Here is a 119907-nt window from a genome sequence, read left to right as displayed (position 1 = left end):
AAAAGTTCAACTTTTGTCTCGTCAGTGCACAGAGTATTTTCCCAAAAGTCTTGGGGATCATCAAGATGTTTTCTGGCAAAACTGAGACAAGCCTTTATGTTCTTTTTGCTCAGCAGTGGTTTTCGTCTTGGAACTCTGCCATGCAGGCCATTTTTGCCCAGTCTCTTTCTTATGGTGGAGTCATGAACGCTGACCTTAACTGAGGCAAGTGAAGCCTGAAGTTCTTTGGATGTTGTTGTGGGGTTTTTTGTGACCTCTTGGATGAGTCGTCGCTGTGCTCTTGGGGTAATTTTGGTCGGTCGGCCACTCCTGGCAAGGTTCACCACTGTTCCATGTTTTCGCCATTTGTGGATAATGGCTCTCACTGTGGTTCGCTGGAGTCCCAAAGCTTTAGAAATGGCTTTATAACCTTTTCCAGACTGATAAATCTCAAATACTCTGTTTCTCATTTGTTCCTGAATTTCTTTGGATCGCAGCATGATGTCTAGCTTTTGAGGATCTTTTGGTCTACTTCACTTTGTCAGGCAGGTCCTATTTAAGTGATTTCTTGATTGAGAACAGGTGTGGCAGTAATCAGGCCTGGGTGTGGCTAGAGAAATTGAACTCAGCTACCCAAAGATGTGATAAACCACAGTTGATTTATATTTTAACAGGGGGGGAATCACTTTTTTCACACAGGGCCATGTAGGTTTGGATTTTTTTTCCCTAAATAATAAAAACCTTCATTTAAAAACTGCATTTTGTGTTTACTTGTGTCATCTTTGTCTAATATTTCAATTTGTTTGATGATCTGAAACATTTCAGTGTGACAAACATGCAAAAAAAAAAGAAATCAGGAAGGGGGCAAACACTTTTTCACATCACTGTACTGTATATTTTACATATACAAATATATATTAGGTAACAGAAAGTAATGATCAATAGCGAATGTTGATAATAATGTCTCATTATTGTATTTTTTTGGATACGACGTCCTTTAAGAGCAGGTCTCGAGGGAATCATTATTGAGTAGTAAACAAAACATTCATTTGCCTTTCAAAATAATATATGGCAGTGGGGATGCAAATATTTATGGAAGAACGTTTCCGCCAGGGAGTAAAAAAAAACGCGCTATGGTACAGTATCTCAGAATTGCAACTTTGTATGTCAGAACTCCGACTTTAAATCTCAGAATTCTGACTTTATATCTCGCAATTGCGACTTTTTATCTCACATTTGCGACTTCGAAATAGACAACATTTCATTGTCTGTCCCCGTCTGTTGATCTATTGCAAAGCACGAATTGTATACAGTATATACCTGGATACGAAGTGCGTCACAACCAAGCTAAAATGAAAAAAAAAAGGTAGTCATTTTATTTTAAATTTACAAGTGCATTTTTCTCATTAATTTCCATTTCTTTTTCATTCAAGCTAATAATATAAGAAATTACTCTTTTCTAATACGTAAATAGTTTTTGTCCGATTAGTACAATAATCCTATTTATACCTGTGTGAGGGTAAAACTGCCTTTTTTAGAACAGTGGCGCCACCTAGAGGCATGGTTCTACCTTTTTGTTAATCTCAACAAACTGATCAGCATCAAAAGTTTTTATGACTATTTTAAGTTTTACATTCTGCTGTAAGCATTTTTTATCATGTGAAGTAGTACACATTTCAAACCATTAATATTAAACAGGTGCAGAGATTGAGTTTAGCTCTCCATGGCATATATAGCCATCCATCCATTTTCTAACTGCTTCTTCCAATTCGCAGGGGAGCCCGAGCCTGTCCAGGCAAACAATGGGTGCAAGGGGAGAGACAGCAGGCCAGACAGTCACACAGACACAGACACACTCACACCAGGGCCAATTTCCCAGAAGCCAATTAACCCACCAGTGCGTCTTTGGACTGCAGGAAGAAGCTGAAGGAAGCACTTGCAGAAAACCCATGTGAACATGGGCAGAACGTACAGAATCCACACAAATAGAACCCCAGGAATTGAACCCAGGGCCCCAGTGCTGCAAGGCAGCAAAGCAATGCTGACCAGTGCCACCATACCTCCTCTGTTAACGAATTCCAATACATACATATATATGTCAATGTAGGCTGATGAGCCATGAAATCTCATTTACAGTAACACGCTGGAGTAGGATGCACAAAAGTCACTCAAAACATTAAATATGCTGCACAAAACAAATAATGCAATTAAAACAGTATAACCCATCATCTGATAAATAGCTCTTCGCACCAGTCACTTCAAAATGACACATGGTATAGCTGTAAAAAAGAAAGGGGAAAAAACACACATTTAGTCCATTCTCCATGCTGTACGCCAGGCCACATATTTTCATTGACAAGATGATTTCTCTAGTAATGCAGAGAGAGAAATACCTCCTGGCATGCCTGAGCCACCCCCGGGCGATCCATTCCAGAGATCTCCTGACAACCTCCGTTCATACCGTCCAGTATGGCTGGTGGTCATGGGAGCCTTCAATCACCAGGGTGAAAAGAAGTCCTTGATGGGGTGAAGGAATGGAGGTGTATGGTGTTGTAAGGCCCAATTGTAGAGATGTGGGTAAAAATCTCTTGTTACAGCTGCACACAATTATGTTGGGGGAGGCAATAACACAACACAATACACAACGTGGTTAACCATTCACAGTACAGTGTCTACAATGAAATACAGCGATACTATCTAAGGCAGAACAGAAATATGATGGCACCTCACCTGTAAAAACTAGTTCCTCAGCCCCTTCACTCTTTCATTGTTTCTTTCAAAGGGCATCCTGTAGAGCTGCTTCATTTTGAGGTGGTGTTGCTTTAACACCTGGTTAATTGCTGCAGGACTGACAGTACTAATATTTGAAAATACAGTATTGTCTGCAAAAATAGTTGCCTGGATTTCCTGTCAACATACAGTATGACATTATTTGCAAGCATCAGTTTAACAATTGCAGCTTCCTGTCCAGCATTGAGAACCTTGATTTTGCAACCAGAGCAGGGTTTTCCGTCAATTCTATTAAGGAACACAATATTTTTCTGCGTGACAGAAAATACGACTCCATAAATATAGGAAGAGAGAAACCTCCTCACACGAATCTCATACAGGAATGTATAACTGAAGTTATATATGATCCCTTATGTATTCTCAAGTCGGAATACTCTAACAACTGATGCCACAGTTGAACAAGTCAGATTGGGTTGCACCCTCAGGCAGAGAAAGGCCATGATTTGTGGTCATTTACAATGGTTGCCCATACTTCATTTGGCACCTCAACTCTCGGTCTTCCTCTGTCATCTGTAGAGCATTGATTTTAATGTTTTTCACTGGAGGTGCTTGTGTGAAAGCAATGATAAAGTACTTACGGTTTTGCAGAAAATGATACTGTTTGCTCGTTTGGGTTCTGGTTCTGATGCTGTGAGCCACAGTTGCATTTGAATTGTCTTAGAAATAGAATAAAAACTGTAATAATAACACCTCCTCTCGGGGGCAACAGATAGCTGCAATGTCATAATTGCTAACTTCCTGTGGCTTTCAGGTGAAGTTTCCTTTAATTTAGCATAGAGGGCGTTCTGCCATGTCACAGTGAGGCTGGTCCCACAATGATCCAACCTGTGATCCTAATGTAGCCAGTCCCCTGGAAGGTTTCAAAGCATGGTTCATGATCTGTACAAAGCACTAGACTAGACCACTGGGGCTGGAGTGTTGAGGAGCACATGGCACTGGACCTCAGAAATGCTGGAAAGTTATTAGAAATGAGCTGGGGTCCATTGTCACTGAGAACCTCTACCACAACTGAACAGATCTTGCAGGGCTTCTGTGGTCCTGCAGCTGGTGGTGTCCATTTAGTATTATTTGAATTTCTGGACTTCACATTGCCCTGCAAAGGTCACATCCAGCTGTCGTGAACTCCTGGGACACATCCAGGGGTGAAGAGGTAAACGAACTGTAGATAGCAATTACATATCTTTACCTGTCAGTGAGTCAGTTCCTGTCTACCAGATAGCCAGGAAGCTGTAGCTTCTAGTTACAATCTTCATTGTCACAATGCCAGAACATCTTACATGTTGCTCTTCCAAGAGGTAGCTCTATAGTTTTGAATGGATACACACATCAAACAACCTTGTCACAGGGAAAGTTAACATCTTCTAGCAATCATTGGTGACAGCTCATTACTGGTATTCCATTTGACAACAGAACGTTCTCTAGTAATGCTCTCCAAGATTTGAGACAGTATATGGTCAGTCGTAACTTTCCTTTTATTTTCAGAACCTGATATAAACAATGTCAGTGCTATTGATCAGAATCATAGAATAAGAACCCCCGTGTTTCATTCTGGATGTGGCATATCCTTGCAAACGTAATAGCTGACAGAGCGCAATTTTCTAGTCTTGCCACAGATTTTCTATCAGAAATTAGGACTGGGGCACTCAAGGACATTCACTTTCACCTTTGGTCTTGTGCTTGTATTATCCTTGTGAAAAGTGCATTTTGCCCTGGTTTGAGGTCTTTAGTAGATATGCCTGCCCTTGGCTCTATCCATGTTCACCTCAATTTTGACAACCTTCCCAGTCTTTGTTGATGGAAAAAAAGACCCATAACAATATACTGCCACCACTGTACTCAAGAATGGGGATGGTGTTGACTGCATGATGCACTGTGTTGGTTTTCAACAGACGTGACACATTGCATTTAGAAGAAAAAAGTGTGGCTTAAACGTATTGATGCAAACTCAATGTGAGGTATTTGAGATGTGTTTGCCACTCTATCATACGTACCTTAGCAAAGGGGTTAAAAACTCAGCTTTGTAGAGTACTGTTGGATATTTGTAGGATTGTGTCATAAGGTATTTCTGACCCATGGAGATTTGCTTCCATCCTAGCCATTGAACTCTGGTGCTCTTTCAAAGTCGCAGTTAAACTCATGGTGGCATCCCAATCCAGTTTCCTCCTTGCCTGGCTGCTCAGTTTGGATCTAGGCAGTGACTGGGTAGACCACCCATTCGCCTTCCTTTTCTTCATGACTTCACTGTAATCAAAGGACTACGTGGTCTCTTTTTGACTTTTTACACTCTCCTACTGATCTGTGATTGTCTACAACTACATCCCTGAGGTGTTTTAAAAGATCCTTTGGTCTTCATGGTAGAATCTTCGCGTGACATTCACTACCTGACTGAGAAGCCACACAGAGATATTTACAAGTATATTTTTTTCTGAAATCTTGTAAACCACTGTCATTGCACACAGAAGCTAACTCATGTTCTGCCCCTTGGCTAATTCAGGTTTGCCTTAGCAAAGGAGTTAAAAACTTATGGAGCCTGCATATATTAGGTTTTGAGTTTTCTTTCCAGTTTTTGCTTAAATTTTCAGTCCTTTGATTTTTTATTTTGAGCATTCAAAGTTTGATTAAAAATAATCACTTTACAAAATGTGTATACGTCTTTTGAAATTCAATAAAATGGAAGATCATTGGAAGGGTGTTCATCCCCATTACAAGGTTGCATTTATATTGCATATAAAGGGCTAAAAGTGCCCTTTATAACTACATGAAATTATAATTATAATAATTATTATTATTATTATAAATTTGGGAGTGTTTTAGGTAAACGTAAACATTTTGACACCAACTTACAGTGAAAGGTAAATCGGCCACTAAAGACAGGAAAGTTATCGGCTTGTTGGGTTCTACGCAATAGTGGCATTGACGTAACACTTAGTTCATTCAAAAACCATCAAGAAATTATAGACCTGCTCAAATGTAAAAATACTAACTTGGGAATTAATAATTATTATTTAAGTGTAGTTTAAGTTTAGAAAGGAGATGTCTATTTGTTATTGTAGCAAACCTTTATTGTAACACATTTGAACAATATGGCTAAAGTGAGCAACCGAGGTTCAGGAATAAATGTGTCTTGACTGTCAGCCACGTAGGAAGACATCTTTGTAACACTGATCATTCCCTCACTTTGCTTGGGTGATCTCTGCACAAATCAGTCTAAAACACAGGAGGCTGCATGTCCTTTTTTCCACCGTCACATGTCAAAGAAATAATTATTATATTATTAATTCAGGAGTAATATTTAAAAAGGTAACGGAATGTGTCTTTAAGAAGATCTGACAGTCAAACCTTTCCTTCATTATTTAGTTTACTCAAACAAAACATCTTTGTAATGTGAAACTGTAGTGTGAAGAATAACGTAAAAGTATAACATCATCTCAGCGATCTTTACTCTGTATCAGAAGGATATAAATATATGATATCTACTGACTGTATTTTAGAATGTTTACACATCTCAGTTCCTAGGTGTTTATTTTTGACAAGTTACCCCACGTACGGTACCACAGGCTCAGCAAATTGATGCATGTGATGCGTGAGAAGGTTAGGAAATAACACTCCCTGTACGGTACATGTTCAGGTACTCAGTTTCATTGGCCGGGTGTGTCTGCTGTGCAGCACAGTTTACAGATTGAGCTTGACAGGCAAGGTAACTTCTGCACTCCGGACAGGTACAGCAAAGGCTGAGTGCTGCTGCTGATGTTGTAGAAAGAGAAAGCAACATCCTGCACATAGCAAATAAAGACATCGGAGGAGAAATAGCCCTGGAAGGGGAAGAGAGCCACCGGGGGGAGGTAATTGAATACTAAAATACCCAGAATCGAGAGAACCACCCTGAAGGCCTTCTTCTTCATGGGATGCATCTCGTCTCGCCCCGGTCCCGAGCGCCTCAGAGACAACAGGATGGAGAGGTTGCAGAAGACCATGAAGGTGAAGGCAGAGAGGATCATGACAGTGAAGATCTTGTCAAAGTTCAGGATCCCTCCAATGGTCTTGGCCAGCGCGTAGGCCACAGTGATGGCCAGCACCGTGGCCGTGAAGACAGCCCTGTACTTCTGATCTTTGAAGCTGGAGAACGTGATGGGGTGCAGCACCGCCATGTACCTGTCCAGGCAGATGCAGCACAGCAGCAGAGGGCCCCCCATGTCTTTCACGCCATAAGCAAACTCTTGGGCGTGCCAGATCGATTTGTTGTTGTTAAGGACAAACACGTTGACCAGCCTCAGGGGCAGCAGGAAGGTGAAGAAAGCGTCCAGGAACGCGAGGTGAAAGATGAAGACGTCGGTGCTGGAGGAGATGCCTCTCTTTCGCAGGAGCAGCCAGAGCACGATCACGTTGGCCGGCAGACCCACGATGACGACGATGACCCGCAAGCTCAGGTTGAAGAGCGCACCGGCGGGCCGCTGCTCGCAGCCCGCTGCCACAGCCCACGGCCCCCAGGTGGCGTTGGCAGGGCGGGAGTGAAGCTGGAGGCTTGAACTGGAGTTGAGCGCATCCATCACTGCCTGTGGGATACAGAGTAAAACAACCGCTGCTTCAGGCTCCTGAAAGAAACAGGAAGGGATATCGTGGGTCGGTAAACAAGAGAAGATGGGGAGCGTAGTGGCGGCTCTTGGCGCTGTCCTCTTCCAGCCCAAATGCGCCGCCAGTGCTCTAAACTGGAGCAGCATTTAATCACTCTCATTGTGATCTGTAACAGCAGTGTTTCACATAATGTGCCAGTTATAAGCAATATCTGCAAAATGTGCTGTGAAATGTATTAAATTGTATCTGAACACTAGTTAAGAGCAGGGTATTAAATTGTATCTGAACACTAGTTAAGAGCAGGGTATTAAATTGTATCTGAAAACTAGTTAAGAGCAGGCTCTTACTGAGAGTTTTCTGCCCTATAATTTCAGGTCCAGTTTGATTAGCCAATGGGAACTTACAAGTACTTCAGCCGACTGTGTCATAGCACACAACTGAAGTGAAGTAAACATTTAAAACTTGGGTTCTGTTGATGTCGTAACGTTCTGGTTGAGCTTTGAGAAATATCCCAAGAGCTTTTTTATTCAAAACTAACAGAGGTTTTGTTGTGACTGTTTAGTTTCCAGCATGAAATCTCTTTGTACTACCCAAACTGTCAAAATATATTTAAGAATTATTTTTTGTGACTTCCCACTGTCCAAAGAGATGCTGGTAGGTTAATTGGCTTCTGAGAAAATTGGCCCTGGTGTGTGTGTGTGTGTGGTTGTCCTGTGATGATGGACTGCTGTCCAGTCCAGGGTGTATCCTGCCTTGTACCTGTTGCTTGCCAGGACAGGCTCCAGCTCCTCTGCAACCCTGTATTGGATAAAGTGGTTAGAAAATGGATGGATGGATTTCTTTTCAGGTAATATTTTCCAATATGGTGATTATGAAGTGAAACAAATTCAGACAGTCAGGAGGGCTCACTATAAAGGAATAAGCAATATGTATTTTAGTGATGTGATGCACAATGCTGCGTAGAAAGTTGTTTTCATCTTGTTAAAAACAGTAAGTCTCAAACCTGAGAGGTTCTATAAGCCCTCAGACATGATGATCAAGCATGAAGCCACAGGTCCTGTACCAGCTGTTCAGATGGAGATGCATCAACCACAGCTGACAGAAGTTTATGCATTTCCTGAAAGCAATGCTGATAACAATTAACGAATTGCTGCTTATTATCAGTGTGCCAAAACCATGTCCTGCAGTCACTCACAGCTGTCCTGTCTGCGGTTTTCCTGCTTGATTTCAGTCACAGAGATAAAACTCAGAGATGTGCAGACACTTTTATCATCATCATCTCCATTATCATCAATCTACACCAATAAGGCATTTGAAGGGCTCTATGCAATAACGATGTAACAGACCTGGAAAAACTCTGACACGTATTCCACCGATACAGAAGGTCTTGAATCGCATTATTAGAGACACAAAAACTGATGCAGAAAGAAGCAATGTCTGTCTCCAATCACACAAATATAGTATTTAATATACTGGAAAGGACTGTGGGAGGAGAACGCTGTTCCTTTGAGCTCCTGCGGAAGACTAGCTGACCGGAGTTGCAGAGCCTGGACAGGGAAAAGGCACGGACAACAGCAAGTGGTAGGGCTGGGAGGGACTCTTTTGTTTAATTATGCAAATCCAGCCCCAGCCTCCACTTTGAGAAAGGGCAATCACCCTTTTAAGAAGTTTAGAGATTGCAGGACTTGTCAGAGTGTGTGCTCATTGTCTACTGTGAAATAAAGTTGATTTTGTTAGAACAAAATAACCAAATATACAATTGCTTACTTTAAGAAAAAAAATAGAAAAGAAAAACAGTTTACCCTTTTAGTGAAAGCAATGCTGATATAAATCATCCATATAAACAGTTAAAAAACAGTTTCCATATAAATAGCATTAGAGATACAGTATATGAAGATAAAACTGGCTGGTACTGTACTATATTTTAGTATTTGCTTTTCTGCATAAAGTGAATATCTCCTTACCTTATCATATTTATCAACATTTCTCACAGCAAAACAGAATTTGTTCTCACCATGCACAGTATTTCAGTTTTAAGGTCTAATTACTGTAAACATATAGATTTATTTAAAAATAAGACTGTTATGTGTAATAAACCAGCAGCTGTGATAAACGTATAAGATTTTACCAAAATCTAAAGTCTTAAATTGATATTAAATCTTGTAGCCCTAGTAATAGATATATACTGTAATACACCTGCTGCGGAAGCGCATCGCTGCCATCACAAAATCATGGGTTTATGTCATAATTACGAGAAAATTGTCTCGTAATTACGATATACGTGTAGCAATGATCATTTGAGTGCATGAACAACCAGTTATATTGTGCAATAACAGCACCTAGAAGCTACCGATAGCTTTGAATTGTGGGTTCAGTGTTCGCGACAATAACGCAACACTCCGGAATGTGCACGCGTTTATTCACAATGAAATGTTAAAGTAAAGTATTAAGGGTTAGTTAGATTGACATTAGAATTTGTACCTAATGTGAGCACAGTTTTAACAGTTTTCACAGTTTTGAGGACATCCTTAAAAAGAAAAAAGAGTGTGCTGGTGGAATCGGATTCCACTGCTTTAAACTAAAAATCCGCTAATGGTGATGTACAGTACTGTATGTATTGTACGACTATTGTCCTATCCCGTTATAATCAAGTACAGTACGCGTTCATATATTACGGTATGTCGTAATTATAGATAACATTCTATCTCGTGATTACGAGTTAATTACAAGATAACATGATTTCCCCCCCTTGAAATCAGACATGTCCCTCCGTATCCTACTGAAGCGAAAATCCGAAATGTAACTAGCACGCAGTCTCACAATAATGGAAAAACAGATCAGATAAAATGACGGAAATAATTACTAAGCAATTTAAGAACAATAGATCCAGGTTAAAACAAAGAGTCTGTTTCAAAGACACAGAGATTGATTTAATAAAGCAGGTGGAAACTAAGTCTCATAGCCACATTTTTTTTTCCGGAAAGGGAAAAAATAATACTTTATATAATCATAATTATATATACTGTAGACTTTATATAGAATTTGAACAAAATCTCCTTGAATACTCTCAGTAAGATGACCATTTCAATGTCTAGGAAAAAAAATGTGGATGAAGAGCATGAGAACGTTACCTGGGTGAATATTTCAGTATTTATAGCATCTTTCATGGACACTACAATAACACAGGTTACAAACTTTTATGCTATATCAATCAAGCTTTGATAATATATCAATACTCTCACTAATATATTTCTTGTCAATGTGCTGATCCGCAGGCAATATTATTATTACAAAATAATTTTGGTATTTTGTTTTGGTGGGAAGATTTTGGGATGGAAAGCAAAGTGAGATTTCCAGGTGAACTAAAGGAGTAAAATCAGGAGTTATGCTTTTTGTTTTCTGAAAGGCTGTATTTACACATTTGAGACACCATTAATTGATACATAAATATGTATTTTCCTTTAGAAAGTGCTCTGCTCCAGTACAGTTTTCTTGTTCTGCTTATACTTCTGACAAACACCAACACATTTTCAAAACATGTAAGAATTTTCATTAATCTCCATTTGCAGTATATTTAATCTGATCTTTTAATGTTTGCATGTGCTTTCAGAAAATGTGGCAATATTTTATAGTATATGAGCAAGTAACTTTGTCTTCATGTTGTTAGGTTCCAAAATAATACAGTATTATTCTTTGAATTGTTTTATTATGAATATATTTGTGTTGTGACCCCATCATTAGATGGATATTGTATACTTTAAAATGTTGCTAAAAAGAGAAAACATAAATTCCCAAAGCAATTTTGATTCCACTTCTCTTCTCTTGGGGTTGTGATTTATTGGTATTTAAAGTGTTGCAGTGTAAAATATTTCACCTGACACAAAGCAAATATTAAACCATTGAAAAGATATACTGTATATTTACTTTCTGTGAAGACTATTAATACCTTTCACCGACAAAAGATAGATTAATCTGGAAATAAAGATTCTATTTTTATATCAAATATCAATAAAGTGCAATGTTGGAAATAAACTATAATATTTGGAAGCTATTTTGATAGCTGAAAGACTGTGACAACAACTGAATTAAAGTCTTATTGACTGAAGAAATGTATGGTCAAAAAAATAAAAGTCAAAAGAATCTCCAGTGACACTTTCTGTTTTCTGTGTGGATTCTTTTGAATATGTCTAGGTGCATTACTAAAAAAACAAAATAAATTATTTTAATATAAATACTGTACACATATTGTCAGGAATTCATATTAGTTATATTTGTGCACTATGTTTAAAAGACAGCACACATTAGCATTGATAAAGATTTTTCACAAACTCTTCAGCCCCAAGCCACCACATTTTTGTTTTTAGAAGGCGTATCAGTTCATGATCTGTCAAATCCTGGATAAATAATAGATTGAGGTGTCTGTGTGCATTGCATCTATTTTATAAGACCTAAGGATTTACATGTGTAAGAACAAGAGTGCAAAATCTTTATCTTACCACAATAAAACCCTTGTCTCCACTCAGGTTAGTTTGTCTTCATGTGTGGCTTTCTTGTACCACAGTTGTTAGTGTGTCAAATCCTGCCGGAAACCCTCAATAAATATGAATTTTGAGCTCCTTGGGCAGACTTATATTTGGGAGGTTGCACCCCGTTCTCCAGAGAAGTTCAAGGACAGACGTTTTGTGTCATCCAATCAAAACGCAGCGAGCAGGGGAAAACATGTTTTTCCAGGAGTTGTCATATGGTGGGACTGAGGCTTGAAATCAGAACAGTGCCTGCTCAGAAAAGAGTACAAAGATAATTTGAGTCCCTGAGGTCCAGGGCTGACCTGAGCTCCCTGTCCTTCTTCTGGAGTCGACAATGACGTGCCCATACTTCAGGTGGAGTGTGCTTCCAGCCCCTGTGGGGGATGATGGGCTGCCTTCTCTCTTGTAGGTCGTGGAGATCAGTCTTGGCTTTTGGAAATTCCAGAACTTCCAGTGGGGAAGAAACTACCTTGAAAGGTCCTAAAATAACGCTTGCCAACTGCTCAGCATGTTGAACCATGACTGCATTGGCCAACGACAGAGTAAGCCCAACAGTAGTTCAGTGGAGACAGTCATCATTAGGTCCAGGAGCCACTGACGTGACATTCTTCCCAAATTGATATGGGCATGTGCCCATTATCCAGATAACTCAGGGCAGTGAAGCTCTGCAGCAACAGGGACGGAAGAGCCTGTTCCGTGCACTTGAATGCAGTGAATTGTACAGTAAGTACGTCCTGTGACTCAGGACCGACAAGAATGTGAAAGTAAGTATCAAACTAGTTCATCCATCCACCTGTTTTCTAACCGTTTCTTCCAATTCAGGAGCAAGCGTTGCAAGGCTGGGTACATCCTGGATGGGGCGACAGACCCAATGAGGGGAGGCTAATAAATGAACTGATGGTATATAGTTCACGAGATGTAATGGTGCACTGTCCCTTCCTCCTTCGTCTCTTCTGCTTCCACTTTGTCCCCCTGTTGCAGGACTGGTCCAGCCTCTTCCACAGTCCCACATGGTCTAAAGTATCATCAATGACTTTGTGATAAATGGGCAAAACAGTGTGTTATTCAATCTTTATTTGATCGGCACCTGCCCCACTGTTAGTGCCAGGAGACCTTGATTAAATACAGGGAGGAAGCGGACACAAAGAAAAACAAAAGCACTTTGACAAAGACATTTTATGCATGGCTGATATATGCATACTTAATATGGACGGTGAAACCTGCTGCACGAAACCCTTTGTCACTCTGTGACATAAACATCATTTAAATCCACCAAAGTGACCAGACAAGACTACACAAACTCCAGAGCATCTTTGTCTGCAATCACTCTGAAGTGCCTTTCTCTGACAAACCTGCTGAGGATTCTCAGATCTGGGACAGAGGAGCCACTACCTTCCTTTCCCACATCACCAAGTAGTTTTTCTATAGATAAGGGTGCAGAATGCTTTGAGAAGCATAACTGGTGAGAAGCACATCTATCTCCAGAGCATGAGTGAAGACTTGCATGCTTGAACCTGGAGCCTCTCTCCACTCACTCCTTTTTATGACATTTTCTCCACTTTTAACCTGAAGGAAACGAAGATGGAAGAAGGGGTGACTTTGTAAGCAACCAAGATAAAGTACACAAAAAACAGTGGGGCAAATTTGGTCCTGGAAGAGAAAGAAAACCAGTCTTTTTTATCTTTCTCAGAGCAACAAATACTGTATAATACGAATAATAAAGGAACAAGTAATGGGTTTATTCCAGGCTGAAAAGAGAAGAAAAAACAACGTTTCGGCTGTGGAGCCTTCTTCTCACACCCAAAGAAGGCTCCACAGCCTAAACTTTGTGTTTACTTTCTTCTCTTTTCAGCCTGGAATAAACCTATGACTTGTTCCTTTGCTGACACAGCTACCCACCTAAACTAATACGAATAATGGTGCCAAAGCAACCTAACACACAGTACACAAAGACTAGAAGTAACAATCTGCACACAAATGTCCCTTTAGGAGTGCCTTATCAGCAACCGGAACTCACTGATGTACAGTAACCGAATATAGATCTCTGCTTTGTCCTGGTAGTAACAGCGGAAAACCCACACCCAGTCAAACCCATTTGTCCAATCCACCATACCGGTCTTCCTTTTAATCTGCAGCTGACATGGCTACAGCTGTTATTCACGCCTCAGAAGGTTGTTATTATCTTTAACCTGAATTGGTTTTCTTTCTTTTAGGGCTGTATACAATTTTACCCAGAGATTTTCGTGACTCACCCTTTCAATGAATTGTGAGGGTCTGAACAGACACCCCCTTGTCATTCCGTATGGCTTTTATAGGAAAGGCTGTGCATGGGTATGGCTGTGCAGTAGTTCCCCAATTCCCCGTGCAAATGTAGTATATAGGATGTCTCATTGTCGCCCAACAGTGGCTTCATCCTTGCATATCTTGTTTGAGTCAAGGGAAACATAATGTCATAAAAATAATTTAAATGCATTAAAAATTCTGGTTAACAACATTTACAATTGTTCTGGGAGGGAAAGAGGTGAATACTTTCTGAAGGCACTGACAGTTTTATGATTACAGTGATACTCATGCCCAAACATATATGAGACAGACGTGCATTACTGTACAATATCACACACTATAAAAAGATATGTACAATTTGTAGTTTTCAGAGGTGAATTATTTAGTATTCTTTAGCTAAAAATGGATGAAACATAGTTTATTAAAATTAGTTTAACTTTAACTTTAAATATTTGTCCAGTTTTGTGTTTCTTTGTAGAGATCAGTCAATAACCCCATTCAACATTAGTCAGATCAGATCAGTCAACATCACCATTTTTTGTTCTGAAAACCGTAGGTTTCTTGTACGTTTGAAACAGGTACTAATCGAAGTGCTGAGTAAAAGTGTACAGTAGCTGCTATTTGATTGCAGTGCAACTCTGACTATTTGTCTGTCACATCTAAACAACAGCTGAAACTTACTTGGAAAAAAACATACACTTTAAAATAATGATAGTTACATCACGTTAGGGTTGACTAGTTATACAACTAAAGGATCAGCAATTAAAATGTCCCAGATGATCAGGCACATGTGAAAAAAACAAACCAGGTACTGCACACAATAATCTTACCAATGCAACAGAATTAGCTTCCTTCAGGCTGTATTTTGATAGTGTGTTGTTTTGTGCTTGAAGTCATCAATGCACTATTTCCCTTGAGAACCCCCTAGGAATGAGATTTTATTCTCTTGGGGCAGGGATTTGTATGAGAACAGAAAAACATAACTTACGTTAAGGGTGTAAATGTGTTACTCAAGCCATCGGTGGTTTTCATTAGAACTACGCTAAGTCAGAACTAATTTTGACATATTCATGAATCTCTGATTTCATAACATGACCTACACTTAGTCTATTTATTTAGGGAAGGCAAAGTCCTGAGACAGTCCTGAGTGTGTAGTCCCCCACAGAGCCTGAGGATTGGGCAGTCCTCTAGGATGAGCTGTGAGCTGCATAGTTTTCTCCACCCCACAGGAAGAAAGAGGACTTGCACTAGTCCCCCATCTGTCGAGAACCCCATCTAAAAAAAAGTTGTTTATAAAATTGGTGCAAAACAGGATTTTGATCAATTCCCTCTGCCTTTGTTTTCTATCTGCTGAATATTAGATAAAGAAGCTTTGGTGATCTTTCTTTTTATCACGCGTTTCTTCCCTTTGCCATGCTGTCCCCAGTTTCTTCCCGCACTCCGGACGCCATCTCTCCACAGACCTCCAGATTTATCGTGGCCGCTTCCCTCCCTCAGTAGTTACTAAAGTTATATCCAGCTAACTGATCAACCTCACTTTGTGAAACCCCCTGGTGCTCAACCAATCTGTACACCCTCAATAACGTAAATACAATACCACCTGGGCATTAATAACTTCTGGTTTAAAAGATTTCAAATTTGTTTTAGAATTTTAGATATCTAGCGGGTATTTGGCGCTAAATTGTATTTAGCGAGTATCTGTTGTAACTATGAATACCATGGCAAATATAATTGTGATTCTATTGTTTATTGCCTAATATCACAAGTCATAACAGTGATGTGGTTGAGTATGCGATACTTTTAAACAGGTTCAGTTGAACTATTATCACAATGAAAGTACGGTAATATGCAGTGACTTTATTGATTTCAGTTGTGTTTCATTATGTCTTTTTCCATGCAAACCCACACTGAAAAATATTTGCTTGTGATGTATTTTTTGGCTATGATTTTTTTTAGATCGAGGGATCCTACCTGATTGCAGATACTACCAATATCAGAACCGCTGACACCAGGGAATTGTTCTAAAGAGAAACACCGTGGGCCATTAGAATAACTGGTGTCTGGGTCGACAAAGACATCTCTTAGCAATGTTCTGAGCGGGGGGCAGGGAAATTCTAAGATTGATTCATTGTCATGGTTTTATAATAAATCTTAAATATCATTTTTAGATATTCATGGAATAATTTGTCTTACATTTATTTAAGTAACATTGTCAGACTACCTGTATATACTATCCAACCAAACATTTTTTAAAATACAAAATACATTTTTATGGATTGGGGGATTTTCATTCCAGTAACAGTTGGAATCAGTTGACAATGATTTTAGGGACTGCTTTAAAAATCTGTATTAAATGCTGAAAATATTAGTTAAGGTAAAAATATATATTTTGTCCACATTATATTATGTAGTTTTCCAAAATAATGGTATAATATGCAAAATTTAACAAAATCTCATAAATGTGATGAATACCAGAATGTACAGAGATTACAATAGGGACATCCCAAAATTACGCATTTGACATATCTGACATGCATTATTTACTATAGTGATCATTTATCTCATAGTAAAACTCATAGTAAAATAGCATAATTTCACTGGATAATTTGTAATGGCATCCTGGTTTTCCAAAATTTCATTCTAAAATTTACACCATTAATGCTCTGGGACATATCACAATTATAGAATTACCCTGGCTTTAATAAAACATATTGCGTGGGGCAAATGTAGTTTATGCGTCAATGTATTTGGCTCATGTTCCAAATTAAAACTACATTACTATGGTTATGTTACATTACTACATATGTTATATTTTCAAAGCATATTATTATATCTATATATAATATATTATATATTTTTTTTATAAAACTAAGAAGAACACAGAATAAAGCTGCCATTTCAGTAATATGTAACCCAACACTAGTGCCACCTACAGTTTTAATCTGTTTTGAACAGCGAAAGGCTATTTAAGGCACACCAGCCAAAACCGCAGTATAATGCGGTGTGCTAACTGTTAATGCAAGATCTGATGCTCATTCTAGATCGCTGCATCTGTATGATACCTACAATATCATCGTTTTTGTAGCAACTGTGTAGTTTCAGAAAATCTTAAAAGAAAGTCCTGTGGTATATGGGAGTAAAAACAAAAAAATATCTGTGATATCTTGTTAATATTCTTTTAGTTTCTGTTTGTTTTAAAATTGTTTCTAGTATGGATCCTTGACAAGAATTTTGTATACTTTTTACACTACAGGTGTAAACTCGAGTTTTGGTTTGTGTGATATACTGTACAGTACGTTTAGCTTACATTTTGTTAGTATATGTCTTAAAGGAGAATTGCAATGCTATTTTTTATTTTGGGGTTAGAAAGAATCAGCATTGATGAGTGCATTAAAATTTAAATACTATTTACTTGTTAACTCTGCAAGACCTCCATCACAAAAAAGACTAAATTTCCAGGTATGTGCAGTGCCATATTCTGGGTTTCAGAACAAGGCAACAAATCTTCCGGTGACATGAATCAGCCCTATTACATTGTAGACAAGGCTTGTGAATACATCTCTTAATCCAATAGAAATACTACTCTTGACTTCAAGATGGTTTCGCTGACAAATACTACTTACTTGTTAACTCTGCATGCAGTTCACTTTGGAACATTTCTGCGATGAAATATCTGCCACATAACCTGTACTTATTTGCTTGTACATCACATTACATTCTTCACTACAGTGACTAGTGAGCAGGAAGGGCCGCTTCACGTCACAATTGGTTGGAACTCGCGCTCTTGCCCAGGGGTCTGAGACAACATGGCGACTTACAGTACTTCAACAAAGTTGATGATTTTGTGCTTAATTTGAAATTTGTTAACTTTTTGTATATTGTCATTGGATTTATTTTTTTTTCGGGATTAATTACTCGGTCTGAGAAAATGGTACTGCAGTTCCCCTTTAACTTTTAGTAACGTCTTACGATTACACAACGTGGAAGACCTGCTTTGATAACTGAGGCTGTATCGATCTGAGTCGTGCTAATTAAATGGCTAGGGATTTTACATACCGAATAAACAAATTATAAGTAATGGAAATGTACATCAGGCCCCTGAAGACAGGCCTTTAGCAAGAGCACAGCCCTTATGGAATCTTAATAAAGCACCAGAAGTGAGTGTCTTCAGGCTATTTTTTGTTTTTGTGTTTCATGCACGAACTCATTAATGTGTTAAACCCCTCAGGTTTCCCCTGCATGGCCATGGATTTTGTACACCTGGGTCACGGTGTTGTAAGGGAAACTTCAGACCCTTCTCTAAATATTCTTTGTTTACCCTGGTCTTAACTTGTTATACTTTAACATACAGAGGTAGTTCTGAAGGTATGAGAGTTTAGGACAGCCCCCACAGAGACAACAGAGACAGCAGAGAGGTGCTGACTGGCCTTAGTATGGCACAGGGAGACCACCCTCTCACAATATGTTGAGTAAAGGGTGTTCTTAATCAAATAAAGGATTACGGGCTTTATAAAAACACCCTCTCAGGGACATGTGCAAGGTTATTTAGTTATGTAGGATTGACAGAGCTTTAATATTTGATTATATTTCATGCATGTTTTGCATAGTAACATGCAAATTACTGGAGGTTCATGTGAAAGAAATTCAATGAGGTTCATGTGACTTGACATGGGGCTTGTGAGTGAAATGAGAATAAACTTCCTAAAGCAACAGGACCAACGAGACCAGCATAACTCCTCTATGAGCTGTGCTTTGCACAGAGAATTCCAAACTTAGCAACCAAGTTAGTGGCCCCCTTCTTCAACACCTATCTCCCAGCACACCCTGAGGAGTCTCACTCTCAGACCTGTCTCCCCCTCACAAGCCTGTCTCTAAGCCTCTCAAACTTTCAGTACATGTCAATACTTGAAAATAGAGAATATAATACAGTACATAGTTTGAAGCAATGGAGGAAAATGGATAATGCTAAGGTTACTGAGACGGGGTCATCCAACAGCCATAGGCCTTCCATTAGTACTGTTTCAATAGCTGGGTTAGATCCTAATGAGTGCGATAGAGGGAGGAAATGTGTAGAGGGTATTTAGCACAAAAGTACCTAGCTGAGGGAATGGCAGCTGTCACTATTGCAAAGAATGAGTTAGGGAGCTGCTGCAAGGGTGCAGATCAGGTTGTGGGAGGAGTGTGAGAGAGATACAAGGGAAGTCCTGGGTGTGAGACTTGGTTATACATTTTTCGATCATTTTTGATAACATTCGGGGACGATGGAGTTTCTTCTCTCCCTCCGCAACAAGGGAGAGAACTAGGGATCTTTAATGGCCACTGAGAGTCAGGACCTCGGTTTAATGTCTCATCCGAAAGACGGCTGATAAAATATAAAATTGTGAAATTATAAATGTTATCATTTAGGGGAATGTGTGTATTTGAATCTAGAACTGATTGATACATTACTGGCAGTACAGATAAAGGGGCGAATTATCTAATTGGACTGCTGCTCTTTCTAATTTATATCAAGGACCTGTTCTGTATCAGTTAGTAACCTTGTCCAGTTTGCAGACAATACCACAACAGGAGGACTGGCAAACACTGTAAAGTAGCAAATTGAGTTCAGAAAGTTTCATATGCAGATTTTATTTAATGTAAACAAGAGGAAAATATTACAAGAAGTTAGCAAAAACAAACTATAGATACAAAACAGAAAACACTGAGCTAGAAGAGGCTACGGATGAAAAAGATGTGTGTTAATATTTACACATCATTTACATCTTCTAGACAATGTGGGCAAGCAATTAAAAGGCACACAAAATGCTAGGATATACATTTCAATTAAGTCTGTAAAAGTTATGTTTCTATAATCATGTATCATTCCGTCACAAATGTGTATAATGTTGAAATGAGGCCACAGCATTTCCTAATGTGCCTGGACATATGGTATTAGCAATGCAAATTTTAATTGTAAACATTTTCAAAACTTGCTGCCACAATGATGTTCAGTTTTCAATGTGAAAGCATTCCCATGGTATTACTTGGTAAGTTTGGTTAAAAAAATCAGAATATCTAGCACGTTTGCTAGAAATTAATTAATCCAGAGATCTTATCCATACTTTTCATCAAGGATTCCAGGACAGTAGCTTCAAGAGGAGCGTGGGGCTGCCTCTTTCAGATTCTCACCCCCACTTGTGTAAAATGATCTTATTTTTTACAAGCCCTGCCACTGAGTTTTTACTGAAGTTCCCTAATTCAAGTTTCATTGTTCATACATTAAGGATTCCAAACATCTGAAACAGGACCCCTTGTTGTCTTTCTTCAAGACTTAATATATATATATATTAATCAGTTAGTGTGGAAAATTCCACTGGACCCAAGAAATGTACTAGTTGCCGTTCTTTGGATGAATTCTGTAATCTGATCTTTCTGTATTTGCTTCAGTGGTTAACCCTACACAAATACAACCCTACAGAGAATACATATTTAAAAACAAGGAAAAAGATCTAAAAATCATAAAATGCTAGACGAATAGAAAAACATAGGAATTATTTCTTATATAGGATGCTGAAGGAATCGACGCTTAATAAAAGTTGCATTCTATCGACACATTCCAGTTCTACATTAATCACATGGCAGGTGTTTCAGGGATTGAAACGAGGAAAGTAAGCGATCATAACGAAGGAAGCCAATATGACATCGCCAACCATGTCGGGTGTTGAAAAGTTTTCCAGGATGATAAACCCCATTAAGGATCCCCCTGAAAGAAAGCACCTTTGTTAATAATGTAACGCAACGGGGGCTCAGGCGGGCGCCCTTGCCGCATCAGGTCGGCCCAAAGTATAGGTGGCTCGAACCCGGGACTTCCGCGTCTCTCTGCAGCGACCCAACCCCGTGAGCTAAAGAGAGATCTCTCTACAGCCCAGTAGCTGTAGTCCTGCTATCACAGGGAAGGGCGGTGACGTCACCTGCTCTGGTACGCCGGCTCTTACACAGTACCTGTCGGCCGTAAGCGTTACAACGATTTTCACACACTAGGGCGGCAAACGGGACACGTACGCAGATTCAGGGGGGTTACGCATCAGAGGTAAACAATAAATTATTGTATACACCTGCACAGTTCAGACTATTTACATTAGCAGGGTGAATTAGTGGTCACTCTGCGAGCCCACAGACCACCCCCCAGCTACAACTCCCAGCCTGCTGTGCGGTGCGCCCGGTGAGGGCGCTACATTAATGCCTATTGGGCGGGCCACGATTGCATTTATATTTGTAGCACTTTTTTCTTTTGCGCAATGGAGCGTTTTTTAATAGGTGACGCTGGAAGAGTGAGGGCTGAAGATAATGTGGAGAAACGCACAGCAGAAAACTCCAAACAGAAAAAAACGAGAAAATGAGAAAATGCGACAAAAAGTACCTGAAGTATGAATTTACACAGACAAGTGATGGAGACGATGCACGACCCCTACAGTATGTGTGGTTTGTGCGAAGTGTTAGCTAAGTAAAGCCTCAAGCCCTCCAAACTCCTATACCACTTGCAGACCGGACACTCAGCCTTGCAGTATAAACCTGTTCGTTTTTTTGAACGAAAACTACAGAAGCTAAGAGGCCAAAACTGGGAAGCCACACACGTTAGGTGAGACTTTTTTCTTACCGTGCGCTAAGGAAACCTGGTTTCAGTCATGTGTGGGAAAAGCGCTGCAGAGCAGCTAGCATTGATACCAGTGTGCAATTATACAGTGTCTAACCGCATTGGGCGTATAGCAAGAGACGTGAAAGAGCAGGTGATTGCTAAGATAAAATCTAGTGTGTATTTTTCTTTACAGCTTGACACTGATGTCTCCGGAGATGCACAAATGCTTGTTTACGCCAGATGGGTTGAAGTGGGAGAAAGTAATGAGTATTTTTTTGTTCTGTCGTCCTCTTGCCGAGCACGCCACTGGCGATCAACTTTGTACGTGAGCATGAAACTGACTGGAACAGGAGTGTGGGAATCTGCTCAGACGGTGCACCAGCTATGACTGGCAAACACAGTGGGCTCGTCACGAAAGTACAGGCCGTTCGCTTTGTGGACGTATTGCATGACTCATAGACAAGCCCTCGCGGCTAAGAACATGCCCCCGAATTCAAAACAAGTAAAGTACTAAAGGATGAAGCTGTTCGTCCTGTTAATTCCATCAAGGCCAGTGCAACAAGCGCCTGACTTTTAAAGATTATTCCAAACATTAAGGACTGGAGAGGCAGCCTTTTGCTACAACGCCCCCAAACTGTGGAATAGTATTCCTAAAATATTAGCGAGGCTGGCTAATTATAATTATACTGTATGCAAAGTATAATGCTAAGTGTTTCTGTATTACAATTAACATATTGTTAAGCAGAATTTCATAATTATAAAGCTGTACGTTTACAGTTAAAAGCAGATTTCTTTTAGCTGGGAAAAGTAACTGTTTAGGCTGGCATTTAGTGGGAGGTACAGTATATAGACAGTTTAAAACAACAGTGAAAGAATAAATTGTGATTAACAGCCATAGAGACTAATATCTCTGGGCACCACCAGTTCATTAATTAATGTACAGTATTTTCACTGCACTGCCTTCAATGTGATTAAGTTCACAAAAGCAACAATATCTTTCTTTTCTTGAGTTTTTTCTTCACTTTTTCTGGTTCTTTTCAGGTTTAGTGGATGACTTGAATACAGTACATTTTGCAAACGTTCTTACAGTAGGTATTAAAATGTTTTGATAGATAAACATTTGGCAGATCTCCATGAACTGATAATTAAGTATTTATTTCACTGTGTTCTGAGACTACTTCTCCCACCTCCTTTTCACTGTTGCTGTTATTGTATATTCTTTAAATAAAGGAGATATAGGCAGCTTTGAGCACTCCTGGGAACATCTAAGAGTTTGAAATGAGGTAATGTTGAACTCCATTTCACTGAATGATCATTCTGTTGACCAATAAGTATTGTTTGAAATAAAAGAAGTCTTAATATAGGCTTCTGTCAAAATATCTCTAAAACGATTAATGATTAAGAGGATAATTAATATGTAAATGACATTATAATTGTTTCCACAAACCTGCACACATAGTAGTTTATGTTCCACTGGGCTGCTTTTCCAGTTATTATGGATTCTCTGTGAACTCCGTCTGCCCATTCTACACCTTTATTTCCTGGACAGGGATACAGAAGAGCCTGAAGGACAGAGGATGTTGTGAATATTTTATGGATGTTGCGTTATATAAACATCATATATATAAACATCCCCAAACACACAACTGTGCAACTAGATTGGCGCTATTCACTGTGATGCTATGGCTGCAACTGTGCCCTTCACATTTCATCCAACAGTGTTTATACAGCACAGATGTTAACATTCAATTCTGCATTTTGCCTCAGATCTTACCTGATACACTGAAGCAAATATCTCCCTTCCTCCGTATTCATAAGAACAAACAAACTTTTTCTGCTTTCCGTAATAAAAAAGCTTCCCGCCATGCCATGCTGTATCAACAGCTTGTGCACGACACACATAGTAGTTAATTTTATATTTTCCGTCCCAGCCTCCGTGAACTGCATCTGTTTCAGAGAAAAGTCATGAGAGATCATTTAGCCCGTCCAGATTTTGTTAGTAATTGATCAATCCCAAGATCTCATCTAGATGTATCTTGAAAGTAGCCAGGATATCAGCTTCAACAGCATGGCTGAGAACCTTGTTCTATACCTCCACAAACCTATGTATAAAGAAGTGCCTCTTTCTCTGAGTTTTGAGAACACTGGAAAAAGTAATTTACCCCTGAAATGAAATTATCAGAAATATTCCATTCAGTAAGGCAGCCATTTGAAAACAGGCTGTAATGGTCCAAACTTAGGTAGTTGTGGTCCTAACTGGATTTCAGCTATATTTTCATTGAATTATTTTTTTTTAGAATTTAATTAATTGCGTACACTTATATAGCGCCTTTCTGGACACTCCACTCAAAGCGCTTTACAGGTAATGGGGACTCCCCTCCACCACCACCAATGTGCAGCCCCACCTGGATGATGCGACGGCAGCCATAGTGTGCCAGAACGCTCACCACACACCAGCTATCAGTGGGGAGGAGAGCAGAGTGATGAAGCCAATTCATAGATGGGGATTATTAGTAGGCCATGATTGGTAAGGGCCAATGGGAAATTTGGCTAGGACACCGGGGTTCCACCCCTACTCTTTTCGAGAAACGCCCTGGGATTTTTAATGACCACAGAGAGTCAGGACCTCGGTTTTACGTCTCATCCGAAGGACGGCGCCTGTTTACAGTATAGTGTCCCTGTCACTATACTGGGGAAATGAGATGATTGTGGCTACAACAAGTAAAGGACTTACAGTCAGTGGAAGGCGTCAATATTAATATTGGATAAAAATAGAGAACAGGTTGATTCTCCGAATGCAACCCCCTCCCATCCACAAACGCACACAGGGAGCAATCTTTTACAAAGGCACAGAGAAAATCTTTTTATGCAAAAACTGGCCTTTCCCTTATTTCAAAGAGGAGTTGGTAAGCAAGGCTTTTAATACAATGTCCATTTGAAGTTGTCGGCCACATAGAAATTAATGCCAGGCCACAATGCAGGAAATAAAGAAACAGTTCAGCTGGCCAGTGCAATGATATGATGACCGGTAAAGTTTGAAAGGAAGATAAAAGGTAAGAGCACTGAGCAAAAAGGACACAGTCCTTTATCAAGACTTCATTCCTCTACTGCTTGTTTCACAGGTGACATTCCCTTGTGTGGGATGGATATAGCAAACAGGCAAAATGATCCAAGAATTCTTGTTGCACATAACAGATTTTGGAAAGAGTTTGTAAAAATGTTTACAAGTCACTGTCACTTTCAGAGAGCTCAATCGTTTACCAGGAAAAACCCTTCTTCTACCTACTCACAAGCCACGCCCACTTCATTTAACAGAGGACACGTCATTTTAAATAATGGGAGAGAGAATGAGATAAAGCCTGGAAATATTTTTTTCTGTAGAGTGGAATAAATACACAGATGAAGTGGTGAAGAGTGGTAAGACACTATGTACGTTAGACTGGATTTCCTGTGGGTATGTCCTACAGGGACCTGTAGAAATGACATGGCTACACTCCCTATGTGGCTACTGGGAAATGTTTGAATGTGAAATATGTGACAGAGACACTGACCACTTCAGTGATGTTTCTCAAATAAGAATAAACAGCCCGCTGTAATTTTGCTTCTATAAAAACATACAGTAATATAGGCTCTTCTCAGATTAATGATCACAATATAACAAATGGAGACAATTAAGATTTAACCCTGATGCACCCTGAGGCTTATTTTAAAATTACTCATTACTTTGCCAATTATTTGGTTATATTCCCGTCCAATAGGAAACCAAACAACTGTGTGTTTCAGGCAGCACAGCCTGAACCCTCCAAGGACACCACACCTAGACACACTCTTCTGGTTCTCTCACGTCAGACGAACACTGAGGAACCCCCTTATTTAAAGGAGATTTGAAGGTGTACAGTATGTGTAATACCTGCTCGCACCAAAGGTCTCAGAATTCCTTCAGGACCTCTAACACAACAGGTGGACCTACTATTTAGGCAATTGCCACTTGCCGTGGCGGAAGATCCATCCCACCTGCACGCATTCAGCTCGGGGCTATTTAAGATCCACCTGTGCATTTCTAGGATGCTCAGTCACAGTAATTCATTGTGTGTCTTGGTGTTCTTATTGTGCTTACCTACTGTGCTCTGACAGTGTTTGCCTGTGTGTCCACGATTCTTTGATTACCGCTTGTTGGGTTTTCCTGGCCTTGGACTTGCTTGAACTGTTTACAGATCTCCCTTTGGTACTTTTGCCTGCATCCTCTGGTTTGGTACTTTTGCCTGCCTTTGGATTATGGTTCTACACAGTGTGTTGTTTCCATCCGCATCTCGCTGCCTTGTTACTGCTCACCTGCTGCTGTGTGCTTTTCACCTGGCTGACCGCTTACCTTTGCCTGCTTCTGGATCCAGCCTCTAGCCTCCAATCACTGCACTGTATTGATATTTAAAAAGCTAGTTTTGTGGAGACTATGCTGATTTTTTTGTAAGTACTGTATGCTGTGTGTTGCAGAGGTGCTGGGAGAGAGAGAGCCTTGCTTACCAGATGGGATGTTATTGGTGGCCACCCACTTCAGAGGTCTGTAGACACAACCCCTTCCTGCGATGAGTTCAAACCAGCCAGCCTTACACGAACACTTTGGGATGTGGTTAGCTGTGCTACATTCAGCATTTCGTCCGCACCTGAACCCTCCAGAACTGCAGGCGGGCTCACAGGTGTGCTTGCTCAAATTACAGACTTCATGTGGTTTGCAAGTCGAGTGACTTCTGCAGCCTGTACAATTAGACGGTGTGAACGGAGGGCACGGCTGCTTGGCACATGAGAAGGTTTGTTCAGTAAGGCCCGTGGGAGTTGTCCAGCCAGAATGACAGGATGCTATGCAATTTGTTGTTGTTGTTCCACTACTGCTTGTTTCGCATGTGACTCTCCCATTCGTGGGATGGATATAGCAAACAGGCAGAATGCTCCAAGAATTCTTGTTGCACGTGACAGATTCTGGAAAGGGTTTGTAAGAGTTCTCACAAGTCACTGTCACTTTCAGAGAGCTCCTGCTGTGATGGGCTGAGGTACAAAATCTGTTGGAAAGCAAGTTTGCTCCAAGAGGACCACAGCCATTGGAGTTGTACAGCCTCCACTGTGTGGAGACCCAATCGGTGAATTCTTTCTTTTCTTGTGGAAGTTTATGAGACTGCTCTGTGAGTATTAAGTATTTTAACCATGCCAGATAGAATTGTTCCTGAAAAGCAAACATGTACTTCAAGAAGAAGTCAATTTTCTGGCTATAACCTTCACTGCAAGGTTCATCTTTAAGGGTGTTTCGAAAAGAATCTAGGATATTGTTAGTATCCAAAAGACTGGTGCCTGTCATCATTTTATGATAGGTATCTGAAAGATACTTGTATGAAGTGGACTGTAAATGTTTACTAAGTTCTACTTTATAGTCGTATTCATTAATCTTTCCTTCTTCCAATTCTTGATAACAGTTATTCATAAACTGGAGTTTCAAGATAATATTGCTGTACTTGGAAACAACAGTCCCCCACTCAATGTGAGACTGCATGATGAGGGCCAAACTGTTTGTGAAATTTTTTAAATCCTGGATGCTAAAGAATATGGAAGTCATGTCTGGAACTGGATAGATGACAAAGCTATCAGTATCCTTTTTAATGGTTTCCCAGTTAAAGTCATCCAGGATATTGTTTTTGCAAGTCAGACCATAGTAATTATTAGTGCACGTGCAAATGTCTCCTGCTGTGTCAGGAATGGGCTTGCATTTCCCGTTAATACATACAGGTCTCCTGCAAGGAGGGTTTTCTACTTCATCTCTGCCCTTTAAAACAAACCCTAAATGGAATCTGACACTGAAAATGTTTGTTAGAATGTTAGAATTTTTTAACGTTGCACTGTTTTCTGTTTGTTGGTAATCTTTGACATTCCACACTGCATAAAACCCTGCAATATTATTCATTTCTTCATTGTTAAATGTATTCATGATTTCAAAATAATGATTCTTGATCCATGGAAAGTCCATCCATGCCTTTTGTTCTATCTTGTTCTTAATTTGTGTTTTCATTTGCTCGTTAACTTTAGCTCCCTTCTCCCGGTGGAAGACGATCACATCACCTTTGTTTTGAATGTTTCTGAGTACAACAGTTGGCCTGTATTGGGTGTGAAACTCTGTTTGGTCATGCACAATAACAATCCATTCGTACCAGTCAAACTTTTTGTTTAGGTGGCTCTGAATCTGAGAAGCCATGTCCTTGTTGCTTGTCCATTTTTCCAAAGCAATCTCTTGAACATCTGCTTGTGCTTGCTCAGCAAAATTAAACACACAGTCCTCAGCTGCTTCTTGTACAGCACGAATCACGTCAGAGAACTTTTCCACAACTTCCTTGGACTTGGCGACACCATCATATCCTTTCAAACCACTGTAATAGAGCTGGAGTTGGAAGCCTTTAATCATCAGTGATGTAAAATAAGACGAAAAGTTCAGTACAGTCTTCAAATCCCTTTTAAATTTCTGATTAACCAACTTCAATATGTTTTCGGTGAGAGATAAATGCTTGTGTGTAAGATACCGATAGAAATTTTCGATACTGTTGGCTGTAGCAGAATTTTCAAAAAAGGCTGTAAATTTTTCTGCTAGCTTCAGCTTCCCCCGCTGTGTTTCAGCTGTCAACACTGCTTTTCTAAATGCTTCAAATTCCTTCCATGCATTCTCAATAGTGTTTTCATCTCTAGCATAAACGCTAGCATATGCATTCCACTTCACATCGCGTTTCAATTCACCGATATTGTGCGCAATGGAATCCAGTTTCCTGTTCACCTCTGTAAATTGCTCTTTCATAAGCTCCATAACTGGGTTCTGCTGAGGCAGGAAGGCAAAAATGACACTGAGCACAGCTCCAACAACGCTGAATGCAGACAGCACTTTTGTTATTGCTTCAGTACATTTCATAATCTTTGAAAGGGCTTTCCCTGCAGAATTTCTCACTTCGTTTAAAACCTTTGTGTGTGAGCTGGGTTCGTGTAGCAGTTTGACTGCTTGGTCCACACCTTTCTGTGCATCGTGAGCATAATCAGCCCATGTTTTAACTGCATCAATGACTTCCTTCACTGCACCCAACGAGCTTTCCACCTGCTTCACAGTGTCTTCTGTAAGTTCAGCACTGGAGAAGCTTCCATAGCCAATTAGGTAAACAAATACAATTCCCCATTTCTGGGAGGTCATGGTGGAATCTGGAAAAAAATCACAGTCATTTCTATCTCTGGTTCGGTTTTGCTTTTCCATATTTAAAGACTTGAATTGTATACACGTACTTCACTTTTATTTCTAAGGAACTTTTGTTAAAATACATTGGGAAAGTGTTCATGTATGGTAGCTTATACACATAATGTTTTTTATTTGCTTCCTGCTTGTCACCTGGTAACCTGGTAACAGTTTGGTAGATAGTTCCACACCACCAGCTGCAGCTGCAGCTTGTGTCCTGTGCCATCCTGGGAAAGCGTCTGGAAACCCACCCATGGTGTTATCCATTTTTTTTTTAGAAAATAAACCTGTAAATAAGGAATCGCATAAGAGTTCATTCTCAGTGCGCCTGTGACAGCAGATCGACACCAGTGAAGCCACCAGCTCCCGTCATCACGACAGGCAGCTTAGGGACTCCTGACATAGACGTCGTCAGGAAGTTGTCCAGCGGATTTATGGGATGTGTAGTTCTGCTTAAACTATATTATTTCCAACAACTTTAGAACACCGAACTCTGTAGTTTCTCCACAACTTGCTAATGAATAATTTAGCATCTAAATTGTGACTGAACAGCTCTTAATACAGGATGATGTGATGTGGAACAGTCATGGGCAGGACTGGCCCTGTATTATACACGCTCACAGCGAGTCAGTGCTTTACATTCTGCTGGAGTCCATTTGTCTCCAATCAGGTGGCACACATAAATGAGTGCAGTCCTGAAACTCAGATTTGTACAGGACTCATAAAGGTGACAGATCTCGGTCAGTTTTTTGAAGAGATGAAAGCAAAAGGACTTGAATAAAGGAAAATAAAATAGCCTCAAATAGAAAACTGAAATCAGTTAGCTTATAATTAATAGGTCACCCAGGACCCATTAACTGATATTTTATAGACAGTATTGGGGAACAATAAAAAGGCAAACAGAAAGTCAGGATGTTAGTTTGTTCTTTTCCATGTGTTCTTTTATTCTAAATTTACTTACAGTACTTACTGTGTGTACGCTAGGGGGCTAATCAGTTCCCTAATCAGTTTTTGGGATTTGTTCTAGGGAGAAAACTGTGTACTTTGTTGACTGAAGGCTGGTAATCATTTTTATCAAATCACATCCAGAATTCATAAAGTTTGGACTGATAAACTAACTAACATGTGGAAAATGACATGCAGTAAAACTGCCATGTAGTTTCATGTTTGCAGGCAAATTTTATATCTACATACCTCCTGAAGAGTGGTCACCTGCTGATTTCACTGTTGAGTCTGAATGTTCATTGGATTGACTTTGAAAGTGCCGTCGAATACTTGAAGAAGGTCATATTGTAGCCTTCTCTTATCAAAACATAAAGGATTCTGTTCGTTCAGCTTGTAAGTGTAGGGCATCTGTGTGAGCCCATACTGTCTAATCTGTTTGCTCTTCTGTGAACTGATTCTAGATCAGCTCTCTCACTTTTGATTGAGAGACCAAAAAAAGTGCACAGTATTCTAAACAAATGCTTACCAGTTTATATATTTATCATAACATTGCTTGATTTAGATTCTAGTAGTTCAGGTGGGTAGCTGCGTCAGCATGCGTAGGCTGCAAAGGAACAAGTAATAGGTTTATTCCATGCTGAAAAAAAGAAGAAAGAGAACACAACGTTTCGGCCGTGGAGCCTTCTTCAGGTGTGTCCACACACCTGAAGAAGGCTCCACGGCTGAAACGTTGTGTTCTCTTTCTTCTTTTTTTCAGCATGGAATAAACCTATTACTTGTTGATTTAGATTCTGCACCTTTAATCTATAAGAGTAAGAATAACAGTCTAATATTGTTTTTTTTAATGCTTCCCCACTTTGTCATTCTCAGTCATGAAAAAATGTGAAGCTATTCTTAAAGCCCTAGCTATCATGTCAAACCCCCACATGGAGAGGTGCTGTACCAACAGACCGGAAAAGTGCAACTGTAACACCAACTGATTCAAAAGTGGACAGTACTGAGCCAGGAATCCATAAACCAAGTAGCCATACCACTGTTATCAGCTAAGCTACGGTATGTAAATTTTGAAGATAAATAGGAATACTTCAAAAACAAGGGCATTTTAAGTGCCCTTTCACAGATGTCTGCTCTTTATTGTGCATAACTCCTAACTGACACAAGACAGCAAAATTCCGAAAAGGCACCTAAGTGCCGTAAAGCAGTAACCCCCAAAACCCAAAATGCAACAGCGTCGTAAACCCCAAACAGACACTGTGTGCGACATAACAGTTTTGAATTGTGAAAGGGAATATCATGCTGGAAATCCTCAAACAAGGAACGAGGCGCAAAGATGATGTATTGTGTTGTGATAAGGATCTTCATAAATGTTTGATTCTCAAGTCTTAAGTCATTGCAAATGTAACACAACATGTCATAAGAAGGGGCATGACTTTTAATTGCTCTGATGCAATGTGTGTTGTTTGGTTTATTTTTTGTTTATATTGAGTATTTTTTAGTTTTATTGTATGTATTTAGCTATTCTGTACTCCAATTTCACCTCCAGAGGCACACATTAACAACTCATTACATTAAAAACAACACATTTGCTCAAAAATAAAAAAAATAAATTCTCAGTGATGTGTAGGTGAAGTATACAAAATGCAGTTTTAAAATATCCTAAATAGCTACTACTAAAACACATTAAATTTGTATACAGCAATGATATCATGCTGACACATACATATACTGTATTTACTTTTTTATTATATAAATATCATCTACATTATTATGTAAAAAATAATACTGATTTATAAAACAGACACTCACCTCATGTGACAAAATCTCAGTAATCACACTGAGGAGACTACCAGCCTCATTGTTATATCCACATAGGAGTCTGAACACACCCAGTCTCCCCCCTCCCATCACTCCCTATTTTATTGTCAAATATTTGCTCTTTTTCAATGAAGTTTCTTGTTTTTAATGCTTTTATTATTTTATTGTAGCGTGTCTCAACTTCTCAGTTCCCTTAACACCTGGATGTTATGTTGTTCTCTGCTGAACAAAATGGAAAAATTGATATTTTCTATTAAAAGGATCTGTTGTATGAAATAGAAACAATATTAATCCTGTAACAATTATGATGACATAGTGTGAAATGTATGGGCTGCACATCTGATCTAATAAATAATAAACAGCCACTAATAAGACACATTTAGTACCTGTATGGCCTCTTAAATCTTCTCATTCACTTTCAGTAAAACGAGTTCCGTTCTTTGTCTCTCAGGATCCACTGTCTCTTGTCTTCTTGACTTTAAATGCTGTCGTGGATTATTCTCAAAAATAATTCTCAGACACCGGAGCTTGTGAGTTCAGGATAGCCTTTTTTACAAATGTAGCAAGCCGACTTGGTCCATGGAGCAACTGCCTGTCCAAGCTCAGAAGTTTTCTTATATACGATTTCATTCTTATATAACACAGACAGTTATTCTCTCTTGGCCTTGTGCCCTTGTAGTGTTTTCTGAGCTGCACTCTTTTATCATCACCATTGCCACTGCTCTCTGAGTTACCACTTCCACAATCTGTCCTCATGCACTTAGAACACCTTAGATTTATGCATTTAAAATAGAAAATGCACATCTAAACCATCTATTGCTAATTTATCAATATCCACCACTTGTATTCCCTATTATTATGTCAATAAGTCCTGAAGGAAACATCTGAATGAGATCTGCAGAACAGTTGGCTACTAACTACCAACCAAGCTAGACGGAACAAAGGGTTTATTCTTATCCACAGCCTTTATCTTCTGAATGTCATAATTTAAATGTCAATAAAAAGATGCATATCAGTTTTGAAAAGCGTTTTGGATAGTACAACAATCCTACACTTCATGTTGTGTTTTGATCCTGGTATTCATGCGCAGTATTAAAAGCTGCATGCCCAGCAGCAGTTTTCTGCCTGTGAGTACAGAGAGTAAATGGTGACGGGGACAAACATAGAAACAAACAAGGGAAGTACACAAAGATAAACTTGACAGATCAAATTTAATTTATCTACACAGGTAGAAGGAACATCCATGATACAATACATATTGCGTGAATGACTTACAGATAGATGTGCAGGAAACTACATGTGAAAAGGACCTGACTGTTTATATGAATTCTTCTATATCTTCATCAAGACAATGTGGAGAATTAATAAAGATAACCAGAATGCCGGGGTGTGCGCAAAAAAAGAATGGACTTTAAATCCAGACAAATGATTCTCAATCTTTAGTGTGTATTCGTAAGTTTTGTTGTCAGGTCACCATATTACAAACAGTATATTACAGCTTCAGAAAAAGTTTTCACTCAATCTTTTTTGAAAAGCAATTTCCTGGGCATAGATAATAGCTTATATAAATTAGAATTTAAGACCTTGGACTCCAGTGGGGAGTAGTTTTACAGATAATGTGTTAGAAGTTATCTTGCCCTTGAAGGCTACACACCTGAAAGTTGTCCAAACTCAACACAGAGCAAATTCTCTGGAAGTAATTGTCCCAGACACTTTATCTTTTGGTATTAACAGAACAAATATATCGTGTCAATAAAGGGCAGATGTGTTTTCTAGATAATGATACTGAGACACACTTGAAAGGTACCATACATGTTGTTTTAAGGAGGAGTGTTTTACTATGGCAGTGTATGGTGATGTACTGTATGTCCAAAATAGGTTAGTTACAGTAGGTCACATGTGCTATTCTCCTCAAGTACATACACTACAGGATTGACTGGAGGTTTAAGCATTAAGCCTAAACCATTTGTCTCACAAGCTTGTAGTCTCTGCAAACTACGTTTTCAATCTGTACAATTGTGGGAAAATGTTAAAAGGACACAGATTTTGTTCAATTTCATCTCCTGCTGTCTTAATGTCACTGAAACAGGCATAGTCCTCACTGGTGGCATCACTGTGTGGTACTGTACACCAATGCTACAGTACATGCATGACAGAGATGCACTACAAAGGGTTGTGGCAACAGCACAGAGGATTATAGGATGCGATGTACCATCACATGGTGAGATTCACACCATTAGCAGTCGCAATAAAGCCCAATCCATCATTCAGGATCCCAACCATCCCTGCCACAGGCTGTTCTTCCCCCTGCGCTCTGGCAAGCGGTACCACACTGTTAAAGCAAGGACCGCTAGACTCAAGAACAGCTTCTATCCCACTGCAGTGCGCGTCCTCGACAGCCAACTGCACTGTGACTCAGCCTCAATACACCTCTGCACTCCGCACTTTTTGCAGGGTCTACCATGTTTTTTTTCCTACTACATATTTATTGTCCCAGAACTTATTTATTGATCTTATTGTTATTATTGATAAAGTTTGTAATGTACTGTCTACATTGTGTGGTGCTGCCTGTTGTACTGTGTATTTCCCGAGAGATCAGCGCGATGAAGAATTCCAATGTACGAGTACATATGGCAATAAACTACTCGACTCACCCTTTTCATTTTCATTTGGACAAATCAGCAAGAAGAGATCAGCGAGAAAACTGTAATCAGAAAACTGTAAGGACCACAAGCAGCATGTTATATACTGGATCCTACCAGATTATCCCCTTCTGTAGCTTGCCGTTCACGTTTATGTCAGAACTCTTCCAGGCTCTTAGCTCTCACCTTGCTCCCATGCAGGAATATGAGGCAAAAACACAGAATGCCACCTTTTATTTTGGGATACTGATGTGTATATATGCTTTAATGTTTTAGAATAATACTACTTTTTGTGTTCCATCCTCCCATTTTAGTTGAGCATAAGTATTGTAACAACTGGCTGCCAGGTGTTTCTTATTGGTTAGGTGTATCCTGTTGTCTTGGTTGTGCACACATAAGAGAGCCGTGAATGGGTAGTGTTAGATTTAGCCTTTGCTCTTCCCTCTGGTGTCTTCCTTGAAATCAGTAGGAGTAAACCAATATGAAAACTAGGGAGCTGTCTTTGAAAGCAAAGCAAGCACTGAAAGGAAAGAAGACTTCAAGCAGAGCACAGCACAGAAACTGGGCATAGCAAAATCAACGATCTGGAATATCTTGAAAAAGAAAAGAAATCACAGGTGTTCAAGTTGCTGGAGCTGATCACCTCTGGCAGTCAGGAGCTCAGGGTCAGAGAGCTAAATAAGCTGTGAATCAGGTTAAATTAAAACTCAGTTACCCGATCATAGCTGAATTGATTCTTTACAAATTGATGATAGATAATTGGATAGTTGTGATCAAGGAGCAGGGTCAAGACCTACTGTATGGTCTATAGTTTTCTGGTTCAGTTTTATTCCCATTTTAATGAACTGGTATAACATTTGCAGTTCTCCAATCTGTGGGTAAAATTCTCAAATTAGGGAAGAGTTGAGATATTCTAAGGATAAATGAATAAAATCCTTTAGTTCCATAAGTAGAAAACATGATCAGGCCCTTGCAATGTATTAGTTTTAAATTGCTTTAGCCCCTTAATAACCTTAGGGTCACTTATAGTGACATCATTGAGTTGGGATGGAGCGTTTTCTTTAACATAGGACCTCCTGTATTGTATAAACTTTGATGAAATATTGATTTGAGGTGTTTTCTATTTAATACAGATAAATGTTTTGCATTATTTGTTGCCACAACTGAAATATGACTTCCCGTGTTTTGGCAGTTCTTTTATCTGTTATTTTTCACCTGTAGCTCGGTATATTCTTTTTCTACTTCTGAATCTTGAGCCCAGTAAAGGATTCTGTACAGTACCTTTCTTTGTGAATTATTTTGTTAATTTCTCCATGAACATTTTATAGCCTGAGTGTTTTCTTGTAATAAAGATTTCTACAGTAGGATATAATCTCATATATTGTAGGAATGCGTCCTTTGATAGAAACAATCCGAGCAACATTTTCATTGTACGAAAATATTTACAGACAGCAGGACTTAGATGACCCAGCAGTTAAATGCAATTTACTTTAAATGAAAGCTAATTTGTTAGGTTGTCAGATGATTGTTAGAATAATGATTTAGCCACAGCGACTTAAATGAAAAATATGCATCTGATTTATGCATGATGATAAACGTGGTTCTTTCTGTCATTCACACAAAGGAAATTCTTGCAGAGTACATTGAAAAGATCCCATTTTTTAGCAGTACCCAATTTATTCTTCAGTTTAATGTCTTTTGACATGACTTATAGTCCAACTAGGCCAGAAGCCCAGATTTTGTAGAATTTTCAACGGTCCGTAAATGGTTAAATCATTGATAGTTTGTAAACGTTGATGTATTTGTCTTAGGGGTGAATGTCTGTTGAGCCTTTGTTTATGAAGTTTAAACATTTTCTTTTATTGACTCTAAATCCAGATATTCCAAGTTCACCACTCATCCCACATATCAAATAAACTATTTTATGGTCACAATTTCCTGGTACCTCTATCACATCTGTGCCCTTATATCCCTATATCCTGGTTATTTGAAAAAGTACAGTAGGTCAATAACAGCATCTCTTCCAGCTAGTGCCTTTTCATATTGGAATAAGAATCCACCTTTAACTTTTGCATCCATATTCATTTTAGCTTCTTTATTCACCAATCGTAATACCCCAATTTTCCCACCCGTCCATCTTCTAACCTATCCAATACAGAGTCGTGAGGGAGCTGGAGCCTATCCCAGCAAGTAACGGGCGCAAGGCAGGGTACACCCTGAATAGGATGCCAGTCCTTCACAGGGCAGACACAGACACACACTCACAACAGCGCCAATTTTCCCAGAAGCCAATTAACCTGCGAGCATGTCGTTGGACTGTGGAAGGAAACCAGAGCACCTGGAGGAAATCCATACGAACACTAGGAGAGTATTCAAACTCCACACAGATGGCACCCCAGTAATTAAACTCAGGGCCCCAGCTCTGCGAGGCAGCAATGCTGACCACTGTGCCACCGTGCCTCTCGCCCCATGTTTTGTGTGATAACTTTTGTAAGATAAAGCTGAAATCTTCCATTTCGTGTCACTTAGACTACAGAACATACTGGACCTTCCTGAACTTACATACATTAAGCTTCGGCCCATGTTTGCATTAAGTAGTCTGCTTGAACTGCTTTGTGCTTCAGTTCTCGAGCTTGTAGGTTATTCCTGAGTTCCACAACACCATCCATTCCTTTCTTACTGTCTTTCTAGAAAAATGTGTACTGAATAACTTTCTTCTCATCCTCCTCTCATAATATACTCACACACTTGATATTGCAGTTGTCTTCACTTCTTGAATTTTGTTCCTTAAGCTTGTAACATTGAGCAATTAGCATGTTGGACGGATGTGTTTGTCATGAAACCCAAGAGGAAGTTGGGTGGTGGTAACCAGACCACCATGACTATTAACTGTAACATGACTATTTGTGTTGTGATGTAGGCTGGGTGAACAGTCTGCAGACAGTTTCTGCCCAGTTTCGACTGAACCAGATCTGAGGTAGGTTTGTTTTGTATGATCTTGCACTTATTTAGTTACCGTTAGTGAGAGAGAAAGGAAACCCAGATTCTGAAATCACTTGTCCAGTTTTATTAAAATTCCAGCTTACCACCAGAGAAGCTTACAGAATGATTTCTGTCTTGGCATGTTAGCTCAGAAGACTATGCGTTACCCTGTAAGTACATTTAGTTCTTATTTATATTGCAAACCCCCCTCCTTCCCTGGTTCACCTCATGGAGAGAAATGGCTTATGATTTTCTGATTGCTCTGCAGCAGGGCTCCAGTCATTTAAACCCTTCATCCCAGAGGGGGTCACTGTACAAATGGCTTTTCAAGACCTTAGGTTAAGCAGTAAGGAAGACATCAGCACCAAAACGCTGAGATACTGAACTTGAGAGACCATGTTTCCTAGAAACTTATATACCTTCACCTACAGTATGTATCCGCTATCTCAAATGAATTGAGAGACTTTGCTCTTCTGTAGTCTTCCACATCCATAAGATCAAGCGTTTTGATGATCTGTAATTGTAAATTGTCTGTAATTGTCTGCTGTTGTGTCTTCAAACTTGCTTGCAGCTCTATCTCCCGAATGTCACTGACTCTGACTCTTACCCTGCAAACAAATTCTTAAAAGAACGGTTTCACTTTGTGTGAGTGGACATACAATACGCCAGAGAAAAAAAACAGCTGCTGGTTTTCCAGCTCATCCTGTGATGATGTCTTCAATGTCAAGATTTCCAAGCAGTCGAGTCCCAGAGCTGCCAACACCAGTATACTGGAAGTCTTTTAAATGTCTTAAAAGAGTTAATTCACCACAGGCTGGGATGAAGGAACATTCAGTACAGCTTATTCTGCTGGAAAAAACATGTGTCCCCCAACAGCATTAGTGTCTTCCCAATCTGCTCAGACCAGTACTGGTTTCCTGCAGCTCTGTGGAGAAGTCTGATTTGTGTGCAGGAGGCTTGTCCACTGGTCTCTGCACCTCTTTCTGCAGTTCCGTTCCTTCATCGGTCCTTTCTTTTAGGCTTTCTCCTGTTTTCAGGATTCTCCCTTTCTTCCACAGAGTGCATTGTGCAAGCAGTCGCAGACAGAGAGTTAACAATCTTTAAAGCTGTCGGTCGGCCTGGGCACTGTAGACAGACCCACCTGCTAGGTCACCAGCTGAGTCACAGTCCCCTGGGAGAAAATACAGGATCCTTGGACCAGGCATCACACAGGAAGACAGATGGACCAAACACTAGAGTGGTATCAGCATGGATACAAGAATCTCCTTTCGTACTATGAGGGATTTTACTTCCCTGCACCCAAGCAAATAAAATCCCACAAAAACCCAAAACTAACCACTGTACTGATCCTATCCTGAAATGCTAGCTCCCTTGAACATATCCAATCCATCACACTCTTTAGCATTATTCCTGCAATTGTTTGTTCATTTATGCTGGTTCAATAGGCAGGTTTTCTTGGCATTTTCTTCCAATATTAACACCGTTTCAGATATCAACAAGGGGGACTTCTTAGCAATTTAACTGTTAACGTAATAGTTCAAGCAGTTGAGTACTGTATATTACAGGAGCCACAGGTTCAACTCTGAATTGTCATTAACGGATTGTAACCAGGATTCCCCATGCTGTGACTCAGTGACCACCAGTATTGGATGGGCTTGAGTTAGCTAGGATCTGCTCATCCTGGAACCCCCGTGGATGTGTCTATAAGCTTGGAGTGTTAATCCATTTGACACTGGCGTCTCTGTAGGTGCTGTGAGGCTCATAGAGGGTATAGAGCTGAAGGGCTCAAAAGATATGTGCAGTGTCTTCAAAATTTGCAGCAATAAGCCCAGTAGATCAACAAATAGCTATTTAAATATTGACTTTGGGGTTAAGAAGAAAAAAATAGTGATCCAAAAAACATAAATAGAGAGACTGTTTGACTATAATCATCAGTGCAAAAGCTCAATTAGCTCAAAGGAGAGAGAATAACCTCCTACAGGCACAGCTCTGAGAAGGACATCAAAAGTCTTCCTGTTTTCCCTGTTCCTGTTGTCCCCTATGCTTCTAAACATTGCAGGGAACACATGATCAGTCCAATACGTTTGATTCGGAACAGCATCCAGTTCTGTCCAGTGGAAAAGTCCTAAAACAACACCCACGCAGTGTGGCTTTCTATGGCAATGGAGTCTCCATGAAGAAGCAGCCAGGCAATGTCTGTACACATCGCTTTTGCTCTCTTTCTCTCAGGGCAGTTCTGTCCACTTCAGAGATGCCCATTGAGTTTCTGGACTTCACAGACTACACTGCAGGAGGGGGCTGCACTGTGCTGGGGTGTGAGTTCCGCACTGGAGGAGGAGGTGCACGTCTGTGGGAAAGAGCGAGACTGAGAATGAGGGAGGGAATTCCTCACAACTCCCTTACAAGAGTGTGAAAACCAGACTCACCTTGCAGGCACAACTGCTACATGCAGCCCATAGCTAGGAACTGATGAGACACTCGGTCCATGTTGCAGGGGGACTCCAGACACAGGGCGCGAGGGGGGGTCAGCAGGCAATGGTTTCTGGGGAGGAGGCGGCTTGGCAGGTGCACAAGTCTGGAAAGTGAAAGAACAACTGTTCAGAAAGCAGAGACAAGGAAAGCAGGGGAAATACAATTAACAATCTTCTTCCAAATCTTAACTATCATTCTCTGGTCCTTTGCTGTACTGCAGGACAACAGCCTTTCCAGATCACCACAAGACCCTAGCCACTTCCTTTAGTCAAATGATGGTCACTTACTGCTAAGGAACCGTGTTTCAACGAACGCATACTCTTTGATATTGCTGCTACTGTCAGCCTGTAACTTAAAATTAATCAGCTTGCCAGAGCATCTGAACTATCACTTTCTTATTGAATGAGAATGTTTCTGAAAGGGGGAGAAGGTCACCAGGTGTCCTGTAATGTAGCCAGGCACTAAGGCTTGTCACTGTACTTTCAGTGGATTTTTCTTGTAGAGTCTCTGAACTCATCCCATCCCCTCTACGAAATACAATAACCTAAACCCCGGATTGCTTCAGACTGCAAAATCCATAATAACACGCCGTTTTTTGTAAGTGCAATGGAAGCTTCCAGAACTATATAGAGGCCTATTTCAGGGATGAAGGCTTCCTGTTTCCCTGTGGTATAAAAGCAGGTAGCTCAGGAAGCCATTCTGTAACAGTAGTGTGAATTATCACAGTTAAGGTCAGAGAGCTCTCCAAAGACTGTGAGCACATGGTCATTGACCTCAAAAAGTTGGGGAATGACTTTTAAAGACATCACAAAAAGCTGAACACACCACTTCTCACTGTGGTGTTCATTATATATCTGATATTATCCAAGCATATGTTCTGTTTTTGTATGAATAATTCCGGAAGGCCCTTCATGTAGATACGGTATATGAAGTGTCAAAGACTTCTGAAAAAAATTCGGTTCTCTGGCCAGTTGATGTAAATCACCTCCAGAATTTTTTTACCCTCTGAGCTCTTTTTTTTCCTGTGGTCCACAATGCAGAGATAATACTCATGTTGCTCCCAGTTCACAACGCCAATGGTGTGACTATTTCTACAGATTTGTTTTAACTGAGTCACCATCTGTCCATTACTTTAAATCTGGATTGCTCTGTTCACGTAGCATTTTCCACTGCTCATTTCCTTTCACTCTAGGGTGTAAAAATGCTAATGACTCCTAAAAGCTGTGATTTTTCTCAGACTCACCTGTGAGTAATTCCCTGTTTCCAACAGATGTCAGATGGGGTTATAACACAATTGGTCTCACCTTTACATCTTGGAAAGTTTAAATATTATTTATTAGGAGCTCTTGACTACTGGGATCCATGTGTGTGGGAGGGGGCAGATGGTGGAGACTTGTTGCTCCTTCTGTTAAAGCCTTGTGTGTGGCTCCATTCCTCCTGTTTGACCGGATATCAGTGGTCTTCATGTAGACATTAATAGAAGAATAACACTATGTGGGTTCTTGTGGAGGGGGAATGGTTATTTTACTTTACCATCTCTGTGGCAGGCAATGAATAGCAGGACAAAATACATACCAGATACAGAAATACTACTGCTGACACAATTGTGCATTGATGTCTGTTACTCCATTCACCACTTTTTCTTTGCAGAAATGCCAACAAACAAGCGCAAAATTCGTATTTTCTTAAAATTACTATGAACTCCAAATCCTGTCAATCTCCAGAGGGAATGTACCTTGATATGATGATTTCGATTAGCTAGTTCCTCAGGCTTCACTGTATGCAGTCAAATCCGAAGGATGTGTATTGACTCTGACTCCAGCGGTTTCTGAACACCCTGAATCTGCAGGGGTATGAGCCCATCAGAGCAGCTCAATATTCTCCCAGCAGCAGGAGACCTGGCAGACCAGAAGCTCAGGGGTAGGGAACAGGACACTGCGTAACACGTGAAATTCTGTTTCTCCATGCCGGGATTCGATCCTGGTCACTCATGGGCTCGGAGCAAGAGCAGTACCACTTCATAGACAGTGGTTTAGACTGTGTAGCTTCCAGAGGGGGTTACATCACTTCTGAGTATTGAGCAAGTTTCAGGTGTGTTGTGGACAGTCAGACAGGACTGAACACTAAAAGACACTTGCTTCATTTTAGTATTTTCCATGCTCCTATAGTATAAATAAGAATAAAGGGCATTACAAATTCTAACATTGTTAAGGCATGGCTTGGCCAATCTAAAGACGTATTAGAGCTCACACAGCCCTCCTCTCTTCCTCCTCCCCAAAACCCCACCCCAGGCCCAAGAGGTACCTGGCCATCTTTGAGGACTGGGTCAGGGGGCAGCGGCTTGTTTGGAGGCGCCGGACGCTGTACCGCTGGCTAGAACACCAGACCAGGGACAGAGAGAGAACAATCAGAGAGCGGAGAGGGTGGAACAGCCAATCACAGAGATCAGAGAGGGGCAGCCAATCAGAGCCACAGGAGAGAGAATCACAACCGTGAAACACCAATCAGAGTGAACCACGGAGAAAGAGCCAATCAGATGAGAAGTCTCATTTCCCACTCCTCCACCGTACCATCTGGGTGTCCACAGAGTCCGGTTGCTCCCATTAGTATAATTTAGAGATGAAACCATACTAAGCCTCCTGATCCTTTGGACACAGCACTCCCCAGCTCTACTAGCAATCAGAAATGGAGCCACTTACAGGCAGATGGGGCTGTCCTACCCCTGTAAAGCCTATAAAGAGCCCTTGGAAACACAGAAAGGGCTATATGCTGAAACTCCTAGAAGAATCCAGGTTTGCACAAGCAAGCTTGCTTGTTTACAGAGGAGCTGAAACAAGAAACAGGAGAATGGCGTGCCTCTCATGTTACAGTCCTGTAACACACTGATCACACACTGATCGTCCAGGCAGCCTCAGAGCAGCGATCTTTAAGCTGTGGACACCCGATAAGGAGTAATCACTAGTGCCTGAGTGCAGGTCAGGGACCTGTTGAGAAAACCCCACTCAGGGGGCAACAGAACTGCCTTGTGCAAAAGAAATTCATAATTACTGAAGAGCGCTTTAAAAGAAAAGCAGGCGATTCCGACAGTTACGGTAGTCTGTTGTACTCCAAACTGCTTTCCCTGGTATAAAAAAAAACTGTTTTCGTTTACATACAGCCCCCCCCGGATCCCTGCGATACCTGTCCATCGGTGGGGACAGGGTCAGGGGGCAGCGGCTTGTTCGGAGGGGGTGGACGGTGCCCTGCTGACTGGAAGACCAGACCAGAGACAAGAGAGAGAACAGCCAATCAGAGTGACTGGCGACAGAAGAACAGCCAATCAGAGTGACCGGCAACAGAAGAACAGCCAATCAGACCAGGCGCCTCTCTCCTCCTCCAAGACGCCCACAGTTAGAGCAGCTGTATCTTTACCCTTCTTTACACTCAGCATCTCCTCTGGAGCGCTTCCTTGTGCAAAGTGTGCACACAGCACACAGCCATACACGAGCATGAAGCGGAACTGTCTTACCCTTCTCTCACACAGTCACAGATGAGCACAGAGCTTAGCTGCATTACACATTAAGTGACCATTTGGACTACAAATTCACAGAAAGCGCTGAGACAAGACAGAATCTTAAAGCAGTCCTCAAACTGAAAATTAGTAATGTTACTTAGTAATGAACACTTCGTGTTAATTAGGTGGAACAGATTTTTGCTAAACTGGAACTATTGACAAATTATGGTACGTGACTACTGTGTGCAGTGAATGAGTGCCACTGGTATCACGCCTACAGGCTGATCTGATCTGGGAGAGTCAGTGTGAATTAGGAACAGACAATATTAACTAAAAACAAATGTTACAGATTCCTTGCTGACAGAATTACAGTAGTCTTTAAAAAAAGGCAAGGATCACCACACACTGTAGACACGTAAGATACCATGTGACTATAGATACTGTATGTTACAGCTTGTTGGAGTGCAGTTCACGTCCTTGTGAACACACACATGATTTATAGTTTTCCACTGTTACTGACTCCAGGAGTGATACTTGTGACCACAGGAGTCACTGTTTTGTGGAGAAATGAGACTCCTGGCAGGCCAGCTCTGACCCTGGAGGTGGCACTTTTGCCCTCTCTGCCGCCGGCAGAATTACCCATCAGCCCCGTGACAGGACCCAGACACAAACACGTGACGTTCCCGCCACTGGGAGCGAGAGCCTTTCCTGGTTCGAGCACTTGGGAGAAGCAGCTGAACAAAAGGTCACTTTTAATTGAAAATCAAAGTCTTCCACTCTGAGGGGATCTTTCTGTCGCACATAAAATTGAGGGGACAGAGTAATTAATATTTACACACCTGCACCACACAGTGCCATGACATTCAGGAGATAAACAGCAATGAAGGACTGCAAAATCACACACAGACAGACACAAGGCAAAGCAGTGATTTCAGACTGAAACAGCAACCAAGACAGGCACTCATGAACACAGTGTTGCTGCACACAGAAAAGCCTGAGGCCTCGTCAACACCCATGTCAACAGAGACTCGTATGGTAGTTCTGTAACCTGTGTCTATTATCATGCTGACGAGAGGGCACCTCTCTCAACAGCACACACATTCACTTCTGCTAGGTGCTACTGAGTAGCAAACAATATAGAAACAGAGGGAAATATGTAAATAACATTGTTGCTGGAATCATCCAGGTACTACAACTTTTACAAATGAAACATGAAAGAAAAAACAGGCCACAGCACTATAGAAGTGCAAATTCTCACAGCGGGAACACTGGTAAGCCCATGATTGTGCTGACCTCTCCTGAACTCTCCTAGGCTAGTAGAATAGCAATATCGCCCCCTGGTGGTCTGGGGCGAGATTACCTGAGCAGGTCTCGGCATCGGGTCAGGTGGGAGGGGCTTATTGGGGGGTGCGGGCCTGCTGAGAACCTGTTAGGAGAGACAGGAAGAGAGAGAAAGAAAGAAAGAGAGAAAGAGAGAAAGCAAGGGAAAGAGATGGGCGTGTGAGTCATGCATGAGTTCATGAGCAGGTCAGCATTCAGGTTAGAGAAGAGTCATGTCAAGGAAAGAGGAGATTTTTTGTTCCTTGGAAGAAAACTTCATTCCCAGTGTTCATAGAAACAGCATGGTGTATATAAAAGACTGTTAAAGTAGTTTATGCAGAAAACCCCACAGGTGCTGCCATCTGTCCACACAAGCCCCACAGGTGTTCAGTTGGGTCCAAATGGGTTTTCAAACTCAGTTTCTGAGGCAGCCAGCCAGCACGTGGGGATGTTGACTTCAGTTCAAGCAAATTAAATTGTTAAGAGTGATTTCCATGCAAAAATAAACCACAGTAGGCACAGTGTTTACATGCAGAAGCCAAGATATTTGAGTGCATTAATTAATAACCCTTACTTAACCAACACTACCTCCCTCTGCCTTTGATGAATATTATTAAGGAACTATTGTTTAAAAAAAGGTTCACAAAAAACTGTCAGCAGCACATCAGGAGTTCTGATCAGACCACTGTGGTCTCTCAGCATCGACTGGAGGAGTGACACATCTCTCACTGACAGTACATCACAGTCAGCATCGACTGGAGGAGTGACAGATCTCACTGACAGTACAGCACAGTCATTGTCGACTGGAGGAGTGACGCAGCTCTCACTGACAGTACAGCACAGTCAGCATTGACCGGAGGAGTGACGCAGCTCTCACTGACAGTACAGCACAGTCAGCATCGACTGGAGGAGTGACTCAGCTCTCACTGACAGTACAACAGCACAGTCAGCATCGACTGGAGGAGTGACTCAGCTCTCACTGACAGTACAGCACAGTTAGCATCAACTGGAGTAGTGACTCAGCTCTCAATGACAGTACAGCACAGTCAGCATCGACTGGAGGAGTGACGCAGCTCTCACTGACAGTACAGCACAGTCAGCATCGACTGGAGGAGTGACTCAGCTCTCACTGACAGTACAGCACAGTTAGCATCAACTGGAGTAGTGACTCAGCTCTCAATGACAGTACAGCACAGTCAGCATCGACTGGAGGAGTGACTCAGCTCTCACTGACACTATAGCACAGTCAGCATCGACTGGAGGAGTGACGCAGCTCTCACTGACAGTACAGCACATTCAGCATCGACTGGAGGAGTGACGCAGCTCTCACTGACAGTACAGCACATTCAGCATTGACTGGAGGAGTGACGCAACTCTCACTGACAGTACAGCACAGTCAGCATCGACTGGAGGAGTGACGCAACTCTCACTGACAGTACAACACAGTCAGCATCGACTGGAGGAGTGACGCAGCTCTCACTGACAGTACAACACAGTCAGCATCGACTGGAGGAGTGACTCAGCTCTCACTGACAGTACAGCACAGTCAGCATCGACTGGAGGAGTGACTCAGCTCTCACTGACAGTACAGCACAGTCAGCATCAACTGGAGGAGTGACTCAGCTCTCACTGACAGTACAGCACAGTCAGCATCGACTGGAGGAGTGACTCAGCTCTCACTGACACTATAGCACAGTCAGCATCGACTGGAGGAGTGACTCAGCTCTCACTGACAGTACAGCACAGTCAGCATCAACTGGAGGAGTGACTCAGCTCTCACTGACAGTACAGCACAGTCAGCATCGACTGGAGGAGTGACTCAGCTCTCACTGACAGTACAGCACAGTCAGCATCAATTGGAGGAGTGATGCAGCTCCAAAAATTTAAGATCACAGTGGAATAAGCAGCAAAGGGAGAAGTACAGTATAGCAGTTCTAATTGAAAGCCAGTACTGAGTGAAGTGAGTGAACTATAGGAGTACTGTAATACTGAGGTGTTTACTGGCTGAGCTGCAAGCCCCGGTAATAGAAATCTCATTATGAAAAGGCAGGGTTTGTAAAACAGAGTGTTTGGCCAAACTTGTCACTATATTCACAAAATGTAACTGCTTCACGCAGTTTCAAATTTATCAACACCAACATCGGCTAGAATCCACATCCTGGCTTTGTACCTGGGAGTCTGTAAATTTCCAGCTCCACAGCTGCCTACAGAAATACATACTGTAAGACTGGTGAGTGCTCTTAAAATTTGATTTTACCTCCTTTGAAACACATCTGGCTTCCTCAGGAGGCAAGTGCCCTGGCTAAGCTGGGAGAAGAGAACCGTTCTTGGAAGCCTGGAGTCTGATATCCCAACAACATGGACAGCCCATGGGAAGATGATCATAGCTTCAGTGCTTGTGTGCTTGAGGGTGCTTATGTTTGTGCCTCTGTCCTTCTACTTTATAGACTACATCTAATTCAAACAGATTTGGGAATGATATTCCAGTTCTTTAAGAGTCACATGTTTGTTATCTCAGCACAATTTAGTGAGGTAGGAATGATATCTGCATGGAAGACTGTCCATTTGGCTGTGCGTTTTATGTCATGATCCTCAAACACCTGTTTCCCCAAGTGACCAAAGTCTGCACTGGGAGGGTTAAGATGATGCTGGAGTTATTCATCAATATCAGCTGTTTTTTAAAGTTAACTTTCAAGTTACTGGAAGAGTTCAACACGAATCCAAACTGATGGCACTGGGTGTGTGCATCTGCAGATTGCTGAAAGACAGTCTTTGCTTGTTAGCATATGAGAAATCCCATCTCGCTCCATATAACAGCTGTTTAGAGATTCTTTTGTGTCCAAATGTATACTGCAACAACATCAGCATACTGGAGTTTGATGCTTGACGTTGAGGTGATTTAAGTTTTGGACTGTTTTTGTCTTAATCAAGACAACGTCACAAAAAGAAATAAAAAAGCAAATTAAATGCGTGGGTAGAAAGCAAAAAGCAGTGTGAATGTAAATCAAAGCAGATATGCTTAAGCTTATCGAAGCGCTAGTAATACCCTGTATAGAATACTGTGTTCAGGACTGGTCACCACAACATCAAAAGGATATTATAGCCTTAGAAAGGGTTCTAAGAATGTCTCAAAGAAGAGCAACACGAGTGCTCTCCATTAAGCTAATGGAGTTTAATCTCTGAGGCTGGAACAAACACTCCTCACACCGAGAGGAGATATGACACAAAATACACAAAAAAGGTACAGACAGGCTATTCACTGTCACTGACAATGTGTCAAAACAATAAAGAGTCTAGGTTCAATCCTATGTTATTTAATAGTGAAATGTGCACGAAGGGTCACAAAATAAAATGGAATTCATTTTAAATGGAGAATAGGACATGATTCTGGACAATTCTTTAGTTGCGGGTGTCTGGAACGGGCCTGTGACCCAATCTGGGCACTTTTAAGATACTGCTAGATTAAATTTTAGCTTCATTTAATGGTTCAACTGCCAAATGAGCAAGAGTGGTCAAATGGCACCTAAGATCTCATGATCTTAGATCGTTCTGAAGGCAGAGGAGTCACAACAGTGGGCACACCGCCCCTGTTTGGTTGTAGTTACCTTGTTGGCAGGAGGGGTGAGGGGGATGTCTGTGTTCTGCATCCACTGGTACCGCAGGGGCTGGGCTTGCTCTCCACTCTGGGTGCTGCTACACTCGGCAGCTGGGGTCCTGGTGGCACAGTAACACACACAGACACAATTACACACTCTCTCCCGCGCCATGAGCTACAGAGCCAGGCTGATCTGGGGCAAAATCACAGAATCCTGCCCCCACATGGAAATACAGGACAGAAATAATTTAAGAGAGATGACAAATCCCAGCTATTACCTGGGATCTCAGTGCATGACAAGATGCTAATTTGGATAGTAAGACCTTCCTTTGCTGAATTTATTGCTCTGCCTCCCTCCCCACTACCTCTTGTCTGCTGTGCTTCCCTGACTACCTCATCCTCATGCCAGTCTGCTGTGCTTAAGCCCAGAGCTCTCAGCCAGAGCAAGCATTTAATGCAAACCACGAACAACTGTGGGGATTGTCTGTCTCTCCTGAACTCTGCTGTAGGAACGAAGACACAGCCCCTCACAGCTCTCCTTTAGGGCATGTGCTGCCCTGCCACGTCATAGCCCAGAGAATCCCGTTTTTGCTGTTGTTGAAAACAGCGCAATGCATAGCAAAACAGGTTAGTACAAATGTGTGCCGTGCAGATCTAGACTCCTGCTGGGAAGACAACTTAATCATACCTTCATCATCAATTCATTATCCAAGCCACACAAATGGAAAAAAGAAGAATGCAGAAAGCAGCAGAGAATGGTCCATCTTTAAACCAGCTGGATCATCTCATTTTGAGACAGACTTACAGCAGATAAGCCCCGCAAACCAGCCACCATTTCCTAAATACTTTTATCCAATTATCTCCACAGCAGTGGCCTAGGAGCTGGTTAACACAGGGTTTTCCTTGCCAAACTAGAGAGGAAATAAGTTATCCCGGCTCTCAAGGTCCTGCAGCCTCCGATCTGTCAGTGATGGCAGAGTGCAGTCAACCTCCTGCTGAAATTTCACTGTCCAATCCGGAACAGCCAATAGTCTATCCACCCAGCTCATGAGGGTGGCTCTCATTCCAGTGGTGGACTGGATACACACTTGCTTAAGTACTATTAGAACCCACCACTGTTTTCCACAGTGCACACTGACGAACAGATTTTTAAAGACCACATGTCACTGTGCCAGTCAGGCACTTGTGCAGAACCACCTAGAGAATCCTGTGTTGAACCCAGTCATCCCTGACCCCTGACCTCTGACCCTGACCCCACCACCAGCACAGACAGACAGGAGTTGACTGCCCTCCTTTACCGCTGCTCCTGGTCACCATCCTCCTCCGTTGTCACATCCAAGAACCGCACACGGGTCTCCCTGACCACACTGTATCATTAGGAGGAGGAAAAGTTATGAATCACCTGTACTCTGATGTTTCATTGAGTCACACAGTAAACCTAGCAAAACTACACAGTGGAGTTAGGTCAGGTGCTTCAAAGGGCAGCATTATCTATACTTAACTGTCTTGCAGACAAACCTAATTACTAACATACCAGTTTCTTCAACACAAGGAACTTATGCACCTTGGCTCTCAAGTGGTACTGTAGATAAATGTGAAAACTAACAATCCTGTCTGTGGAGGGACTACAGCAAGGACCAGTCTGTGCCCATGAATCTGCTTCAGACTTGAAATGGGGACAAACATTTCAGCAGGCGATCCAAAGCACAAGACCAAAGATACTTTCAAAGGTACTTGAAAGTAAAAGTCCAGACTTCAATGCTATTGAGAATCTGTTAGAAACAGCCATTTATGAGGCACCCCAAAGCAACTTCAATGAGCTTGAATAAATCTTCCAAGAAAAATAGACAAAACTTGCACCAAGCAAGTGTGAAATGTTGGTAAATGCTTACCCAAAAATACTTCATGGGTCTGAACACGTATGCAAATAAATTTCATCCCTTTTTGCCGACATTTATCTTACCCATAGAGGTCTTCAGTCTGAGGATTCAGGTTCTGAATAATATCAAGTGCTGTATGGGTATGCATGTTTTTATTTTCACAATAAAGGACCATAGGTGGGGATGGAATACCTTTGAAAAGCACATGTAAGCTTCCACTCCTTGCAAGCCTACTGTAAATATTTTGCAGTCACTGGCTTCTATGCTTAGAAGCTGTCACAGTCTCATCCTTCAAGAGTTTCGAGGTGTAGATGGAATGCAGTAATAATGATGGCACAGCCACAATTGCAAAGAGGTGTTTATTATGAGGAACTATGTTCCCAAAGTCCACACCCAAAAAAACAAAGTGAAAAATACAAACTAACCAAGGGGAAACAACCCCACAAAACTATAGCACGATAATATATACTGTACATTAACTGATTTAAAAAGATAGATTGTGGTAGGCAGCTCCTATTCTACACTATGACCAACTTCCTCCTCTCTCTCTTCTCCTATCTTGAGGAGCTCCTTTTCTAGGTTAAACTCCTCCCCCTAGAATATTCCACTATAAAGTAAAAAATAATTTTACAAAATAATAATCAGAATTCTGATACACACATTTCTCCAATGTGTACACAATTAAACAATGAACATATTATTAACAAAAATAAAATGTTATTACTCTTTTTTATGTACATAAATATTTTTAGAAAAATATTACCCCCTCTTAATGGTATGTTCTTATAAATAGATCCACGCATGCACAACCCTGAAACAGGCACTACTAAGCCAGCCCCTGTTGCCATGCCAAGGTTTGGGTCCTACTGGTTGCGGGAGAAACCATTTTGCCCATGAGAAATAAAAACAAGGTATTTATTTGAAAGGTGTGAGTTAAACAACAATTTAGTTCATTTCACTTATAAAACAAAGAAAAACAGGTGTTTGGTTTGAGTTAATGTTTAAATTTGAACAACCTCACTTTACTCTATGTGTGCACCCACAGAGCAAGCAAAACTGTCCCCAGAATTCCAGACTAGGTAAAGTTTGTTTACGTTTGAAACCAGATTTATCGCCTTTGTTTGGATAGTGGAGTGTTTGCGTATGTGTGTGTACATGTGGATACCTCCTGAGTGCCAGGTGATCTAGAAACGGAGTCTCCAGTCACAGAAGCATAACCAAACAATTAAAATATAAGCCAATGAGTTTGATATGCTGAGCCTATTGCTAAAGAAATTCAAAAAGGGTCAACCTGAAATGTGACCAGTCCCCATGTCTAGTGGGGACTTGCAGTACTGGAGGCTGTTCCTAGATGGCACTGTGAGAGGTGAGGTTCTTACCGGTTGTGCTGTCGATTGGTTGCCTTGTGGAAAGGGCTTCTACCCAGGCAGAGGTCCTGCCACCTGCAATGCCGATAGAGCAAGACGAGGCACACAACTACCACTGGCAGGACGAGGAAGAAAAAGATGAGCAAAGCCAGCCGTGATGAATTCGAGTCTGTGAGGGGAAGAAAGAGGACAGAGGAATAGTTACAGAATATGAGAAAGGTTGCAAAGGAGACGAAGCCATTCAATCCATCTTCCTCTTAAATTGAGATCTTAATTCAACCAAAGTTCAAGAATTCTGTTCGGTCCAATACCACCCATCTGATTTTTAAATTCCACATTTTTCCTTTCCTGCACACAATACCTGGAACCTAAGCTTGTTAAATTTAATTGGCCATATGTCCACACTCTGGAAGTTTGAAGGTCCTCTTTAATTGCTGTTGCATCTTTTGAACTATTTTGGTATTTTGAACTATTTTGGTATCATCTGTGATTCTCATGTACAGTATTTTCTCATTTTAACAATGTTTCAGCCATTCATGCAGATTAGTAGTATTAGCCCCTAGAACTGACTCCTGTGGTACCCCAGTACTGGCCTCTCTTACCTGCATCCTCTGTTTTCTCCTGACTAATCCTTCATCCATGAACACACACTACTTTGGATACCAGCAGCTTTCAGTGTAAGGGTTCGTTTTTCTTATGGTATTAGCAAAAGTGTTCTGAAAGTCCAAAAATAACACTATGCCCTCATAATCTACTGTACGGATTACTTGCGCACATCTAGCAGGTTAGTTAGGGACAACTTATCATTCCATTACAGTCTGTCCATCTAGTTTTGAAATATAACACAAAAATATGTAATGTTGTGCTCTTCTATATTTCTTATTCTTCCTGGGTCACGTGATAAGATCAAAGAAATAGCAATTACTCTTTAGTCATACTCTGAATCAACCATTTTGATGTCAGTATTTGTGCTCCCATTTGGCCTATCCTAGTCTATGCGAGGAAAACTGAAATCCCTCAGTACTCAGTACCTCTCCAATTTGATCCATATACATCTGATTTCAAACAGCATTTTCACTGAACTTATAGGGAAAGACTCCTCGAAGTCTCCACTCCAGGTAGGCTCCACGGCCGAAACGTTGTGTTTTTTTTTCTCTTTTCAGCATGGAATAAACCTATTACTTGTTCCTTTGCAGCCTACTCATCCTGACGCAGCTACCTACCTGAACTACTTATATACAATTATATACATACACATTATATGCAAATATATAGTATTTTGAACAGTTGGTATTCCATAAAATAATGTTATCCTAATGTTATTCTGGTCAAGATACAGTATTTAAGTAACTATCAATCTTGCAAAGGCCTGGCACCAAACTAAGACAATAAAGTCTTTCACAAGTTCAGCGAAAATGCTGTCCTGCCTCACCGCGTCATGGGGATGGTTGGCTCATCCTGTGCTGTGAGGTGGTGCTCATGCTCATGCTCAAGGACAGCCTGCACTGTGGAGATCGCGACAGCCCAGCCCGTTAAGGCCTACACTCAAGGTAAGCCTGCATCTCCATTTAGAGCTTGAAGACATTGCTAATCTGGACCACAACTGGTTTAATTAAGCACATATGTGATGGGTGCACATACAAATAACGCTACCCTGTAGCTCTCCAGTTGCAGGGCGGAAGTCTGTGCTCTAAAACTGGGCGGATGATTGTCATTGGGCTGAACTAATGAAGACGTTACCGGTGCTGGCCTGCGTGGGGCCGCTGTCCACACTACCCCCGTAGCCCCTGTGCCGACAGTCCGGCGGCGCCCAGCCTGCATCGCAGTGGCAGTTCCTGTTGCTGTTGCAGACCTGCAACAGGAGAGACAGCTGGTATCAGAGGCAGCACGTTCTCAAACCGTGGGCACCTCACTCATGAACCCGGTGGCCCCTGCAAAGTCCTTTATGGAAAAATGGAGCCGTTTCATTTCTAGGGGCATGTATTCCACATCACTAACCCTTCAGCTCTGGCTCAGGAGCAGGCCAACTCAATGCTCTCAGCGTAACTAAGAGAACATGCAAAACATTCCTACTTCTAAATCTAATAGCACTAAAGCGTTGAACATCTTACAGTATATTTCATTATTAGAGTCATGAAGAAGATTTTCAGACTCTAGTAGTAAAACTATGCATATACTCTTCTGCTTGATACACTGTTACTTACAGCCCCCCCCCCCCATTCCTCCCTAGTACCCCTGCACCCCCCACACACCCCGTGTCCATTGCACTTCTTCTGACACTCCTCCACGCCAAACACAGCGACATCCTGGCAGCGCTGGTTCAGGCAGGCCTGCAGCAAGAGCACAGCAGAACAAAGAGGTCACTTGGCTTGGTGCAAAGTCACGATGACTTTAGGTCTCGATATAAAAACATTTCAGCAGCAGCCACAGTCTCACACTGAACCCTTCCAGGAACCTAGCCTGGTGACAACACGCAGCCATGCTGCATGGCTCAGACCAATTCCCCAAGCAGTCAGTGAGCTGGACTGGGACCTTTGTTCCACTACATCTGACTACAGGAACACCACATATTACTAAGGTAAATGCTGACGTCCGCACAATACCACCGTTCTGAAAGGTGCAAGACGAAAAGATTGTGAAACTGTAGTAGTAAAACTATGCTTAACACTTCTGCAACTGCAAGACAGGGCACTGTAAAAGCCAGGGTTTATCAGGATCATTTGTAAAAACTGACAAATGTTTTTAAAGAATTGCTTCACATAAAAGTGTTTAAAAGCATGCGCCCCTGGAATGCCCACCTTGACCGGTCCGCAGGCTGTGCCTGGCGTCACCATGCCAGGGTCCGAGACATCATCGCCCAGGTTGAAGAAGGTCCCGCGGCAGGTGAGCTCGCTGCGGTTGAGCAGCACCTTGGTGGTGATGATCTCAGCATTGGAGCCCAGCAGGGGGCGGTCATTCCCACCCTGGCACTGGATCTTCCCACAGTGCACGTCTCTAAGTGGGGAGAGAAGATGACACAACTGAGCCAAGACACAGAGGCACAGATGGAAACCCAGACAGCAGAGTGAGGTAAGCAGGTGAAACACCTCAGGGGTATATACAGGATTCCAGCTATTTAGGCCAGCTTACACAGTGGGTACACACACATGATGACAACAAAGGGGTTAAATAGTGGGTACACTGTGGGACAGCCCAGGATCACACAGGGAATACTCACACTTTGGGACAAGCCAGGATAACCCTGGGGATACTCGTTCTGTGGGATAGCCTAGATCACCCAAGAGATACTTGCTCTGTGGGATAGCCCAGGATCACCCAGGAGATACTTGCTTTTGGGAGAGCCCAGGATCACCAAGGGGATACTCACACTTTGGGACAGACCAGGATCACCCAGCGGATACTCATACTTTGGGAAAGGCCAGGATTACCCTTGGGATACTCACGCTTTGGGACAGGGAATGTAGCTCCCGTTGGGCATCTGTCCACAGTTGCCATACTTATTGCCCTGCTTATTCACAGACCTGAAACAGACGTCTGGAGCCTGAGTGGAATCTGGCAACAGGAGAGGAAGAGGAGGGGTTGAAGAGAGTGTTCCAGAGTCTGCTGTCTGGTCTCCAGCGCATAAGCAGCTTCTACAGATTAAAACTCCACTGGATGTTTTAAGATCATCTTTCAAATGTTTTCTAAATGTTTACACATGTCATGGATGGACTGTGGTATTTAGCCTCCTGACTCGGGCAGAAATGGGGAACGGACTGTAATTCTGTCAGACACCAGGGGGTGCAGGGAGGGGGGAGAGAGACAGATGGAGACGCACTTGCAGAGCCACACTTACTGGGCCCCCACAGCACTTGGCACTGCGAGGTGAGGTTACTGCAGACTCCACTGTAGCAGTAGGACGCCCCCTGCTGGCAGGGTTGACCGTTCTGGAGGAAGACGTTGGGGGGGCAGTAGGGGGAGTCGCCGGCGCAGTGCTCAGGCAGGTCACACTCGCTCAGGGGCTCCCGACACACACTCCCTGCAGCCCGCAGCTAGGACAGCAAGGAGGCAGGAGAGAAGGGCAGGGAGATGAGGAGTACAGTAACACAGAGCATCTCCTGGAACACTCTTTTAAAGAGGGGGCAGTGAACTCTACAGGTAACTGTGTAGCATAGTTACTGGATTAATACACTTAAGACTAATACACTTCAAGGACAAGGACACACTGAGGACACCCCAGCAGGGGTACAGACACACTGAGGAGACCCCAGCAGGGGTACAGACACACACCTTGCAGTTCTCACAGCAGATCCCATCAGAGGAACACTGAGCCCCAGGAACCAGTCTGCAGGTGGTGGCGTTGCAACAGGGGTCCTCACACTCCTGCACACAGACACAGTGACATGAGACACAGAGCGTCATGGCAACAGCTCGCAGAGCACTGTCCCGTCCCTGAGGAAGCTCCTGTGAGATAACCCCATTCTATTCCTGTTCAGTGTTCTCGATCTGTCAGAATCAAACTGCACACAGGGTGAAAGTACACCCAAAACCAATAGTTTGGACACATTTATAGTTGAAATAAAATACCATGCACCTTAGCATAAAAGTAATTTACATATAACTTATCTGCAAATTATATTTGCACATAAAAGTTACTTTTCTCAAATCACATTCCCACATTAATTGGAAAAAACACACAAATATAGTGGCCAAAATGAGTCACCACACGTTGATTCTATTATCACGAGCTCAAAGGGAAGGAAAAGGCAGGAGAGTTCTCTAGGTCTGTCTCTCTAGGATGAGAAGAGGAGATGTACTCAGGACAGCAGCCTGGACTGAAAAAACTCAATCCTCTGTAGTGGGCTGTTCAAATACCCCAGATCACACATTCAAACCCTGTAAGGAGAATTCTCAATCTCAGCCCACTAACTCCAGTGGGTCTCTAGACTGTATCTATATCAGCTTAAGACAGGAGGAGAAGAGTTAAAACGGACCAGCTCAACCTCTGCCTTTCTTCAGGCATTGAGATGTTGGCAATTTAGAGACTCGGAGACCTGCTGCACTGTGGCTCTGGAGGAGAAGGAGAGAGGCCCCCAACATATGAGATCCCCTGTCAGAATTAGTATCGAGGGCACCTAATGGGTGTCCCCTCCACTGTTTGCTGCGGCGGAGGTGCTGGCGTAGTACACACGTCTGTCAGGCCGCAGTCGCACTCCTCGCCCGGCTCCACGTACAGGTTGCCACAGCGCTGTCCTCCCAGCAGCCTCTGGGGTTCAGGCATGTTGAAGAGGCACATCCCCGCGCCGTGAAGCAGGCTGACCGACAGGTCCCGTGCGCTGCAGCTGCTGAACAGCTGGCCGGGCATGAAACTGGAGGGCAACAGCAAGAGAGACTGGTCACTGACTGACGGTCATTACCTCTGTGTACTCTGATCTGGTCAGATCTCAAACATTAAGTGGGCCAGGGCCTGGCCAGTACTGGGATGAGAGACCTCTGAGAAAACTTTAGACACCATTTTCAGGAGATGCCCTTCTTTAAATGAGATGATAAAATGGGCATTAAAGAATACAGTGCCACTATTTGCAAAATCAGGGGTGGTTTTCTAGTTTCCTTGGAAATTGCAGTTAGGCTTGCTTGGATGTGGTCTATCTAGATTTCAGTTCTCTTGATTCAGTTAATAAAGGAATTTCTCACTCTTCTCCACTTGATCTGCAATCAAGTGAAGCTACACATGCAGCATGTCTAGGACACAGTTGTGGATAAGGTTGTATTTGTGAAGTGTTCAGGGATCTTTTTGGATGAGAGTTATGCAGGGAATTATTACTGTATCTCTATAGCTGTATCTGCTCCTTTCCCCAGCTATGTCCAATGTGTGTGCCCTCTCCCATCTTTAGCTGTGCTCACTCTCTCTAGATCTACTCAGATTATGTCTATTCCTCTCTAGTTATGCCCATTCTGTACTGGATGCACTTCTCTATGTCCACAGTCCACCCCTCCCTCCAGCTGTGCCCACCATGTCTACCCCTCCCTCCAGCTGTGCCCACCGTGTCCACTCCTCCCTCCAGCTGTGTCCACTCCTCCCTCCAGCTGTGCCCACCGTGTCCCCCCTCCCTCCAGCTGTGTCCACTCCTCCCTCCAGCTGTGCCCACCGTGTCCACTCCTCCCTCCAGCTGTGCCCACCGTGTCCACCCCTCCCTCCAGCTGTGCCCACTGTGTCCACCCCTCCCTCTAGCCGTGCCCACTGTGTCCACCTCTCCATCCAGCTGTGCCCTCTCACCCGGTGGACGGCTCCATGATGCAGCCCCCAAGCCGCGGCTCATTCTGGCACTGGCAGTGCCGGTCAGCGGTGTCATGGCTCATGCCCAGGTTGTGGCCGAGCTCATGTGCCACAGTGGAGGCCACGCCCAGTACACTGACCAGATGGTCCTGCAGAGAAAAACACAATCATGCAATCACGTCATCAATACCAGACGACTGCCGGGTTACAGCACAGTAAGATGCAAAAAACAGAACCGGTGTCCCCGCTACACATCCCAGAATGCTGTGTGGACTGTGCTGCTGCTCTCAGTCAGCTGACTGGTTGGCTCATGACAATTAGTCAGGTGAGACCTAAAAAACAGGAAGCTGAGGCTCGGAACGGTCAGTGAGCAGTCTGTCTGAGGATGCGCGATGCACCAGAGGAAGCAGAGGAAGGGCCACACAGAGGTCACTCCACTCACAGCAGAAGGATGAAGGACCTTCCTGCACATTAACACTCACCCCCAGGTGCTGCCTGATATTGCAAATGGAATTAATCTGTAACACACTGAAGTATAAACTGTACTGGATGCGAAACAAGCTCTTAAGAACAAACAAACCCATTAATAACGATGGAACACAGGTATTATCCATCCATCCTCTTTTTTTAAAGGACTGACGGGCAGTGTCACTCACCACGTTGACCCCTCCGGAGCGATCCCGTGAGCACATGGAGGACTGCGATGCCATTCCCACAGTGGTGCCGTCAAAAGAGCCCCCCCTGGAAACAGGTGCAGCACACATTAGGGTTCTGCTTCCTCACAGAATAAACTCACATTATCCTACTGTGAAGGAACAATCCTCTATTTTGACTGGGTCTCCTCCTCCTGTGCCTGGAAACTGCTGGGATTCCCCAGGAACCCCAATTCCCCAAATGTCAATTCTCTCAATAGGTACAGCTGCGGTTCAGTCTAGCATTAAAGGGAAAGGCAGAGTGGGATGGGAGTGATCCCACGGTGGCCTCTCCATGTTTTACCTCCACCCAGTAGCAGCCAGTAAACCCACTTCTATGTCCAGCCCCGGTGTGCAAAACTTCTTCACTTTGATAATTAGTGGAATGCTGTTCACTTCTTTACTTTGCTGTTACACTGCTGTAATAAACATTATTAGGAGTGCTGCACTTATATTAGACATAAAGACAAAATGTATAAAGAAAAGAACATGAATGCTGCTAAGAATCAAAATAAATGAACTCTAATACAGTGTGAGCTGTGTTATTATAATAATTTAATTTGTTTGCACATGCAATAATCTGAATTTCAACTTCTGATTAAAATGTACTTCAGATGGGTACTGATACCATACATTTTTAAAATACTAGACATAACTATTACATATTATTATTTATTCTTACTGTTTTGTTTATTTCATAATGAAATACAGTACATCACTTTCAAATGCAGTTAGCCATCATTGTAAGTCAGGATGTATACTGTATGTTTATCCCACTGTTTTTGTGCAAAGACACGCAACCTTCAATCTCCATCTGTGACGTCAGCAGACAGGAGCGCTGCGATTGGACAGAGGAAGAGAACCATGTGGACCGCCAGACTGTTATAGTAATGTCTGCAAGGATGCTTGCTTCATATATGGGCTAAGCAATGGACTGGATCCACACTGAGGCTCTGCCAGGACCTGCCTCATGATCCGAACAATTGCGTTTGACGGGCCGCAAGCCTCTGATTGCCACCTCTGATCTATACTTTTGAGCCAAGCCTGCACTCCAGGAGCAGATATTCCATGTTTAGGCCAAGGAGAAACCTGTTCTATTCTAGTCAGTGCTATATTCCCAATGTATACAGCCACAATCCCAGTAAACACCCATTGGTGTATACCAATTGGTATATATCCATTAGTGTGTACCCATCACTGTATACACCCATTAGTGTGTACCCATTACACACCAAGAGCCCCCCTGAGAGAGAGACCCCCGAGCCCCCCTCACATGATGAGCTGAGCGTTGTCGTGATGCAGGCGGGGCAGCAGCTGTTGTGTCCTCCACTCCAGGAAGCGGTTCAGGGTGTCGGTGGGGCTCTTGTCGATCAGGATCTTGTCCTCGTCGCTCCAGATCTCCAGGCCCAGCAGAGCCACTCGGACGTTCAGGGGCCGGTAGAACTGGACAGGGGGAAAGGGGGTTCAGTGGAGGGGCTGCAGTTCCAGATACAGCTGCAGGCAGAGCAGCGGGACAACGGAGATCTTGTTTTGCACACACTATGTGTATTGCAGGTCTGCTCCAGAAAACAGATCGTCTGTACTGGTATGCACCGTGTAAACTAAGAAGGTATTATCAAGGTAGTGCTAGAAAAAGTAGACGTATACATGAGTCTGTACTGAAGGAATTAAATAAGTCTCTCAGCCTCACCCAGTCCACTTGATTGGCCAGGTCCAGCATGCGATTGATGATGGTCTTGTTGTCCTTCTCATAGGCTAGGTACTGTGGGAACAAAGGAAAGGCTGTGTTCTGTTTTGTTTTCCTTCCCCACCAGGAATGACTCCTTGCCCAGCAGAGGAAGCAGGAGTCAGAGCTCTGTCCCTGTCACAGACTCCAGTCTCTAACTGTGAAATGTGTTTCAGATACAAACCTTCTCCTGTCGAGTGGTGCGGCCACAAAACTGTGAACACATTCAAAGCCAGTTCCAACCTGTGCCACCAGGGGGCAAAAGCGCTCCATGATTCACACTGAGGTCCTTCTAAAGATTAGGAGCTAGTCGGCAGAATTTTAAGAGCAGGTGCAGGTAGGGGTGTCTTACACAAACTGTAATAGAAATGGCAGGGTGAGAGTTGGGGATCTAAGATCTATGGAGAAAATGTCCCAGCAGGGTGTTTTGTGCTCAGCTGGGACACCCTTCCTAAAGGAACTGAGCTGTATCTCAGTCTGGTTTGTACTACCGTAGCACATAAAATTATCTTCTGAGCAAGTAAGCCGCACAAAGATGGGGGTCTTTGGCCCTTTACTGCAGTGTCTGGATCGCTTGGTGAAGACCACAATCGAGCAGAAGGTGTGAGGTAGGTGTGTCTGCGGTCTCACCTCCCTGTGATCCACCACCAGCACCAGCTCAATGTACTTGGTCTCAGTCAGGATGTCTCTCTTCAGCTGGACAGAAAAGACAGAGACACGGCAGCTCAGGACAGGAAAACAGAGCTGGAGCTCACTTTTACAGCATCATATTCTAACACTCATTACGTCCTCTCTCCAGCTTACACTAGACACAGGGTGACACAGTAGTGTAGTAGTCAGCATTGTTGCCTCACAGTGCTTGGGCCAATTCCAATTCCAGGTTCAATTCCTGGGGCTGTCTGTGTGTGTACAAGTATGTTCACGTGAGTTTCCTTCCACAGACCAAAGGTATGCTGGCAGGTTAATTGGTTTCTGGAAAAACTGGCTCTGGTGTGAGTGTGTGTACAGTATATCTGTGTCTGTGTGTGCCCTGCGATGGACTGGTGTCCCATCCAGGGTGTACCCTGTCTTGTGCCCATTGCTTGCTGGGATAGGCTTCTGTTGTCACACAACACTGTACTGGATAAAGTGGATTAGAAAATAGATGGATGAATGGATGTTATTTAACTTTCTGTTTTAAGTATAATGTGATATTAACGCAAGTTTAATTACATCACATATAGGACATAAGGGACTGCAGGCTGCTGCCACACTCTCTCTCCTGCTGTCTACACCCCTCTGTGATCAGTGCACTCACCTATCAACCAATTAATGACAACAAACCCAAATGAGCCTGTAATTCTGCTCTCCTGTCCCTCCTTTCTCACTTACAGGCACATCACTGTCCGGCTGTGAGCACAGAGCTCGGTCTTACAAAAATAGGGGACTCCCATTCCAGTATTCTCCCAAATACAAGGGGACTGTCCACTTTTCTCACTACATCCCCACTCCTTATGAAATTGTGGAACACTGGACTCCTTCGTGCACAATTGTATCCTGTGTGGGGCGTACAAGGTCCAAAACACAGCAATAACAGCACTGCTGTTTTATTACTTTTTTATTTTAACTACTTGATGTGTTCTAAAAACATGCAACAAAAGAAAATCAACTTCTATATGTCCTGATGTTTTTTTTTTAAATATCAAAATGGATTAAATCCTAAGTAATAAAAAACTCCCATGAGTTGATTTACAGTATGTGGTCAAAACCAGTAGAAACAGATCTTTGTGATCCACTCTGTACCATCAACACAGGAGGGAGCTGGGTATAAAATCTGCCTCCCAGTTCCCAAAGACACTGGATCTGGGTCGCCATCTCACACATCAGCAGTGCCGTTCGCTCTTACTCGGGGAGTACAGTCTACAGTTGGCAAGACTATCGATTAAAAGGCCACCGTTTCATTATAGTGACTCCAAGGCTGTAATGAGACTGCTGACACACGAGCTCTCTGGGCTTTAGTGGAATTAAATTAGAAACCCCATCGGACGCAAGGATCCAATCCAGACATCCCTCTCCCCAGACAACCTCTTACCCTGTGCAGGTGTGGCCAGGGTTCTGTGGGGGTCACAGGGGAGTGGGTGACCCCGCATCCTCTGCTATGAGCCTTCAGCTCCTGAGTGGGGTACAGGACGTGGATCCCCTTCTTCTGCTCCTCGGGCTCCACCGTGTAACTCTGGTTGGCGCTTAGGACGATCACCCCTCTGGGGGAGAGAGAAAGAGGTTAGATCTGCTCTGATACGGCCTGGAGGAAAACCAGGATTATAGTGAGAACAACCACAAAGCATCTTCCTCCAAACAGGGATCACACTCCACAACTCAGGGCGCAGAATCAAGCAAGACCGCCACCATCCTGCGTGATGGTCACCTTGGCAGCAAGCAGGGCAGAGACAGTCCAGTTAAAGCTGGGAGAGGTCAGTCCGATCTTTCTCTTCAGGATTATGGCTGCTTGTGATTAAAAGAGGAGGTCCTGCTGAGCCTCAGTCCAACAGTGCTGTCAAGCCTCCATTAAATCACCACTTTCTAAAGGCCGTGTTTCCTGGGTACATCATCACTCTGACCAGTCACATACAGTACATGGTTTTATTTTATTTCTGGTCCTTTTAAATGTATACCCTCCCAACTGAAAATTGCCCCTCCTTTACATTTTAGCTCACATTGACGACTCCAGTACAGCATGGGGGAGGAGGAGGAAGGGTTGAGAGAGACCTACCACTCATCTTTCCACACACAGGCTCCAGAGACTGGCAGGATGGTCAGCACCAACCGGAGGAGCTGCGCATCCTTTGCTAATGTCAGCCTGAAGTCTCCCAAGACTCATCCACGGCTGGGAGTTGAACCTACTCCCAACTTTCACCCTACGAGCTGCTGCTTAAGGAGACCTGCTCACGGCTGGCCATTAACATGATCTGGGCCCAAACTGTACCATGTGGATCACAGAGGTCAACTTGTCTTGAACCCACTGTCTTTGCTAGTTGAGAGACCAGCGAGCTCCTTCGATGAAGCATTACCGAGAATTGCAGGAATGAAGTTTGATCAGCCAGCAGGCCTGAGTGTGGGTGAGCTTACAGCTGATCAAAGAGCACAGATCTTGATCCACAGCTTACAGAGATCACAACCCAGCACACTTTACAGGGCCTGCTGAGTCACATCTCTCTAGAAGAAGACTGGAGACCACTGACTGGACTGTGCAGCAACCCCAGACAAGAAAAGCCTTTCGCAGACAGTGAGCACAAACTGAAAGCCTTTTATACTGCCAAGTGTCAGCAGAGCCCAGCCAGTGGAATGTGCAACAGCAGAGAAACACATTTCAAATCCACAATATAAAACTGAATTCAAACAACATACAATACAATGTGCGTAACAAAGCACTTAATTAAAATAACTGGAAACGATGGCCCGAGGGACAGACCGAGGACTGGATCGGTGAAATACTGGAGCAGCAGACTCACCTCAGTCCACTGCAGGTGCTGAGTGCAAGGCGAGACTGGGGGAAGTTCCTGACTGAGCCGTGGTAATAGCAGTGAGTCTGGGGGGAGAGAGCGTTCAGTGAGAACCGAGCCATGTGTCAGCTTCCCAGTTCCCTTCTCCTGCCCTCTGCTTAACGGAGGTATAATATGATGACTCATGGACACTGACCACAAGGCTCTCCTCCTCTGACACTCCAGTCCCATTGGGCAGGTAGAAGAAGATATTGGGCCTCCTGGGAAGAAGATCCCTGGAGGAAGGAGACAGAGCGTCAAAGCAATGTCATTTTAAGAGACGGCTAGCATGGATTTAGAAAGAACACATTACAAGTACAGCTGGTAACCCTAAAACAATACGACATACTACATTTACATATCCAGAAAGCTTTTCACATCTGGTCCAGGATAAAGAATTCTCCAATTAAAAGCCATATGAAGGCAAGGAAATGTATGTACATGGACCAAGAACTGGATATTGAATAGGAAAGCACTTGTCATCTTAAAAGAAACATTGTTAGAAAGCAGATGTAAGCAGGTCTACCACAGGGATCCAGTTTACTGTATGTCTGCTGCAAATCTGCCAAGGAGATACACTGGAAACAGAGTCAAAGAGAGAATCCTAGGGGAAAATGACCAATAAAGCAACAGGAAATTACTGTAAGTGCCCATATTGATGTTCCAACTGCACTGGGAATAGAAGAAAAGAAAGAGGAGCTTCTGCATTTGGTGAATTCTTATCATGCAGCTGGAGTCTCTGAAACATTGCCAACAAAGACCAATGGTGTCACAATATTACAGAACAAGCAACACTTTAAAGAGACCTCAAGAAGGAAAGTCTAGGACTATAGATGAAAAAGTAGTCCACATCAGAAGTAGGGACATAACTTATGCACATCACAGAGGTGGTTCTGCTAGGATACAGAAGACGTCTGTCCATGATCTAACCACTCTTCCAGTTTAGGGTTGTGGGGGAGCCTCAGCCTATCCTGGTAAACAATGGGCTCCAGGCAGGGGACACACTGGATGGAACATGTTGAATGAGATCGATCTTGTCAGGTTGGGACAGAGGAGACCAAGAGATTTAATCCTGGTTTACAAAATTGCAAGGGGTCTGGTCACGACTTGAAACCTAAGGGGAATTTGTTTAGGACAGAGAACAGGAAACACTTCTTTACTCAAAGAGTAGTGGGTGTCTAGAACAGGTTCACCAGCCAGGTGGCTGAGGCCCAAACTCATTAAGGCACATTAAAGAAAAGGCTGGATAATGTTTTAGATTCACTAGCTACTAAACCACCGAATGACCAAGTCGGGCTTAATGCCCCCCCCCCACGTCTGCAGACTGCTCTTATGTTCATCTACTATTTCATATTTAGACAGCCATCTCTTGCGCCCCTCAAACTGCTCCTCCATCTTTCTGTCCGCCCTCTCCCCTTCTCTCCGAGTTCCACTCCGTTCCGGTTTTCCTCCCCCTCCTGCCCTCTCCTCTCTCTCGGAGATCCTGGTTCAGTCAGACCTTCCCAGCAGTCCCAGGGGCAGTGCCGTTCTTACCGGTTCTTCTCCAGCTCCAGCAGGACCGGGCTGCCCCCCACCTCCAGCCCACACTCCAGACGCTCGGGGTGGCCGTTCTGCAGAGAGAGGGGGGGATCCCCGAGTTAGCGACACTCGATTCTGGGCAGGGCTCCTCCCAGGAGGCACCTGGGTAGAAACTCCTACTCGTGACTTGTGCACAACATTAGCATGTGTACCGACAGTCTGGACCTAGCCTGGATAAGAGTGGTTTCCACTGCTGGCTCTCTCCGCCATCTCCTCAGCCCAGCAGCCTGGGAACTATGTCACCAGCTTCACAGGGAGAGACACGCAGTAAGCCAACAGGGGAACAGAGAGAGTCAGAGCAAAACTGAATGTTTAAACATCGGACCATTAAGCTTTGTAGTTCAAAACCAAGCAGAAATTAAGAGCTGAACACGGGAAGTTCAACTGGCTTCCCAGTGATGAATGAAATTGCCCTCACTATCTTCTACAGATAGACTTTCAATCAGTCTAGGAAAATGCTGTCTACCAGTGCATATTGTTACAGTCCTTCAGAGTTAAATATTTAAATTTCAACATAAAACATGCAAAGGATTCATTAGAACATAATAAAAATATAAATTATTCTCTTACAATAATTTGTGTTTTCATTTTACACATTACTTTGTAAAAAAAGCACAACAGGGTGTACTTTTGCAAAGGCAGATGCAGAGGTTAATTCCAGGCTGAAGTGTAGAAAAAAAAGTTTTGGGTTTTGAGCCTTCTGAAGGTGAACTCACTCAGCTTTTCATTTGTTTTTACTTTTCAGTGTGAAATTAACCTCTGCTTCCCCACGTGAATCTTAACGTACAGTACGTACGGAGTGGGAAGGTCTTTATCCTATGCAGACTAGCCTTTTCCATAAATTTGGTACGGGAATTACTATTTTTGTGACCAAAAGGTTAATGTGCAACAATTTATAAACGCACCATCTTCCCTTCACATTTTGTCTTTTAACCCTAGAAATAAATCGTACAATTGAAGTCTAGCTGATGTGGCTGGTACAGTACATCATGGTGTCACTGCTGCTACTATTGTACATGTTGACTGGATGAGGATTTATTATACAAAGACTGAGAAATTGGAGAGACTGGAAAACACCAAATATAGAGCTAACTGTAAAAGGGACTGTCCTATTCTCCCTAAAAATCCGCAATTTCTTACATTTATAAAACAGTCTAAAACCCAACAGTATTGGTCATTATAATCCCTCTGATGCTTCACCAGCTGACTTTAACACACCACACTGCACTAACCTGCACACTAGACCCACTGTCCTCGTTTACAGTCTTTATAATCATTATAAATATTTTAGATTGTGAAAATCTAATAATAGCACCTTGGAAAACTAAGTTCTAGATTTTTTCCCTCAGTGGGAAACCTTTTTCAAACTTCCTTCAAAAAATACTCAAGGTGGCTGTGAAGAAACAGCTGAAGAAAAATCCAGTCTACAGTAAGTGTGCTGTTCGTATTGCCAACATGATCCATGTCACTTGTTCATTTACGCTTTACATAATTGTTACAAGGAGCATTTATTTTGACGTTATGGTGTCCTACGTGCAGTCAGCTATGAAATATGTGAATATTAATCACCCATGTTAATCAGTGTTTAACAGCTCTATCCATCTCTATACACCAACGTCAGCAGCCATGGATAGCTGACTCAATGAGCACTGATAACATGACAGAGCAAAGCCAAAATCCTGAGTGTGCGGAGAACAGACTCAGCTCCCATTGGTCAGCATAGAAGAATCTAAAACTGCACAAAGGCAGAAAATGTGACGTCGCCATCAGAGACACGTTTTTCTCATTTTTCTCCCAGCTTGGGTTATACGGTATGCGCGTTCTTCCAATCATGTTTGAATGTTGTTCCTGCCCACAGAGGTTGCTGTAAAGGGGAAGGAGAAGTGAAGAACCTTCATTTAAATTCCACACTACATCATCAGCAGCAATAAACATTTACAGGGAACACATTAAACCTGAAGAACTGAAACCTCTGCCGGCCGCTGTCCAGTAAATTCAGAGCCAGGTCCGTGCTCCCGCCAGCTGACTCTCACTATTCCAGCACTCACTGCTCTTTCCACAGAGACAGCCTCCTCTTCACCTTCTTAGAAAACCCGATTACCTGGGCTGAAGTTCTCTGCCGCATTGATCTGGTCTTGAAAGGCAAGGAGATTCATAAAAAAAACAATAAAACTGAGAAGAAACTCTGTGTGTAGCAAAGGGGACTAGTTTTATCCTCAGTTTATCCCCAGGGACACACTAAAATAGGATGGGGTATTAAAGACAGTGTGCATGGTTTTCTGTACAAACAGAAGTCACTGTAGTCACTTCATCCAATCAAATATGTAACACTGCTAAGCTGTTTGTTCAGTATTAAGCATTAGCTGAGCATAGTAATTTACTAGCGGTAGTAGTAATTTACTGTTGGTCGCTCTTCTCCCTAGACATAAAAAGAAACATCGTAAGAAAAGCTACTGTATGTCACACCCCCTTCCATTTCAGCTATGACTAGAGGCTGTTTTTCGGGGGGCCTAGCACGGCCAGATTCCGGCCAGCATGCCCTGGTCCGCTCATGCCAGCGGGGGAACTGAGGGCCACGTGCCTGGCGCAGGAGGGCAACGCGCCCGTCTTCACCGCTAGAGACCTCACTCAGAGAACAGCCCGGAAGAACTGCCTGCGGGGCACGACCTGTGTCCAGCGCGGGGGCCAGCGGCTCTGTCAGCAGCTGCGCGACAGGAAGGAGCTCCAGGAACTCGGCCTCCCTCCTGCCAGGCCCAGTTCCGCCCACCCCTCCCCGGCCCTCTTCCTGGCTTTCTCTCGCGCCGGCGGACGCACGGCCCCAGCTCCCGGCCTGCTCCTGCTCGGCCTGTCCAGGTGGAGTGCACACTAAGTGCTCAGGCCAGCTTTCTACCAGCAGAACAAAGGCCAAAATTCATAATAATAATTCCTCACACTTATATAGCGCTTTTCTGGACACTCCACTCAAAGCGCTTTACAGGTAATGGGGACTCCCCTCCTCCACCACCTGCGTGCAGCCCCACCTGGATGATGCGACGGCAGCCACAGTGCAACAGAACGCCCACCAGTGATGAAGCCAGTTCAGAGATGGGGATTATTAGGAGGCCATGACTGGTAAAGGCCAGGGGGAAATTTGGCCGTGACGCCAGGGTAGCACCCCTCCTCTTTTTGAGAAACAGCCTGGGATTTTTAATCAGGACCTCGGTTTTATGTTTCAAAACAAGTAGGGGTATAACCCTGGTGTCCTGGCCAAATTTCTTATTGGCATTTACCAGTCATGGCCTCCTAATAATCCCCATCTCTGAACTGGCTTCATCACTCTGTTCTCCTCTCTGCTATTAGCTGATGTGTGGGGGTACACATTGGTGCTTGTGGAGGGGATCCCTGTTACCTGAAAAAGTGCTTTGAGTGGAGTGTTCACTTTATATAAAAGGATATAAATTTAAGAATATATAATACTGACCTTAACCACCAACCTCCTTAACCTCCTAATATAACAGTCCTGTATCTTAGCCACTGGACCAGCTGTTCTCCTGGTGTAACAGTCCTGTATCTTAACCACTGGACCAGCTGTCCTCCTGGTGTAACAGTCCTGTGTCTTAACCACTGGACCAGCTGTCCTCCTGGTGTAACAGTCCTGTATCTTAACCACTGGACCAGCTGTCCTCCTGATGTAACAGTCCTTTGTCTTAACCCACTGGACCAATTCTACTCCTGGTGTAATAAGACCAGACCTTAAAAACTGGACCAGCTGTCCCCCCGGTCTAACAAGACTGGACCTTAACCACTGGACCAGTTGTCCTCCTGGTGTAACAGTCCTGTATCTTAACCACTGGACCAGTTGTCCTCCTGGTGTAACAAGGACCTTAAACAATACAGCACATATTGTTCCCAGACTCTTTGCTGACATATGGGTCAATCCAGACGGGATGCCCATGCACTGCCAGTACAGCAGGAGTTAAAACATTCTTTGGCTCCATTGTTTTCAGGGAACAGCTGAAGCCATTGAAGAAACAGGCTTATCTGAATCAGAGGCTGAAAGCAGTGTTAATGTGGGATAACGCCCAGTCGCTGGCTGCTCTCCCAGCTCACCCCTCCCTCCTCGCTGTGTGAGGTAATGTCCCGGCTCGCTGCAGGGTGACTTCACTGTGTGACGACTGCATGGAGAGGAGCTGCTGGGAGGGGAAGGGGGAGAGGGGTGGGATCACATTTCCTTCACCCTCCTGGCATAGCCAGAGATCGCATTAGGGAATGTTCTCTCTTCTCTTTTTTTCTGCTCCCTCTCTCTCCTACACTGTGTCCAGGCCTTTCCAGTTTGAGCAGTGCTGCCTGAAAGGGGAACTCCAAAATTACTGTTATACTAGGTAGACTAATAGATCAGACTGTGGTCTGCTGGAAGTCCTACTGACAGCACTGTAAAACCATTAGTATTGATTTTACAGTTTTACAATAACGTCAGATGTCTGATACACTCCAGGTTTTAGCAGCTGCAGGCTACTTCCAATTGAAATGACAAAACAGACAAGCAATTTCACTTAGTAAAGAAGTTTTGACATTTGAAATCGTAATGTTACTGTACCTATCTACACAAACAATGGAGTATTTTATTAGTGTGAATTTTGTTTCAGCATTTTATCTACAAAACAGCACACACACTGAAACAGCGCCCGTTGTTTCTGGTCTTTCCCTGCCTAAGAGCTCAGGTCGGGGGTCCTGTGAACCCAGAGATGGCGACAGGAGGCTGTGTGTCAGGAAGCCAGCCCTCGGGACGCAGGTGTTCAGAGCAGGACCGCCGGGCCTGGGACCCAGGGCCCAAAAACAGAGGTGACCTCATTGACTAAGGGTGACAGTCGTGCCCCTCCTGACTGATCTCTGTCCACTCTCCGGCTGGGTGATACTGCACAAAATGGAAACAGGGCTCGGGCTATTTCAGCCCCACACGTTCACTTCAAATGAGAGAACATGCCGACATTCCTGTACCTGCAGCTGGGAAAGACTGAGCAGGCCTTAATTCCCCAAAACGTCCCAACTGGCACTTGCTGGGGTGTGTGAATGCTCAAGGACTGTGAAGAGGATTCACTGGCAAATCGGTACGGTCTAATTAAAAAACCGACATTCTTTCAGATGTACTGTAGGCCAGGAGCAGTGGTTATGTGTGCAGCTGTGGAAGATGATTACAGTTCTGCAGTTCCTGTGAGTCCATTTGGAGTTCACATTTTGAGCCTGTACTGGATTAAGCAGCTAGAAAATGGATGGACAGTATCTGGAGTGTAGCTGCTTTACTCAGAAGGTGCACTGGATCCTGTCACTGTGCCTCAGCCGATAATGGATAAAACAAACCTTGCAGGATGTGTAGGGAAACATTTAAACTGTAGAACATTGTAGTGAGAACGACCACGCAAAGGTCGAATAGGGATCAAAATCAAGTCGGCTTCAATGACTTAGAGCTGATTCACACGAGCAGGACATCACCCAGGCTTATTATTCATTCCCCAGGCAAAATCTCTCTCTCCCCTCTCTTTGACCTCTTGACCCCACCACATCCCGAGTCAAAGGGTGCCCCCCCCCACCCTGCTCCCCAGAACAGAGGACACCCCCCTTCAACCCTGCTCCCCAGAACAGAGGGCGCCCCCCTCCACCCTGCTCCCCAGAACAGAGGGCGCCCCCCTCCACACTGCTCCCCAGAATAGAGGGCGCCCCCCTCCACCCTGCTCCCCAGAACAGAGGGCGCCCCCCTCCACCCTGCTCCCCAGAACAGAGGGCGCCCCCCTCCACCCTGCACCCCAGAACAGAGGGCGCCCCCCTCCACACTGCTCCCCAGAATAGAGGGCACTCCCCTCCACCTTGCTCCCCAGAACAGAGGGCGCCCCCCTCCACCCTGCTCCCCAGAACAGAGGGCACCCCCCTCCACCCTGCACCCCAGAACAGAGGGCGCCCCCCTCCACCCTGCTCCCCAGAACAGAGGTGCCCCCCTGAGCTGCCGCACAGCACACAGAACCATTGAGTCAAAAGGTCAGAGCAATGAGATTAGAACCGATCTGCTCAGTAATCCAGCTCAAGGCAGATTCCCTGTCAGGCGCGTACTGGATCTTCTCTCTCTCTGCCTCTGAGCTTGAGACAGTCTCTCCGTCAAGGGCAGCACTGGAAACTTGTCAAGCTCACTGGACATTGCAAGCAGAACAATGGACAAAGAAAAAAGACTGCTCTCTCGTTCGCTGCACAGACATACTGACATCTCTCTAACTGCACTTCTTCCCTAGATGGGAGCTGGAAAAATAAAGTTTGACTCCTGAACCGACTCAGTGATCAGCTGCAAGACTGACATAAAGCAGAGGCTTTGGCCTGGGTGACACAGTGCATATTAGTCTCTGTCTGAAGCAGTGTTCTGTGTCCTTGGTGACACAGTGTATATTAGATTTTTTGTTTGAGGCAGTGACATACTGGCCTCTATGTCTGAGGCAGTGCTGTGTCCTCAGTGACACAGTGGTCTCTATGTCTGAGGCAGTGTTTTGTCTACAGTGACATACTGGTCTCTATGTCTGAGGCAGTGCTGTGTCCTCAGTGACACAGTGGTCTCTATGTCTGAGGCAGTGCTGTGTCCTCAGTGACACAGTGGTCTCTATGTCTGAGGCAGTGCTGTGTCCTCAGTGACACAGTGGTCTCTATGTCTGTGGCAGCGCTGTGTCCTCAGTGACACAGTGGTCTCTATGTCTGTGGCAGTGCCATGTCCTCGGTGTCATACTGTACTGGTCTCTATGTCTGCGGCAGTGTTTTGTCTACAGTAACTTACTGAATTCACAGCCCACAGCCTCCAGCCAGGCACGCTGCTCTTTAAAGCCAGGCTCAGTTTGGCTCGGCACTTATCAACAGAATCAGCTGGAAAGGAAGAGCTGAAGGAAGTCGCCCACTCTTCACCTTGAGGTGTGTTCAGTTTCTGGATGAATAGGAGATCAAAAATCTGCAGCCACACCCGGTCAAGTCTCCCCACCTTTCCTCTCCTTTCCAAAACACTGCCTCACCCTGCTCAGGGCTACAGCACGTGTGCATGTCGAGTCAGGGTTACACCGGGTTCTACCTGTGAGCTCGTTATAATCCTGCGATTGAAAGCGGGAGGTGGGCTCCTGTGGAAAGATTTCACTGTCCTGTAAGTAAGCAGTCTTTAAGCATGCTCTATACTTTAAGAGCATGGGAAAGGCTGCAAATGAGAGGTGGTCAATTGGCCATCTTACGCGTTGAATACATTAATATATAAGGCAGCCCAGACTTTAGACAACAAGCACCTGACTGGAAAGCCTATTCCAATTACCTGTTTTCTGTGCTTCATCCCAATTAAATTCCCTTTAAGTCCCCAAATACAATATTGCCTCTTTTTCTTACTAGTACATTCAACATCCCTAGATGTAAAATCTCCTCTGTTTTAACTATATACTCAAATATTCTGTTTGTCTTCTCTTTGCTTCCCCACTTTGTCTAGAAGATGTACATGAAGTGCCAACATAAACACCTCTTTTCCTTATGTAGCTTCTTCAAGCTGCACATTTCACATTTTTATTTAGAACTATCATTCTTGCTTTCTGCTTGCAGTTCCCTCCTTATTTTGGCATTGTCTGCAAACCTGACTAGTTTATGAACGAATAGAGAATCTAGTACTTCACATATAAGAGAGGATCCACTTCATCTGCCACTGAAGAGCAGCACCCACAAGGCAGATGCCCGTAGCCATCCTGCACCAACAGCCCAACTGCACAGCAGATCAGGAGGAAATGTGAGAAAGTGCTTCACCAACAGAATTATGAGTGAAATGCAGGGAGGCCAGACTGTAGAGTCTAGAATGTAATTTAGCCAGGACCCCCAACTCCTACGAACAATGCATTTGATCTTTGAGGACCCAGTAGTCAGTGTCTCAGTTTAATATCTCAACCGCAGGACAGCACTGCATACAGCACAGTGTCCCTGCTTACCATGCTGGGGAACATTGGTTTGAAAATTAAGAGCGCCACCTACTGGTCCCCTAAGACAGTTCACAGCAAGAGCCTGGTTTTCTGTGAAGATGTCCCATCTGAGTGCTGATCAGGCCCTGCCTTGCTTAGCATCTGAGTTCCAACAAGATCAGCCTACAAGGTGGTGACACTATATTATATTTTCATTACAAGAACAGGAAGTCCTGTTGGATCTCGAATTGAAAGCTCAGTGATTTAACACTTACAGAATCTGAAGGACTGCCTAAGCATTTCCAATTTGCTGAGTACAGCAGGAGAGCAGGGAAAGATAAACTGTGCGATCCAGCTTCCTTTTGCAGAACTTAAAAAAAAGAGGAAATCAGATTTCAGATTTTTTTTCCGGCTTCCTGCAAGAAAAGCAGTATCCTGACAGAGGGCAAGGAGGGGCCATGTTGGAGGGGAATGACACTTCCTATGCAGCTGAAAGGAGACGTAAAGTCATTTCCTGGAGAATTCCCCTCATTCACTCTCCCCTCTATTATCACATGTGCACACAAAGAGCCGGGCAGGTACCCAGTTTGAATTTAAATCTCAGCCGGGAGAGATCAGCTCATCGGCAGCAATCTGCTACAGCCACAATGACCGCATGGTAATTTGTAGAAACCCCCTTCCTCTTCTTTCCATTCTGTATCCCCATATTTTCTGGTAATCTTCCGTCTTGATATCTGTTCCTGTTTTTTGCATGTGAAGTGTTTCTCAAACAAAGAAAAACAGGACAGGGCAGATCAAAAGCCCAGCAATACGGATGTGTGTTAATACAGTACATAGTGACAGCTGGACCGCACCTCCTCCACTCAACACACAAGCCAGACGATGACAAGGTAAGCCGCAGTGTGCTCAGTACCTCAGTGTCACAGTCCTGGGCCGCAGTGTGCTCAGTACCTCAGTGTCACAGTGCTGGGCCGCAGTGTGCTCAGTACCTCAGTGTCACAGTCCTGGGCCGCCGTGTGCTCAGTACCTCAGTGTCACAGTGCTGGGCCGCAGTGTGCTCAGTACCTCAGTGTCACAGTACTGGGCCGGAGTGTGCTCAGTACCTCAGTGTCACAGTGCTGGGCCGCAGTGTGCTCAGTAGCTCAGTGTCACAGTGCGGGGCCGCAGTGCGCTCAGTACCTCAGTGTCACAGTGCTGGGCCGCAGTGTGCTCAGTACCTCAGTGTAACAGTGCTGGGCCGCAGTGTGCTCAGTATCTCAGTGTCACAGTCCTGGGCCGCAGTGTGCTCAGTATCTCAGTGTCACAGTCCTGGGCCGCAGTGTGCTAAGTACCTCAGTGTCACAGTGCTGGGCCGCAGTGTGCTCAGTACCTCTGTGTCACAGTGCTGGGCTGCAGTGTGCTCAGTACCTCTGTGTCACAGTCCTGGCCGCAGTGTGCTCAGTATCTCAGTGTCACAGTCCTGGGCCGCAGTGTGCTCAGTACCTCAGTGTCACAGTCCTGGGCCGCAGTGTGCTCAGTACCTCAGTGTCACAGTGCTGGGCTCAAGTGTGCTCAGTAGCTCGGTGTCACAGTGCTGGACTCAAGTGTCAAACCGAAGTTTTTGACCTTAGTGACTGCAGTGCTTGTGGTGTCCAATAACAGAACAGATTGACATTCTGTGCTCCCTCTCACCTTTAAAGCCTCTTTCAGACTAAGTCTGTTTCCATCCACGATGGCAAAGGGCGTGGTCCTCTCTGGCTGTGCATATCTCCTCTCCCTCTCCTCACCTGGGGAGAACAGAAGCAGACAGAGTTCACTGGTCAATCCTGCTGATCAGATTATACTGCACAAGGCACAGTGAAATCAGTTACCCTGATGATGATGCTCACAGTCAACGGCAAGCTGATTACTCCTTACAAGGGCTGTGGTGATGCTGAGCCTATCCCATAAACATGGGAAGTATACCAGGATGTTACATTATGGGATGCCAGTCCAGCACAGGGCACATACACACAGCTTAAAGACCCCAAATAACCCACCTGTCTCTGCTCTGAAGGTGAGAGGAAGCTAGAGCACTAACAGAAATCACACATGACGACAGGGGAGAACATGTAGGCTCCACACAGAAGGCACCGCAGGCAGAAATCAAACCCAGGACAGAAGCAATGTCCCACCTAATAATATAAGCAATTAAGAACTGCTTGCATTTTGCACCCCAAAGGATCCCAAAGCGTTCTGCATGTACTGTAGCAGACCCTCTTCAACCTCCACTCTACAGAAGCACCTAAATGACACGCGGCAGCTATTTGGAACCAGCTACACACCACTGAGCAGGTGAGGCAAAGGGAGAAATCACTTCAACTGAATTAAGATCAAATTAGGAAGGCCGGACTGCACAGTGGAATTCAGTGGAACTGTAAAGCGGAATTAAGTCACGATACTAGTTATACAGTGCCTTTAGAAAGCCTACACCCCCCTTGGACTTTTTCACATTTTATTGTGTTAAAGCATGGAGCCATAATGTATTTAACTGAGAATTTTTGCCATTCATTAAGACAAAGTACTCTATAATGTCAAAGTGAAAAAAAATCCATACATTTAAAAAAACTGAAATTAATTGAATGTATAAGTATTCACCCCCTTGCTTTGACACACCTAGATTACCTCTGAAGTAACTCTCTTCTCCAAGTCATGTGGCATTTACTCTGCCACTGGATCCCAAATGACCACAGTCGTTTTGGACAATCTAACACTGCAAGCAGTGACTGCGCAGTGCCCGCTACCACTATGACTGGACATTGTTTAGAAAATTACAGTCCAGAAGCAACTTTATCCCCTACCACTTCTTATGCAACCAGGTTTGTCCAACCATGTTGTTGAAGTTGATACCCTAGCTTCTTCCAAGCAATGGCTGGGAGAAATTTTTATGACTTACATTTTCTTGACCAGGATTACATATATGGCACTCAGAAGTCTGGAGAGTATTTATGTATTTGTGTGGTCTCTGTGACTCCGTCATCACATGAAGCTGAAGACTATACAGATCACTACACACACAGAAGAAGCGCTTTCTGAATCGCAAATGTCACACACAGTGAGCTGTGATTCAGTTACAGATCTGCATTTGTCAAAAGACTCTTGATACATGTTCTGGGATTTAGACTCCAAGCAAACGGTCCACTTGTTCCCAAAACACTTTCATAGCACAGACATTGGGAAAGGTCATTTCAGTGGTGTTGTTCCACACACAACACATTTGTCTACTCCAATGACATTCAGGAAGTGATACAGTACATACTGTACTTGGGAGCTGCACCTCAACCAGGGAGCCGACTGGAACGGTTTTATTTCTCAGAAACATGTTTTTACTATGGCAACAAATAAGACTTCTCCGCCTGTTGAAAATTCAGTGCTTATGACAGAAACATACAAGAATTTGGAGTTTATTTTGGAAAAGGTTGGACACAGGGTCTGACATCAGTGGGCAGAAATTTGTACATTTTGTGCACGGGGTTTGGTCAGCAGTCCAGCTGATCGAGGATGGCTATTATCAGTTGCCTTGATATTCACCGTTTTGCTTACACAGCACATGGTCTATTAAATAAACTGAAATTCATTTTACATTGCAGGGATTCCGATGTACGCTGTTTTTCAAGACACAAAAACCTAGTAACATAGGCTGGGCAGAAGGCGCTGCAGTGTGCCGTGACGTCACCCCACAATCCTTTGCTTCATCCTCCTTGTAGTAACTTCACAAGTGAATGCACGGCGAGTGCACGTACTTTAACTTAATACATTCGTGCCATCCTTTAATCAAGCGCTGGGCAAAGGCAACGTGTTAGTGTGAGTCTCGATGAGAGCAGACCTGATAAAACTCATGAGGAATGGGGAGCAGGCCCTGTTTTACTATCCACATTTAATTTACTATCCATCCATCCATTTTCTAACCACAGTCATGGGGGAGCGAGAGCCTATCCCAGCAAGCAACTGGCTCAAAGCAAGGTACACCCCGGACAGGACACCAGTCCGTCATGTCCAAAATGATGCAGTATGTCCAAAATTCAGCAGCCAGAATCCTGACCAGGTCTAGTGCAAATGATCACATTACTCCTATCCTGGAATCCTTGCACTGGCTTCCGGTCAAATTCAGTGTGGACTTTAAAATCCTCATGCTCACCTATAAGGCTCTGCATGGCTTGGCACCTCAGTACCTGTCTGAATTATTATTGCCCTACTCCCCATCTCACAACCTTCGCTCTTCTAATTCTGTTCTCCTAACTGTCCCCCAAGCCCATCTACATTGTATGGGTGACAGGGCCTTCTCCTGTTATGCCCCCAAGCTCTGGAACTCTCTGCCCAAAGTCACCTTCTAAACTCCTTCAAATCCAGACTCAAAACCTTCTTCTTTAGAAAAGCCTCTGTATATTGAAATTGTGTTTTATCTTGTGTATTACTTTTATTTATTGTTGTTGTCATTCTGTAAAGCGCTTTGAGAAGCCACCTTTAAAGGCGCCATATAAAATAAAGTTTTTTATTATTATTATTATTATCATCAACATCATCATCATAGGGCACACACACCGGGGCCGGGTTTCCCAGAAGCCTATAAACCTACCAGCATGTCTTTGGACTGTGGGAGGAGAGAACACACAAACTCCACACAGACAGCAGAACCGAACCCAGGAACCCAGAACTACAAGGCAGCAATGCAAACTACTGCAGCCCTCAATATACTTGTCTTATCTATTTATCTATTATCTATTTCTATGTATTGTTCTTTATGGGTTATAGGTATGTTATATGCATATATTCGTCGTGTATTGGGAACATACCAAGCTAAATACAATACTCCTTTTGTCTATTAACTACCCTTTTTAAGTCATTTTGCTAGGTCATTTTGCTATAAGTTGCTATAAGTCATTTTGCTATAAGTTCCATTATTAAGGAACGCTGCCTGGACTTACAACTGCAATGCTCTGTACATGAAAATGGCTCTTGGCTTCGTGTTCAAAAAGGACAGTCAAGGAGAAGCAAAACCGGGAAAAAGAGATAAGGCCACCCAGGAACACAATTACACCAGATTCAATGAACATCATCCATGAAAATCTGATTAGGCCTAACAAGGTTTTGCTACCACAACTGCACACAAAGCTGGACTGGATACTGGTCAAAGCATTAGATAAGGACAAGAGATACAGTGGCGAAGCAGCTTCAAATTCATTTGTAGTAACACTCAGCTGTGAAAAAAGTCAAAGGTGGCAAATCTTTTGCTGACACAGGATGAGCAGTTTTCCGGGAAAACAAAGATCCCAACTACAGGGACATTATCAGTGGAGTGTTCAGCAAAATTGAACACCTGGGCTGCAACAAGAGCCTAAAAGATCATTTTCTTCTCTCACATGAGGACTCTTTAAAGGGGAAAGATTCCACCAGGATATCAGGATCATGGAAAAGGATACCAAGGGACATCACAATCATGGCAGACTACTGATGGTCCCTAAAATGGGAGAACTGCAGCAAAACAAAAAGGAAAGAAGTATTGATTTTGCCCTACTGATCAATCAAAACCTATCAGTTATAATTAAGTATCAAACTTGAATTTACTTTTGGATTGTATTGTCTTTGTATTTCACAGGAAAACATTTTTCAGCAATTGGAATAGAAAATGTGGCGGTACGGTGGTTAGCATTGCTGCTTCACAGTGTTGGAGCCCTGGGTGTAATTCCTGAGGTCCTATCTGTGTGGAGTTTGCATGGTCTCTCCATGTTCACGTGAGTTTCCACAGGGTGCTCTGGTTTCCTCCCACAGTCCAGAGACATGCTGGCAGATTACTTGGCTTCTGGGAAAACTGGCCCAGGTGTGTGTGTGCAAGTATCTGTGTGCCCCGAGATGGACCGGCGTCCTTTCTATGGTGTACCCCACCTGTCTTGTCAAGAGAGCTCCCCAGCAACACTGTATTGGATAAAGTGGTTAGAAAATGGCTGGATAAGATGATGGATAGATGTAAAAACCTAAAATGTTGTACTCTCAAAAGCTGTTAGCTATTTCATATACACTGTCAATATATGCTACTTAATTTTTTGGTGGAAAAAATGTATTAATATTAATTTTAAAAAAGACTATAGTACAGTTTTGACTTTTGACTATAGTAAGGTATGAATCGTGTATTTCACGTATTTTAAATCCTCAAATGTATTACACTCAACACAACAGACTTCCAAATAAGCTTGAATTAGATGACAATGTTAAGGGCAAGTGTATTATTATGCACAAGCAAATCCATTCGTTTACTCCCAGAAGGGGTCAAATGTGATCCTCATTACCTGCAACCTACCACATGAGCTAGGCTGGCAGAATAACCTTCTGGTTTTTCAACTTTCGAATTATCTGTGAAACCCTGGGAAGACCGTCTCGCACTGAGCCACTCAGGAGGCCTGCAGTAAACCTCTTTGGGAAGGCTGAGATGTGGTCTCCGCAGGTGAGCCCAGGCCTGAAGCCAGACACCTCCCTCCCCACCGCCAGCGGGCTCCGACTGCGGCTCGAATGTTCGAGCAGGGAGCTGCGTCAGTGTACGCTGGCTGCGCAGGGACAAGTAAAGGTTCATTTTATTCTGAAAAACAGCGAGGAGAAACGACGTGTCCTTTTACAGAGATTTCAGGGTTCCTTTTCAAGGGGAACTTCTGAAGCCAAGATTATCCTGAAACTTGGATCACACCTTCCCCCTTTTCTTAACAGACTAATTTCTTTAGAAACCTCTCCATTCCTTTACAGATGGGAACGTTTCACACCTCTCCCCCCCGATCCCCCTTCCTGTGGATAGAAATTCAGATTCAGAGAGCTTTATTAGCATGACCGATCAATGAATTACAGTGTTGCCAAAACAGATACAATTATCACAACAGACATTATTAGAGACATTTACAATATAGACACATCATCATAAATTTTCATCCAAACAAATGGAGCATTACTGAGAGACAGTCTCAATGTCCCTCAGGCCATGACAGGAGATCACCTACTGGGCTGCAGCTCAGTTGAGTTTCCTCCCCCAGTAGGATTAGAAACAGTTATTATTCTGGCAGGAGTGGGAATTCTAGGATAAAATTTGTTATTTTAGAGATGAATGTTTCTCTAATCCCAGAGTATTTCTCACAGTGCAGCAGAAAGTGCATCTCTGTCTCTGCTTCTCCCTGCCGGCAGTGGGAGCACAGCCTGTCCTCTCTGGACAGCCAGGTCTGTCTGTGTCCAGTTTCTATGGCCTGGCTGTGGTCACTGAGCCTGTCCTCTCTGGGCAGCCAGGTCTGTCTGTGTCCAGTTTCTATGTCCAGGCTGTGGTCACTGAGCCTGTCCTCTCTGGGCAGCCAGGTCTGTCTGTGTCCAGTTTCTATGTCCAGGCTGTGGTCACTGAGCCTGTCCTCTCTGGGCAGCCAGGTCTGTCATCAGAGTCTGTTTCTCTTTGCTGTCTCTTTCCCTGATCAGATACTCAGCTAGTGTGTATTGATTTTGTTTAGAGTCCTGTAGCATTTCACTGTGTTGTGTTTGCGTGTGTGAGGTAGTGTTGTTTGGCTTGGTTGTGATTTGTGTTGTATTTGTTGTGCTGTCCCGGGGCTGGCTGGTGCCAGTGAGCTTCAGGACCAGCTGGCGAGGGGACTCTCCTCTGGCCACAGCTTTTGGCTCAGCAGGGCTGTGTGCCCATTCTCACCCACTCTGTCCTTTGTATTGTCACCATCTTCCTTTCTCTCCCACACCCCCGAACAAAGCAAAAATTCCTGTTTCACCTTTCTATTGTTCGGCGTGGACTGAACCTCTTCTTGTTCCTTTGCCACAGTTCAAATGTTCCTTTCCTTCACCTGGAAGCCTTACAGGGTGGGAAAACAGACCTAACGGAGGTCTATTCAAAGCAAATAGAAAGGCTTCATTACGTCCAGATTTCAGTGGCTCGTGTGCTGAAGCTCTTCCAACAGCAGGAGCCTCAGGGATGACCTAAATCGAGCCCCGACCGCGAGGCGCATGTCAGCTTCCAGGGGTTTTGGTGTTTCTTTTTTTGGAGGCCCCGCAGAGGCCCGTCAGCTTCAGCCAAGAAAGCGTCGCACCTCAGGGAAAAGGACGGCTTTAAACACACCTACTGTAAGTTCCTTAAGATAAACCGCCGGTGGAGGCCGCTGCCCAGCCAGGGAGCCGGGAGCTGCAGATGGGATTAAGGGCTAGCAGGCGAGCGACCGCACGTTTCTGTATAAGGTGCTTTAGCCTTAATCGGAGGAGAAACACTTGCTCTTTTGTTGACGCGGCTCCATGTGCAACGGAGGGCTTACTGTCAGTCCAGGGTGGCGCAATCTGCGGCTCGTAAAAAGACCTTCAGTTCTGCTTGGGGCCCTCTTTAAGTGCAGAAAGCCTGGAGGCCTAGAGGAAACAACTGAACCAGGAAAGCTCCTGTGGGGTGAGAATGCCCCACTCTGTCACATTCTCACAGAGCTGCACAAGAGCAGACCACCACAGCACAGGAAGAGACATGCAGCTACTGAACAACCGAGCCTCTTTGTACCTAGACCCTACAATACACAGTCTAGGCACTCTGAATCCCTGCTCTGTAAGTGTGGTATAACTGGGATTCCAGCAGCTGTAACACAAAAATGAAGGCCTGTGAACAAATGTCACAGCAGTTTGAGAGGAAGGCCAGTCTTTCCCTGACTGACATGTCTGAGGACCCCCCCAGTCTGTGAACCCAAATTCAGTTTGTGAATTTTTGGAGCCTTTTAAAAGATGTCACTTGGAAGCCTTGATGTAAGATTTGTGGGCCACCTCTATACCGATTCCTCTTTCCTCTTTCCTTGAAGACGACAGGGGTCCTCCTGCCTGACCTCCTTCCACTTGGAAGACCCTCTCCTAAGCACTGGGCTAGTAAACCCCAGCTCATAGTAAACCTCTGAAGGTCAGACTGCTATGAACAGCTGTGCACTGCAGACAGCAGACACATTGGTATCTTTCAAACAAAATGACTGAACTCATTTGTTCCATCTGGGACTGTATAAAGGCCACAGGTTACACCCCAGTTTTGGTCCTGACAGACCATCGCTGTGATTCACTGCACTGGAGCTGCAGTCCCAGCGTCTACCAGCTTGTCACTGATACTCAGATGCCTTCATTTCTCTCATCAGCTGCAGCTTTAGAATCGCAGCAGTAATTTAGTGTAAAGCGCACAGAATTGCCTCATAGATCTTGTAATGATAGAGAAATTTGACTGCTACCCAACAGCTGGAACTGAAGAACAGCTGGAGCACCTCTGACCTGCAAAATACATTCTGCACAGGAATACAGTTCCCTGTGGACTTTGCTGTCATGCCCAAATCAGACACTGGATTATTTTAAACTTTAGGTGCCCCAGAGCTGTGAGACTTTGGCTCGACCTTATTGGAATGCTGTTTAAACCCAGAGTACTGCCTGAGAACAGTATTAATTTATTAGTTCTGTAATGCATGACAAACACTTTGTGTAAAAGTGTAAAAGAAAGCCTTTATGAGTCCAGGTAATGCACTCTTCAGTTCCTAACAGTGCTGCAGACATGGATACCCACTTCTGTTTCCTGTGCAATATTAACTTATGCTGAAAATTAGTATGTTTATTGGTAGAGTTTCTCCATTTCAATCTAAGGTGGTGGCTTTTCACAGCCTGATTATCCCTAATCCCTTGTAAATCAAATCTGTGAAACTGTCCCAAGATGGTCTTATCTAGTAAACGATATGGAACAGGGGACAGTGTTCAAGCCTGCTAATCTGCAGAAGAAGCAAAACCACCTCACCCTTATCCAGCATCTTAAATGATCTCTTTCACCATTGTCTAACAGGAATCACCAACAAATCAGTAAAGGCCAACAACATTCAGCGGACACTTCTTTACACAAAGGGTGGTGGGTGTCTGGAACAAGCTACCTAGAGTAGCCATGTTGCTGAAGCTGACAACATGGCGTCTTTCAAGAAACAGCTGCACGTGATATAAACATCCAAACAGGAACAGGCTGGATGGGCCAACTGGCCTCCTCATTTGTAACCACTTAAATTCTTAACATTCAAACTGATAAATAAGTGAAAATCCTGCTTTATCATACACACACACACAAAATGCTTCCCTATAACTAAAAGTCTAAAAATATCAAAGTCTCTGAGACTAGACACCGCTGGGAAACAAGAGACTTGAAGATGGGCAGGTAAGGACTGGGCACAATAACAGAACTAAGGGAGATGGTGGAATCAGAGCACCATAGCACACACCCCCCAGTCACCTCTGTTCCAAATGAGCCTGTGCAATACAGAGCACACACTCTCTTCTTAGTAATACAGTAATACTTGGACACCCAAAGAAGGCTCCACAGCCGAAACGTTGCGTTTCCTTGCTTCTCTTTTCAGCATGGAATAAACCTTTTACTTGTTCCGATACAGTAATACTGCTTAGAAGAAACAAAGATGAGGAGACTCATCTCCTTTGATGAGCTGACCTGTACAGTTTAGAGCACCTTTTGACAAACTGAACTCATAATATCAATCCCAAACACTGATATTTTTTAGTTTTATATCTCAGACTTTTAACTACTGTAACACTATACTCTCTCACACAGGGGGTCTCCTGACCCACAGCCTGGTCTGTAGGTTCTTAGAAACCTGTTGTGACAATTCCTCTAATTAAAAAACATTTGAAAGGTTTTTTTCAACGGCAAAGATTACAATTTCAGCCAGAACTTCACGTCCAACATAACTAAACCGTCAATAAGCACAGCACGTCAAAAAATCACTTTTGGTATTTCTGCTAAATCAAATAATAAATTACTCCTTCACGTTAATAGTAAATAATTGCTTAATAGTTTGTACATCATTAAAATCGAACTGCATTATTTAATTTGTACAAGCAACTGCGCAATGGGGCTTTTTGAGACTGTAATCTAGAGTATAATCGGGTCTGGTTTTCATTACCAAACACACTGAGAAAGTGACGCCTCTTCTTGTCCGTTCACAACACATGAACAACAGTACCAGTATGTACTGTATGTCCAGGAACACATTGTGGAAATAACCGCAAAGCGGTTCAAATAATGACTCACCTATCAAGTATTAGGAGCTACGCAGCGAAGAGTGTTGGGTGCAACTCGAAAGCGTACCTTCTGAACACTACCACGTGTTTCTACAGCTCTCCCAGTGCACTGACATCCCTTTCTCTCTCGTCTGTCACAATTTCCCCAGAAACAATCGCAAAACATGAGAGCCTTAAAAACAGGTCTACTGTCCTCTGACTTGTCTAAACTGAAGCACCATCTGCAAAAAACTACAGACTGAAAGTTTAAAAGTTAAACGACTTAAACGCAATTTATTTTTAACACCAAACTAATACTGTACAAGGAGAGATCTGAAGATACATTTAACAGGCATTCCGATGATTGTTGAGCAAAAATAATAAAGGCTCGAAGTCCCCAAAAGCTAATTTCACCCACCATGCAAAATGCACAACCTGAACTTGAATGAACCTCTAAAATAAATCCGTATAAAAGTGCAATTACCGGGCTCTGCGGAGTGGGGAAGTCGGGCAGCTGCGTTGTCCGGTACTCCGATCTGTGTGTCGTTTCTTTCAGTCCCTCCGGTGATCCCTAATCCCGGGTGCCGCTCCAGTCCCGACCCGCTGGGACTCCGGACCGTCCCCGTCCGGGGAAGCGCGCCACTGATCAGTACGGCTCCATCCAGCAGGAGCAGACAGAGCCAGGAGCTCGCTAAAAATGGCACCACACACCGACAGCAGCTCATATTCGTAACGGTGATATATTAATGGGACTACACGCATTCCCGAGAGCCGTTGTCTGCTCTGGCCACACTCCCAGAGCAAAACAGCCGCGGCGCGCCTGCAGTCCAGTCCGCCCCCCGGAATATCAAGCGTGCAGGACCCGCAGAGAGAGAGAGCAGCAGGACCGGACCGCCTTCACGTCGCCGAGCCCGAGAGCGGGTTATCAGCTTGGTGCCTTTCCATGGCTAAGCATTATCCTTGGTGCGTATATCGTTCAAACCAAACGGAGGAATCTCAAACGAACCGATACCGAAATGCCTGGGAGGCGTGAGTACACAAGCCGAGGAATGTCCGGGAGCGAAGTCGCTGCGAGAGAGAGACAGGTGCTGCACAGGTACAGTACCTCTGCTCTGCTCGCCAGCAGGAAACCGCAACAAAATCGGCAGCCCCTGCAGTCTGTTGTTCAGGGTCTGGTGCCGTATAGCGGGCCGTTTCCTTTGAAAGGGTCTCTTTGCGCTGTGTTATTACAGTCCCGGGGTTTTATCCTTCAATCCTGGGTGAACTCTATGATCTCCGCGCAACCCGGGTGTGATGGGAAAGGCTGGCTTCTCGCTGGTTTATTGCGATGGTGTAATCCAGCTCCTCCGTAGAAACCCGTGAGGAGGGACTTCCTCCGACGAATTAACCGTTCATGATCCGGAGTAGTGCTGGCCAGCTGGGAGCGCACGGCTGACAAAAGTTCAGTTTGTACAGGCGCCAAGAGTTGCGTTCATTGCCTCTAAACTGTCATGTTTAGCTCTGCAATCACAGTCAGAACTTTTCTTTATAATTAAAATTCGCCTTAATGTGCCGAAGGGGTTAACACGTGCTTCCTTGTATAATCCGATACAGCGATCAGCTATTGTCTTGTCTCATCTCTAGGGATTTGATTTAGCTCAGTTTGTAATTCGAGGATCTACACTTCAGCGGTACTTAATGGACCGCTCTATTGTGGATTGTAAAGAAAACGGAGGTAATATTTGAATAAATAAGAGAAGACCCGGATATGCGAGGAAAAACTCCACATATTAAAATTAACGAAATTGACAGTTTCTTATTTTATGTTGAACGGAAACAATTTAAGCCCCTAATGAATCGGAATTGATTGTTTCAATAGTGTTCACTGTGAGAGAGGTTTTGATTTTGTGTGTAAATGGGAAGACGTACTGTACCTTTCGTGAGTATTTAACAGGTACAGTACGAAAGTTAAATAATGGAAATGTATTCTCGAATTATTTGAGTTGTAACACTGGGCTGAGCTGTCAAATTTCGGTAAACTGGTTATCATTTAGATAGGGAAGCAGAGAGAGTGAGATTAGGGGTAATCAAGGTGTAAAAAAGCTTTGTCTTAAATTGAAATGGAGAAACAACCGATAAACGTCCGAATAGATACAGTACATCAGCCGTCCATTTTCTAACCACTTCTTCCAATACAGGGTGGCTGGCATCTGGAGCCTATCTTGGCAAGTAACTGGCTCAAGGCAGGATAGACCGTGGAAGGGACACACACAGACAGAGACAGAGACACGCCAGGACCCAGGAGTCCAATTGACCTACCAATATTTTTTGGAGCGTGAGAGGAAACTGGAGTACCAGGAGGAAACCCACATGAACATGCAAACTCCACACAAGTGCAGTAGGAACACAGGTCAGGAATTGAACCCAGGGCCCAGTGCTGGGAGGCAGCAATGCTAACTACTGAGTCACTGTGCCACCCTGTCTACATCAACATAAGTTAATATTGCATAGGAACAGAACAGAAGTGGGTATCCTTGTTTCAGATGCAATGCCTCTGGAACTGTGTAAGATCTTGTAAGTACTGTATTATGAAGTCTGCATTACTTCACTTTAGGAACTGAAGAATGTCAGTACCTGGAGTGATAAAGGCTTCCTTTAAAATCCCCTGAGGATAGTTCAAGAATGTGTCAAAAAAATACACTCCAATTTATTGCAAAACAACTGGAAAAGATACTGATTGAGGCATTCGAGTGTTTGTCTTAGATTACAGAAAGAACAGGCATCGTCATGGTCACTTGCTGTACATGCTGTCCCTCGGCAGTACTGTAGATCACCACATCATTCAAAGAAGCTGGGCCAAAGTCTCACAGCCCCGCAGTATCTCGTGATGGAGCATCTGATCCACCAAAGTGTCCATGACTGCAAAGTCCCAAGCGAACTGTGCTCCTGTGAAGAGCTTTAATGTCTCCTGCCGCAGTCGCAGGCGATCTGGCTCTTCTTCAGTTCCAGGGGATGGATAGCAGTCACATTTCTCTGTCAGTTTCAGAACTACCAGGCAACCCTAGTGCATTCTCCAAATGTCTACTGGAGCTCCACAGCTGCAGCTGATGAGTGAAACGAAGGCATCTGTGTATCAGTGAGCTCCAGTGCAGTGAGTCATTGAAGAGTCACAGTAATGGTCTGCACTGCACAGTACAGTCAAGACACCCACTGTAGGACCCCGAGCCAGGTGATTACAACAGTGTTACACAGGAACATATAATCTGATCATGTTTATATATATATAATATAGCTAATAGATATAGATATGAATATGGAGATAGATGTACAGTTTATATGCAATAGATAATCCTATATCGCTGGCACGCTCAGGCAGTGAGGGGATGTCATAGACCAGAGAGGTGCATTGCTCCAGGCTTTTGGGTTACTACTACCTGCTTGTCAGATTAACACCGGGGAAGTGGACCATCCTCTGCCTCACTCAGCAGAGCTCACACAGGAAGAAGCCTTCCAGAAAGTTTTGCAGCAGTTGGTGCCATACGTTCCCCACTGGGCGTTTGGCAGGAAGACACCCTGGGGCCGGAGTGCCTAAACCCTGAGCTGTTAGATCGGTGTGTACAGGAGGAGGAACCGGACGCTTCCCCTGCAGCCCCAGGGCCTCGCCCTCCCTTTGGGGCCTGAAGCAGAGAGTGGAGGAGGGAGTGGCAGGACGTTCTTCAGGATGTGGAGTAGCTGAGGCCTGTAGTCAGGTCCTCCTTTTAACTTAGGCTTAACCCCCATGGAAATAGTTAAGGCCACTAAAGTTTAGTTCTCCTTAAAAAGGTGTCCTGGAGTCTTTTTGGCAACCTCACGCTATAATATGTTACTTCTGTAGTTCCCATGCACAATTGTGACAATTTCAATAAGTAAAGTCAAATTTGCCACTGTGAAATCTGACTTTTAAAAGTCAGATAAGTCTGTGTAATTAACTCTGCCTTTTCCAGACAGACGTTTCATCAGATTTGCATGGAACATGCTTGTACTTAAAGCACCAGTCTGCAGTAAGGAAGCAGCCCTTCTTACTCATTGTTACAAAAAGGACTCAAGGATTCAATACAATTGAAGGGAACTAAAACAAACACCATACAAAACACACTACACAAATACTCGTATCACTTCCATGCACACACACCACACAAATATTCATACAACTGCACATACCTCTCCTCAATACATACAGTGTGGTGAAAATGTATACACCCCCTTAAGACTTTCTGGTTTAATATATTTATATTTGACCTTCACCTAGTCCTCACTAAGTTGTGATAGTAAATAAAACTTATTTGAAAAATAATACACAAAAAACAAATGTCTTCATCTTCAATCATAACATCTGGATGTATTTTTGTCACATTGTACTACACCAGTGCCACACAAAACACTACAGAAATACTTACACCACTCTCACAAACACACACAGTTCACCATCGCCACACAAAACCATAATTCTACACAAGCATTGCTACCGCACAGGCACACACCACACTGATAGCACACTCTATTAATAACGGTAGTCTCAGACTACAGCCCTGTGGACAACACATTGTAAGAGATCCAATCTGTGTTAGAAGACACACAGCAGAGGAGTCCAACATGTCTTTAATATATATAAATCTTTGAAGTCTCAAGGAAATCCTGTCTGTGTTCCTGACTCTCTGCTAGTGCTTGTGTATCACAAATCCTTGTGTTTTCTTTTTGCGTGTTTCTGTCCTTTCTGTTTCTCTGTGTTTGTGTGTGTTCCAGTTCTGAGTGTACTGTACGTTCCTCTGGGTGTGTTTAAAACATCTGTCCCAGTGTGCATTTGTCAGTCAGGGTGCTCGTTTCACGCTGACTCGTGTCAGTGTGTGTGCTCATGCTAGTCACTGTGTGTGATCAAGTTTGGCTCTCTCTGTTTGTCATGCGTTACTGCAAGGGTCTGCTACACTTTGACCTGGAGAGACACAGGGTTGCTGGTATTAGAAATTCCAAATTGTCAAGGATTAAAGAAAAGGAAATTGGGCCAATTGAGTCACTAATTGATTTAATTAATTACATTGTTCCTGGACAGCCCCAGTCCTTTAAGTAGTATTGCAGTAGTTGCACAAACCTTAATTACACTAATCGTGGATTGCCACGATTGTAAAATTGTAATCTAATCTTAATTTAGCTATGCAAATCCAGGATTTGTGTGTGGTATGCAAAACCAGTCCACACTGTCTGTACTTAAGGGCTAAATCACTGTTTTACTGGGAGCCCCAGGCCTTTCAGCTGTAAAGAAATATCATGGTCCTTATCTAGCTGGGGCACTGAACTCTTGAGTACATGGGTCTGTTTAAAATGTTGACAGGTGAAACATTTGGAAGTGACCCCGTTCAGCCTTAATTAGATCAATGAAACACCATCACTGGATAATCCCCATGGGTTATTATCTGGTCATTTTAAACAGACCTAGAATATCTGCACTGTATCCCTCAAGGATCTTGACAACAATGACAGTGCCAATGAGGCCTCTGTTTATTCTGGGTATCTGGTGTCTATCACTGTGACTCTCTCCAGAGGTGTATGTCGTTGTGTATGTGTACAGTATGTCACGTTGTCTATGTGTGTATGAGTATCTGTTGCCTGTGTCATGTGACTCTCTTCAGAGGTGTGTGCCAGTGGGTGTGTATACAGTTTGTCTACGTGTATGTGAGTATGTACTCTGTGTCACTGTTACTCTGAAGGTGTGCTGGGACAGGAGTGTAGGTCAGTGTGTGAGTATGTCGCTGTGTTTATGTCTGTCTACTCTACATATCTGGTCTCTGCATCACTGTGGCTCTCTCCGGACGTGTGCTGGGACAGGGCTGTGCAGGCAAAACAGAACTGCCCCAGATCCCTCCAGCACTGGAGGCAGTAGACAGCACCGCAGCTCTGGAGAGGACACACCACACCCCCCTCTCTCTGCGGCTCCCCACACACACAGCACCACCTGCGCTGACACCCCAGCCTGCCGCACAGAGAGGACAGCACCGAGCTCACCTGGAGAGAGAGGGGAGACGGAGGAAACAAGGGAAAGAAATGACACAATTGTTACTATTACTGCTCCATACTTGCTCACGCTGATACACTGCAGCTCTGTCCCAGAACCCCCCACCTCCCTGACATGTTCAATCACTGTCAGTCCAAACTGCTTGCCCAGTTTGCTGAGGGACTGGTCATAGTTCTACAGTGACCCACTTCTGTTCAGTAGAAGTAAAGTAGGGTCCTCATCTCTGGACCTCAGGGACCACAGTCCAGCTGGTAAGACGTTTTAACCAGAGTGGTAGACATTAAGATGAACAGTCCAGCAGATTTCCTAGCTCTCTATGCAGCCTCAGTTGTTAAAGACTTGGGGAATAAAAAGCAGGAGAATAATCCAGAATCTAGAATCCAGAGTTGGGATTTGACATCACTGGCCTGACTGATCATCCAGAGAGAAAGAACTGGGAACTGCTTGTGACTCCTTAGAGACAGAATTAGGAGTGGTTCCTAAAATGATCCTTCCAAAAGAGAGAAAGAACTGCGATTTCCCTGACTGGCTGCCCCTCAACAGCCACAGTGGGGTTTGGGGGATTCCTGTACTCATCAGTGCTTTCTAGATGTTAAATAAACTCATTACCCATTCAGACATTTGTGTTTTTCCAGGAGGAATCTGATTGATCTGAGAACCCTGCAGTGCTTAGGATCTCCAGAACAGGACTAGGTACCACTGCTTCAGCACTGCACACAACAGGGCTTCCCAAACACTCACCTGTATCTTCTGTTTTTTGATCAATCAACACTTTGATTTAACTAAGAATTTGCTTTTTTTATCTTCAACTATGAAACACTTGTTGATTTCAAGTTGCCTATACAATTTTAAAAGTAATCTGACACTTTATAGAGAGCTGTAAACAGTTCTAACCGGAAAGACTTTTATTCCACATAAGGCTTCACGTACACTCAGGTAGACTAGAAACTGGAGCCCCTAGGGACCAGGATTGCCAGGATCTGTTCTGCAGTTAAAATCCAGGGAAAAGGGATTCATGTGTCTAGCTGGAATGAGCGCTGTGGCCCCTGCTCTGGCCTGTACCCAGGAAGGATCGGGCACTCACCCTGCCCGCGGCCTGGCCGGCCCTCGCCTGTCTGATCAGCCTCTGGCGCTGCGTCTGCACGTAGGACATCCGCCTGCGCAGCTGCTCGTTGTACAGGAAGAGCACGCGCTGCTTCTCCCGCTGCAGTCGGAGCGAGACGGACACGAGAGACACTTCCTCACCCTTTCAACCAGCTATGCAAAGGCAGACGTTAATAAATAATCCTCACACTTATACAGTATAGCGCCTTTCTGGACACTCCACTCAAAGTGCTTTACAGGTAATGGGGATCCCCTCCATCACCACCAATGATCAGCCCCACCTGGATGCTGATGATATTACTATTATTATTATTAATAATAATAATTCCTTACTCTTATATAGCACTTTTCTGGACACTTCACTCCTAGCAATTTACAGGTATTGGGGATTCCCCTCCACCACCACCAACGTGCAGCCCCACCTGGGTGATGTGACAGCAGCCATAACGCGCCAGAATGCTCACCATACTGTACATCAGTTCTCAGTAGGGAGGAGAACAGAGTGATGAAGCCAATTCACAGATGGGGATTATTAGGAGGCCATGGTTGGTAAAGGCCAATGGGAAATTTGGCCAGGACACTGGGGATACACCCCTACTCTTTTCGAGAAACGCCCTGGGATTTGTAATGACCACAGAGAGTCAGGACCTCAGTTTAACGTCTCATCTGAAGGTCAACACATTTTTTACAGTATAGCATCCCCATCACTACACTGGGGCATTAGGATCCACACAGACTACAGTATGAGTGCCCCCTGCTGGCCCCACTAAGATCTTTTCCAGCAGCAACCTTACATCCAGGTACTGACCAGGCTCAAACCTGCTGAGCTTCAGTGGGCTGCCATTTGTGAGTTGCAGGGTGATATAGCTGCCTGCAAGTTTTAAAAATATGCTCAGCAGGTGTCGGAAATAACCCACATTTCAGACAAGACACTGAATCATGACATAAATGAATGCAAGGCATTAATTCTCAGGGACAGCTTTACTTCAATGTTCCTTCAAGCATTCTGCCAACCCCCTGGGCAACCCCTGGGGTTACAAACTTTAGCACAATACAACATCTCTAATGTGATTAGAATAATCGGACCTTGCTCAGCTGTGCTGGGTTGGGCAATGTGGGGAAAAATGTCTTCTTATGGGATTAATAGGTGTTAGATTTGTGCTGCGCAGCGCAGAACTCTTTGCGGCTGGATGAGGGCTGATCCCCAGAAAGCAATCCGAACACTACACTAAAAAAAAACATGGAAGAATTCCAGCTAGTTAATCTTGCAGATGATGCAACAATAGAGGGAGTGGTAGAAACACTGGCCAGGGAATTGCGGGGGGATTTGGAGAAGCTCACGGAGGGGGCCGCTGCTTGGCAATCGAAATCTGACGTTGAGGAGTGTGAGCAGTCCACACTGGGAGTGGGAACGCACGCTCCACACGTTGCAGGGGTGACTGGAAGCTGTAGGAAGTGGGTGTTTGTGTAGCGTCTTCAATATCCTTATCAAGACAATGTGGGGAAGCAATAAAAGTGCAAAGGGAATTCTTGGGTACGGAGCAAAAAGCGCTGAGTTCAAAGAAGATCTGAGACCGGGAATTATTTTTGCCGCTCTTAGGGGATTGTTTTCAGTTTAAAACAACGACTAAGAGGAAAACAGATCAAAGCATAAACAAATGTGGGTGTCTGGAATAGGTTTCCCAGCCAAAATATTGAAGCCCAAACTCTGGGCTCCTTCATGAAGCAGCTGGACGGGCTCAATGGTCTGCTCTTCTTGTCATTTTTCCTATTTTGTTCTAATGCTACCCATAATCCGGGCAGAACTTTTTGGCAGAAGCTTGTAATCTGGGCCACAGCACCTGCGTGATGCAGTTGCAGCATGCCGTTCTGCTTCCACTGGGATTGGGTCCTGGCCATTAATGGGCATCTCTGGTTTAAGGGCCACACACAGTTAATCCTCAAAAACAGGAGGATTATACTCCACAAAAAAGCCAGGATCCTGATTGTGGAAGAATTCAACACTAACCAGGTTCCAAGAGGGTGATGTCACCTTTCGTGCCAGGGTTAGTGCCAGATGAGACTCGTTACAGATGCAGCAAACGTGTTAAAGTTGAACTGTGCCTCTGGGGCATTCGGTTCTGTTCCAAACTGGTGGCTGCAGCCAGAACAAAGTGGCTACAGCCACCGTAGACATTGCCACCTGAAATGTCTAACTCCAACCCATGCTTGTTAGACTCGGCCCATCAGCCAACTGTGAAATCCAAACCAAGCACATGGTGGCAGACTGCCATGAAGAAAAACGCCAGCAAACACTGAGTGAATGACCTCGTATTTCCAGATTACATACAAAAGCACCTTCTTACTCGCAGCTAAATTATTAAGAACAAAATATTTACGAAACAGACGAGGTTCATCAGCCCATCTAGCTCACTTGGTTTTTAGTAACTAATTGATCCAAGAATCTCATCTAGCCATTTCCTAAAAGAACATAAGGTATTAGTTGCAAGGGTAGCTATCACAATTTCCTGCTCCCCCTTCAGAACCACCAGTATGGAGGCTCATTCAAAATGACTGAACACTCATAAGAGTCATACTGTATATACAGTACCTACATGTATAAGCCTTACTTTCAGCTCACACCTATATAATACAATATTATCTCAATACAGAGTATATCTCAAAACTTACAATCACATAGTAGAGGTTCTACTTGCTTTAGTAGGTGTAATACTGATGACGTTCAAGCAGGTACTGTAGCTGCGTCAGCATGCGTAGGCTGCTAAGGAACAAGTAAAGGTTTATTCCATGCTGAAAAGGGAAGAAAATAAAACGTTTCAGCTTCTTCAGCCAGAAAAAACCTTTATTTGTTCCTTTCTAATACTGATGACACCTTACTTCATGATTAGTACTTGAGATGGTCTATTGTACTGCGACTGGAACGTAATTTTTTTCAACATTTATAAATGAAGAATGTTGTGACTATATGATTTCAGTAATAAGTTGTCGCTACATTCTGGAACTTTCCTATGTGATCTTGTGTTCCATTTAGTACTAATCTGTTTAGTCTATACTACTTTACCAAGATTTGTACTAATTTACTCCTGAACTTAAGTATCTTCCAGAAGGCAGTAGCTGTTACTTTGGGTCTGTTGCAATTGAGAACAATTTTAGTACAGTACAGCACTGGGGACTATTTTCACTGGACAAGTTAGTTGCAATTGGTATTTATCTACTGTACAAGTTCTGTATGGAGCTGTGTGTGTTCTGTATACACTAACCACAGGATCATTCCCAGTTAGTTGCAATTGACCCACTGAGTTTCCCCACTGAGTGGGGAAAGAAACTTGTTTTGATGTAGAGCCAGTAACCAAATGAGCTTCTCTGCTGTCTATAGAGAGCGGCTTTCAAGACGTTTAGGTAGAGCTAAGTTTTTGTTTGATTTTCTCACACTGTAAATACAAAGCATTGTTGTTTCACCTTAAGGCTGCTCTTAGAGACTGCTGCTACAGTACACTGCCACAGTGTGTGCCACAACAGGGCTTCTTTCTTCATCCATCATGTACTTTACTAAAAGTATTTTTATCCTGCAATCACCATACTAAACCCCAGTGTAAAAATAACATTGGGTACCTCAAACTAAATACTTAATATCTTTATGCTTTTCTGCCATGGGATGTCTTAATAGGGGGTATATTATTTGATTTTCTGGACAGAGACGCCCAGGCAGAGCTCAGTGAACAGTCAAGGTTGAGCACCTTGAACCTAAGATATGTACTTGAAACCCAGTCACCCAGTTTACTGACCTCCATTGCCACACCATTTAGCAGACTAAATTGTGAAATGAGGTAGTATGGGAGATAGTGTGCATTCCACACACAGTGTGCGAGAAGCTCCAGGCTGGACAGGGAGAGATAACTGGCTGACAGCAGGCCCCAGGAAGGGCATGTACACTGGACAGGGGTGTTATTCCTGACTTGCCAAAGTCATCTGCTTCCAGGCCTTGCTGGAGATGGAGCTGGACACTGACAGCTTGGAATATGGGAGTGACTGGGAAACTAGCAGCAGGTCTGGTGATTTATTGGTTTTATTGGTCCACTAAAACCCATCATTAGTTCTGTTAAAATGATACAATGCTCATGTTTGACCTACAGTACAACATATTGAAATATTCTATTGTAAAATCCTATGTGAAATATAGCTTGTTTGCTTTATGTTGACCTATCTGTGATTATTAATCTGTTATTATTTTGCAAATTAACGATTTTATCGTTTTTAATCTAATGCAACCTACTTTTCGTTTTCCCTCTTGGCAACTATAATATATTAGACTTTCTAATATTAATTCATAGAATTTACAATGAGTAAAAACAACTTCAGGGGTTAATCTTAAAGCTGTAAGATTTTGATAAATAGCAATTGACAGCAATAGAGCCTCTTTTGAGTTTCTGTTTGAGGTCATGCGTCAGTACGTTATGGAGGTTTTTCCTGTCTTATTGTTGCAGTAGGTGGTTTAATGTGACATCATGGTGACCAGCAGTCGGTGTTCGGCACGCTAGGGAGCGCACAAGACTGACCTTGGGGAAGAAGAAGGCAGCGATGACTCTCCGCAGCCGGTTACTGTAAATCTGCACCCAGCACAGCAGCACCATCAGCAGGAGGGGCAGGGTACTCCACAGGTACGCTGACTGGCTCAGGGCGCGAGGCTGGGGCAGACAGTCTACAAGCGAAGAGCACAGGTAGACCAAGTCATCTTTATTCCCATGGCTATTAACCTGCTCAGTGTATGCAAGTTATTGTTATATTTTATTTTCATAATGTATGTATTTTATTTAAGTGTTTTGTCTATTTCACACACTGACACCTCAATTTTTCATTTTTTTGGATAGTGGGGAGAAGTTAAAGCTTCTGACTTGTTTTTTCATAAATTCATAGATTTGTTGGAAAACTGATTCAACAAATCAATCTGCATATGAGAGTCAAATGCGTTATGTTTGTCTCTATTTGGCTGCAAAGCGAATTTCCTAACTGGGACAATAAACTACAAATAAAGTACAAATTTACTGCTTTTCCTTCATTTGTAATTGTCAGTTATCAAAAGCAAAGCAGAAAGCCTCTGTCTTCTCTCTCATTTAAGACAAATTGCATCATGACTTTAATCACACCCTTGGAATTGTTTGTAGCTCCTACAGTATTTCAGATCTCACACATACAGTAACATCTCACCATCATCTTGATATTCCTAGCTGTGTAAGACCTGAAAGTCTGAAATCAATGGAACGAAAGGACTAGTTAAGTGACCTATTAGCTCAATGAAGAGACTGGGGGTTGCATTGGAATGGCAACAAGCACAGGGGTCTCTGGCACAGCAATCAGAGAAGAGAAGACCGTGTGAGTGGGGTTGATTAATCGACCTTTGATTGCAGACCAATGAGATTGTTATCGCCCTAGTCTGAGCTTCAACACAACAATACCATGCTCATGAAACCCAGTGGAATGGAAGGACACTCCCCAACACTGCTGCAATAGCACTCAGGTCAGTCTAGTGTGGCAGGGCACATACGTGTGTTACTGGTCCTCAGGTCCATGCTGGAGGAGGTGTTGAAGGCCCTGATGGTTTTACGCAGCAGAGTGGCCATCATGGACTGGCCCCCTATGGTGATCTCAATGTGGTGGGAACCTGACGAGACATCACAAGCAGGACAAGGAGAAGGGAGAAAGGGAGGCTCATCTTCACATCCAAGGGAATGCCCGACACAAACTGCCCAGCCTTGGAACGAGCCACCTTGCATCACTAATTCTGACACTCAGCGTGGAGAGTGACAGTATGGACACACTGGTTAAGGTGTGGTCTGTCCAGTCTAGGTGTGACAGTGATGAAACACTCATGATCTAGAATTAACAGTACGGACTCACTGGTGAAGGCGTGCTCAGGGAGAAAGTGACAGTGATGTCTCACTGATGAAGGACGGGTCAGTCCAAGAGGGACGGTGTGGACTCACTGGTGAAGGCATTCTCAGCGAGAAAGTGACAGAGATGACTCACTGATGAAGGACGGCTCAGTCTAAGAGGGACGGTGTGGACTCACTGGTGAAGGAGTATTCAGTGTAGGAGTGGGAGCGGATGATGGTAAATATCCGGTAGAGGAGCCAGTCGACGGCCAGCAAGGTTCCTATGAAGAGGCACAGAGGGATGACCTGCAGCAGGCCCAGCACCTACAGATGAGAACATCCAAGATAAGCATGCACATAAGCATAAATGAAAGAGGTAATTTCCTGTAATAAAAAGAGAGAGCAAGCGAATTTAAAAAATGTGAAGGATGCATGTGGGAAGTGATGCTGCATATGAGAGGCTCTGGCGCCCCCTGCTGTCCACTAGGAAGAGCTGGGTGATGTGTGACAGAGAGCTGAGCCCCTGCAGCAGCCATCTGATCGTAATGACGCAGCAGAAAGGAAAGAGAACGGACGTACGAGAATCCGGAGCTCGCTGGAGTGCACGGAGGGGCTCCAGGGGGAGATGAAGTCAGGCTTCTCCGCCTTCTTCAGTGGCAGCAGGTGCCGTTTTCCCTGGAGCAACAGAGACTGCTCTTCAGCGCTCAGTGCTGCTTGATACTGAGCCCCGAGAGAGCCGCAGCTGCAGCAGACTTTCCTTAGCAAATGAACCAGTACAGTGAAGTAACACACAGTTAAACAGAGAGAGGTTTCCTAAAGTAAAGTTGAGGGGTGGAATACCTTCCCTGTATTTATGCACTTGATAAGAGATAAGATCTTTATTGGCCATATACAATTTCTTGTTAGAGAAATTTGTCTTTTCACATACCCCAACTTGCTCTCCTTGAGACACACAGACAGAGAGAGAAGCTTGGGGTCAGAGCGCAGGGTCAGCCATTTATATGGCACCCCTTGAGCAGCTGGGATTAAGGGCCTTGCTCAGGGGCCCAACAGGGTAGGATTCTTCTGGCTCCTGCAGGATTTGACCCTGCAACCTTCCAGCCACAGGCGCAAATCCTTAGCCACAGAGCTACCACACCGACCAATATAAACACCTAAACTTCCTTTCTTGCCTTGAGCTGGGTTTTTTAAATCCACCCTTTAATCTGACTGTTTCTTCCAATTCAGGGGTGCGGGGAAGCTGGAGTCCATTCCAGCAAGCGACCCTGGACAGGACGCCAGTTTTCCCAGAAGCCAATTGTCCTCCTGGCATGTCTTTGGACTGTGGGAGGCAACCGAAGCACATACTCCACACAGACAGCACCCCAGGTCTGGAATTGAACCCAGGGCCCCAGTACTGTGAGGCAGCACTGCTAACCACTGCACAGCTGTGCTGCCCAGATCTACACTTATAAAACTCATAATAACAAAAATAAGTACATTCCAAGAGGTCTTTTTTATACAGTTTCAGCCATAAAATGGAAAAAGCAGTTTCAGAAGACACCCAACATCACTAGCATCATGCAGACTCTTTCTGTACCAAACAGACTTAACACCCATATGAGAATGTGCATATCCAACTCATAACCATTTAACTAATAATGACCTATCTCTCCTTTCATGTGAATATTTATAAGCAGTTGGGCAGCAATACTAACTACTGCACCACCATGCTGTTCTGTTAAGATTAACAATCAAATGAAATGAGAAACTAAATGAAAACTGTTTAGCACAGCTGTAGAAAATGTAGACTTTGCCTAACTTACAGTCGAGCTAGTAATTAGTGCTGTATATGACATGATATGCAGTATCTTTGGATAAGAAGTCACCTGCTATGTATTAGATCTTAAGGAGATGCTAATTAAAATGAAAATACCATCTGGCCCTAAAGAGCTGACTTTGCCTTGCTTTGTCACTCTTTGACATACTTCAGATCTATTCCTGTTCCGTGTCTGTCTTCTAGTCCTCCTCCTGTTACCACCTGACTGATTCGGTGAGGAACAGTTGTGCCCCAGAGCTCCAGTAAATCCTGTGTCATAGGAACTGTAACTCATGTCATACCAGTTGCCTTCTGCGAGCGTCAATCTGCCGGAAGTAGGTGGTGACGTAGACGTTGTCAAAGCAAACGTCTCGGAGGTAGTTCCTGGTGTATCCATACGCCCTTCCCCAAGCCAGGGAGAAACAGAGAGAAGAAGAGAGGGGGTGGACAAGTCATGCCCCTATACATTAGACAATATGAACATAGGAGAACAATAAGTCCTTATTGATCACTTGACTGATAGCAGTTAATTTACCGCACAGTTTCAGTGCATTGTTTCAAGAAGGATCACAGAGATTTATCTTCAACAACATAACTGGGAAGCTTGTTCCAGACCCTGACCACACATTTTAATTCCTGTTTTCCATATTTGATTCACCTGCTTGTAATATACGGTTCTCTATTTAGATTAAGTGGAGTATTTCCTCAGTGTTGCAGTGCCTCTCAACTCTGGTCCTCACCGCCCACTTACTAATCAGAGAAGAGTCTCTCAGGGAAAGACTATTGATCTGCATAGTCAGGACCATTTGACAGGGCTGCATCACACAACAGGTTTCAGGCAACATGAGACTTACGAGAGGAGGATGAAGACAAATGTGCAGGACAGTAGCAGTTGAATGAAGTCCACCAGCTGCTCCATCACAAGCTTCTTCTCCAGAAAGGTCTGTCGGAGCTCCTCTCTGATCTGGGCCTGGGAGAAAGCTGTCCCCAGCAGAGTCTGCTGCTCGGTCTTCTGCAGAGAAAGAAACAGCAAGAGAGAGGGAGACCCATTACAGCAGCCTGTGATCTCATAGGGGAAGTTGTCATTCTTTGTCCAGCCTGTGTGGTCACACCACAGAGTTGAGCGACTGACTCCAGCCCACCTCTGATCACTCAGCAGGTCCCATACACCAGGGGAAAAGATAATGGGGGACTTGAACAGTGTGGAGAGAGCACAGGATAGCAAACATAAGATCCCGCAAATGAGAGGAGACCATTCTGCCCATCTATCACATTTGGATTTCAGTGCTATCTCTCTATCACTATGAAATCCACAGAATTACACTGTGAATCAATGCCTCTCATCGCTCTGTCCTGCAGAGCCACAGGAACTTCTGGTTTTACATATCCTTTATCTGAACTCTCAGTGAATGAATTGACCTTAATTGTTACCATGAGGCATTGAAGGTCCCTATAGAGCCTAAAGTGCTCTCCAGGAAGAGGGGTGAAGAACACTGTTCAAGGCACTATTCTGTTCAGAAAAGTGGAGCTAATCTCAGTCAGAAAAAAGCACATCAACACATTACACTGCTTACGTTCTTTTCTTCAAGTTCACGTTGTAGTTCTCTTGCTTCTAATGCACATTCAATGTATTTTGTCCCTCCACACTGGCAGCGGACCCCCATAGATACACAGTTAGAGACAGAATTCATTGTATCTGCTTCTGAGATTGATTTATCAGGTGCAAATCAATTGGTGGGTTGGTCATCCCTCTTCTAAATTTAGTGATCATCTTCACAAGCGGTGGTTACAATGTTCCGCTCACACCCACGTCTACATATTACCATGTGTCAGCACTGGACACTGTTCGGTGAGGTGGCAGCCTGGGAGCACACCCTGGATTAAGTGCTTGAGAGTTTCCCCAAGAGGGGATTACACATATTGTAAACATCTGGGTTACAACAGGAGAACACCCGGTGGTGTTTGGTTTCAGACTGACGGGTATACACCTTTGGTCTTGGTTTCACGGTAGGGGCTTAGACCCAGATGGGTATAGAACTGTGTGATATGTTATGGGTATAGGTTATGTTTAATGTTTTATGGTGTGGGCATGCTCTCGGGGTTATTAGTTATGTCTTGTAATCATGTAAAGGGTGTCACGATCGCAACCCCTTCTCTTAAGGGCGCTCCAGCCCTTCCTTGTTAGTTTCATCTCCTGCACCTGTTCCCTGTTCCAGCCCCTTTTCAGTTCCCCCTTAAAAGCCAGACGCTGACGCTAATCGGGGCTCTGCATTGGTTCCTGCATCATGCGGGCCCGGGGCCTGGCTCCGTTATGGTTTTAGATTCTGTTTCTTGTTCCTGTTCCTATTCCCGTGCCCCCTGCCGGTCCCGACCCGGTTCTGGATCTTAATCGTCTGTCTCGGATGGATCGCCTTGCCTTGGACTTTTGCCCTGTTTTTAGACTGGAAACCAACTAATATAGAAAACAGTTCAATTAAAGAACTGTTGAGTGTCAGATATTAAGGAAATTTGTAGACTGAGAGACCATACATGTATTGGAACAGATTTACTATCACCAGCTGGAATGAGTGAGCGTTCAATGAACAATCAAACAGGACAGCCCTCCCACAGGCAGTCCCGAGACAAGCCTTTGGCCCCACCTCAGGGCAAGGGAGGACAGACAGGCCTACCCTGAAGACTACAGTGGTGCTGAAGCCGTCTCCCAGGCTCTCGATGGAGGCGTTCAGCTTGTCGTACGTCTGCCCGAAGTTACCCTCCACTGGGATCCTCTCTCTGCACCAGGGGGTCATGACTGCAGACACACCAGGATTACAGTGAGTTTCTGTGCAGTGTTTTCACCAAGGCAGCCCACTGGGTCCAGAGCAGTTACACTCCTTCAGACAAACCAGGCAGTCTGTTCTACTAGAATTTGTAAGCACAAATGATTTCTTACTTTTGATAGGTCAGCCTGAAAATGACCATTTTTGACCAACCCAGCCCACTTGTACATCCCACTCTTCAGCCTTATTCAATGCAATGTCAAGCCTTTCTTCCTTTCACACTGTGAGCACAGAAATCACAGCATAGTAAAGGCACTGGAGGGAGAACTAACGTTCTCATTGGCAGTACTGCAAGCCAACAGGCATCTGGTCAACCACAGGGGGGAGCTGTTGCTTGGAAAAATTAGATTTCCCAAATTATGACGATGAACATCCAACCCCAACCCAACACTCAACTCTGCCAGACCTCACCCAATTTTGTGTTGCCATATTTAAGAAATGTTGCTCACTGTGAGCTAAGCTTACTGTACCTCAGACTGGAACTGCTGATGGCTGCACTACAAGGGTAAACCTGTGCTTCAAAGGATTGGCTTTGCTGGCTGAGCTACCTGTAAATGCTCTTTGGCAGTTGCCTTATAGCTGACACCTTCTAGAGCTATTGAGCAACCCTGTGTGCATTATAACAGGAAAATCCATTCCAGGCCAGCTGAAGATAACACCAAATGTAGGTGTGGGTCAGATGGGGACCATATTAAAGATCACAGGCCACCCAGCAAGGCTGAAGTAAACCGCACCCCAGCGAACAGAGAACCAGCAGCAGGGTTACCTCTCATGATGTCACACAGGAAGCTGAAGGTCATAGGCAGACACAGCAGGTGGTTGAGCAGCGGGACAGCAATGGTGCGCATACACTCCTCCCACTTCCCGTGGAACCAGAGCCGACAGCGAGAGATCCCCTCCTCCACCACAGCTGACAGAGAGAGCAGCTGCTATTTAATTCATAATTAGAGAAATCAATTGCTCTAGTGCTTTTAAACCCAAAGGATCCCACAGCATTTTATATGCCAGAAATCTATACCTGGCGTCCTGTGCCATCTCCTGGCCTATGGTTGCCCTGGGAAAAAGAAGCATTTTAACGAGGGCTCATGGTTTCCCATGGCTTACCGCTGTAACTCAGTTTTCACCAACTATTCTATTACTCAATTCCCTCAAATTCCAGAAGTGCTTCTACAGCTGTGCTTCGTCATTCATCTTCTCCCTCCAGCAGCACTGCCCTTCCTTCAGTCCACACTCTCTTCTATCCAGTTTCTGCAGGCTACTTCATCAGCACCTTGTCTCTTGGCAGTCTGTTCTGCCCTGGACCTGGACCTCTCCTCAGCGGCCCTTATTTCAGCTCTCTTCTGGGGGAGCCTCCTTCGTCCAGAGCCACGCTCTTCTCCTAGAGTGGCTCCTTCCTAATACACAGCTGAAGCAGCCTGCTCTATCCACGGCGTCCGCACCGCCCATGCAGCCTGTGCTGTTTCTCCAGTCCTTGTCCCGCAGCGCTGCTTGTCTGATCTTTGTCCTGAACTCCAATCTGGTGTCCTGAACTTCAGCTCTGCAGTGCCAGCATTCACCTGACAGGTGCCTAGTCTTACTCTTCATCCTGCACACTGCTCTTGTCCCATTCTTCGCCCTACACTTGTTCCTTCTCTCTTTTCTCTTTCTTCTTTTCTGGGCCAACTTCCAGGGTCCAAGCAGAACCTTCCTTGTTTTGGGATTTCATTCCCTCGTCTGGGAGCTCTGTCTGGAGGCTTCTGGGAGTAGAGAAAGGACCAGGAGATGGGTCTAAGTCAAGGATGGATCCTCAGCAGATCTCTCTGTCTGGAAGTCCATCACGCACCAGGGAGTCTGGTTTCATCCTATCCTGCCCAGGCCCCGACAGCACATGCCTGGCCTGGTATCAGGAGGAGACCACCTGGTGCCCTCTGACTGGACCGCCAGACTGGAGTCTCCTGACCAGCCTGTTGCAATATGGTCGAATCCTTCTGTGCTGGGCAGCCTAGTAGACGTGGCAAAGCTTGGGGAGGGGGTGGCTCATTTGTATCCTGCACTTTTTTTTTTCTGTGCTTCAGTCCACCAGTCCGCCTTCGCACCCCGGGTGAGTCTGGCGGGCTTTGCACCAGGTCCGCATGGCCTCTCTCTCTGGGACCATGGTGGGGCCCCAGGAGGGTTTGCTCCTAAGGTGAAGAGATTGAACAGATCCTGGAGACTGTACTCCCACTCCCCGACCAGCGGACTATGGTGACAGCTCGCTCAGGGCTGGTGTTGTGCTAAGCCAGCCTCGGTTGCCTGAGGTGCAATAGGCTGGTTTACTCCCGGACTGCTGGGCCTGTATTTTCTTATTTTCCCTTGCTATATTTCCTTCAGTTTCCCTCAATTGCTCCAGAGTACTTGATCCCCTTACAGTCGGGTCTTGTCAGGCTGCTCCGGAACCCCCCGTCTCTTGCGCTTGGATTCAGACCAATCTCACCTGTGGCTGTGCCTGGTGTGCAGCCGTGGCATAACAAGGAAATGTCCCAATTGATTTACCACTGGCCTCAGCCAGTGGTTAATCTGTTATTTATTTGCCAACAGTCCCACTAAACAGCTGATCATGGGGAGGAGTGAGAAACTGCTTTACCAGTTGAATTAAGGAGAAAGCCAGACTGTACAACCTACAGTATAATTTATCCAGGACATCAGGGTGGACACCCTTACTCTTACAAACAGAGCCCTTTAATGACCAACTAGTCAGTGTCTCAGTCAAATGATTAATCTCAAGGATGGCACCTCCTGAAGCACAGTGGCCTTGGTCACCATACTGGGCCTGGGTTTTGGAATATTCAGGTCCAGACAGGTCCACCATCTGGCTCTCTAATACCCCATACACCCACATCCTGGTTTTTCTTGGAGGTCTCCCAGTGCTGCCCCTAGCCCAGCTGTGATGGGCTTCCGACATCTGCTGTGTTCACACTAGAGGATGGTGACACTGCCATATACATTGGAAACACTCGTGAATATCAGAAATAGAGAGACCCCCTTCTCCACCACAATAAAACAGAGAAAGAGAGACAGAGACTGTTATTCACTCAGTGGAGCAGGGTGAGAAGAGCTGCAGGCAGGGTCCAGCCCTGTTCACAGTCTATAGTCATATCAACCCTTTAAGACACAGCAGTAAGACATGCAATTAGTCTCTCTTGCTCGACTGTTAGTAACACATTGATCTCGGGATCCACTCCAGCTGCTTTGTGAATGATGCCATGGTTTGTACTGACCCATCGCCTCTGCTCGCCAGGGGTACAGACACAGCCTTCTCAAGCAGACCAACTAACAGAGGTGTCTACGTGCTCATTGGCTTTGTGCACCGGCAATATTTGTTGCTGAACTCTCTCGCACTCTCCCTCTCCTTGTTGTTTCCTCCTACTTCAAGCCTGGGTCCTGTACTCACAGTCACAGCGCAGCATGGTCTTGGCAGCAAACATGTCCTGGGTGCTGTGGCCCCTGAGAGTGGGCTCCCGGTGCAGAGCACTGTACCCATACTCCCCCAGCACCTGCTCCCTCACTTCCTGGAACCTCCTTCGCACCGCCTGGGCTTCCTGCTCAAATCTGTCCTTTTGTCCCTGAGGTCAGGAGAGAGAGGACACACCACGATAACACAAGGCACAACAAACACAACAATCGCCAGCTAAACTGAAACAAACCTCTCACTGTCTCTACCTTGTTTTATAGCCAGCAGCTATATCACCCTCACAACTGGCAACCCACAGAAGCTCAGCAGGTGTGAGCCTGGCCAGTACCTGGATGGGAGACCTCCTGGGAAAAAGTAAGGTTGCTGCTGGAAGAGGTGTTAGAGAGGACAGTAGGGTGCACTCACTCTGAGGTCTATGTGGGTCCTAATACTACAATATAGTGGCGTGGACACTATACTCTTAAAAAGGTGCCATCCTTCAGATGAAATGGAAAATCGAGGTCCAGACTCTCTGTGGTCATTAACAATTCCAGGACATTTCTTGAGTATGGGTGTTTGGCCTGGCCAAATTTCCCCCTGGCCTTTACCAGTCACTGCTTCCTAATAATCCCCATCTATTAGTTGGCTTCATTACTCTATTCTCCTCTCCACTGATAGCTGATGTGTGGTGAGAGGCCTGGCGCATCATCCAGGTGGGGCTGCACACTGGTGGTGGAGGAAGGGAGTTCCCATTACCTGCAAAGAGCTTTGAGTGGAGTGTCCAGAAGAGTACCATCTAAGCATAAGTAATTGTTTTTATTGTATTGCTCTGTCTCTCTCCTTGGTCTTACTGTACCCCTGTCTGCATTCTCACTGTCAGTCCACTCCTAAACACTCAATGGGCTTCTTCCACTCACTGCAATGTCCTGCACCACCTTCTTGAAGGGCTCCATCAGCACCCTCCACATCACCCTGCTGTGGTTCATCTGCAGCTCCATGTTGCATCCCAGAGAGAGGGCGATGTCCTGCACATTGTGATGGATGTTGGAGATGGGTCCTGTCCAACAGCACAAAACAACACCTGCAGTTAAAAGAAAACCTTCACAACATAAGATGATGTATTTAGGTTTACAAAATAAGAGGCACTACTTTAGTTAAAGGGTTATAGATGTCTGGAAATGAGAAACCAAATTAAAAGCTTATCGTACTGTATATATGTATTATGAAAGTATTTGTTTACCATGGAAGAGACCTGCCAAGAGGAATACCATCAAGTAGGACCGCCCCCGAGACCCAAGTGTGCTGGGAACAATCAGCAGGAAGGAGCAGCGGACATAGGATGACAGCGCACAGCCCAGACTACACAGACCTGCAGACAGAGTAGTGATCTCAACCCAAAGCACACGGACCTGAGACAGAACACAGATTACAGCACAGAGCACACAGACCTACAGACAGAATACAGATTACAGGCCAGAGTGCACAGACCTACAGACAGAACACAGATTTCAGGCTAGAGTGATCACTGATAAAAACACCGCAGACAGCAGAGGCATAACTGTAACTCATAGGACACAGATTCAGTGACAGAAGAACATGATATCTCACAGTAGACAGAGAGGGAAATAGAGCACAGGTGACAGAAAGGAAACAGAAAAAAAGACACAAAACACTGCTCTACATGCATTTTTTCATTTCAATAAAAAAACAGGTCAACTCACAGATCAAAGTGCAGAAAACAGGGATCCTGTGCTCTTCATGTATGGAGATTTTGTGAAGGAGACCAAAGTACAACACTGAAACATGCAGGGACATTAATAAAATCCTAAGAGAGACAGAGAAGCAGTAATGCTGTCTTAAGAAGCAGACAGAGTGAATCTCTGCCTGTCACTCTGAGTGATCCCAGTAATGGATGTGAAACAGAAAGGTCTGAGAGAGACAGAGGATGCTGTTTTTCTGTCACAGAAACCATAATCTAAAAAACCTCTTGTTATCTGGAGTGAGGACTACACAGGAGCAGTGTTTGCGTTTCTAACTATATCTCAAGTCTGGGAAACATAAAGTTTCTCAACAACCCTGTTCCTCATTAAAAGGTATGAATCGTCAGTACTATATTACTCTGCTGTGATTTCCTCATTGTTTTGATTGATTTGACTGACCTGACCTGGCCAACATTGCTGGAAAGGCCTTAACAGTGCAAAACACACAAATGATTAGCTTGAACAAAGAATCAGTGAAACAGACTGGTACTGTACAATCCCCATGAAGTCAGGTGAAACTCCTGAACCACCAGCAGCCTGGCACTCTGTCGAGTACTGGTGAACTCTAGCTCTCTGATTGGCTGGAGGACTCTGCTACCAGGAAGAGGCGTGTGCCACTGCCTTCTCTCGTTGGCCAGCCAATCAGAGAGCTCCAGGGAGAGCACTTCCTCTGCTCACCTAATTCAAGGCGTGGCAGCTATAGGTGGGTACTGTGTGTCTGTACTTCGCGAAAGTAGCAATCGGACGCCTGTGTGTATAGTTCGGGCACGACAGCATGTGACTGTGCCAGGATCCCTCTCACCTGCACCGCAGATGGCGCCGAAGCACGATCCCAGGAAAAGCTTGGCGACGCGAAACTCTTGGGGGCCGCTGAAGAGGACTGGGGTAGCGAAGCCTGGGAGAACTCGCTCACACACTTTCTGCACAGCTGGGGGAGAACAGGGGGCGTGCCAGGCACAGAGGGAATATTACTGCACAGCAGCCCCCAGCAGTGCGGCCGCGGGAAGGGTCCGCCACTACTTTTAAAAAAGATTTTAACCACTGGAGGGAATTTAAACAAACTGAAGTGTTTTATCATAACGCTCCAAAAATCCGACATAACAAATACAGGAAGTGCCCAAATAAATTAAGCTGAATACGGTCTGGCAGAGACACAATATGCGATCACGCCTCTTTAAAAGACCGTTATGGTTAAAAACTTAGATCAGCCTGCCGTTTACAGTATGAATTCTGAAGTATCAACGTTCAGCTGTCAAGTTTCATATCAGCCAAGGCAACGTAAGCACAGAAATACCACTGGATGTAAGATTTCTAGTCAAATTAAATCTGACTAGAATCATTCTATTGACTTACAGTATACAGTTTAATCAATAATTCGTTTTATTTATAGTCCCTTGACGTTTCAAACACACGTAGTCCTATATTTCTGTACGCTTTTAAATTAATTGCACGTATTTGGGAGGTCCTTAAAATATAAGTTGCACTTTTTGCACTTGCTTGTGAGGTTAAACTACCCCGACGGTGGTTGTGTTTGGTTTGTACTGTATTTGTTGGTGATGCGCAAAACGTTCAACCAGCTTATTCATCACCTGCTTTTTCTTATGCTCATTGCCACAGTACGTTTCCAAAGCTGCGCCTGGCTGTGCAGATTCTGAACAGATTTCTGCGGGTAGATCGCAGTACAGTCCTAGAAGAATGGTGTCGGAGCAAGTATGCAGTATGCAAAACTGCGGAAATTGCGGTAATTAAAACATGACCTCTCTCATCCAATGTATCACTGGCTTCGAGGTCAAATTGCAATTGGATGATCTCAGTCACTTGTTTTCAGTGAGAGATTCTCGCCAGAAACTATAACCTGCCTCAGTAGTGAGGGGTTACAGTAGTAAATACATCTGTCCTCTGCAGAGTGGAGCCGTGACTAACATTCCATGAATGTGCATTGATAACCGCGAGTCTTACTGCATTTATTTTTAATATGAATATAGAATACAGTTAGCTTGTTCCTCACCGATGAATTTATTATAATGAACCTAATTTTATTTAACTCACTTGTGTGCGGCGTTTTCTTTTTCTTTCTGACCGTCTCTTGTTGAGTGTCCATGTCTGAGGCAGCATGTCGCCTGCATGTCCAGACGCGAAGCGACCGTCCACTTTCAGTCCTGCTCTGAACATTCTGTCACCGGACATTCTACCGCCTTGTGACGACACGTGGGCGTTGTGACGTCACAGCTCAAGAAATGTCAGGTTGTCGTGCAATAGCCCAGTGGAACACCCAGCGCAAAGGAAAAAAATACAGTCGCTCCAGCGAGGAACCAAATTTAAGCGTGACCTCCTCAGCTCTGCGCGTACCAAGGACGTACTGTACTTACGCCAATGTTAATGCATATTACACTAAGGTAACATGAACAATCCATCAGGAAACAAGAGGGTCTTTACAGTTCTGTAAAAAAACATGCCCAATATATAGTGATCAGAAAAAGTGTCCTGCATTTATATTTACATGTGTTTGTTTAAAGGTAGGTGGCACGGTGGTGCACTGCTGGGACCCCAAGTTGAATTCCAGACCTTGGGTTCTATCTGCTGTTGTTGGTTCTATAGGATCTTCATGTCCTTCACTGGGAACAGTATGCTTTCTGATCCCAGCAAGTGTAGTGGACTACAATTACTGCAAATGTGAACTTACTCATGGGTGATGGCCACAGCCCTACCACAATTCACTCATGGCCCCCTCTCCTAGCCAGTGCTGGACTCCACTATGTCAACAGACTGGGTCCCCATCGTGGCTGGATTCTACACTGTCTAGATTCAAAGGGCTTGTGCATCATTGTGCCCCGTTGTACAGAATACAGTACAACCCTAATAATTAGTGCATCACCCATATGTGGATTTTGACCCTCCCCGACCGTGCAAAGCACTGATGAATGTATTCCATGCTGTACACGAGACAGTCAAAAATATTAAGTTAAAAACAAGAATGTATATTAAATTATCATTTACATATAATGTCATGTGACAGAACTCTCTCTCAGCAGGTGGTTCCTAAAGTCTAGGCACATGGAAATCACAACGAACAGCCAAGCTACTGTGCAAGAGGCTTCATTCAGCAAAATACTAGGATTATACTGAACAAAAACTAAACCAACTACCACTGAGTCCCTTTTTATAAAAAACTAAATCTAAAATAACCACATGTAAAAATGTCTCTCATCCCTTCATTAATTAATTAATCAACTCATGTACCTCAGGGGAACCTATAGACCAACAACAGTCTGTACTGTCTGTAGCAATTAAAAGTGCCTGAATGGATTCAGACGAACAGGGAGGTGGAATCTAAATGGAATTTGCATTTTAATTAGGATGCCCAGTGTTTGTTTACAGCACAACATCATAACTACTGTATATCAAGAACTATTTCATCCTTACCTCAGTGTGTAGTATTGTATTTATTTACATGTGGTTGTGTGCACTCTCTTTCAGTGCAATCACTCTTCATAATCACATTTACCATGAAGGTGCAATACAGTAGCTCCTAATAGCAGATGGTGTTTTTCTCCAATGAGGGATAGATTTATAAACTGAATCGTAAAAGTTAATGTAAATAGAAATCTGACAAAATGATAAGACTTTTTGCCAGCACCCTTTCTAATTGAACACTTTCTAATAATCCCCAACTTTGAAAGAAAATAATGAATCATGTCAGTTTTCTGTATTTAATAGCCATATGTTGTTTTTATGGTATAGTGTCAATTATACTTTGGATATTACAGTGTAAAACAATCTTGTATTTGGTACAATGCAGTTATATAAAGTGTTTTTATTATAACAATTTTTTATTAAATAGATATCTTGTTTTAAAAGGTAGAAGTTTTTAAAATAAGCGGGCTTAAACTGAAAGATAAATAAGAGCTGTTACAGTCAAGTTCCACTAGAGGGCAGTGTGTGTTTCAAGTACCGGTGCTCAAACCAGTACTTGAAATTTCAAGCTCAAGGTTACATTTTAACATTTTTTAAACAATGATCTAGTTTTTTCCAATAGAAAAATCTATTTGTATTAAAAAATAAAAGGCTAACTTTGCTGGCTGAGTATACCAAATAGCCCCCACAGATTTTGTCACTGACAAATATACATGGTTTTTAGCAATAACCTGTATTTATCCATCAATTTTCTACCTGCTTTATCCAATACAGGGTCACAGGGGAGCTGGAGCTAATCCCAGGAAGCAACAAGCGCAAAACAGGTACACTCTGGACAGGACACCGGTCCATCACAGGGCATATACAGGCATGGATACTCACACCAAGGGCTGTTCTTACAGAAGTCAATGAATCTACTAGCAAGTCTGTGTACAGAGGAAACCCAGATGAATGCAGGGGTAACATACCATCTCCATGCAGATATCAGCCAGGGAATTGAACTCGTGGCCCCAGCACAGTAAGGCATCACTGGGTCAATGTGCTGCCCAACCTGTGTTCAATTTTCTCTTAAGAAACACATAAAGTCTATTAATAAAACAGTCTAGGGAGTTTGGCTTACCCAAGTTATAAAGAACATAAACGCTTAAATTGCAAAAAAAAGAGTCTGAAAAAATCAGCACAGCTTTCTGGTTTACTGCATCTGTCTACTAAATCACCTAGCATCGGTACAATGTCTCAAAGACACACTCTCATTTCATCATCCAGTTTAGTTCGGTGTTTTTTCTACATCGATGCCAGAATCAAAGAACCAGATTCAGACAAATGCAATGCTTTTGAAAAAGTCTTCAGGCCATTCCTGTGGTGTCTGATTTTGGGCAATTACAAAATGATGAATACACAGATCCTTTACTCTTTTAGGTATATTAGTTTAAGGAAAAGCAGGTTCAAGTCTCACAATAGCTCAGTAATTTTAAATTCAGGGTCTGCATTCAGGTGTAGCTGAGAAGAAGTTACATTTCCAGAAGATGCCCTTGATCCCAACTACAAGGTGATCTTTATAAAGAGCAATGAGGTTTCTGTTTGCATGGAAACTAGCAATGCTACTGGTGCCCCAGGAAATAAGACTGGTGAAACAGTGGCAGACGTTCTTCATTGTCACAGAATTAGGGATTGTACAGTGTTAAATGTTGTTTGCGTGGAGTTTGTATGTTTGTCCTGTGTTCCAATGGATTTCCTCTGGGTGTTCTGGTTTCCTCGCACAGTCCAGAGACGTGCTGGTGGGTTAATTGGCGTCTGGGAAAATCAGCCCTGGTGTGAGAGTGTGTGTGTCTGTGATGCACTGGCGTCCAGTTCAGGGTGTATCCCGCCGTGCGCCCATTGCTTGCCAATACTCTGGTGAATACTCCGGTTTCCCCACAACACTAATTTTAAGAAGCTGTTGGACAATGGCTAGATTTTTTTAATTTGAAATGCATAATGTTCCACCAGAAAACTTCATAATCTATTTTAAAATTATGCAAAACTTTAGGAGTCTTGACCTTCATGAGCAAACATTCCTGGCTGTACTACCCAAGGCAGGAACAGGAACCTTTGAACTCTAATACCTACAGTGAACATTTACCAGCAATTCCTTTTCCAAATAAAGCAATTTATTTCATTTATGACCATGTTTATCTGTCAGAATACAGTGAAAAAGGTCTAATTGTGATCGTCGCGGTTCCGCGCGGGCTCATGCTCTCCGCCACCTGTTCTGTTCCGCAGCACCTGGGGCGTGAACCCGGGTCTCCAGCATAATGCAACAGGGAACCAGCCGCATGAGCTAAAGAAGACCTCCCTCAGCCCAGGCAGCTGAGGTCCCTGCTATGCGCAGTGAGGGCGCCGACGTCACCGTATCCGAACTAGCTCCGCTACACCATGAATGAACTGATTATGGTTAGTTCAACTATGTTGAATATACACTTCTTTGCATATTCTGTGACATACTGTACCTCTGCTATAGAAAGTCATAGACTCGGGAATAATGATAGAAGAAGAATAATCTATGGGAATTATGGTCCAAAGTGGATATGTACTGTAACATGATTTGGTAGCCATATAACCTATACTTTTGATCAAATAAAACATTACTTTATAGCCCTAGGGGCTGTAGCCTCTGACCTTTTATAAAACATCTTATTGTATCTCTTTTCAGTATGTCAATATGCTTGATGTTATAATTGGGGGTGCACGATGTATTGGAGGCTTATATACTATTCTCCGATAAATAGGAAAATTTAATTTTTAATGCCGTTCCGATATTGGAATTACAGACGATAATTATAACCGATAATGCGGCGCCCTATTTTTGTTTGCACAACTAGTTTTTTTTTATGTGTCCGCACTGCCGCTCTAGAGTGGGCACAGTACAGTTGCCGCAGAGTGAAAATGTCGGCGGTGTGGAACTTTTTCACCATTTCAGCAGAGGACAACAGAATTGCAATTTGCAACAAATGTTCAGCCGAAGTACAGTGAGGAGGAAACAAAAGAGTTTCAGTACCACTAATCTAATTAGTCATTTGAAAACTCATCATTCCAATTATTTATTTAAAGAACATGAGGCAGCTAGCATTAGCAAGAACACAAAAACATTAACAAGTGCAGCGATGCCTATCCAACAGGCATTTGAAAAATTGCAGAACATTTGCCAAGGACAGTCCGAAGGCTAAAAGCAATCACAGACAAAATCATGGGGTTTATGGCACTTGATGACCAACCCTTTTCAATTGTGGAGAATCGAGGATTCCGTCAACTAATCGGACGTTAGTCCGATGGCTATGCTAAACTTTACTGAGTTTTAGCTTTCTTACCGTCCTTACACACCAAATGTGGATTATAGTGTGAACTTGTTTTAAAATGCAAAAAAGTAAAATTATCGGTTATCTGTATAGGCCTCAACAAGTTGTTAATTATTGGTTATCGTTTTCGGCCCAGAAATTCCATATCGATGCATCCCTAGTTATAATGGATATATGAAATCATTTAATGGAGTTTTTAAAATTTTACTATGTTACAATATAGAGTACAATGTATTTCTTCGGGATTGTTTTCCCACTGATCAACAGAAAACACTCTATAATGCCAAATTATACTAATAATTAATAATAATTCCTTGCACTTATATACTGTATTTTCTGGACACTCCACACAAAGCACTTTACAGGTAATGGGGACTCCCCTCCACCACCACCAGTGTGCAGCACCCACTTTGAAAACAAAAATCTACAAATCCCCATACATGAATTATAAATATAGAACAGAAAATTAGTGATTGTATAAGTGTATCACTTTTACTATATCACACCTAAATGGGCTCTGGTGCAAATAAATGCCTTTAGAAGTCACATAATTTGTTGAATGAGTCCGTCTGTGTGCAATTAAAGTGTTTCACAAGAGTTCATGATAAATATACCTACCTCTGGGAGGTCCCACAGTTGACAGCTTCCAACAAAAACTACATCATGAAGAATCATCACAAAGAAACTTTCAAAGTAAATCTAGGATAGGATTATTGAAAAGCACCAGTTAGGGAAAGGATATAAGAAAATTTCAAGGCATTACATGTCTCCCAAAGCACAGTGAAGTCCATCATAAAGAAATGTAGCAAATATGGCACAACTGGGAAACTGTGAAGAAAAGGGTGTCCTCAATAACTGAGTATCCAGGCAAGAAGAAGACGACTAGTCAGGTAGGTTGCCAAGAAGCGTATAACAACTCTAAAGGAATTACAGTCTTCATGGCTGAGATGGGAGAAACTGTGCATATGAGGATTGCCTGGGTGCTTCTCAAACTTGGGCTTTATGAGAGAGTGACAAGAAGTTCACATCAAATCACAACTATACTTTTCCAGAATGCAGGTGGGAGACTCTGAGACCAAATTGAAGAAGATTCTATGGTCTAATGAGACCAAAATTGATCATTTTGGCCTCAACGGTAAGCATTATGTTTGGTGAAAGCTTAACAGTGACCATCATCCTGAGAACACCATCCTTAAGGTGAAGCATGCTATAGGGAAGCTTTTCTGCATCAGGGCCAGGAATACTTGTGAAGATAGAAGGAAAAATGGATGCAGCAAAGGACAGAGTCTGCAAGAGACATGGGACTCATTTACCAGCAGGACAGTGACACAAAACATAAAGCCAAAGCCACACTGGAGTGGTTTAAAAAGAAAAGGTCAGTGTTCTGGATTAACCAAGTGAAAGCCCTGGTCTCAATCTAATCAAGAAGCTGTGGCAGCAGTTGAAAATTGCTGTTCACCAACTTTTCCCATCCAACCTGAGGGAGTTTGAGCTCTTTTGCAAAGAAGAATGGACAAAAATTGCAGTGTCCAAATGTACAAAGCTGGTAGAAACCTCTCCAAGAAGAATCATGGCTGTGAGTTCTGCCAAATGTGCTTCTACCAAATATTGACTCCAAGGGGGTGAATACTTATGCAATCAGTTATTTTCTGTTTTATATTTATAATTAATTTTGGACGATCTGTAGAATTTTTACACTTTATAGAGTATGTTTTCTGTCAATGTAAAAAACTCCCAGTTAAATACATTATGATTTCATAACACAATAAAATGTAAAAAGGTCTCAGGGGTGGTGAATGCTTTTGATAGCCATTGTATTTACTCTGTCAAATATGTTCTTATACAGTATGTGAACCACCAATAAAAATCAAATGTAAAAGTTACAACTGTTTAGAAGGTGTCATGGTTAGTATGAAACACATACAGTATATAGTGTACTCAGAATTAATACCCTTGATTAAAAAGGAACAAAATGTAAAAAAAAATGACTTACTTAAAATTCAAATACCATTGCAAAGAGCAAGGTCGCATTTTTCATCACTGAATTCCAGAAAACAATGTTTTTACTGAAACAATTAGAAACTGTTTTTTACACCCTTGAGTTCCCCTTATAATATACAGCCAGAACAAATCTAAAATAACATTCTGCTCTTTACAAGTGTAATCCAATCCTCAGCAAATATACTGTATTGAAGCCTCTGAAGGTTTCTTGTGTCTTCCCCCTCCTCCCTGTCACTGCCTCACAAGTGCAGCAGACTCCTCAAGACCACAGCTTCTGTATTTCGGGGTTCCGCATGGGACCCTTCCTCATTCCTGCAGTTGTAGCTGATGGACCAGCTCAGGGTGTCCACGTTCAGTTCATCAAGCCTGATTCTGATATTAGCTGTGCGTCTCTTTGTTCTCATGACTCTCTGCCCTCTGTCTCAGTCACCCATTCCAGTCAGCACTGCCAGTTCCTGTTCTTCTTCCAGGTCAGTGCAGTTAAACCCAGGCTGCTCTTTCTAGAGTACTGCTGCATCTTCTATAGACCACAGGAGTCCAGTCTTGATCAATTTAGAGTTGGTACTGTATGTGAACTGATTTCTGTCTCCGGCGTCACCAGCAGTTTGCATTAGCTCCACTCTACAGCATACAGTGTGCAATCAGTATTCACATTTCTGGACCGACTTTTCTAACTTTTATTTTCATGTCTGTGTTTATTATAGTATTTATTTGTATGTGTTAAATTGTATGTTTTTGGGAAGCCTTACTCCACCCTCCCCCATTTTATTTTAATTTCTGGTTCTAGTAAAGAGAGGACTTTCTGAGAAATGACAAAAGGAAAGTGAAAGTCTTTATCACCTGCAGGAATAAAAAAAACACAAGAATAAAAAAAAACAGAGGAAGATTTATATCCAGAAACCCTTATATCTCTCCAGGTGGTTTATTATTATTATTATTATTATTATTATTATATATTGATTTACAGCAGGAGAGAATAGAAATAAAGCCCACAATACAACAATACATACATGCATATGAAAAAAAAAAATGTTAGGCAAGGTTATAGCCACAAATATAAACCAGAACTTAAACCTGTTTGTTTTTAGATGGGGAAATATGAGGAGTAATTGGAGTTCATTAAAGAAAGAGTGTGAAGGGTCCTCTAAGATTTGTTTTATTTAAGACTTGTCACTGATAGATGTTTGATAAGGTCAACAGATCATCACCGGTGACTTTCTGACAAAGTTTGTTCTTAGTCCTCTGATTCCCAAACCAGCAGACCAATAAAGTAGACCAATAAAACATGATCAACAATGAATTATCAACCTTTAAAATGTTTATGCTTCCTTAAAATAGATGCTGTTGCCCTTTTCTGAAAAACAGAATTGATGTGTGACTCAAAATTCCTTGCAGTCTAGAACAGTCTGTAAATGTATGTATTTATCTACCATCTCCACTGATTCACCCCTGATTCGCTGTAAATAACAACAAATCCTTGCAATGCATAAGGAGCTCATTAGATATATGCAATGCCTGAGTTTAATATTGTCTATGAATGGACTGTTTGTAAAGTTTGTCTATACAGTATGTAGCAGCACAGCTGGTAAAGTTTAATTCTCATTTGTGAGTGCTAAATTTGTTTCAGTTATAAATAAGATGTTGTGTCATTTTATTTTGTCTGTAATACTACTGTAAGTCATGCTATCAGCTTAAATAAACGCAGGGCAACAAAAGCACTAAAAGTAACCGTCTCCTCTCAATAGTGTTTTTTTTGTCTTTACAGACTTACTGCTTGTATTGCTGGGACCTTTAACACGCAGTCTGTGTACAATAATACTAAACGGCCACCCAACCGCAGGCGCTATCTCAAATTACTTTCTGGGTAATGAGGGGTTTTCTGGGAAATTCTACATGAAAATGAAACTGTTGAAAATGAAAATGAAACAGCATTGTATTTATATCAGCCACAGTAAGTAACATCACAGGCATATTTTTTAAAGAGTGGCTGGATTTTTCCAAAATCAAAACAAAAACCAAATTTTCAACAGTGCTCATCCAGGAAAAGGTAATTATTATTATTATTATTATTATTATTGTGGTGGTGGTGGTGGTGTGAGGCTTTACGTTTCAGTCCAAAGTGTCCTACAGTAATATAGATCAACAATCTAGATACTGGTAAGATAGTTTACAAACCATACAGGAGGATTAGCAAATAGTTTAGAAGCTGCAAATTAATTGAAAAATATTGTTTTGAGACTGAACTCAGGGCTGTTAGTATGGAGTATTGAAACTTACCTACAATTCTTATTAAAGACAAAAAACACACACTGGACTTGTTGCTATGATTCTTAGCATTATCAACAAGTTTATGATAAGGAACCAGTATATTATACAAAATGAAAAAGAGGATCAACTTCAGTCTCTCTATTTTATATTGTTCAGTAGTGCATTGTTATTACTTATAAAAAACATGTGGTTGTTTTCCTGTGGTTTTATGGGGCACCACAAACCAATCATAGCATAGCATAGGATATCATATCATATAAACAGAAATTATGTTAAATGCACCAGGGAGAGCCTTAGACTCAATGTGCTTCAGTATAAGTAAGGTAAAGAGGGTGAGGATGTGAAAAACCTGGAACATGATCAGCACATTTTTTGTTTCAGAGCTGTAACCTTACTTCAGTGTGCCACGTCCCAGTGCAAAAGTGACTAGAGGACTTCACCAAACTGCACCTGAAAGTCTTTAAAGCTCCCAGGGATCACCATGACATCACGCAATTCTGACCCTATTGTAAAGATGATCAATACTTTTGATAGGGAGGGGGATGCATCAGCTAAAGGGACATATGCTGAAGCAGGGACATATGCTAGTGGCAGCAGAGGCATTCCTACGGCAGGAGCTTTTGCGGAAGCTGGGGTTGGTCATGCTAAAGCAGAATTCAGTGTTTTTGAAGCTGAGGCCAAGGGCCCCAACACCTCAGCAGGAGTACAGGCCAGTCCTCTGAAAGCCTCAGCAGTGGCCAGAGCTGAAGTGGGAAGCGTATCAGCGTCTGCAGGTCCTCTGGAAGTGAAGGCCGGCCTGGGAGTTGACACAGGAGCATCAGTGGGAGTAGACGGAGTGGAGGTGAAAGTTCTGGGCACTGGCTTTAAAATAGGTCCAAACCCCAGTTTATCGGTGTTGGGAAGTGAGGTTTCATGCACAGTCATGTGAACTTCTTGTGCTCAATATGATGCTCACTATCTCTAAAAAGATCCTCTTGTCTCTTGCCTCATGAAAGAAATCTATGTCTCTAATGTTTGATTATTAGTGATGTTGAATCTAAATTGATGCCTCAAAAAGAAGTGCGTGGACCTTAAAATGGCTAGAATAAGACACTGTTATGTGAAATATATAAATGAATATTAAAGCCATATTATTGAACCATGTTAGTCCTTAAGATCTCTAGACATCTCCCTATTTTTGGATACATTTTACAATGTACATGTTCTTTATCTTCAGCCCACACATTACTGAAACAGAATCAGTAGCAGGACTTGCTGCTTGGTACAGTATGTTGCTTGCAAACAGTAAGCTAGAGTTAACGTAGGGTTCACCTTCAAACTCTTTGTCTGTTGCAGCCCTGAAAAACGTCTCTATTTCAGTCAGTTTGGCTACAACCACAGAATTATGATTCTTATGTTCAGAGCAGCATTTTTTACAGCAGTATTTTTGGTGTTATAGTCATGTCTTCTACATTTCATGTTGTAAGCAAGGTTTACTATTAGTATATTATGCATCAAACCAAATCTGCATTGTTTCAGGATGATATAATGTTGATACAATGTAACGGAAAATTAATTTAGAACAAATGTATTAATTTGTACTTTCAATGCTTTCAATGCTTGTTGCATTTGTAAATTAAAAATCTTAAAAAAATACTGAATCTAGCATTATTATACTTTTAGTGAACTAATATCTTCAAAATACATTTTTTAAAATAAGTTTTTCATAATTTTTCATACTCCCAGGCACCAGTATATCAATGATCTGTCATTGGCTTGGGTGACAGAAAATACTCTAATAAGCTGTGGCCTTTTAAGACTTTCAGGACTTCTCTGTAGACATTTTCAACCATTCCTCCTACAGA

The 119907-nt window shown here is 43.5% G+C and overlaps 5 protein-coding genes across 5 annotated transcripts; 1 reads left to right on the top strand and 4 right to left on the bottom strand.

Moving 5' to 3' along the window:
- Positions 1-6407: 6407 nt before the first annotated feature.
- LOC148841342 (uracil nucleotide/cysteinyl leukotriene receptor-like) lies at positions 6408-7316 on the bottom strand. The gene has a single exon (XM_088921051.1). The coding sequence runs from the start codon at positions 7314-7316 to the stop codon at positions 6408-6410; it is 909 nt and encodes a 302-aa protein (XP_088777177.1).
- A 13440-nt stretch (positions 7317-20756) lies between these two features.
- LOC148841341 (SE-cephalotoxin-like) lies at positions 20757-28975 on the bottom strand. Its single transcript, XM_088912154.1, has 4 exons — positions 26287-28975; positions 23540-23712; positions 23213-23328; positions 20757-20892 (listed from the first exon to the last, which is right to left on the bottom strand). The coding sequence occupies exons 1-4, from the start codon at positions 28973-28975 to the stop codon at positions 20757-20759; spliced, it is 3114 nt and encodes a 1037-aa protein (XP_088768280.1).
- An 8496-nt stretch (positions 28976-37471) lies between these two features.
- On the bottom strand, positions 37472-85591 carry adam15 (ADAM metallopeptidase domain 15). The gene is made up of 27 exons (XM_088921037.1): positions 84745-85591; positions 74895-74989; positions 65251-65327; positions 63875-63953; positions 63688-63764; positions 62271-62439; positions 60830-60895; positions 60164-60235; positions 59747-59916; positions 58438-58522; positions 57782-57930; positions 56696-56873; positions 55795-55887; positions 55361-55556; positions 54969-55077; positions 54324-54519; positions 53778-53855; positions 53266-53377; positions 51538-51694; positions 49577-49645; positions 48289-48397; positions 44566-44789; positions 43959-44052; positions 43051-43143; positions 42175-42243; positions 39825-39973; positions 37472-39745 (listed from the first exon to the last, which is right to left on the bottom strand). The coding sequence occupies exons 1-27, from the start codon at positions 84983-84985 to the stop codon at positions 39679-39681; spliced, it is 3273 nt and encodes a 1090-aa protein (XP_088777163.1). The 5' UTR covers positions 84986-85591; the 3' UTR covers positions 37472-39678.
- Positions 85592-90038: 4447 nt separating this feature from the next.
- dcst1 (DC-STAMP domain containing 1) lies at positions 90039-109146 on the bottom strand. The gene is made up of 16 exons (XM_088923616.1): positions 109095-109146; positions 107848-107973; positions 107007-107081; positions 106526-106654; positions 106203-106366; positions 105286-105457; positions 102643-102786; positions 101727-101848; positions 99912-100069; positions 99360-99459; positions 97839-97934; positions 97457-97583; positions 96932-97048; positions 95946-96088; positions 91370-91489; positions 90039-90275 (listed from the first exon to the last, which is right to left on the bottom strand). The coding sequence occupies exons 1-16, from the start codon at positions 109144-109146 to the stop codon at positions 90039-90041; spliced, it is 2082 nt and encodes a 693-aa protein (XP_088779742.1).
- Positions 109147-118454: 9308 nt separating this feature from the next.
- On the top strand, positions 118455-119687 carry LOC148841338 (uncharacterized). The gene has a single exon (XM_088910419.1). It carries the CDS (start codon positions 118545-118547, stop codon positions 118989-118991), a length of 447 nt encoding a protein of 148 aa, XP_088766545.1. The 5' UTR covers positions 118455-118544; the 3' UTR covers positions 118992-119687.
- Positions 119688-119907: the final 220 nt, after the last annotated feature.

Source organism: Atractosteus spatula, chromosome 1, assembly GCF_055471065.1.
Source record: "Atractosteus spatula isolate fAtrSpa1 chromosome 1, fAtrSpa1.hap1, whole genome shotgun sequence".
NCBI lineage: Eukaryota > Metazoa > Chordata > Actinopteri > Semionotiformes > Lepisosteidae > Atractosteus > Atractosteus spatula.
Note: the sequence above shows the minus strand (reverse complement) of the source record. Positions and strands in the feature narration are given on the sequence as shown.

What these genes read in the sequence shown, in the direction of transcription:
- LOC148841341 (XM_088912154.1), bottom strand. Translation starts at nt 28,975, where the DNA reads ATGACCTCCCAGAAATGGGGAATTGTATTTGTTTACCTAATTGGCTAT. An exon ending in CACCAATAACATCCCATCTG is followed by an intron (nt 23,713 to 26,286) that starts GTAAGCAAGGCT and finishes TCTCTGAAACAG; the next exon opens with ATGCAGTTCACGGAGGCTGG. An exon ending in TATTTGCTTCAGTGTATCAG is followed by an intron (nt 23,329 to 23,539) that starts GTAAGATCTGAG and finishes TCTGTCCTTCAG; the next exon opens with GCTCTTCTGTATCCCTGTCC.
- LOC148841338 (XM_088910419.1), top strand. Translation starts at nt 118,545, where the DNA reads ATGACATCACGCAATTCTGACCCTATTGTAAAGATGATCAATACTTTT.
- dcst1 (XM_088923616.1), bottom strand. Translation starts at nt 109,146, where the DNA reads ATGGACACTCAACAAGAGACGGTCAGAAAGAAAAAGAAAACGCCGCAC. An exon ending in GACCATGCTGCGCTGTGACT is followed by an intron (nt 102,787 to 105,285) that starts GTGAGTACAGGA and finishes TCTCTCTGTCAG; the next exon opens with CTGTGGTGGAGGAGGGGATC. An exon ending in GCACCACTGTAGTCTTCAGG is followed by an intron (nt 100,070 to 101,726) that starts GTAGGCCTGTCT and finishes CTTTCTCTGCAG; the next exon opens with AAGACCGAGCAGCAGACTCT.
- LOC148841342 (XM_088921051.1), bottom strand. Translation starts at nt 7,316, where the DNA reads ATGGATGCGCTCAACTCCAGTTCAAGCCTCCAGCTTCACTCCCGCCCT.
- adam15 (XM_088921037.1), bottom strand. Translation starts at nt 84,985, where the DNA reads ATGAGCTGCTGTCGGTGTGTGGTGCCATTTTTAGCGAGCTCCTGGCTC. An exon ending in ACCAATCGACAGCACAACCG is followed by an intron (nt 49,646 to 51,537) that starts GTAAGAACCTCA and finishes CTAATGATACAG; the next exon opens with TGTGGTCAGGGAGACCCGTG. An exon ending in GCAAAAGTGCCACCTCCAGG is followed by an intron (nt 43,144 to 43,958) that starts GTCAGAGCTGGC and finishes GCTGTTCTCTCT; the next exon opens with CTTGTCTCTGGTCTGGTCTT.